Raw genomic sequence first — 144179 nt, 5'->3', positions numbered from 1 at the left:
GAGCTCTCTTGCCCTATTCTGTTGAACAGTAAATTAACTTTGTTGTGATTTTCTAACCTGTGGCCATTTATTGCAGCCAGCGGTGTTCCCGTTGTGTCCTTCCTTCTTTCCATTAATAGACTGCTCTACTGTGCATATTTGACCAGCACAGTGGTACATTATTAGGAAAAACCCATCATCTACATGACCTGTTCAAGTTGTCAAGACCAAGTAAACACCCTTAGGTCGTTTAAAGGCAGTTCTTACAGGAAGGTCCAGTAGGCATGTTCTTCTCTCATAGTAGGAGGGAGATTGTTCCAGAGTTTCGTGGCCACAACCGGGAAGCTCTTAACTCCCACCGATAGGCGATTGAAGTTGGGGATCTTCAAGATGTGTGAGTTCGAGGATCTGAGAGGTTGGGCCGGTAAGTAATTCTCCACGCAGTGTGAGAGGTAGGATGGGGCAATATTGGAGAGACACCGATGGACCAGGGAAAGTGTTTTGAACTTAATCCTTTCCTGGATTGGCAGCCAGTGTGCCTCTCCCCTGGCTTTCGATATGTGATCGGATTTGGAGAGACCAGTGGCTGCTCGGAGAGCATTTTTCTGAATCGTCTTGAGTTTTTAAGGTTGTGTTCAGATGTGCCATTAAAGGGGCGTTGCAGCAGTCAAGCTTTACTCCTATAATAGCTCTTGCAATAAAAAGGCAGTTGGGAGTGGAGAGGAATGGCTTGCTGGCATGAAGTAGTTTGGCAGTGTCAGCTGCAGACAAGGTGATTCAGTTAACATGGTGTGAGAGGTCAAGGTTGGTGTTAGGTAAACACCAAGGGTTTTGGCAGTGGCAGAGGTGGTGATTCGGTTACTGTCGATGATACATTCTTTGTAGGCTGGGCCGATGTTCTGCAGTGTGCAGTGGGAGCCAACAATGAGGATTTCTGTTTTATCGTCATTGAGGCAGAGTAGGTGGGAAGCCATCACATTTTGTATGACTTATACAGAGTTTATGGTGGCTGAGTTTTGGGGTTAAGAGCCGGTAAGGGGGACAAGGAGCTGAGTGTCATCAGCGTAGTAGGACTGTTTCTGTTCCGTGTTTGGGACGGAAGCCTGATTGGTGAATGTCCAGGATATTGTTCTCCTCGCGATATTGTTGAACTTTGATGTACGCAACAGGATCCAGTATCTTCAGGAGGTAGGGTACTGTAGTAATGGGGCGATAGTTTGTGGGTATGGAAGGGTCGAGGGAGGGATTTCTGAGCAGCGGTAGGACCCATGCTTCCTTCAGGGATGTTGGCACCAAATTGGTGGAGAAGGAGGCATTGATGATGGCTGTGAAAAACGGAGTAAGTGATTTGGCACACCCTTTGATGACTGGAGCTGGGCAAGTGTCACCTTTGCAGGGCGATGGTTTGAGATCTTTGATGATCTTGAAAACGTCCATGGCTGAGACTGGGTGGTAAGGGGAAGGTTGTTTGGTTAGACTGGCAAGTTGTTTGGCGCAGGTTTTTTCTTTGAGAGAGTTGACATTTCCAAGGAGGGCGTTTGGGATTTTGTCGCACCAAGCGCTGTCCACTGTCAGATCTGGCTGGGGAGGGGAGAGGGCCTCTAACTCCTGGTGTGTTGTAAAAAGTTCCCAGGAGTTGGATGTGGCATTGAAGATTCTGGAGTTGTAACTGTTCGCTAAGGCAGCGTGGATTTCCCTTTTATAGTCTTTGACAAGGGAGGAGAAGAGGGCTTTGGATGCCGGGATGTTTTTTCCTCCATTGTAGCTCAGAAGCACACATTTTGGCACAAGCTTCAAGGAGTTCAGGAGTAAACCAGGTATTTTTTTTGTGAGAATTTGTCTTTCCTGAGTTTGAAGGGGCAAGTGTGTCTACTGTATGGGCAATGGTTTGTTTGTAGAGGTTAACTAGTGTTGCTGGGTCTGTCACTGAGGATGGAGGGTGCGCAAGAGTAGCAAGTAATGGGGCGAGGTTGGTGGGGTTAAGGATTTTTTATGCAGTGGGCTATACCTTCAGATCTGGCCAGGTGAACTGGTCTTGGTCGATCTGTGGGATTTTGAAGGCAATAGTATGGTGTTCGGACCATGGCCAATTGGAGTTGACGGGGTGGAGATGTTGCAGTTGAGGTTGCTGATCCAGTCTAGGGTACGACCTTGGTCGTGGGCAGGTTGAGGGAGCACTGCCAGTAATAAATGCATTGTTGTAAGGACTGCTCCACACTGTAACCATCTAACCTATGCCTGCAACCCCAACCAATGTACAACAATATGTTGGGTCCCGAAGCTATAGTAGAGTCATGTTTGGGGTATACCTAGTTAGGCAGCACAAGGAGCATACAGAGTCCAATGGTGACCACCGCTTGGGGGGTGTAAAAAGACTGGCCCAGAGTCTGTTGCTAAGTGTATAAAGATTTGTAGTGCACCTTACACTATGTGCAGGTCTATGCTGTGTTCAATGTGCATCCATACATTTGTAGTCGCTAATATAACTAAATAATCGTGGCAGCAGATCAAAGTAGTACACTTATTTAAGTGCATTTTTATTCCAAGTGTTATTTCTTTGTTTGTTTGTTTGTTTCCTCACAAGAGTTATATATTGTTATACAGCATTCTTGATACATAAGTGTAAACACAGAACATGTATTGTTCACTAATTGCCCAAAAAATTATTCAATAAGCGAAAATTCTTTTTACGTGAAATCTCGAAAAGATCAACTTAGTTTGAACTCTTAAAAAGGTTGTTTATGTAGAGCTCAACTTCCTGTAAACATACCCTATTATCCATCATTGTGACTTAACAATTAAGAAGGTTAATGGTCAGAGCTGTGTATACCCAGAACAAAAGCCTCGATTTAAATGACACAAATAATGTATAACCCTTTGTCTGATTTGAAAGCCAAAAATAGATCTAAATTCAGAGTGATTAGGGAAACAACATACATATAAACAGGATATGTTAACATGTATGGATTATTAATAAATGTGCATATTTTAATGAGTCTCTTAGGCACTTACAAACACATGAATGATCACTCTGAATTCATAATTTTCTTGCGATTCTGAATATGTAATTCCTACTAATGGCACAAGCCCATGCTGGGAATTATAAAGAAATTGCATATTTCAGTTAAATTTTGTTCATAATTCCTGAAGGGGGGTTAACTTACAGTTAAAATATCCCCTTATGACATGTTAAAATACATTGGGGCAATCAAAGCAAAGAGGACGTTGCTTGTGTGTGTGAGTAAGTGAAGGTAACTGATCACAGGCTTTATCCAATCCAAAATTGCAGCATCAAATGATGCTGCATGGGTGGAGTTTGCCGGGTATTTAAACACAAACACATAGGAAGAGAAGAGAGATTTTGGGAAAGCAGCAAAGGGAAAGAGTCTGTCTGACAGGAGAAAAGCAGGTGCAGTACTTATTTATATAAAGGAGGAACAATGCTCTCTTGATCATAAAAGAACATACAATAGATAAGAAATTAAATTTGACAGGAAGCAGTGAGCTTCTTAGAATGGGTGAGTTTGAGGGACACTCTGACCAGGTTTAGGAGGGGAATTAATGGAACAGTCACCGGAGATAATACATAAGCGGACATACATAGATTAAGGACAACCGACATCAGCCATTTTTAAGTTGTGAGGAAGGCATGGCATCAAGAAATAGACACCTCCACGATGGATACAAGTTTTCAAAAACCTTTATTTACACTTTTGATTGGAATGCCAGAATTCCTAACTGGCACTAACTCGAAAATGGGAGTAATGTTGACCATTAAACAATAAGCAATACACACAAGTCAGTCTGGTCAAAATAAAAATGCCTATACTAAGAAAACCTAACTTTGCCCTCCTTTATAGAATAACAAATGTGTTAAGGGAATACAACATGAAAATAGTGTCAAAAGGAAATGTCAGAATGGCTTCAGCACCAACTCCCTTGCCCAGTTTCAACCCCACGTGGTCTAGATAGTCCCTCAAAAAGCAAAGGATGGGTGGATGGAACAGTACTGTTAGTCTTGCACACTTTGGCTTACTTGTACAATTCAACATTTCAATCTTAGGCTTTCAACTTCTGGTAGTTCAATCACTTCCTTAGGCTTTGCCCGCCTTGCCATCAATACTCAGTTCATATATTCTCAATGTCAATGTCTCAGTTCTACACAGGCTTCCCTCTGATGGCCTCGAGCTTGTCTTGTTTCATTTTATCACACAATTTCTTACACTTCTGCACAGGCTTCCCTCTGCCGGGCTTGAGCCTGTCCCTCCTTCGTGGGGGTTGACTTCCCTGCGGTTTATCGCATATATCTTTTCGCTGTTGAAGACTTTAGAGACTGCAAGGAATTTACATAGACCTCTGCATGACCACTTCGGCCTCCCTTTCAACAATCCTTCAATTCAAAATCTTCTCTTGCAGCACCAATGCCTTTTGGTATTTGTAGTTCTTATTTTCATACACTTGCCTTCTTGGCCCTTTTTCAAAGTTCTTATATTTTATTTTGCCCTCTTATCATATTTCACAGTTCACAAATGTCACTTCCTTCTTACTCAACTTTCTTTCCTTATCGTGGTTTCCATTGATCTCCGCTTGAAATATCTTTCAAAATTCATAACATTTCAAAGAGACTTTCAAATGTGCAATTTTATCTCGCAGGACCACTCTGCTACTTGTCTTTCAATAATTGTTCTCTTCATTCGCATTTTATCGCCATACGTGCAACTTTCAACTTTCATAGGTTAAACTGTAACGCAGGTCTTTCTAACATTTGTTCTCTAACTTTTTATAGCTTGAAATCTTAACTATTTTCTAAAGACAAATGTTCTCACTAATGTCTTAGTTTTTATAAAGGGTGTATTTGTAAGTTATTTTGATTGATTTGGAGTGGCAAAGTTTTAAGTATGTGCCCATTTTTGGGGGAATACTTTTCTGCATGCTATTTTGTTGGTGCATGCAGGCTATTTCGTGAATAATATGCATGTATGAGTTCTGTAGAGTTGAAAGGGCATTTGGGTATGTGCTGTGTTGTGTTTATTCGGGGTCAGCAGTCTATCTTGTGTGATCTGGTATGGGTGTGTGTGTACGTATGTTGAGGACCACAGATGAGTAGACCTTTTCCCACAGTATACCTTTCTTTTTTTGTCCCTTTCGCTCTACTGTGCAATAATGAATAGATTTGTGTCTGTGTGTGTATGTTAAATGCTACAGATGTTTTTGTGCATTGCATGCTATATTTTTCATTTTGCTGGATTTTGTTTTTCTCTGACCCTACTGCGCCTCTTTAGTGGCTCCACAACAGGTTGGGTGATGTTGATCATTTGGTGTCTTTCAGAGAATATTTTTAATTTTAAGGCAATTTCTTTTTTCATTTTATTTTGGCCCTTCAGTGCTACTGATCGTGCATGGTGGGCCTAATGCTTGTTTGGTTTAGAGGATTATATTGTGCTTTTCACAGAATTGTTTTCATCTTGTTCTATATGTTAAATTTCCTTTTGTCTCATCGATCCTACCCTACTTCTCATGTAAGGTGGCTATATTGCAAGCTTGGTGCCTTGGATCGATCATGGTGTATTTCTCATTTTGCATGTATTTTTCCATTTCATTCACTACAGTGCGTAGGGGGGACCACTTGTGGTCCATAGTTCCTTGTGAAGGAACCATAATGCAGGATTACAGACACAAACAGATCAGGAATTCTAGAGGTGAATGCTGGGGCGTTGCTAGGGAGGCCTGGGGGTGCTATTGCCCTAGGTCTTTTGTTTGTAGCCTACAGCCAAAAGGCTAGCTAGCGCCGAGTCCCAACATTCCCGACATTAGCATAGCCCGGATCTTTTCCAGACCTAGCAACACCCCTGGGTGAATGCTTAAGAGGTGCAGCTTTTACAAGCGCTAAATTCTTTCTTTGAAGCTTGCAAATATATGACTTAGTTAACCTAGCTAAGGTATGTCATGTTGTATTTTTTGGATCAACGTTTTTGTATTATGCTTGGCACAGTACAAGGAAACTATAAGTTTATAATATATAGAGTTCACTTTGCTTGTACGGTTTGCAGGAGACTTCTGGACCATTCCATATTATTATTATTGTATTGATTGAGCGCGGACCTAGCTTAGAGAAGCAATGCAGCGCTTTACAGAGGTATACAACAGTACAGATACATAACAGAGCACTTTTCAGAGGTAATAGCAGAACAGATATAAAGCGGGGTAGGATATCGAGGGTGCACAGAAGAGGGGTACAGCAATACAGGGTGGCGAGGCTGATGGCTTCAGTGAGTCAGGTGGCGTGGGGAGTGACGTGATGATGGCCTAGGTGTTGAGGAGGAGAGACTCCTTGAAGAGGTGGGTCTTGAGTTATTTTCTGAATTGTAGTGCTGTGGGGGCGAGTCTGATGCTGACGGGCAGGAGGTTCCATAGTCTTGGGGTGTAGGCAGAGAAGGCTTGTTTTCTGGTACTTTACTTTTTGCAATGGCAGATTTCAAGTCTGCACGCATTCTTGCATCTGGTGGTGTGCTATCCGCCGAAGATTCTGAGTTTCTACGTGAGGTAGCTAGGTGATTTGAGAGCGACTGCCTTATACATGATGCAGCAAGACGTGAAGGTGATTTGTGCGTGCAGTGGGGAATCAGTGAAGGTCGATGAGGGCCGGGATGATGTGGTCTTATCTGTGTAGACCCTTGATGAGGCATATGGCCGCATGTAGGACACTTCTCAGGGGCACAAGAGAGGACGACACGAGGCCTTCGAGGAGGGCATTGCCGCCATCCAGGTGGGATAGGATTAGTGCTTGAACAGTGGATCTAAAGCTGTCCAGAGGGAGGAAGGGCTTGACTTTCCACAGGAGGGAGAGTTGATACCAAGCTGTCTGAGTTTTCCTAGCTGTGTTTGTCAGGTTTTGTAAGGTGAGCTCAGGCGTGACGCCCTCAGGGTTCATGGTTGATAGTAAGGTCTGTATGTCTAGGCGTTGGGTGTTGTTGGTGAGGAGTAGGAATTCAGTCATGGAGGGGTTGAGCTTCAAGTATGCACTGGACATCCAAGACTGGGTCAGCGAGAGGCAGGTTTTGAGCCTGTGGATGCCTGTGGATGTCTCGCGCTCTGAAACACGTGTGTATGAGCACTATAGAAATAAAATATCAATCAATCAATCAATCTTCATGGAGTCAATCTTGAGGTATAGCTGCTTGTCATCGGCAGTGTATACATACATACAGTTTAGATTTTGGTCTCTCAACTCACTGCAGCCTCACATTGAGGTAAGACTTTTTATGCAAACAGTCCTCCATGAACCCCTCCCCCCACATCTCTTTTAAAGGGCGTGCATGTAGGGAGTGAACATATGTGAATGGCTGGACTTTGGAAATGTGGCAGAGCCTCTTTGTTGGGCCACCGAGAATTTCATGCAGATGAAGTACCAATTCTGCTCTAGACTTTCATATGCATGTGCAGTATATATACATATATCGATCAAGGCATCTTTTACATGTACACAAGCATAAAAATAGACTAAGGACCGTATATATATTCCTCAGGTAAGAAGTGTCACTTTTAAGTGTACCAATGGTCAACCAATAGAAAAAGAAAGCATCTTTACTTACATGTTCAACTCATGTGTTCCTCCCATGTTGGCCTGCTCTCTCTGATAAGTTGTAAGTATATGATTCATTTTTTTCACAATTCATTTCTAAATGTGATGTAAAATTTGTATTTTGTTAAACACATTTCTCATGAAAACCATGTACTCACATTCACAATCAATTATAGTGCGCTGCTTATCAGCCTATATTGCCTGCTAAAATAGGGTGGCATGGTAGAAGAGATCTCCTGACATTTGAAAGAAGTGTAGAGAAAAGATCATTTATTTTACTAGTCTCTTATAAAAAAAAAATACTGTGAAAGGTGTATGGTTTCAGCTAAGCTCGCCCGGGGTCTCTCATCCATGTTACGGTCTATACTGCCATCTAGTGGCTATGAATCTCATTTTTTAAATTGTGTATACTTTCACATGAGAGTCATCCATTATGAATATGCACAGTGAGATTATTAGTGTCATGAATGTCGGATGCCTTGTAGGACCATTACGATGTGTGTGTACTTTAGGCAAGGCATGTATGCACTCAATGACAATGGTGTGAACAGGAAAGGAAATCCAGTTCCTCCCCTTTAGCCAATGCGTCATCATATAACCCGATGTCTGAGATATGGTTTTTGGGCAGGGTCATTTAATTTCCCATAGGCCTCTCACAGATAGGGGTGAGGAAAAGCACTTCTCTTGCTGTTTTGGATCTCCTTGACGTCTTTTTATGGCACCATGAGTCTTGCTGTTCTGCGAACAAATGGGGGATTACTGGGGTGTTTGTGCATTTTGTTTCATATTTTTCATTCGGTTTTGTCTCTTCGACCATCTTGCTCTTGTGTAGCTTCTTGGCATGCACAAATTCGAGATAAGGGCTGCGAGTGTGCCAGAAATCGTAAAAATCGAAATGTGGGCAATTTCGAGATGTGTGGACCAAAAACTTAACTTTAGAAGCACAAGGCAAAAAGCAGTGACAACGATTTGGGGAATGGAAAAGGTGATGACACTTCGACAAATTTTGTATGAGTGTTCGGGTCTTGCCACATCAGTTGCCCACCAAAGTTGGTGAACGGACACAGATGAAAAGTACAGGGATGTCATTTCACCAAAATGCCAGGGGTAGCAGAAGTGACATCACACGGCCCCACCCCCTGAGTGGCATCGCAGGAAGTGATGCTGTTTGACCTTGCCCCCGAGTGACATCACAGGAAGTGATGTAATTTGGCCCCACCGCGAGTGATATCACAGGAAGTGATGCCATTTCGCCCTACCCTGAGTGACATCACAGGAAGTGGCATAAAGCATTACTGTGCACTAATAAAAATATGGTTATGATATCACTGTAATGTAACATACATTTCATACAAGAATGGATCATCATATGTTGCAGTGTATGAACACAAATCCCCTCTTTATGTGGATCCGCCCTGTTATTTCAACATGACTACAGAGCGAAATCACATGCTGAGGGGGGCAGGGGCAGATAGGCGGGTATTGGGATAGGAGAAAGCCAGGATAGAAGGGGAGAGGGAGAATATTTCACCAGACAACATGTGTTCTTATAGTCAATGGCATCCACAGTCTTCAATGATTTTGGAACTTATTCCATTTTCTTCTGATTTGACAAGTTGCCTTCAGTGTTGCCTCTCAGTAGGATGCATTGTGTTGTACTGTTTGCAGTTGTTTCATGGACTTTCATGGACTTCATTATTCCTGCACAAAACAGTCAGACTTCTCTGATATTCACCTCCTTCAGAACCTACAGGTAAGTTTAGTTTAGTTTATTACTTGTATTGCGCGCCAGACCCGGAGGTATCAGGGCGCATTGCATAAGACAGCTTGCTTGGTTACAGAAGGTACATTTGCATACATAGGTACATTAGCATATTACAAGGCATACAATCCAGGAAAAGATGGAGTTACATAGTCAGGATAAAAATAAAATACTATAAACAATTAAGTTTAAAATTAAAATGGATTTCATTAGTGCATTGGCAATTACTGCTACCTGATCAACTTCTTGTATCTCTTCAAAGTGCTTGCATAACTCAAGAGGAACAAAACATTTCATATTTTAAAATAGTATATTTTAAAGCGCAATATGAAGGGAGGCGATGGAAGTCTTCCCTGAAAGTAGCAGCTTTAACGTTTTACTGCATTTGTTCAAGTATATTTTTCTGAACAAACACAGTAAAACTTTAACACTGTCAGTTTTGGGTAAAGGCTTCCCTCACCTCTCTGTCTAACAAAATTCAAGTGGGCGCATCCAGGGGTGCACCTAGGCTAAAATGTAGGCGGGGGGTCTAACCCTTCAAATGTTGGGAGAGGCGCTATCTTCAGAGTGGCAAACTTGTGCAGGGGCATCTTACTTCATTACTCATTGTCATGACACTAGTCCAGTGCAGCTTCAATGTTACAATCAGTTAACTCTCTCCTTTAAGTCTGAAAACACCTACTTCTTGCAGATCCTGATGGTCCTAGAAAGTGTGAAAATGGCAGATGGTGTGATTGGAAACCTGAAGAAAAGAGACCATGTGTCATCAATGCGGAGATCACTCCACTGGTTTATGGTGGAAGATAGGATTGAATTTAGGGTGGCATGCCTAGTGTTCAAATGCATTAAAGGGCTTGCCCCCGCATATTTAGTGGATAAAATCGTATTATATCAGCCGAAAAGGAGTTTACGTTCAGAGGATAATCTCTTACTCTGCATTCCACAAACAAAATGTATTTCAAGAGGAGATAGAAGCTTTGGTGCCTATGGTCCTAAAGTTTGGAATTAACTTCCACTTGAAATCAGAAAGTGTGAAAGCCTGGATCTTTTTAGAAAGAGACTGAAAACATTTTTATTTAAATAAATGTAAACAGTTAACCAAGTCAGAATGCCAGCTATCCCCTGTTCTTTTCTTATGAAATCCTCTATTCTTTAGTTACCATCTGCGCCCGAATATGGTTTATTGTGTCTGGTGCGCGTAATAAATTATTCAAAATAAAAAAAAATCAAAATCAAATGAAAGACTCAATATCCTAGGACAACAGGACATTGCAGCGTGTGGGGCAGGTCTCTGGATGGCCTTGGCAACTTCAGTGGCTGGGAGCAACAGGGGAGGAAATGTAATGTTGGTTCTACCACAGTTAGGCCGCTATACTAGAATCTCTAGTGCACTGACTCAGAGTTGGTTTGTTGACTCAATATCCTAGAACAACAGGACATTGCAGCGTGTGGGGCAGGTCTCTGGATGGCCTTAGCAACTTCAGTGGCTGGGAGCAACAGGGGAGGAAATGTAATGTTGGTTCTACCACAGTTAGGCCGCTATACTAGAATCTCTAGTGCACTGACTCAGAGTTGGTTTGTTGACTCAATATCCTAGAACAACAGGACATTGCAGCGTGTGGGGCAGGTCTCTGGATGGCCTTGGCAACTTCAGTGGCTGGGAGCAACAGGGGAGGAAATGTAATGTTGGTTCTACCACAGTTAGGCCGCTATACTAGAATCTCTAGTGCACTGACTCAGAGTTGGTTTGTTGACTCAATATCCTAGAACAACAGGACATTGCAGCGTGTGGGGCAGGTCTCTGGATGGCCTTAGCAACTTCAGTGGCTGGGAGCAACAGGGGAGAAAATGTAATGTTGGTTCTACCACAGTTAGGCCGCTATACTAGAATCTCTAGTGCACTGACTCAGAGTTGGTTTGTTGACTCAATATCCTAGAACAACAGGACATTGCAGCGTGTGGGGCAGGTCTCTGGATGGCCTTGGCAACTTCAGTGGCTGGGAGCAACAGGGGAGGAAATGTAATGTTGGTTCTACCACAGTTAGGCCGCTATACTAGAATCTCTAGTGCACTGACTCAGAGTTGGTTTGTTGACTCAATATCCTAGAACAACAGGACATTGCAGCGTGTGGGGCAGGTCTCTGGATGGCCTTAGCAACTTCAGTGGCTGGGAGCAACAGGGGAGGAAATGTAATGTTGGTTCTACCACAGTTAGGCCGCTATACTAGAATCTCTAGTGCACTGACTCAGAGTTGGTTTGTTGACTCAATATCCTAGAACAACAGGACATTGCAGCGTGTGGGGCAGGTCTCTGGATGGCCTTGGCAACTTCAGTGGCTGGGAGCAACAGGGGAGGAAATGTAATGTTGGTTCTACCACAGTTAGGCCGCTATACTAGAATCTCTAGTGCACTGACTCAGAGTTGGTTTGTTGACTCAATATCCTAGAACAACAGGACATTGCAGCGTGTGGGGCAGGTCTCTGGATGGCCTTAGCAACTTCAGTGGCTGGGAGCAACAGGGGAGGAAATGTAATGTTGGTTCTACCACAGTTAGGCCGCTATACTAGAATCTCTAGTGCACTGACTCAGAGTTGGTTTGTTGACTCAATATCCTAGAACAACAGGACATTGCAGCGTGTGGGGCAGGTCTCTGGATGGCCTTGGCAACTTCAGTGGCTGGGAGCAACAGGGGAGGAAATGTAATGTTGGTTCTACCACAGTTAGGCCGCTATACTAGAATCTCTAGTGCACTGACTCAGAGTTGGTTTGTTGACTCAATATCCTAGAACAACAGGACATTGCAGCGTGTGGGGCAGGTCTCTGGATGGCCTTAGCAACTTCAGTGGCTGGGAGCAACAGGGGAGAAAATGTAATGTTGGTTCTACCACAGTTAGGCCGCTATACTAGAATCTCTAGTGCACTGACTCAGAGTTGGTTTGTTGACTCAATATCCTAGAACAACAGGACATTGCAGCGTGTGGGGCAGGTCTCTGGATGGCCTTGGCAACTTCAGTGGCTGGGAGCAACAGGGGAGGAAATGTAATGTTGGTTCTACCACAGTTAGGCCGCTATACTAGAATCTCTAGTGCACTAACTGTTAAGATGGATTTCTGAACTCTGTCCTGGTGGCGCAGAAGTTCAGAAGGCCAACCTAATTACTTGGAACAGGGTAACCTCTGGACAAGCCAGACCAATCAAGGTAGCGATCGCGGCGGTCAAGACTAGGTCTCAAGAGGGGTGAGGGTGACTGAAAGCCCGCAATGAGCACACAAAGCAAGAGCGTTTACAAACTACTCCAAACAGGTGTTATATCAAAAATATAAACACATTTATTTTAAGGCCTTTAAAACAACGACCGTAGCGAGAAAATCACAATATCACAATATTAAACCAACACATACCATATCAACACAATATATATACAAATACACAGTCGCAAGCGTTTAAAGCACGAAATATGTAGTCCACCTGAAAGGAAAGGAAAACAGGCAGTGCGATAACGCTTTAGACTCAGTTCGCCTTCAGAGGCACCTAACTAGATGGAAGTCCGAGCCCTGCGAAGAGTGGAGCCTTGTGCTCAAAGTACCTGCCACGCCGGTGCCAACGGACAAAAGGGGAAGCTCTTCGGAGGAAGTCAGGCAGTTTGGGTTAGTGCACAGCAGAAGGAGAACAGGTTCCGCAACTCAAGCGCAGCCTCCACAGCGGGCAGAAGCAGAGCGCGAGTACGGCCAAAAGGGTGCTGTTTTTACACAGCAGGGAAAAGCAATGGGATACTGCAGGAGGGCGACCAGATCCTAGCTAAACTACTCACCGGTCCCCGAAGCAAGCAGACCCAGGCTTCTCCACGTTAGTTTCAGCAGCTGGCAGGTTCAGAAGAGCAGGGAACGCCTCGTAGTCGTGTAGAGCAAAAAGACGTCCCAATCGACGAAACCAGCACAGTTTGTTGCCGCAGCAGGACAACAGAGCGGCCGTGTGTATTCAAGCCAAATGTACACTCCTCCCTTCAGACTTGGGAACGCCAAGTGTACGAAGCGTGGGAGAGTGACAAGGACTCGAAATACAACACAACCTGGCGGCAGTTACAGAGCAGGACTCCCAGGTAAGCGGGTCAGTCAACTGGATGGCCCAGAGACACTTCCGAAGGCTTACTTGGCAGGAGATGATGAAGTCGCCGGGAATAGCTGTTCCTGCTATTCCAAAGGTCGAAGCACCAGTACAGGCCTTCTGGTTCGATCCAAGGAGGAAAGGGCTTCACATGACGACAGCAGTGCAAAGGAGGATTCCTTCAGCGGGTCCCCAGCGATTCCTCGGTCCAGCCTCTTGGTTGCAGGATACTTGGCTCCTGTATTCCTTCGTTCGTGAGAACTCAGGAGATCGACATCGTTGTGGTGTTTCCAGCTCCCTCTTATCCACGGTTCCCTTCGCGCCAAAACAGAGGGGAGCCAATGGGAGGTCCGCACATCAACACACATACCATACGTGGACCAATCACGGACCACTGTGGTCCCAGGCATTCACACCACCCCAGACTCTCTGGCACCCAGGATGTGTATTGGGACCAGACATCCCAGCCCACACCCTGGAGGCACACAAACGACATGTAGAAGCCCGCGAAAGCAACCACGTTTCGCGGGAAAGTACATGCCCAAATAAGGAAGGCCCCGGGTCGCCCGACCTGGGGAAGGTGAAAGGAGCAAGACGGTCAGTGGACAGGACAAAGGAGCCTCGTGGACTGGCCATTTTGGGAGCCAGGCCACCATTTTGGGTTCAGTGCGAAAAACGTGCTCAGAACGCCAAAAGGAGCTCAAAATAAACAAAACGATCGCTGCCACCATTCCAGTCCCTGAATGACTTGCACCGATCAAAATACCATCCTAAAAGAGTATCTAGGGCCTGTAGAAGGCTAGAGACCCAAGAGAGCTGTAACTTAGCTTACAGTGCCCTCTTGTGTCATGTTGCACGAAAGCCGCAACACGATAAAAGAAACTACGGGAAACAGCGTTCCCCGGTACTGACTGTCTTAAGGGCATGTCAGTTTCCCCGTAAGAAAGGAGCGAAAGCCCAGAGAAGTGCGGCAGAAGGCTGTACTTCTCTGGCAAAGTCAAGAACAAGGTGTAAAACAACAGCAAAAAGTTTAGGGGTTGCCACATGGAAGGAAAATTACCTACAATTACAAAATCTTTCCTAACACTCGCCCCTCCCAGACTATGGACAGGGGGAACTAATCCACCCCTGGATGAGTCTCTTGTTCAGGTCGGTAAAACATTCTGGACAACCCATCAGCATTGCTATGTTGGACACCTGGCCTATGCTCAATGGTGAAGTCGAAGCCTTGTAGACTTATGGACCACCTAAGCAACTTTGGATTCTCCCCCTTCATGTTCATTAGCCACTTTAACGGCTTATGGTCAGTCTGCACAGTGAAGTGGGTCCCATAGAGGTAGGGCCTCAGCTTCCTTAGGGCCCACACAACAGAGAAACATTCTTTCTCTACCGTGGACCATCTGAGCTCTCTGTCCTTAAGCTGGCGACTAATAAAACCGATAGGGTGTTCCTTACCCTTCTCATCTACTTGTGATAGTACAGCTCCTATCCCAGTGTCAGAGGCATCCGTCTGCACGATAAAAGGTCTTTGATAATCAGGGGCCCTGAGCACAGGGGCCTGGCACAAGGAGTCTTTTAAGCCATTGAAGGCCTTCTCACACTCGTCGGTCCAAGTTACCTTCTTGGGTTTCTTCGGAGTTGTGAGGGCAGTCAGAGGGGCAGCTATGGTGCCATAGTCTGCCACAAAATTGCGGTAATACCCCGTGAGTCCTAAGAAGGCTCTCACTTGGGTTTGCGTAGTGGGGGTAGGCCAGTCTTGTACTGCTTGTACCTTACTGGATAGAGGCTGTCTCCTCCCTCCACCTACTTCATGTCCAAGGTAAACCACTGAGCCTTGTCCATTTTGGTGAGGGGCCACTCGGACACCCTCAAAAGAGCTAACTGAAGGACTGCTTGGGAACAGGTCGGGGAGAGGTTCAGACTCCTCTTCCTCAACATCTGAAGCCAGTAGCAGTGCTGCGATTTCGACGCTTGGGCCGAAAGCCTTCAGCCTATTCACGGGAAGCACTTTTGGAGCCTGTCCAGGCCTTCCAAGGTCCACTGAATAGTTAACCTCACCCAGGGGCTCTACCACTGGGTAAGGGCCTGACCATTTGTCCTGTAAAGCTCGAGGCCTTATGGGATTCATGATCAGGACTTGCTGACCAAGTGTAAAGTTGATGAGGGAAGCTTTCTGGTCGTACCAATGTTTCACCAGCGCTTGTCCTGCCTTCAATTTATCACTAGCCAAGCCCATCAGAAGTACCATCCGTTTTCTGAGCCCCAGCACATAATCAACTACGTTGGTAGTAACAGGGGGAGTGGGCATCTCCCATCCCTCTTTGATGATGGCTAAGGGTCCCCGTACGGGATGACCGAACAGAAGTTCGAAGGGGCTGAAGCCAACACCCTCCTGTGGTACCTCTCGGTAGGCAATCAGTAAGCATGAGACAAGAAGACCCCATTTTCTTCTCTGAGGCTCCTCCAGAGCCCCAATCATGCTCTTTAACGTCCTGTTAAAACGCCCCCCCAGACCATTGGTCTGGGGGTGGTATGCAGAAGAGAACCTGTAGGTGACCCTACATTCTATCCACATAGCCTGCCTATACTTCGACATAAAGTTGCTGCCATCACCCGGCACAACTTCTTTAGGGAAGCCAACCCTAGTAAATCTGCCGAGTAAAGCTTCTGCAACTGACTTGGCAGTTACAGTTTTCAATGGGATGGCCTCAGGATACCTGGTTGCATGGTCGACCAGCACCAGGATATACCTATTGCCTGAGGATGTTTGCGGGTCAAGGGGACCAACCATGTCGATCCCTACCCTTTCAAATGGTACCCCCACAACTGGGAGCGGTACCAACGGAGCTTGGATTGTCGCGCCAACCTTACCAGACAACTGGCAGGAGGCACAATTCCTGCAGTGACTTTCTACTTGCACCCCCATCTTGGGCCAGTAGAAGTGCATGGATAACCTTTGCTTGGTCCTCTTCATACCAAGGTGACCAGCAAGGGGAACTTCATGCGCCAACTGCAGGAGGAAGGGCCTAACAGCAAGGGGAACCACCAACCTCCTATGGTCTCCTTCTGTAGACTCTGTGGGCTCACTATACAGGAGTCCACCTTCCCAATAAATCCTATGCTTCCCAGGAGGTTCACCCTCAAGCTGGGAGCAGGCCTGTCTCCTTAGGCCTTCCAGAGAATGGCACTCACGTTGGCCTTTACTGAATTCGTCCCTATCAGGACCTCCTTCAACTAACAAGTCTTTTAGTTCAGGATGATCGTTGGGGTCGAATACTTCAGGCATCGCCACCTACTCGTCAGGCCCGGGCGATTGACCAACTTCCTCCACCGCAGTGGTAGGCGAGCTCGGGGGAATATTCTCTTTCCCTCGTCTTGACTTGTAGACTCCTTTCGCCTTGGGTTTCCCCTTTGGCTGGGGCGGCGTATTGGACTTGGCCAATGCTGCCCGTGCTTGAGACCATGTGTAGGGTCTTTCGGCAGTGTCTCCTACGAGCCCTAAAGCTCTGAGATCATTACCCAACAAGACCTTTCCCGGGACGTTTCTCTGAATGCTCACTGGAATCCTGACTGCTGTACCATTTAAAGTAAGATTTACAGGGATCACGGGAAACATACAGAGGGGGCCGTCAGCCAACTTAGTGGGCATCAGAGTAGCTCTGGCAACTTCCTCTGAGTCTACCAAGGTAGAATCCACTACAGTTCGACTGCACCCACTATCCCTAAGAGCTGGAGTATCCACTCCATTGATCAGCACACTGTCTTTAAAATAGTGCTTTGTATTTTCCGGAATCCTAGCATAAGCCTCTGCGACTTTAGGCTCCCAGGAACCCAGGGACACTAAAACTACCTCAGCCTCTATTCCGCTGGGAAATGAGTCTGAGGAGAAGGATGCTCCTGTAATCTCTTCTTCCTCGTAGGAGGAGAAGGCCAGATTAGCGGAGTGGACCCCCAAAGGTCTAACCTTACAACGGGGATCCCCCTTCACATGGTCAGTTGCTCCACAAGAAAAACAAGCCCCAGTGGGTCTGTTTACGTAGGGAGGCTTATTGTAACCAGAGTTCTGTTTCGGAGGCGAACCTCCACTACCCTGTGAGTTCTCTTGTGTCTTACCCTTGTTTTTCTTTTTGTGGCCCTTATGGGAAGAAGATTTAGCAGATTCCCCACCCTCCATATCTTTGGACTTTTTCCCTTCCTCCTGCTTACCAGGATGAGTTTTGTCCTTATGGGACACTCAATGTGACACCCATAAGTCTGCTGCAATGGCCAGCTTCTTAGGATCTATCTCCTTCGAATCGGCCAAATGCTGCTTAAGCTCCGGGGAAGAAGAAGCAAAAATGTGTTCTAGCATGACAAGATTTATCATGCCTTCGAAGGTAGAAACCTTATAACCTTCGACCCAGCCAGTTAAGTTTTTCAAAGATTCAGCGACATAAGATACCCAAGTACCACCTTCCTTTTTCTTATACTCTCGAATACGCTTTAAATATTGGGCCGGAGTCTTCCCAAACTTTAAAATGAGAGTTTGCTTTAACATTGCGAAATCAGCCCGCTCAGCCTTCGACATTTCCATAATGGCACTGCAGCCAGAATGGGGCAGTCTACTGAGCAACCACGCAATCTTATCAGCATTGTCAACTTCTTGAACCTCGCATGCATACTCAAACGCATTCAGCCAGTCCATAATGTCATTCCTTTCTTCATACACACTGAGCAGATCTTTCGGAAACCGTGGATGAGAGGAAGCCCCAGACCCATGTCTAGGACCCTTGGATCCATTTGCAACCTGAAGCTTGGCCAGTTCCAACTGGTGATCCCTGTCTTTCTGTTTTTCTGCCTGTTCGATTTTTAGTTTGGCTATGCTGAATTCAAGCTCCTGCTGCCTAAACCGCAGCTCTTGCTTCTTGAATTCAAGCATAGCCTCCCCATCAACACTGGCAGAGGAAACATTAGACATCACATCCTCCCTGTCCTCGTGGTCGCGATGGATCAGTGCAGCGGCAGAACCGTCGGTTCTACCAGTGAGAGCAGCCCCACCACCTTCTGCACTGTCCTCGGAAGTTATAGCGTCAAGCTGCGCTTCTTGCCACGCCACGATTCTCTGGATCATTTCCAATTTTGTGCCTTGAGAGGAAACACCTCTCTCCGCACACATCTTTTTCAGTGTTTCTGATTTGGAAGCATTTAAAGTTAACAAGGTATTTGCTTCCATACTGTTTGATAGGACTATGGCCTTTTTAAAGTTATATTACAACAATTCACTACGTGTACTGGTTGGAATAACCTGAAATGCCCTAGTTCGAGCGCAACACTGGATACCTTCAGTCGTATCCCACCGCTGTACACCAATTTGTTAAGACGGATTTCTGAACTCTGTCCTGGTGGCGCAGAAGTTCAGAAGGCCAACCTAATTACTTGGAACAGGGTAACCTCTGGACAAGCCAGACCAATCAAGGTAGCGATCGCGGCGGTCAAGACTAGGTCTCAAGAGGGGTGAGGGTGACTGAAAGCCCTCAATGAGCACACAAAGCAAGAGCGTTTACAAACTACTCCAAACAGGTGTTATATCAAAAATATAAACACATTTATTTTAAGGCCTTTAAAACAACGACCGTAGCGAGAAAATCACACTATCACAATATTAAACCAACACATACCATATCAACACAATATATATACAAATGCACAGTCGCAAGCGTTTAAAGCACGAAATATGTAGTCCACCTGAAAGGAAAGGAAAACAGGCAGTGCGATAACGCTTTAGACTCAGTTCGCCTTCAGAGGCACCTAACTAGATGGAAGTCCGAGCCCTGCGAAGAGTGGAGCCTTGTGCTCAAAGTACCTGCCATGCCGGTGCCAACGGGTAAAAGGGGGAGCTCTTCGTAGGAAGTCAGGCAGTTTGGGTTAGTGCACAGCAGAAGGAGAACAGGTTCCGCAACTCAAGCGCAGCCTCCACAGCGGGCAGAAGCAGAGCGCGAGTACGGCCAAAAGGGTGCTGTTTTTACACAGCAGGGAAAAGCAATGGGATACTGCAGGAGGGCGACCAGATCCTAGCTAAACTACTCACCGGTCCCCGAAGCAAGCAGACCCAGGCTTCTCCACGTTAGTTTCAGCAGCTGGCAGGTTCAGAAGAGCAGGGAACGCCTCGTAGTCGTGTAGAGCAAAAAGACGTCCCAATCGACGAAACCAGCACAGTTTGTTGCCGCAGCAGGACAACGGAGCGGCCGTGTGTATTCAAGCCAAATGTACACTCCTCCCTTCAGACTTGGGAACGCCAAGTGTACGAAGTGTGGGAGAGTGACAAGGACTCGAAATACAACACAACCTGGCGGCAGTTACAGAGCAGGACTCCCTGGTAAGCTGGTCAGTCAACTGGATGGCCCAGAGACACTTCCGAAGGCTTACTTGGCAGGAGATGATGAAGTCGCCGGGAATAGCTGTTCCTGCTATTCCAAAGGTCGAAGCACCAGTACAGGCCTTCTGGTTCGATCCAAGGAGGAAAGGGCTTCACAGGACGACAGCAGTGCAAAGGAGGATTCCTTCAGCGGGTCACCAGCGATTCCTCGGTCCAGCCTCTTGGTTGCAGGATACTTGGCTCCTGTATTCCTTCGTACGTGAGAACTCAGGAGATCGACATCGTTGTGGTGTTTCCAGCTCCCTCTTATCCACGGTTCCCTTCGCGCCAAAACGGAGGGGAGCCAATGGGAGGTCCGCACATCAACACACATACCATACGTGGACCAATCACGGACCACGGTGGTCCCAGGCATTCACACCACCCCAGACTCTCTGGCACCCAGGATGTGTATTGGGACCAGACATCCCAGCCCACACCCTGGAGGCACACAAACGACATGTAGAAGCCCGCGAAAGCAACCACGTTTCGCGGGAAAGTACATGCCCAAATAAGGAAGGCCCCGGGTCGCCCGACCTGGGGAAGGTGAAAGGAGCAAGACGGTCAGTGGACAGGACAAAGGATCCTCGTGGACTGGCCATTTTGGGAGCCAGGCCACCATTTTGGGTTCAGTGCGAAAAACGTGCTCAGAACGCCAAAAGGAGCTCAAAATAAACCAAACGATCGCTGCCACCATTCCAGTCCCTGAATGACTTGCACCGATCAAAAAACCATCCTAAAAGAGTATCTAGGGCCTGTAGAAGGCTAGAGACCCAAGAGAGCTGTAACTTAGCTTACAGTGCCCTCTTGTGTCATGTTGCACGAAAGCCGCAACACGATAAAAGAAACTACGGGAAACAGCGTTCCCCGGTACTGACTGTCTTAAGGGCATGTCAGTTTCCCCGTAAGAAAGGAGCGAAAGCCCAGAGAAGTGCGGCAGAAGGCTGTACTTCTCTGGCAAAGTCAAGAACAAGGTGTAAAACAACAGCAAAAAGTTTAGGGGTTGCCACATGGAAGGAAAATTACCTACAATTACGAAATCTTTCCTAACACTGACTCAGAGTTGGTTTGTTTTTTTCTGAGATTCCTTTGTCATCGTCACAGTTGGTACTCCTCCCCCTTTGCCGGGATAAGTGGGTTCAGGTGCCACCACACTGTGGTAGACCAGTTCCTGAACAATGGAGACAGCACCAGTGTCGGACTGGGCCATACAATTGTCTCGGGCACCAAAGAAAAAGTGGCCCACAGCTGCAAATTGCTATTCATTCCTTTTGTGACACTATTTGAATAGTAACCAAAGGTGGAGGTTTTTCTGATGAAATGAGATGCAAACTGTGCATTTTCAAGAATATTTATTCAGCAACTCTGGTCAAAATGACTAGCCGCAGAGTGAATTAACTCAGCAAACTGACCCAAACTGGCCACAAAACTGGCCCACACCAGCATTTTGTGTTTTTGGTTCGTGGGCCTATTGCCCTATAGCCCAGTCCGAGCCTGGACAACACCCCCAACTGTGTTTACAAGGTTCATTCTAGTTTGGCTATATGGTGGCATGTATGCGCCAACTGTGTGCCGAAACTATTGAAATGGAATGCAGAGAAGAGGGAGAGGAGATGTGTGGTGGGACAAACACAGCTTGCAGGTGTATGGATATTTACCCAACCATTTAATCACTATGCCCATTCCCACCCGCTACCTGGCCATCTCCACCCAAAACACATCCTCCCGTGATCTCTTTGAGCTAGCTTTCTTAAGCACCAACAAACCTTGTACCATAGAAAGCCTGCCAGTGCTATTTCTAAGCAGTATTTGGAGAATTAATGTCTTTATTGCAGCTGTAAATGCTCTACTGGTGTAATAAAAATGTCTTAATCAAGTGTGCTTTCCGCCACTTAATTATAAGGAGTATGTGTGTCGTCAAATCTTTTCCAAGCACTTAAGTCCTGGAAAACACAAACATTGGAAAATACAACTCTTTTTTCTTGTGTAAAGGTATTAGATAGGCTTTTGCAAGGCATTTCTATCATAGGCACAGGTTTACAGCTGTCTAATGACCGGGCAGTACAATTATGGTAGTGCCTGGCAAATTCCTATAAAATGCCTGCATAACATCCAAAATGGTTGACTTTGCCAATGCTTGTTTTCTGTGGGTCTGAGAGCATGCCAGGAAGGCATTTAAACTTGTCCGTCCATAATTTAAGGGTTATCTCGTGGAACACTGCTTGCATGTTTCATGTGGCGACCCTTGAATGAACACCCTTCTTAGAGGACACCTCAGTAACTCTGGCACCACGTAATATATATTTGACTAATATATATGAGGGCTTGCTCCACATCTGTTGCCCACTGATCAGCACAATCTGACACAGTCAAGTAGATGTCGATGCTGCCCTTCCAGATTACAAATTCAGACTAGGAGGATGCTGTACAATTTCATAGGTTTTCATTTTAGTCCTATTACAACATCTGAAAATTAACCAAGTCTTGGAAGATTCTTACTGCGACTGGTCCCTATTAAATTCAGCTGCCCACACACTGCTCAGAAGGCATTACTCAGAAGGCAGTTTGCCAAAACCCCTTCATAGTGCAGTTATCGACCAGCTAAGACATTTCTGTACTTTATGGCTAGGAAATGTGCTCAGTACTCTTTGTTTTTGCTGGTAGTTGGTGCTCTTCCCTGGCACCTGCCAACACGTGCAAGCCAGTGGCGTAACACAAGATCTGGGGGGCCCCCTGCAAGCCATGCTGAGGGCCCCCCACCAACTCGGCAACAAATCACTGGTTGCGCCACACTCTGGGCCGGCCTAGATTACCACGCTTGTGCAATACACACAAACGTGCTGCTGAAGAGGTATGCCGGACACTGAACTAGGAGAAAGATATAAATATGTGTTTTATACGGCACACTTTCTGACAAAAATTGGCCAAAAACCCACAGTGTTTGCTATTGTTTAGTAGGTTAACACCAATCCAAAACATGCAAGTCACCAACAGTGCACATGAATATTAATGCTTTGCTATTAAAAATGCCATGCCACAATGAAAACATGTCCAACTGGCTGCACAATGTAGACCAGTGTAGACACGTAATAACATTACAGTAAAGCATGACAGGCCTCATTTAGACATACCTAGACTGGTTGCACCAAAATGACAGTTAAAGAAATATGACTCATCAAGAAGAGAGCACACATTCAAGCCTGCATCTCTGCAGCCTCTAACAACACGGCCAAACTTTCAAATCTGCAAGGAACTGGACAATCCTGTTGCAGTCTCTACCTCTCCTATTCCTTCAACAGGCCCTCTGTATGGCTTTGGCCTCTTGCTTCTCTGCTAAAACTTAGGAAATCCTGTCCACTATCTCCTCTTCCTCTCTTGGCTCCCCTTTGGCCATCTTTCCCTCTCCTCCTCCGTTCTCCTCTTTCTCTCTAACACCTAATGTGGTTTATAGACAGTCCCATCTATGGAAGTGTCGTCGGAACAGGTGCTCGCCCGCTCCTCCAGAACCATCAAGGACCATATTGACACACTTGCTCCAGCCTTGGCCGATTTCTGTAATCATTCTTTTTCCACTGGAACTTTCCCATCTCCCAAACTCTTGGAAAAGCTGGCCATCTCCCAGCTTAAACTCTCCACACTGAATCTGTTGGTTGTCTCCATGACCATCAATCTGGCTTAAGAGCTGCCAGAGGCATGGAAACTGCTCTCCTGAAGACCTGTGAAGATCTGATCTCTAACCTTGATTCCAGTGTGTCTTCTGTCCTCATCCTCCTTGAACTTTCCTCTGCTTTCGACATGGTCAACTACGCCATCCTGATCAGTCAACTCCGTGAGAACCTAGGCATCATGGATCAGGCCCTGGAGTGGCTGAATTCCGTCCTCTTGGACCACCCCTCCCAGGTCCAACTTGGTCCCTTTCAATCCACCACCTCTCTCTATCTGTGGCTCTATCCTCTCACCCTGGTTTTTCAACCTCTACTTGGCCCCTTTGACCCACCTGATCTCTACCTTCTCCTCTAACTTTCAGTGTTATGCAGATGACACTCAGCTTTCCTTCAGGCTTCCCTCCGCCTACTCTCCTCTCTTGCTCATTCCTGGTGTCATCTTCAACTCAAATCTCGCTTTCTCTCCTCACATCTCGGACATAGCAAAGAAGTCCCACAACCAGCTGCACCTCCTCAAAGGGACTCTTCCCTTTTCTCACTTTCCCCCAGAAGCTCACTGTCTCCAGAGCCCTGGTTCTCTCTAGGCTGGACTACTGCACCAGCCATTTTCTCCATCTGCCTTCCTCTACTCTCCTCCCTCTGCAACTAATGCAGAACAGAACTGTAAGACTTATCCTTGGCCTCAAGCCCAGGGACCAACCATGCTCTCCAGCCATGAAATCTCTCCACTGGCTCCCGGTGGCTGCAAGGATCAAGTTCAAGACCCTTTACATTGTCCACAAGGCTTTCTGGGGCTGGGATCTGCACTACATCCAATGCTCTCTTCCAAATACCTTTCTTCTCAAGCCTTAAGGGTTAGATGCTTCTCCAGGCAGAGATTGGGCGGAGGAGTAGATCCCTCCCCCCTGCAAGTGCCTCCCCCTGGAATGGCCTCCCTGCCCCTCCCAAACTTGAGCCGGACCACCTGAAGTTCCGGAAGCAGCTAAAAACGTTCATCTTCTCCTCTGCTTTCGCTCTCTCCCTCCCCTGCTGACCTACATGACCTACCTGTCTGCTGTACCAACTGGTTGCTTGGCTAATCTCAGTCTCACTGAGTCCAGGCTCTTTCTTGATCAGTCACCCTTGCACTGCCTCCGGGCCTACCACACAGTTGGGGGCTGTAACTGTAACCATACAGTCCCTTGTTCTCCTTGCACTACCCAGAGCCACGCTGCCCTGCCTGCACTTACTCGGAGCATTGCTGCCCTGTTTTCCCCTCCCCTTTCCCCTTCCACTTCTCGTTCTCGCACTTGCACTATCTGAATGACACAAGGCTTAGTAAGATAATTTGTCCTGTCCACCCTCTGTTTTCCTTCCCTTGTCTTGTCGTGCCTAAAAACACTTGTATATATGACTTAACATATCATATAATTATATCACAGATGCTCAGAAAAATATACAGTGCGGCAGTAAGAAACAGCTAGACTGGCAGAACCCAAATGCCAGGCTAGACAGGTAATTACACTTAGAAGTACTGCTTTATCAGAAATGCTCAGTTAAAAAAAGTTATGCCAAACTCTCTAGCTACTAATATCACATATCATGTCTGCTTAGCATGGACATGGACGACTGTTCTGATTTATTGCACAATCCCACACCCTCCATACATCCCCTCTCCCTCCCATCCCCTACCCCAACCTCCAAAATCAGCTCATTGGCCCAGAATTACCGCCACGTCCCTCTTCCTTGTCCTAGTGCTTATGTATGAGGCTCCTTGCCTCATAGGTAAGTACTGGGATGAGGGAGAGTGGGACTGGGAGTAATGAAGATTACAGGTAGCTAAGTCAGGCATTACCTTGATGTACCTCTACCTCATCCCAGTACTTGTGTATGAGGCATGCTACCTCATACACAAGTACTGGGATGAGGAAGAATAGGGCTAGGAGTAATGAAGATTACCAATAAGTAATCAAGGCATTAAACACAAGTAGTGGTGCAACACCATTGAGCTGACTGGGCTGGAGCACTCCACCCCCCCTGAAATTGTGGGCTATGTTGACTTGACCTGTCTGACCTGTAGAGCTGTGGCCGGACAGAAAAGGACACAGATCTTAAACAGCACCTGGGTTTCACTGTTAACAAGGGCATTTACTACTGCACATCATTTCTCTGTTATTACCTGCATTCAAATGTCAATTTTTTTAAGCAATTGAAATTGTGATGTGGGTTTAGTACTTGCGTGCCAGGGGAGTGATTGGAAGGGTAGAGCGGGAACAGGAGACCAGTTATTCTCACAGCAGCCATAAATGGGTGCTTTCAGACTTAAAGGAGAGAGTTAACTGCTTGTAACATTGAAGCTGCACTAGAATAGTCTCATTAAAATGCGTAAAGAAGTTAGATGCCCCCACACAAATAAGTGTGTTCCTCTCCACCACACGTGAAGTTAGCGCCTCTCCCAACATTTGATGGGTTAGCCCCCCTGAAATGTAGGATTTGCTGCACCCCTGAACACAAGCACACACACCATTCACCATATATACACACGCACACCCAGCCATCCATACATTTAAATGTGCACTCTTTCACCATACAGGCACGCCCAGGGAGCCACCCATACATTTCAGTGTGCACCGGTACATTTAAGTGTGCATCCTTTCCCCGTACACGCACACCCAGCCACCCATACATTTGTGTGCCCCCTTTCACCATACACTCACACAGGCAGCCACCTATACATTTAAGTGTGCACCCTTTCACCATACAGGCACACCCAGGCAGCCACCCATACATTTAAGTGTGCATCCTTTCACCGTACACGCAGACATGCATACCCAGCCACCCATATATTTGTGTCCACTCTTTCACCATACACTCACACACGCACACGTCATGGGGTTGTGGGGAGCCATAATACTTCAGAAATACATTGGGCCTCATTACAGTTTTGCCGGTCAGGTTTTCAAACACAACCGTGTTGTGTTTCTGCCTAAATCTGCTTTCCCATTTGGGGCTCTAGGGCTCCCCAAATGGGAAAGCTGATTTAGGCAGAAACACTGCAGCATTTAGCATTCCCCCCGTGGGCAGCCCTAGAGCCCCAAATGGGAAAGCAGATTTAGGCAGAAACACTGCAGCATTTAGCATTTCCCATTTGGGGCTCTCGGGCTCCCTATGGGGAGCCCGAGAGCCCCAATTGGGAAATCAGCTGTAGGCAGAAACACCGCGGCATGTAAACACAACCGTGTTGTGTTTCTGCCTGCCTTGGCTTTCACTTTCGGTCTCCGGTGCTCTCCTGGGGGAGCACCGGAGACCCAAAGTGATAGCCACGGCAGGCAGAAACACAACGCGGTTATGTTTGAAAATGCTGCGGTTTTTCTTTCTGAGTTTCTCAGGCTCCTCCGAGGCAGAGGAGCCTGAGAAAATTAGAAAGAAAAACCGCAGCGTTTTCATAAACAATAACGTTGTATTTATGTTTGCGGACGCTTCAAAAGCTACCGCAAACATAAATACAATCTTTTTAAAGCTGCGGTTTTATTTCTAAGTTTTCCGGGCTCCTCCAGCCCGGGAAAACTTAGAAAACAAAACACAGCTAGTGTTTATTTTTATTAAAAAAATAGCACTTACCGAGATGCAGCTGCAGCTTTTCTGCCTATAGTCTCCGGTCCCCGTCCTCCGCGTACAGCACCAATGAAGGAAAAGCAACCCAGTGGTAGCTTGTGTTTACTACAGCTGGCTGGCTTTTCCTTCATTAGTGCCGCAAAAGCCAAAGCGAGCACAGCGGCGGGCATCCATTTCACAAAATGGATGCTCCCATGTGCTTTCTTTGGCTTGATTTGCTCAAAATGTTACACAGGGACTTGGAAAAAAAAATTGGCAATCGATTTTTTTTAATATTGCCTATCTATTTTTGAAATAAAAAATGTTGGCCGAACCATTCCTTTAAATATAGCAGCCGAGGCCCGAGGGACCGGCACGGAGGCACACGCACACAAACCACTGTTCCTACAGGCCTCGACAACTCTCCTCTGAGCCTCGAGGCCCAAAGGATCCCGGTTCCTGGTGCTCAGGGGCAAAGTCGGCACGTCCCTGCTCCGAGGCCTCACTCCCTCCTCCCCGTCTGTAACGGTGAAATGTTAAACATTTGAAACAAGCATTTCTGTGTCTGTTCGACATAGAGAGGCCCAGTGCTGTGTTCATACGTTAGGCATATCATAGCTGCATAAACACTCAATTGTCTCTAAAACCAGGAGAAAGCACTTTTTAGCATTGGAAAGAGCTCTAAATCCTCTGCTGCACAGTTGCAATTCTGAGAAAGGGAAGAATATATTGTGCCTGAGAGACTCCGCAATAATTGGGGAGGATTCTTGCTTTGCTCGTGCGGCGTGCATCATCTCCCGCAGCCGGCGCGCAAATGCTGGAAGCCCAGCTTAAGAACTGGAAACGTAATGCCACTTTGCAATGGTAAAAACGTGATTCCATGTGTGCCAACGGCTCAACGCATGCCTGCCAGTACCAACTTCGAAATGCCACAGGTCGCTTATTCATTTTCATGACGACGCAGTGTTATTTGAAAAAGCCATGGTAAATAAACAACATACACAAAGGTAAACTTTCAGGGGCGGAATCCTGGCTATAAATAGGCAGCCATCGCAGCAACAGAAGACCTAGCGCCTAGCCTGTAACTACTCTAGACCGGTTTCCATAAAGCTTCCTAGATTACCTACCAACAGTAAAATAGTACAGCCATAAGCGGGAAACCGGCCCTGTGACTGTCCTCACCTTAACTGACTCTCTCTAAAGGAGTAAGGTTGTCCACGTCTGACTGGGGCCAAACGTTTAGTTGCAGCAGGACTGGAGTCGATCAGCGGCGTGTGGGCACAGGGCTGGCTGAGTGTGAGACACACGCGTGAAAACAAAATGGAGCTGTGCCGCTGCTGTGTTCCCACTCTCGGCGCGTATTCACATTAGCCACGCCCCCGGCCCATTTGCTGGCTTATTATCTGTGGATTAGCCCTGGGGTTGCAGGGATTGGCCAGGGGTCGCAAACCAACAAAACAGAGGTTGTTCTTGCGACCTCTGGCACCTCTTAAATGACATCCCTGCAGAGATGAGAGAAGGAGAAGGGGTGGCTGGAGGGAGCCTGAAAACGAGCAGAGTGTCATCTGCATAGCACTCCAAGTTGGGCCAGGGAGTGGCAATGCAGTGGACAAGAAGTGCCAGGTATTGGTTTAAAAGACAGGGAGAGAGGTTAGACCCCTGGGGAACACCACAGGTTGAGATGGAGATAGAAGAGAGGAAGGACCAAGTTGCACCTGGAAGGGTCGATCAGAGAGGAAAGAAGTCAGTCAAGTCAGGGCCTGATCAGTGATACCTAGATTATCATTGTAATGCTATTGTAACTCTACTAGACAACATTGGTTCCACTAAAAACTTGTATAACCCTACCTAACAATATTAGGGTGGGGGATGTTTCAAACAATCTTGTTTTTACTACAAAATAATTGTGTGTATGCAGATTCATGACATTTTCTGAAACTGGCATTAATATCATGATGAGGCTTTAAATATTATTTGCTTGCAAAGTAGTGTGTGTGTGTGCAAATATCCTAGCTTTTTGTGATACTATCCTTCCCTTTTTACAGAACCCTGTCAACTAATATTGGAGGCTAGTACAGGGAGGAGGATAGGGGGAAGGGCACATGAGAACACTCCATGGAATGAAGAGCAACTCAGCAAATTAAAAAAAACAAGTCAGATGTTTTGGGCAGTACAGTATAATGAAGGCAAGGTGCTGTTTGTTTGCATTAAAGGATAGCAAACTCTAGTAAGAATCTAGGAAACTGCACATTCTGTTTCTATGCTCAGCTGTTGAGGGATTTCCAATATAATCATGTGTCCTGTGTTTAGAGCCTCTAGCATACCCAAGCACCTTATTCAACTGATAACAGTAAATTGCAGAAGAGGGGCCCCTAGTTACAGAAGAAGGCACTCCAACTTCTCTTCCAAGCTCTCTTCAGAGATGACAGCTCACTAAATTCCATGCTCACAAAGTGGCTAACTTCGTTAGTTAGTGGCGCACACAGAAAATTGCGCCGCAGGAAAGCTAACCATTTCAGCACTTAGAGAAAAATAATTAGATGGAGTATGCATTGGGATTCCGCCCACTCTGCCAGTGCGCACACGGGGAAAAACACAGAAGCTGATAGAGCCCAGATGCCAGGCCACCAACCACATCTTATCTGTACCTGGGCGTGGGGCGCATCTCTGTACTGAGCCAGACGTCCGCTCATGTCCAAACAGCACCACTCGCCAGACGGCGGCACAGTGATGAAAGCAAATCCGGACCAAGATGGACTCCAACCCTGCCGAGACCACAACCTGCACACAGCTGGAAGACACAGAAACTGGGTCAGCCAAGCCCCCAGCCTGGCAACCACACATTTCCTTTGCCAGGCATGGAGTGGTTCCACTTACCGAGCCCTATGCCCCTCACCCGCTGTGCAGTGATTGCACCAAAAAGGGCTGCACTGCCATCAAGTTTCTTAATCAGGATCCATTGCCGGCAGTGGTGTTGCTGCGTCTGAAAAACATCCAGGGCTACACTAATGTTGGGACTCTTGGGACCCAGGGATAGCAGGCCTTTTGGTTGTATCCCCTGAGCTTTTATCTGGGGCTACAACCAAGAGACCCAGGGCTATGGCCCCCTTAGCAACGCCTCTGATTGCCGGGCAGGGAGCTCAGGCAAAGGAGGATACTGACAGGGCCGCCAACTTTGCTACCGAAACCCTAGCAGCGAGAGGATGCCGATCCCGAAGTGAAGGACAGGAACATTTTAACCGGGGATGATTGGTGAAGGGAGGTGCTGGCGAATATGGAGAGATGAATCAGTGGTCGAAGTGAGCGGGAGCGGTCGGGAGCGGTGCTCCTCTACTTTTTAAAATTACCTTTTACAGCTCCTATACTTTTATTTTAAAAAGAAACCGTTCCGGAATGGTTTCGTTTTAAAATAAAAGTGTAGGAACAAGTTGAAACCTTGACTTTCAGCACAGTGCACTAAACGTTCCCTTAAACAGCAGATGCAAGTGTTTGGGGGTGGGTGGGGTGTACTGTGTGTGGGAGGGGTCGTGGCAATGGGGTTTGTGGGGAGTGGGTGCAGGCCACCAGGGAAAATAGTTCCACTACTACTTTTCGTACACTTCGACCACTGGAGATGATTGACGAATAGATGTGGCTCCCTCCTGGAGGGAGGGGCGCAAGATTTAATTCGATAAGGTATCTGTCGATGGGGGCTGGGTCTCAAAAGTACGTATTGGGCAGATGCAGAGGGACGCGGAGGTAATACAGTTCAATAATGTATGTGCATTTCTTCATCACCCGGGATTCTAAAAAGCAAAAGCTAAACGTGTATATTTTCTTAAATACTCAAACAGAGCAGCATCGCCATCCAACGGACATTACTATAAACATATTCAAACAAAACCGACTTTCAAATCAAACATTCTTAAAACGTCTTCGAGGTGTTTCTTTTCTCAGAAAATGAACTCTGGTTGTACATCGTTCATCCCTTTGATTAACTGCTCTTATACGTTGCATGATTTTAAGTGTCATATATTATGTACTTGCTGCATACAGTTTTGAGCGCATGCAAATAACCGCATACATTATTCAAAGCCCATTAGCAATTCAAAAACAATGTTCTGTTTCTTCAAAGTACTATCATCATGAAATTGTTGAATTGCACTCATCACAATAGGGCAACCGTTAGACCGGCCAAAGCTTAAACGAAGGGAAAACCTTCGTAGGTGGTAAGCCAAGAACGTTTTTTTTCCCCATCAACCTTAATGGCGCCAAACAGCTGCGAGTGCGACACGAGAGGTTTTTCAGATTTGGTGGTTTTGTGCATGGCAGTTTAGGTTGTGTCTTGCGTGTATACAATGTGTCGGCGTCGCGAAATGCACGTTGTACGGCGCGGCATCCATCCACACTCGAGATATATTCCTGGGTGTGCAGGAGGCGGAGGGAAGGGGTGTGCCTAAGCGATCGTTGAACGGGGCATGTCAGGGCTTGTAGGTAGGCACAAGCAACGCCGGTCTTCTCTGACTGGGACCTCTGACTCGGAGCCCCACGAGTTGCGCAAGGGACCAGCAATGTTGCCAGACTTGCAACTGTGATCTAACGGTGAGGACCCGAGGTTGTTGCGTAACATATATGGTTCTAACCCTTCCTCCCACCGCCTGTTGTGTTCTGGTCCTGAGAGAGAGCTCCTGCCCTGTGTAGTGTGCCCTGTGAACCACCGAATATCATGGTTTTGAGGCAGGACTACAGTTCTGTAACTTGAATATTCTGGGTCGGAGAGAAGGACCCCAATACTGGACTAGGAGTATTTTCGCACGGATACAATTTCGTGAACTTTGAGTGTATTTTCGGCTTGGCAGCAGGCTGATAAGGAAAGTCTCTCCATTATGGCGCACTTTGCAGAACGGCAAGTGGGCGTTAAATCTGTGATCCGCGTACCTGTGTTTAGAGGACCCCCAATACACTTGCGTTTTCTGGTTTTCAGGGTACCCCACTAACCTGTGTATTCTTTGAACGCGGGGCAACATTGTAGCTGCATGTTCTGGGTTTGAGAGGAGAGCGGAGCACGAACCTTTGTTTTCTGGGTGTGAGGGATACCAAACAAGATATTGGACCCTCAGGAACACAAACCTGCATAACCTGGATTAGAAAATCGTTGGGTGGAGCGATTTTGTAACATTTGCTTTCTGGATAAGATGGCACCCCAATACTATAACGTGAGTAAATTTTGAGGGAGACCCCAGCACTGTGACTCCGCACTCTGGGTTTGAGGGAATACCAGTACTCTTACCCGTTCATGCTGGCTCTGGCAGGATGGGGCAGGTGAGTGGTGTTATGTTCTGTTTTGTTATGCCATGTTATGCTAAAAAAAACTATGAATTTTGGGTAGTGCATTGAAATTCAGTTTCAGTCTTTGCATTCTGGGACTTGTAGTCTTTTATCATGAGAACAGAACAACATCACACGTTTCAGGGTGCAAACAATAACACCAGAACTGGGTGGGCTCCTCACCTGAAATGGGACACCTTCAGAGCTCTGAGACCCCAAAACTTTTGTGATGTCCTCATTGTTGGACTGTGGTGGGCCCCTTTATAATGGGTGCTGCATTTTGGGTCTGAGGGAGATTCTCCAAAGTTGTTACTGGGATATGCTGGAAAGCCCTGGAACCTAGCTTGCCCCGTAGTAGGGTCTTTTATCTTTGTCAATTGAATAGGGCCCCCATATCACCACAGAGCATGGGCCGTGACTCAGAGAAGAAACCCAAATCCTCCTTCCTCTTTTGGGCAACTACGCTGACTCCATCACCCTCAACAAGATCTACCTGACAATTCAGGCATGGAAGGCCACGAACCGTCCCATTCTAAACAATGACAAGTCTGTGCTCTTGCTGGTTGGCTCCCCAGCAGTGCTAAATAAACTCAATGAACAATACATTTCCTTTAACATTGACGGCATACAGATCCCTGCCTCCACCTCCGGCGTCCATCTGGAAGCCACCCTCTCATTCACAGGACAAGTGAACTCTATTGCAACCTCAGCCGCATACACGACCAGTTTGATTAATGCTGCCAGACAATCCCTCACAACAGCCAGCTACCTTACCATTGCACAAGCAATCATTGGCACAAGGCTCGACTATTGCAATGCCCTCTTTGCCGGCACATCAACACACAATATCCAAAACATGCAGGTGATCCAAAACAATGCGTTATGCTTAGCCCTCAACACCCTGAAACGAGATCACATTTCAACAGGAAGAAGGGAGGCCGATTGGCTCTCTGTTCGAGAAAGGATAATTTTCAAAACTCTCTCCATTACACACAAATGCCTGTCCCATTCAGCACCCTCGAACTTGTCACAAAAGATTGCGAGAGCTAATTCTTCTAGACCAGCAAGGTCAGCCCACTCTCCACTGGAACACTCTTCCACCTGCCTTATGAGCGGAGGAATCATACTGGGCCTTCCGAAGAGTACTGAAAACATGGCTGTTTGCTTAAACATTGTTGCTTTGTCACTATAAATGTATGGACTCCGTATCTCCTCACAGCGTGTAACTGGTTTTACAAAGGCGCCTTAATGCCCTCAGGCTTAGGCGCTTTATAATTAAATAAATAAATTAAGCTTAAAAGCTTTTCTTCAGTGGTCATTTAGGGTCACGCCCTACCTGACCTCCCACCTCTCGTGCTGCATTTCTTTGTCCTGTGCAGAGGCCAATAACCCTGTCATGTGATCATCTGCAGCTATTAACTACCCCTCCATTGTTTTGCCTTAGAATAATGTCACAAAATGGGGCTGCTGGTATGCACATGTGCCCTAAGGAAGCATCAATCTTCGCAAATAATTTTTTTGAAATCATTTTTTTTATTAGCATATTTATAGTTTACATTTAAACTTTTTTTAATGCAATTTACTAAGAGAAAACAAACGTTCATTGAATTACTAGCAAGATGAGGTATATCAAATCTGATAAAAAAAAAATATAGGTTCGGGGAGAGGAAAAAAAAAGAAAAAAAATATATAAATAAAAAAGAATGGAAAGAGAATAAAAAAAAGAAATAAATAAGACCCCTTCCCAAAAGTCAGATGAAAGCTCCAGTCTTCATCAGTTTTTTACTCTCATCTCAATAAAGCTCTTCCTTTCGTCTTCTGCCACTGTCGGTCTCTCAAAGATTTTTTTGACGAAGGCCAACAAGGCTAGAATCTCTGTGTTTCTCCTCTCTTGACCTAAGCTAACCCAAAGTGAGTTGGGAGATGTTATTGTTGAATTCTGAAACAAATGTCCCAAGTTTGTTGTTCTTAAGTCCTTCAGTGACTCACATTCCGTTGTTAAGTGTTCTAGGGTTTCAAGCGTGCCCTTACAGAGCCGACGCGTGCAATTTCTCATTGATGCTACTTTGCGTCTCTCGAGAACTTCTTTTGTTGGAAACAGGTTAAAGCGGAACCTCATGAAGTCTTGTCTCAAAGTGGGAGAGGGGAACTTTGTCAAGTATCTTGGAACTTGGCCTTGTTTCCTAGTATCTTTTGTTATCGCTCTACCACTTTTCATGCTCCGAATCCGTTCACCTGTGTCTATCCAGTCCTGGTGGTAAAGTGTCTTCTTGACATGGTCAGGATTTTTCAGTAGAAGCTCTTCACTCAATGCTAGACTTTTTAGTATTTCCACACATGTAGATCTCCATTCAGTTAGAGACTTCTCACTGTTTAAGGAAATAGCTTTATGTAGGACTTTGTAAATTAAAGGTTGAGGCATTTGCTGACAGACCTATCCACAAAGTGCGCAGTTATTGAAAACATGTTTTGCTCTGCCTCGAGCTGCTTGCTGTGGGGCTGTGCATGGGAGTGCAGATTCGCGAAATTCATGGTCTGGCTCATGTTCTGCAACCTCATTGATAAAACCGAGCAAATCACCCATTGACATGTGCATCAGGAAACATTATCTCTATTACACGCCTGTGCACTGCAGCTGACTCGTCATTGGAAGTCTAACCCATGTTACCCTGAATTCATTGTTTCTATTCCTTCATACATATTGATTTTGTGTGCATGTTCATGTATATGCTCCAGTGATACAAAACTGCACCAACTGAAACTGTTTATGTCCCAAACAGGCATTTTACATTTTTTCTACTGCCCTTTTGCATTTGAAAACCTTAAATGACCCCAGATCAATGCATCTTTGTTGTTAACATATGCTGGCACGTTTGCCAGCTTTAGGTAAAGCGCCCCCCAAACATCATTTTGAAATAGGTTTTTGCACATCATCTGCCGGCTTTGTATGGAACATCCCGATCTCTCGGCACAAGCATACAAGCATCTAGAAAGTTCCTTTTTGAAATTGACATTGACTGTTTTAGAAGGTTCTGCTTTCACCCTTACAGTGTATATACTTGGATAGACATTTGATGTGGCGTGTAATAGGTGGTATTTTAATGTGTCCTTTTCACACTTTAGGACTGCAATTGACTACCATTGGCAAGCGAGCACCTACTGGGCCAGAAGATAAGGGTAGCATGGTGGTCACTGGCACAGTACCTGGCTCCCAAGCGGGATGGAGTCGGCTTAGAATGCCCTCTGAAGGAACTCTCTGAGCACATCAGCGTGTCATCTTGGTTTAGTGATGTCCTCCTCTGAGCAAGATCTGGCAGGTAAGAGACTCGCACAGATGCATGGCACCTTGGAACCATTCCACCAAGAACAGAACAGGGTTTTCTTCTTCTCCCACGTGGCAGTTAGAGGCCATTGTCTGGGCGCATCTTTTTTAGGTCACGTATTTAATTAGCGCACATCTTCTATTGATGGAGCCTTCTAGAGCCGTTGTTTGCCCGAAAGATGCTTTTTGGCACAGCTCTTGGTTTTCGTGCACACCAGAATCTAGAGGGGTGAGAGTTGCAGCACAATATGTGTGGTGAGATTCTTGAGTTTGTGTTAGGCATTGGTTTCCGGGAGTGAGTCTAAGTGTACATTTCTTTCCCGGTGGCACTCTTTTTGGCAGTGCTGGTCATCCACCCGGTGTGTTAGTTGATGACACGTGGCACGGTCTTGTGTAGATTGCCCAATGTGTGTCAGGGGCATTGCAAACAAAGTGGATTGAGGCTGGAGGGAATATCCTCATGGCTTCAGAAGGTAGCACTTGGCCATTCTATGTGTTAGCGTGTTGCTAATGGTTTTGCTGACTTTGGTTAGTCTTATCAGTGAGCATCATGTTGTCATCTCTGTGGCCTTTGTTGCTATATTGGTTGCATCTGAGGGTAGTGTTAGGGAATGTGGTATGCGCTGTTGTGCTGGTGGTATTGGGTTAGAGTATGTTTGTTTTTTTCTCTTGAGTTTGCTTCTGTTGAATAGGCAATGCCCATTTTGGTTTAAGCTTTTTCGAGTCATTGGCATATGGAGCTGTGTTGGATGCACAAGACTTTGATGAAGGAACATGTAATTTGTATTTTATTTAATTGAGCATTTGTTAGGCGCTTATAAAACTGAATAGTGTTTCAAAGCGCCCCAAGGATAAATGGGAAGGGAACAGGGGAAACATTACAATGGCAAAAGTAAAGTACAGTCATCGTCATACAAGGCCTTGTGGCATTCCGTTGTGCAAGTGCAGTGATGAGAAGTGCAGGAGACAGGGAGGGTGGGTGGGGGAGTAGAGGAGTGGGCAAGTGCTGGTGGGAGGATGCTGATATCGACTTGGAAGGAGGACCTGGAATCATGTACGATTCATGAGGATCAGGCCGCCACTCACAGCGGCAGTGGGGTGATTAGCAGGGAAGGGAAGGAGGGACAGGGACAGAGGTAGAGAACAGTAGAGTTCTGAGCAGTTTCTGGAATTCAAAGGTCTGTCTCATGTCTGAGAGGGGCAGGGAGGCTGTTCCAAAGGGAGGCGCCAGCCGAGGAGAGGGACTTGCCCCCACTCTCTGATAGAAGTGTTTGACAGCCAAAGAGCTGGAGTTAGAGGAGCGTAGGGCTCTAACAGGGGAGTATGTAGGGAGGGAAAGTTGGAGATAGCGTGGTCCCAGGCCGCAGAAGGCCTTATGGATGATGCAGAGGGTCTTGAAATTGATCCTTGCAGCCACCGGGAGCCAGTGAAGAGATTTTAGGGCCGAAGAGATACGGTCCCTGGGCTTGAGGTCAAGGATAAGTCTTGCAGCCCTATTCTGGATTAGCTTGAGGGAGCATAGGCAGGAAAGCAGGACATTGAGTAAGAGGCTGTTGCAGTAGTCCAGCCTGCAGACGATGAGAGCTCTGGAGACATTGAGCTTCTGGGGAAAGGTGAAGAAAGGAAGAAGGCCTCTGAGGAGGTGGCGCTGGAAGTGGGACTTCATAGTAAGGTCCATCAAGTGAGGGATGAAGGAGAGGGCGGAATCGAAGATGACCCTGAGGTTTTTGGCATCACAGGATGGTGGGGGTAGAGGGCTCAAAGAGGGTGGTCAGAGAGTAGGAGGAAAGAAGGCGCAGGTGTCCCAATTAGAAGGCTCTCTGTCTTACTGGCATTAAGGTAGAGATAGTTAGCTCCACACCATGCATGAATGGTGTACAGACAGACAGGGATCAGAGAGGAGAACGATGAGGTAGTAGAGGGATAACACTGTAAATGAGGAGAGAAGGAGGAAATCAGGTGGGCAAGAGGGGCAAGATAGATATTGAAGAGCCAAGGTGATAGAATAGAGTCCTGGGGGATGTCACAGGTAGAGAATGAAGTGGTGGAGGAGAAAGGGCCCAGTTGCAACTGGGAAGGGCGTTTAGTGAAAAAAGAAGTCAACCAATCCAGTGCCCGGTCAGTGATGCCGAGGGTGTCAGAGTTGTTTTATGTGGATGGAATGGTTGACCGTGTCAAAGGCAGAGGGGAGATCAAGAAGAATTAAAACAGCAGGAGAGTTGGAGTCGAGATTTTCAAGCATGGCTTCACGGGTGTTCAGGAGAGTAGTTTCCGTGCCTCTGGATACCCAGAATCCAGATTGATGGTCATGAAGGCAACCAACAAGATCAGTGTGGAGGGTCAGTTGGGGGAGGGCCAGCATCTCCAAAAGTTTACCCAGGAAAGGGGTAGTGGAAATGGGGCAATAGTTATCCAGGCAGGAGGGGTCAGCCGACATCTTTTTAAAGAGAGGGTGCACAAGGGAGTGCTTGAGGGATGGGGGAAAGAGCCAGTGACGAAGGAGTGGGTCCAGCTGTTGGCAAGAGATGGGGTGGGAGAGGAGATGCTGTCCTTAATGGTGCTGGCAGAGCAGTGGAGCACCTGTTTGGAGGAGACCTTTGTAGAGCGGACCACTTAAGAGACCTCATCCAGTGCTATGTGAAGGGGGTGGAAGGAGAGGAGCCAAGGGAGGCAGGGGGAAGGTGCAGGTGGAGATGGGAGTGGAGGATACTGAAGACAAGATGTCCTGAGTTTTTGAAGTGAAATGGGAGGCCAAAGCGGTGCCGAGAGCTTGGGAAGGGAGGAGAGAGTTGGAGACTGCAGCTGGATTGGCGAGATCCTTGCAGATTTTGAGATGTTCATCCGTGTTGTTAGTGGCTCCAGAGATGCAGGCTTGGATGTGAGCCCACTTCTTGGAACAGCTAGAGAAACGATATTTCCTTTGGAGCAGGCTGCAGGTCAGTTTGTCAGAGGGTAAGCCCAAGGTCTGCCACTTTCGTTCCACATCTCTACATTTGCGTTTCAGAGATGCTAGATTGGAGTCGTACTAGCTGCTGTTCTTGGAGGCAGGTTTTAGGCACATTCTCATGACAGGGGAAAGAGTGTCAAGAGTGTTAGAGATGGAGAAGTGCAGGTTAGCAAGGACTGAGGGAGGGTCAGAGGTGGGAGCGGAGGGGGATGAAGGTGCCGGCGAAAGCAGCGACTGGCACTCTCTTCACGGTGAAGGAGGCTGGCAGTGCTGGGGATGGCTCGGATGGATGGCCAAGGTGTGCCAAGTGGGAGGAGAGGAGAGAGAGGTCAGGCCATGAGAGAGCGGTGCTGACCTGATTAGAGATGGGGATGTTGCCAGAAATGGGGGCATCCAGAGTGGGTTTGGCCGGAGGGGAGAATAGAGAGAGAAAGGGGGAGTCACAGATGACACAGAACTGAGATGTGGATGATTCAAGGGAGTCAAGGTGGAGGTTGAAGTCACCAAGGAGGAGGAGGTTGGAGGAAGAGGTTGAGAGACAGGAGGCGAGGTCGGCCCATTGAGAGAGATAGGGCCAGGGGGCCTGTAGATGTTGGCAATGGTGAAAGAGAGAGCAGGTGAGACCCCAAGTTTGAAGATGAGGCATTCAAAAGAGGAGTAGGATAGAGTAGGTATGATGGAAGCAGGGACCCACTCAGGGAAGATCAGGGCCACTCCACCTCCAGGCCCGTTGGATCTGGGTTTTGAGAGGATTTTCTAGCCCTCAGGAAAGAGAATGTCAAGAGCAGTGACAGAGCTGCCATTGAACTACGTCTTGGTAAAACCGAGGACGGCTAGTTGAAAGTCTTCGAGAAGGAGACAGACGTCAGAGTGTTTGACACATAGCTCTCAACACACCCGCTTTTGGCGGGTGTCACCCGCCTTGCAAAGGCTGACTCACCCGCCAAGCCTCCTGCACGCCCATTCATTCCAATGGGCGTCTCACCCGCCAGAAACAAAATCGGGTGATTTCACCCGCCTTTGCGAGACAAATGGTTGAGAGCTATGTTTGACAGCAGAGCGAGCATTCAGAGTAGCTAAGTGAAGCTGGTTACCACCTTTTGAAGGTTTTCTGAGGGGACTACAAGGGCGTGATACTCCTGTTTGTGGTGGAGTACAGGTGAGAGGGGAGGAAGAAGGATTGGCAGGAGAAGGGAGGAAGTTTAAGAGAGAGTCCAGGCACGGTCAAAAAGGAGAAGAGTAGGTTGAGAACCATGGGCTGCGATAGTGCCATTGTGATAGACATTAAGATGAAATAGAAGTTAGAAAAGATAGGAGAGATAGAGAGTGCCATGGCAATAGTGAAGGAAGGAGGGATAAACAGGGGAGCTGCACAGTGTGCCGGAACTCACAAGTGGCCTAGAAGCTAGGCAGGTACAGCAGAGGAGGTGTGCAATGGAAGACAATCGGTGCACTGATTTAAAATTCGAATTTACCGAAAAGCACTAAGTACAGCACACAATGGAGGATGTACAGATTTAAAAGCACACCTAGGTTCAAAGGTTGGGCAAGACACTGAGAAGCAGGAGGGAGCGATCAATGTGCGGTTTTGAAGCACCGCAGCTACATGTATCTAGTGGTGCAGACATTAAAGATTGCAATGCCTAGATTTGATTCTTAAACAGAGCACCAGAATGCACCATAAAACATGGTGTGCAAGTTCAAGGCAGATGATGTTTAGATTCAAGGTAGGTTTGGGGACATCAGCATTGAAGAGAATAACAGAAAAATTGTGCCAGAAAGGCTGGGTGAAATGTAACAAATTGAGAGTAAAACATTCTCTAGCCAGTTAAAGCGGCAGACCATTGAATACAACAACATACTGCAGGTAGAGTCAGTGGTCCATCAGGATAAGAGGCTACCATTTGAAGGTTACACATTCTGAGGACCAGGACTGAGGGATGCGGTTGATGCAGATGGGTAGACAAAAGTTCAGGATCATGGTAGCTTAGAAGAGGAATAACCGTGCAGGAGCAGTACAGTCAGGAGATGCGCCAAGGCACAGGGTCAGCACTGAGCATATACGTTTGCAGGTTGAATGGAGGAGCACTAGACAAGATACACAGTGCGAGGTCGGAGAGAGTGGTTCATGTTGAATCGTGATACCAGTGGGCATGGAAAGGCTTATCCGGTATGGGGTGGACAGCGTGAGGAGCACCAGACCCATGTAGAGATGCAGATGGGATGGGCCCACTCCGTCCCAGACAGGGGGAGATCCTGGCCCTTAAAAGATGCCCCTTAAGGGGGCCAGCGATCGCCTGCCGGCTCCGGGGGCTCGTTGAGAATAAAGGCTGAAGCAGCCAATCAGGCGGGCAGGCAGCAGAGGCCCAGATCAGATGATGAAGCCGCCTCGCCTGGTAGCCATGATTTAAGGCCCTCGCAGCCCACTGCGGTAAAGCGTGCTGGCCCCTGCTCAGCAGTTGGGCATAAGGAGAACAAGAAAATGGGTAAAAGAGGACCCACAGTAGAGCGCAGGCCTACTTATAGCATGACCCTTGAGGGTGCTGGCAATCGCCTGCCGGTTCCGGGGGCTTGTTGAGAATAATGTGTTCCTTTGTGAGTCATCTTGGATTGACCCGTATGTTGCACAGAGAGAACAACTTACCTGTAGACTGATGTCTAAGCAGTCCTCTCCATGCAATGATGATTTGTTTTCTGAAATATTATAAAAATAACTTAGAAATCCGGACAGACCCTGGTTTCCATAATATAATTTCACTGATTCAGAAAAACTATTGTAAATGCCACATGCTATGCCCATGCATGGCAGGTGGCATTTATGATTGCCTATGGAATCTGCCAGGGTTTTAAAGGTGCAACAAATCTGGCAATATTCCATGGGGAATTTGGGGAATTTATTTTATTTTTGCATTTATAGCAGCACACTGAACCCTCAAGTATCTAGGCGCTAGTTACAATAGGGAAAAGGGGGAAGGGGTGTAAAGGTAAACAGGAAAGGCAGGAGGCGTAGGTTCATGAAGTTCAGCAGTGATACAGTGTCTTGGCTCTGAGGAGCTTAGGCGAAAGCCACGTTTTCAAGTTTCTCCTTAAGTTCCAATAGGAGAGTTCCATTCTCAAGAACATGGGGCGATTGTTCCAAAGCTTGGCGGCGATGACGGGGAAGCTTGAGCCTCCTGCAGTTTAACAATTGAAGTTGGGCACTTTGAGCAAGTGGTCATGTGAGGATCTTAGTGGGCAAGAGGGGGTGTATTTTTCCACCCGCTGATAAAGGTAGACTGGTACAGTTTCAGAGAGGCACTTGTGAACGATGGAGAGGATCTTGAAGTTGACTCGCTTTCGGATTGGTAGCCAGTGGGCGACTTTTCTGTCTTCTGAAATGTGGATGTGGTTGGTAAGGCCGAGGGTAGCTCGGAGGGCATTGGTTTGGATGGTTTGTAGCTTTTTTGCGTTCCGAGGTACCAGCAAAGAGGGCATTACAGTAGTACAATTTGGCTCTGGCAATTGGGAGGCAATTGGGTACGGAGAGAAAAGGCTTACTGGCATTGAGTAGTTTGGCTGTGTGGGTGGCAGCAGAGGAGAAGGCATCGATGCAGGAGGTCCAGTGAAGTGTCCAGATAGACACCTTGAGTTTTGGCAGCAGGTGAGATGGGGATCAGGTTGCTGTTGATGGTGAAGGATTTTAGGGCCGGATCCAAGCTGCTTGAGCAGTCGTGGCGTTGTAGAGATCGACTAGGGCCACAGGGTCAGTTGTTCTGTTGGTTGGCTCCTTGAGGTCTGGGAAGAGTAGTGGGAGGTAGTCCTTGGTGCAGAGGGCTAGGCCTTTAGGTTTCATTGGGTGGCAGGAAGAGGGCCTTTTGCTGATCGGTATGTCAAAGGTGATGGTGTGGTGATCTGACCATGGGCAGGTTGAGATGGTTGGGCAGGAGATGTTGCAGTTGAGATCAGCAATCCAATCAAGGGTGTGGCCACAGATGTGGGTAGGGTTAGTGATTCGATGAAGGCCAGCGCGAACGAGAGTTATGGCTACACTTTTGCTGTGTGTCAGAGGGGTCATTGAGGCCCAGGTTGAGGTCACCTAAGATGAGTTTGGAACTTGGCTTTAAGGAGAGACTGTTGACTTGTAAGAGATCTTCCTCGAACGATGCGATGGGGTGAGCGGGTCGGAAGATGAGGTGGAGATTGATGGTGAATGTAGGTGAGATGGAGTGCTTGGTGTGATTTGGAGTGATTTGCTGTTAGGGATAGGGCTCGAGTTGATGGTTCTTATGGCATGGGTGTTTTTGAAGATGAGTGTGACTCCGCCACCTCTGAGGATTCTGTCGTTCTATAGGATAGTGTAACCGGGCGGGGTGGCAATGGATAATGCAAGGCCAGCGACGGGATGGAGCCATGCCTCGGATATGGCAAGCAAGTCAAGGTTTTTGGAGGTCAGGAGGTCATAGATTGGGGCATGAGCTGGGACTGACCTAGCGTTGATTAGGGCACATTTGAGAGGAGTGGTATCGATAGGTGCGGTAGGGATGCAAGGCTTTTTATTTTGGGCTGGGCGATGTGGGTGGTAGGTTGGCCATGTGCGCATTCAGAGGAGCTTGTTTCTGGTATGGAAGGGGGTGGGGTTGTGGATGGGGGAGTGGGTAGGAGTGTAGAGGGTCTCTGGTGTAGGTTTGGAGACAATGGTTCCTGGTGGTGAGTGATGGGGAAGGCTGGAGAGGGCAGAAGATCTTCTGGTGCAGGTTTGGAGACAATGGTCCCTGGTGGTGAGGGATGGAGGAAGGCTGGAGAGGACATGGGTGATTGCCATGGTGTGTACGAGCATGGGTGATCTTGGTGGGTGAGCAGGATTAGCGTAGCATATGACTTACACTTGATGAGGGCATTCCTGAAGCCTGAGTCCTCTGGTCTTTGTATTGGGCCACCCCCACCTCAGGGGCCGATGGGCATCTTTGCCCGCATTAAATCAATGAGAGCAGAGAAGCATGTGCATTTTATGCATAGAATGGATCAGGGAGGAGGATGTGGTCCTTACGCTCTGCCACCCTGCCTGATGCAGAAAATGCACAGCAATGGCATGGTTTGTCATTTACTGGTGGGGAATTACAAATTGTGAAGCCTCCCACACACATCAAAACGACCCCCTTTTTGCTCAAAATTGTGCGGGAGATGTAAAACCTGCTCTTTTATTTGAAGCATTAACTAAACAAGACTTCTATGAGCTCTTTGGAGTATTTGAGTATGTGGCTGTCCGAGGAAACTCGGCCCCTTCCGAGTTTTGAAGTCAAGTAAGTCATTAACTTTAAATGGGAGTTGTCCTTGAGAACTCAGCCACCAGAATCATTAATGGTTAACAAAGGAAGCACCTTAGCTGCTACTAAAATGTCTTTGTTTGAATCCCAGGAATCATACAGTTGCCATACATTGCCTGAATTTAGTTATTTCTGTTCTTGTATTGAATTCAATACAGCCAGTGCTCCAGATGAGATTTTGAAGTGGGTGTATTTTACTCCCTATTTTTTAAGTTTGGAGTAAAAAGGTTTTTTTGGGTGTAAAAAAGTAATGGGAGTTTTTTATGAGCAAGTCACACTTTGTGTAGTACTGGTCCAAACATTTCCATAGAGCTCTGTGGGTAAAGCTTGAGCACAGGCACCTTTATGTATCTGTTTTCTATTTTTTGTTGAGAGGATGTGTACTCAATATTTTTCTTTTTTGGGAGTATTAGCCAATTTTTAGGAGGTAAAAGAGGTTGATACACCCAAGCACACTACCATCAGTATGTCCTCCTGCTCTTTTTTTGGCTGCATGAAAGAGTAGTGTTGGTGAGCATAGTGTGGTCTGTTATATCGTCTGTTTTTGGTACAGGTGCATAGATTAGTGTGTGTATCTTGTGTAAGTGTGCTTTGTGGTCAATTTCATATGTGTTTGTTACCATTAGGCAGGGGCATTTTGCCTCCTGAAGGTGATTGGGTCTTTGTTGGTTGTGTGGGAGGGGGAATGTGTGCTTTTAATGTGTTCAGTTGTTCTCTATTGTTGATTTGAGTGGTGTGTCCAGTGCTGTATCTCTTCAGACTTAGTATTTTCGTAGGATAGGCATTATGTGAAATGTGATATTTGATGAAGCTGTGTTGTCAAAGAAGTGCTTTTGAGTGTTAAGTGGAATTGAGAGGTAACTGTAGGGCTCTTTTTTTAACTATGTTTGCCCCTACAGTTTGGTCTCTAGTTAGACTCCCCATGGCATGTTTGACGATAGCAGTAAAAAATGGCAGTATCAGAATTACTGCAATTTTTACCACTCTAACAAATTCCTAGGTTGGAGGAAAATAGGAGGACATGCCTCCAGCACATTGGTGGAGGCATTTCCCCCAGTAAAATGGAGGAATTATTAGCAACGTAATTGCAGCCAGAGCTAATTCCTCCAAACCCCTTTAGAGTTCCATTGATCTCCACAATTGAGCATAAGAACTAAGAATCTGGAGGATTCTTCTCTAGTTCAGAGGCGGTAAATCTGTTATTTTTATATTTTTTATTTTATTAGCACTTTGGTTTATACAAAAAAGGAAAACCTTTGGCTATTTCGACACAATAAAAGTTTTTTTAAATAAATATAAAGACTGTGTAAATAGGAGAAAAGAACAAAAATATAAATGTTAAAAAAGAAAAAAGATAAAAGAATCTCCATTAAAAGTCTCATAGAAAAAGCAGAGTGCTAAGTCACTTCAAAGTCTCTTTGCAATTTCTTTCTCTCTAACCAGAGCGTCCCATAAGAACAAAATGTGTCTATACCATTCATTCATCATGACCGTGTTATAAACCTATACTTGGGTGTTTCAACTCAATTTTTCCAAAGATAACCATAATGAATTTTGCTACCGCCAAGTTATTTGAAATCTTTACTCCTTCCAACAAATATCTCCACCAGAGGTCAATTTCTTTGGACCTATAGTGCTGCCAAATATGGCCAAGGTAAGTCTGTCTTTCCTCTCTAAGGATTGGACATTCCAAAAACAGATGTTTCAAGCATTCAACCAACTTTGCGTTTTGACATAATCTGCAGTCCTTGGGTTCATCTTTTATTCTCTTTCTGTAGTTGTTTGCTCTATTTGGCCATAGGTTGAGACAGAGTTTTAGGAAGCCAGTTCTCAGAAACCAATTGGGGAAAATAACAAGTATTTTGGTAATCTGTTCAATTTTCGAGGAACTGCCCTAAATTCTTCATATCCGTGATATTTATAGAGTTCTTCTGTAGTTTCAATCCAATCTCTGGTATACATTTTTTTTTTTTTTTACCTGATCTGGATTGGCTAGTAATGATTCTTCCGATTCGTAGAATTGCCAGACTTGTTTTAGTCCATTGAGATAGTATCGGCTCAGAACAGTTGTCCATTGCTTTTTTTAGGACAGAGAAACCACCAGTTAGTGGCGCTTCCATGCATTTCCGGAAGAAAGACATTATCTTCCACTCAGAGATGACTTTCAATGAAGACAATGCTAATTCTCTTCGAATTATTTGGATAGGGAAGGATTTTGGCAGTCCCAAGGGTTGTTCGCCAGAATGTTCCTTCTAGGAGCGACCATATGTTGGTGTCCAAAAGAAGAAAGGTTTATTCTCCGTACGCGATTTCTTACTTTGTTTCTCAGATCCTCACGTCTAGGAGCTTTGTTTTTGTCGTTGTTGACACAAACCTCTAAGTATGTAAAGGCGGAAACTTCTGTCATTTTTTTGTTGTTTAGAAACCATTTTTCTCTTTTTAGTTTTATGTCTCTCTTTGTGTTGGCAAATCTGAGAATCCTGGATTTTTCAGGGTTGATGATCATTTTATTTGTGGCCACAAATAAATCTCCAGAGCTCTTAGTTGGTGTTGGAGGCCTATTGGGGTTTGATCAATTAGGACTCTGTCGTCCGCGTAGATTAATCTGCCAATTTGTACATTTGCAATTTGTGCTGAGAAAATTCTTGAATCAAGGAAGGCGTCCTCCATCTCTGAGGAGTAGAGATTGTATAGTTCAGGTGCCAATGGGCAAACTTGCTTTAGCCCGATGGTCGTAGGGATAATATCAGATAATAGGCCAGCTTGATTTAGCCTCACTCTAACTGAAGTATTTGAGTGTAGATCTTTTATGTTCTGGAGAAGGACTTCCGGACAGTTCAATTTTTAATTTTTTTCTTTCCACAACTGCGCTCTGTCCACCATATCAAAGGCCTTTGATAGGTCTATAAAGGCCACAAAAAATTTCGCCTCCTTATTTCTTAAAGTTCTTGCTTTTAGAAGGTTTAGGACAAATATATTCAACAGAGTGCCATGTCCCTTTACAAATCCTGATTGCCACTAATCTTTGTGGCCAGATCGTTCCACCCATTTAGTCAGGGCTTTAACAGGATAGTAGCAAAGACATTTCCTGCCACGTTCAGTAAGGCAATTCGCCTATAATTTTCTGGATTAGTTCTTAGGCCCTTTTTGAGTATGGGGTACTCCTACACTCATCTTCCATGAAGTTGGTACTCTTCCTGATTTAAGGACATATTTGTAGAGCTGATGTAAGATTTTTGCCCACTCTACTGGGTCCTTTTTCAATCCCTTGTTGGTCAGGCCGTCAGGTCCCGGTGCTCTTGAATTCTTCAGGTTTCTGATGAGCTCTTCCAGTGTTGATGTGTCGATATCAAGCAGGCCTTCGTCCGTTCTGTCTGGTACTCCTCTACTTATCGGCAGCTCTAACGGAAGTTGCCTTTGTTTGTAATACAATTGCCATTGGCTTCCTGGGATTGGATTGGCTGTTAAGGCATCTTGCGGTGTATCCTTCCTGTTTATCAGGGCCCACGTCGCTGCGGTGTTTCTCTTGCAGCTCGTAGATATCATTTCCTGAGAATCGTGATTTAACATTGATTTCTTGTGCATTGATATCCAGTGATAAGTTTGTTTTACTTTCTGTGTTTTTGTAATGTTGTTCATCTCATTAGATTGCTTTAGTTGTTTCCTTAAAATTCTTTTCTTCATAACCACTACTCTGTCAAAGACGTGGTGCTTTGTCATAGTTGGTTTAGAGCTGCCCTGTTTGCTTGTGGTGTAAAAGATTTTTAATAGCGGGACGTAGTCAATTGTCTGCAGAGTGGCCTGTGACTGAAGCTCGGTTATCATCGTTGACAAATTACCGTTCAACGTCGGTAGTTTTGCTGGCTGCATTCTTAATCTATTTCTGCCAGAGTTAATTTCCAAGTTAAATGGATAGATTTCCATTTCACTTTTGACAGAAAGGTTAAGGCATGTCAATTTGACCGGGTTATGACACTCGCCTGCGTGGTTCCTACCTCTAGTTTTTGGATGAATGTTGAGAGGTTGGACGAGACTGTAACGTAGTCGAGGGTCGCTTCAGATTTCGGACCCCACCATGTTGGTTTCCCTGGGATGTCTCCTGGCGTTACCCCATTTAGGATTGTGCAATCCCGGGATTGTATCGCTGACCTCCAAGTTATTCCTCTTTTTTTTGTTTCATCGTGGCCATTATTGGTTCATCTTTAATTGCATTGTTGCTTTCATCTAAGCATGTACAATTGAGGTCGCCTACCATTATTATCCAGGCGTCTTGCCATTTCCCTCTCAGGTCATCAATTATGGTTACAACTTCCTTTGCGGGTGATTTGTTTGCCTTTGCTCCCGGCGTCCAATATATGTTGATAAGAATTACACACTGTACGTGTTGGTCTCTTGGGTCTTTACGTACTTCCGCCACTAAAAGTTGAATGTATGGTGACGGGTTCACAGAATGGATCACATTCCAGCTTAATTCATCTTTTATTGCTATAAGGAGACCAGCCATTGGTCTTCCTTTTTGCCCCTTCATGGCTGGATTTATGTGTACAGAGTAGCCTTCAATCAGGGGAGTTTCTCTCAGCCATGTTTCTTGTAGGCATAGGACATCAGGCAAGTTTTTGTGAATTCGTTTTTTGATAGTAAATGATTGAATCCCCTTGTGTTCCATGTTGTGAGGACCCATGTTTCCTTCTGGCGATCCTTTAGACATTATTGGGGTTTTATTTTTTCCGCTGCTAGCCTGGCCAGCCATTCCCATCTTGCCTGTTCGCCATCCATGGGCTGAGTCCCTTGGGATTGTTTCATGGCTTTTTTGTGCATGTCATAAGCCTCTTGTAATTGAGCTTTCTTTGGTAGGATTCCTTGCTCTGTTACGTCAGGTTTCACTTGTTTGTTGTTTTTTTCCGTTAACTTGAATCCCATAGTCCATAGGGCCCTCTCTTCTGTTAACAGTAATTGGTGGATAACTTGTGAATGTGTTGATACCCGTACTCTGTCCATATAGGTTTTATCTGGAAAATCAATTAGGTATAGATTACTAGAGCTTATTAGTCTCAATGCTGGGACATGGTGCAACAGTTTTAGCACATTGGCCCGGTTTAGAATTAGACCATCATTTGTGTGTGCTAGTCTTTCTAAGAGTAAACCCCTACCTTTCTTTTCAGGGTTTGATCTTGGTTTCGGTAACCTCAATGGGCTTATCAGAAATGTTCCATCTCCGATGTTTTGGTTACCATCCTCTTTGGTGTACTCGTTGACCTTAGGTATGTCCGGGGTACACTTTTGGTTTGGAACTCCCAGCTCCAGCACTGGAGTTACCACTGGGGTTCCTAATCCACCCTCCACATTTGAAATTGTTTTTTTTCTTAATCTACCTTCTGGGTTTTTAAACTCTATTTTTTTGTCAGTTCCTGTGTCTTCTGTGTGAGATTTCCTATTGGCCGTTTTTTGTTGGTGGGTCTTTTCTTTGTTTGTCACGTTTCCTTCCTGATTAGTTTTTTGTACCGGTTTGTCAATTTCTTCGACCTCTGACTGGTCGTCGTTTTCTTGTTCGGTTGCGTCTTCTTCCGAGTCACTAGAGGACCCGTCCTCTCCGTCCGAAATTGAGTACGTGGACAGGTCCATCAGGTCCAATTCCGATTTTTCCTTTGTTGTTTCCTACTCATCATCATGAGTTGTTTCCGCCGGCGTGTTAGCCTTTTTTTTGGGTGCTAACACTTTGGTCTGTGTTGGTTGTCATAGTATCTTTTGGCATTGTCAGGCATTTAAAGAATATTTTACTTTTATTTGATTTCCGTGGCCTCTGATATAATTGGTTTTTTGATGATTTTTTTTTTTTTCCACCGGCTGTAGTGTGCGAGATGTTCTTATTTTCTGTTCGGCAGTAGTGGTTTTATCTTTTGCACGTGAGGAAGCGTTCACCGGCAATGAATGACCTTTATTTTTAAAGATTTGACACATTTACGGTTTGGATTTATCATACTTAGGTGGAACAATTTCCGTTACTGGTCGTTGGGTTGCCGAAATTTCTGGTTTTGAGAATTGCCCATTTCTACTGCTTTGATTTACTTCTACTTGGGGGATGTTATCTGGCCGAGTTCTTGGGCATATTTCCTGAGTGTTATTTTAAGTCTCCAGTTCCTGTTGTTCTTGGGACGGATGATCCATGGGGGGTTGTTGCGCGCGGTCGTTGTCCTCGTACTTTTCTTCACTGTGATTCCCCATTGACACAGCAACTTCGATGTTAGGACTGTCCACTGGAGATAATTTAGGCTCCTTGTTCAAATCTCCTTGCCCCACTAAGTTCTTTCTTTGTGTGGTTTTTTGAAGGGGTCCTTCCAGTTGCTCGTCGTGAGATGTTTTCTCTTTGTGTGGTTGGTCTTTCATTATTTCCGTAGTTTGTAACACTGAATTATCAAGGCCCCCTTGTGACTCTCTACGAGGATTCTTCCATCGGACTCCCTTCTCTTTCATAATAGGTTCCAGTATTGTGTGCAACATGTCTGAGATTCTTTGTTCGACGTTATGCATGTTCTTTTGTAGAGCCGTTATAAATCCTTCGATGAAGATTGTCCTTGAGTGTACCATAGCAAGAAGTGTGGTATGGTCTTTTAAGGTATCCGTGGCGTCTTCATGTAGTTTCATGTAAGGGGTCAGGATTGCTGCCTTTGTTGTGATCATCAAGAAGTTATCTCTTTCTAGTCTTCTTCTATTAAACCATCCTTGAAATGTGCCTCCTTACCTGTGTGAGGGGGATCTGTTGTTGGTGGTGGCTCTGTCAATTTTAGCACTTCCAAGTTGTTTGTTTGTGTTAACTGATTTCTATTTCCCCAGTTAGTTGTTTGTGTCACTATCCCTGTAGTCAGAATATCTGTTTCCATAAGCGAAGATTTCTCTAACATTATAGAATCAGGAATTTAGCTTGTTACAGAACTTTTCAGAGACTTTTTTTTGAGGGATCAATTGCCATCTCCCAAGCCCCAATTTATTAGAGATTGTTTCCCAAAAAAGTAGTTGTTTCTTTCTTGGCCTTCATCTGAAGATAATGTTCAGGGTTTCCATGTTTTCTTTCTAGATCTGTGTATCTTATAAAGTCTATTCAAATTGATTTGGGTGGTGTTCTTCTTTCATTGGTTATAGGAGAGTTCCCATGTAGTACTTCATCAGCTTGTGTACAATGGGCATTTGATTGTGCCCCTGACTTTTCCACGAGTATTTGTTTTGATTCTTTTGCGTTGGTCGGTCTTTCTTTCGCCAGGCTTGCCATTGTTTTCCTTGCAGTTTGTGGTCTGGCAAGATCGCTGTATTGCTCGCCCAGAGTGCACGGACAGTCATTAATCACCAATGCAATTGCAGAGCCAATACTTTAAACGCAGGTAGACAACGCAATGACTTACAACCACATGCACGCTTAGAAAATAATGAGCACTTATACGGCTATTTATTCAAAGCTTGGAAGCAACAAGTGATAACACAGAAATAAATTACAGAAAAGACAGAGAATTCAAAAGAAAATACATCACCGTGGGCATAACTGAATCCCTCAACTCGCCAGAAGCGGCTGGAAGACCCTGAAAACAGCCAGGCCGAGAGCACAACAGCCCACAGGTATGCCGGACGTAAGCGTCCCCCCTCCGACTGAGGTCTTTGTACTTGTCCCCTCTGACCGTTGAGGGGTTCTGCATATATGCACTCCTCAAAAAGGGGTGGTAATTTCTCGAACCTTCTGGCAAATGCACTTGCGCATTGATGGGCAACCGTTGGTTGCCAGCTGGGTCAACCGACAGTAACCTCAAGGAGCAAAGCGCTTCCCTCCTCTAAGAACAAGCGCCACGGGAAACAGTCCCATAACTCATAACAAGACACAACAAAGCCAGCTTTCCCATCAGAATGTCCTTGACTGCATACCAGGTTTGGAAAGCATGTTTTCGTCAGCAAAGTAAATTCAGCTCTCAGCGAAATAAGTACAGCTTTTCACTGCCGCATGAAGTAAATATCCATTATGGCTCTGAGTGCTCCCAGAATACACTGCGCACCAGCGCCATGTTTTAGCTCAAGCATAACAATTGCCTTCTTTCATGTTTTCAGCACCTTTTGATGAGTCTGACACGTGTTTGTTGGTGGGCGTGTGTACCTCATCCTTTGCTTTGGGCTCATCATTTAATTGGTTGTTTGGTTGTTGATTAGTCGTGGCTTGGCGAGTTGGCTCTTTTAAAGTGCATCCTTTGTTTTCCTTCGGGTCCGCTTTATCAACTTGACTTTGTAATAGTTGCTCATTCACGATTATCTTACATATGGGGTTTGTTGTGTTATCAGCCCTACCAGACTTCATCCCTTCCCCTATGGCTATGTGCTGTATTTCAGCGGGTTCCATGTTCAGCTCCGTTCGCTTCCCTATCTTCACTTCTATCATGAATTTGATCTTTATTCGCTGAGCTGGGAGGTGTAGGTTGAACGACTTCATCATTGTGAGGTATTTTAACTGCCTCATTAGGCTCACTTGTTTGTAATAGGTCCACTGGCTTTGGAACTCCCGTTGAGTGCTGCGGGCCTGTGTGTTCGTCCCCCCCAACATCATTATGGGCCATATCACTAAAGTTGTCGTTAGTGGCCCTTCGTGTTTTATTTTAGCTTTCCACTTTCCGATTTCCACTTGAGGCTCGCAAAAGTGACTTATAATTACGCCCCGAGTGGTTCACTGGTGTTAGATGTGCCCTCTTTGGGTTACCTCGGCACCAAGGCTAAAGCTGAAGACCCTTCTGTGTAGTATGCTGCCTTTGGTAGTAGCGATGGCTGGGATCAAAGGGGACAAGCCCCAACAGTCTCCCAATTTCCGGTTTAATGTAAACAATCGGGTGGGTGCGTTTAGCCGCCTATGTGGGTGCTTACATTCGCGCTGCTTTTTGCTTTCAATAAATCCAGTTTAAAAATAGGTGTCTCTCAGGGTGTCAGGCTAACAGGCTCAGCCATACAAAGGGGCGTTTTATGTGTACTCACGTTGGTCGGTGTTTATCCACTGCGTCCCAGATGATTTATATCCACTGCACGGCCAGTGGCCAGCCAGACAGCCCAAACAGCAGTCACCCGCCCTTTACTCCAACCGGGCTTAACGCCACAAGGGCCACTGTGCAATAGTTTTAAAGTCCCACTTCCGGGGTGGGCGTGGCCAGCTTCCCTCGAGCGTCGGCTCGTTCCTAAATGTAGATTTGAAGTAGTAAAACGCTCAGCCCACAGAGTGTTAGCAGCAGCCTTCCATTTTCGCCAAGAAATCTGTTATCACCAGCTGCAACAATTTCCTTTCCTTCTTAGCTCAATAGAACGTTTTGGTTTTTAAAAGCACAATCCATCTATGATCCTCAGGTTGATTTTGCTGTTGCTCTTCAAATGTGGCTCAAGTGGTGCTGTTTCCAGCTGATTGCTAGTCCAACTTTTGTGCTCCCTCACACTGATCTTTTTCTGGTTATCTTTCTCATATAGTCCTAACCAATGTTGACACCGAGCACACCTTGTTAAATGAATTTTGCAATTAGTTAAACTGTTTTTGATTAATTAGAGTATAAAGTATGGGTAATTCAAGGTGTAGGGGAGGAAACAACAACCTTGGCATCTAGGTTGTGACGCAATGAATAAAGAATAAAAGTTCCCTGTTGGGGAACTCGCGTCCCCTGTATACTGTCTATGGCCTTAGTGTGAGAGCCAAATTCTTTGTTAGCAATGGGCTAGCTAGCTATCCTGATTCAGGGCAGCCTTTTAGCTCATTGGACTTGACATGAGAAATGTCTTCCTAAATTGTAAATGTATCTATAATGCATTTGACTAGGAGTTACACTCGAAACGCGTTGGGCTATTTGCACAATAATATTTGTATCATGTGAACCATTGAATGGTCGTCTGAATTAATATTCGTGAAATTACTGTTTGTTTAAATATACAAAAGTGTTTGGGATTTGCATTTTAAAGTTCAATGAGCTAAATGGTTGCCCTGATTCAGGATATCTAGCTAGCCCATTGCTAACATAAAGAATTTGGTCTCATACTAAGGTGATAGACAGTGTGCAGGGGACGTGAGTTCCCTAACCGGGAACCTTTGTTCTTTATCTTTCTCATATAACAAAGTTTGCCCGGAGAGGTGATCAGCTAAATCATCATCATTGATATTGCAGTAGAAGTATTTTGTTTGTCCCCATTGTCTTGAGTGACCTAAATAATCTTCAGTATTGCAGTGTACGAGCCACATAGGAAAGGACCTGTGGTGAGAACAGACACGGGCATGTTTCTATAGTCTGCTATATTTGGCTTGGCCTTGCTCTGATGTCTGTTTTTGTCATTACCTCTTCCTTTAAATCCATGTTTCTCATGAATGCAAAAATAGACAAAAGAACCGGATGGCAACCACTATTTCATTTTTTAATGATATTTATGATTTGTTCGATCTTTTCAGATCATATGGAGGGTACAACGTCCTTTCATCAACAGTCTTTTTTTCGTTAGTTTTTTAATGAAAAGCTTTCAACAACAAAAACTCACCGAAAAATATAAGGAATAGTGGGAAAGTGCATTTAAGGTGTGGGTGTGGGAATAGAGAAAAAACAATAGCGGTTGGGGGGACATCCCAAAATAAAAAATAAATCAATTTTGATGATTTTTTTCGTAGAAACATATTTGTAAAAAAACTCATCGAAAAAAAACTGTTGATGAAATGAAATAGAACCCATGTGGAAAACGTTGTGACACACAACAAGATTTGTAGTTCTTAGGTGTGTATGGTTGCTATTGTGTCAATTCTTGGCACTTTTCTTGGTCTTTGTGTATTATTTTCATTGTGAGCTTCTTGACATGCATAATCAAAACGCGATTGATCTGAGACCTTCTGATGTAATCTAGGGTACTGCTTGCATGGCGAATTATTCTTTAGAGATTTGGAAAATCTTGTAGTTGAGTAAAGAATTCTTCTCATCTATTTTTTTTTTTTTAATTTTTTTTTTAACAGTAGGGCGTCTTTATTTTAAGCATGCACTCGTCACTCGGAATCTTCACATCTAAACGCGGTTTTCCTTAGATTTCCTTTGACGTGCAAACTTCAAGCGTTGATTTATTGCACTAAGCCATGTGTGGTATGGTGCTTCCTCTATACGTCTACTGTTCCATGTTATCATCAATATAGTGCTTCCATTCCACTACATTGTGAGGATGGTAGCTGGTAGTTGAATATACATAGGTCTCTTCAAACTATTCCAAATAGTGTTTTGCTCTATTGGTAGCAGTTGCAGCCCCCATGGCAGTGCCTGCCATCTGCTGGGAGATGGTACAGTTACATTTTAACACATTTTTATTAATGCAAATTATGTGCACCACATCTGTTTGGAAGATGCAAATTAGTGTTACATGTGCGCATTGATTATTGTTTGGGGATGCAGGTGTAGAATGCCTCCACGTTCTTCTGGTGCTAAACTGATTGATAGGTCGTTGTATTGAGGTGGCGGTACACCCATTTTTCATTGCTTTCTTTCTTGGTTGGAAGTACGTTGTAATGAATGCCATGTGATTTAGAGCACTGGTAGTCCATTCTGAAAGTATAGCAATTCATGGTGCGAGGGAAAATGGGTTGTTTGCAACGTTGCGTCTACTCTAGCTTGTAGTTGGGGTGTATTTATGGGTCTCCCGTGACAGCCTTGTGTGTTTGAGATAGTCTTTCATTTTGGACATGAGGGAAATGAGATTAGAATGTTCGAATGGATGGCAATGTGGTCAGGCAGGCATACCAGGATGCTACAAGGCAGGGTGCTTTGGAGACGACCACGACAGCTAATGAGTTCAATACACCAGTTGCTCAGCCATTTTTATGGTTCTGTCACATCTAGGAAAAGCAGGGAGCGGCCCCGAAGACACTGGGGGCCCGTCATAGTCAGCCTTTGTGTGATGTGACCCCCAGAGGTGGCATGGGGGGGGGGTAGTAACCCAGAGCCCATCCTGTTGGCCTTTTCAGTACCTGCTGCGAACCCCACAGCTAATTCAGCAGGGAAGCTTGCCCTTTTTTACTCCCCATAAAATGCATCATGTCGAAGGTGGCGAAGGGGCATTGGGCATGGCACGCTAACTGGGTAAGATGATCCATGGTGTCCCAGTGCAAGGGAAGGTTTGTGGGGCATACCGTGTATGCTGCAAGCTTGCCACTGTCTTTGGATTTGATATGTGAGCCTGCTCGTTGAGCTGGCTAATTCCACTCCGAGCATCATAAACCCATAAAGACTGCAGAAAGAAATGTGGACGGGAGTACATCAGAGAAGGGTACTTGTGGGCACGCAGAAGCAAACCCACTGCACGCGCACATCGAGCCCAAGATCATCATGAGAGATTAAATCACAGGTGGTGCAGGGATCCTGTTACTTCTTCCAGACCAAGGGTAGCAGCTGGTAGTTGAAGCACTCGGCCCTAAGAGGCCGAATTGCCTAGAGTACTACAGAATGTGCAGCATTAGAAAACTTGCAACACATGATTCTGATAAAAGTGAGAGGGAAGCTTGTATGTAGGCTTTGGAAGTAGAACCACAAAGCCTACATAATTTCAAAGACACTGGGCTAATGTGGAAATGGACCCACACGTCAGATGGCTTATCAGGGCAATTAGAGCCCTGTACACAGTAAAGATGAATCGCAATCAACCATGGCCTGCCAAAGTTAGGACAGCGCTCCAGAGAGTTAGTGTTCTCAACTAGTTTTCCGGGAATTATTTCTATGTTGAAACAAATGTTTTTTTTCCCCAGGCGGGTGATCTACAATAATGTGGCGATATCATTGCAGAAGTCATTACACATAAACTTGGACATTGATATTGAATCTCACTACAGCAGGCCAACATGGTCTACAGCCGGTGGACCCACATAGAAGAAAGTGGGGCGGAGGGGGGCGTTATGCTTTTGCTCACCTGCAACACCTCCCATAGGGGAAGGAAAGCCCGGGTAATCGGGTGAGGGAGAGAGCCAATAGAGCAGACAGGGGGAGAACAAAAGGGGGGCAGGAAACATGAAGGTGTGGGCAATGCAGGTGAGGCAGGAGAAGGAGGACCACCAGAACAAGCGGAGGAGGGACGATGTAGAAGAGCATGAAGGATTGCTGAGGAGTGTGCAAAGTGAGGGATTGTTGGTGGGAGAAAGTGGCACTTTGGGTTTGAGTGGGCATGCAAGTTATGTTAGTAGAATTAATGGAGCGAGAGTAGGGAGTGAATGATAAGGAGACTGGTGAAGTGAAAGGTGAGTGAATGTGATAGAAGGTGAGGGTGGAGTGTAGCAGTGTGGAGGAGGAGAGCAGTATTATGGAGAGGGGAGAGTAGTGGAGAAGAAAGGGATAGTGGAGTGGGGAAGGGCGAGTAGTATTTGTGTGGAGAGTAGCAGTGGTGTAGAGAAAGGAGGGAGAGATTAGTAGAGAGTAAATTCAGAGGGTGGAGGCAGATAGTAGAGAGAATCATCAAAGGGATAGAAGTAGAAACACGGTGGGTGGAGTAATAGGAGGATAGTAGGAGGAGGAAAAGGAGATAGAGAGACAGAGGGCGAGGAATGCAGGGTCATGGAAGGAAAGGACCACATGGGGCCTGCATACTTGGAAGGCACCAATCCTTATGTTATACTGCTTCAGGGAACTTATGTCATGGATCTCCTAGATTGTCCCCAGAGGAAGTTAGATAGAGAAGGTGTTTTCCTTTAGTCCATCACAACCAGACAGGCAGCTTCTTAGATACTAGGGGCGTTGCTTATGTCTGGATGCAATCATGGGGTGGAGGGACACCTGGAATAAGGAGGGAACAGCCTGCACAAGATGAGAGAGAGAGTGGGCTACGGCCCTTAGTAAGCCCCTTTTCTATTCTGGAAATAAAAACCTTTGAACTGAGAGTTGGTGTTTTCTAGAGGCTACCTGACACACTGCCTAATGGTCTGGAGCCGGGTGCAATGCATGGGTCAGTGCAGTTTATACTGGCCTACACTGGTGCCGCCAATCTGAAGATGATTTGTTACTGTGGCATGACAGTTTTTTACTGGTCTCAAGGGTACAGCCAGCATGATGAGTGTTCTTACGTGGCCTAACTCTAAATGGCCTACATTGATGTAGTCAGTCGTGGCATGTTTTCTTACCATGGTATGGCATTTATTTTACTGGGCATCAAGGATAAAGTCACCATGATGAGTATTCCTGCATTGTCGTACTGACCTACATTGGCGAATCTAGTTTGGACATGATTTGTTAGTGTGGCATGGCATTGTTTTTACTGGCTTCAAGATTAAAGTAAACATGATGTATGTTCTTACATGGCGTATTGGGGTACAATGGTTCAATCAGTCTGGACATATTTTCTTACTCTGGTATGGCATTTTTTTACTTGGCATCAAGGGTAAAGTCAACACAGTGATTATTGTTATGTTGTTATACTAGCCTAAATTGGTGCAGCTAGTCTTCACAGGATTTCATACTGTGGCATGACATCTTTTTTTTACAAGTTTCCAGGGTAAAACTAGCATGATGCGTATTCATACGTGGCTGTCCTGCCTACATTGGTGCAGCCAGACTGGACATATTTTCTTACTGCTGCATGCCATTTTACTGGGCATCAAGGGTAAAATGATGAGTGTTCTTCCATGGCCGTACTGGTCTACATTAGTGCAGCCAGTCTTTTTCTTACTGTGGCATGTCATTTTCTACTGGCAAAACCAACAGCAGTATGATCATATGTGGGGATACTGGGATACATTGCAGAGCCAGAATACGCATGTTTTCTTATAGTATAATTACTGTGATGAAGGGCAAAGCAAACTTGAGTATGTCCTGCTCTGGGGATACTGGCATATATTGGTGTAGCCAGCATGAGCATGTTTTTATATTGGCACATATTGTGGGCAAAGGCATCATAAAAATGTGCTGGAAAATGCTGCGAGGCACTGTTGTTGGCTTGCATCTATTGAATTCTTCATGTGTTTACCTTTTTAAAATCATTTGCAAACTGCGGAGCGTTTAACCCAATTTTCCACAGAAAGTGTGCTCTCATGCACCATTTGGACACATTTGTTTTGTATGTTGTCGGGAGGAGGGTGGAGGGGTACGATAACTGCCCACAAACCTCTGTTAGTTGGTTCAGGCTCCCCCAAATATGCTCTGTCACTTGCGCATATTTCTGTGAAACATTTACTCCACCGCAATTTAAAAAATTCCCCAGAGAGGCCACCAGGGGGCGCAGGCAAGATGGCTGCCTGAACCTGAAGCTCCCCGTATAGCCCCGTGAAATGAACTAAGATTCATGCCTTGAATCTCCGGAAGCCCTATTTGCCAGCAATAATCATCGAGGGGAACCGTCAAGGACCATCCTGCAGTTTCTCCGACCACTGAAGGTGCCTCCGTTCTCCCGCCAGCGGCTCGTGATCTGTGGCCCTCCCCCAGGCATCCGCGTGCAAGCTCCGAGCCAGGGGCAGCGTACTTTCTGGCCGCGAGGCGGAGGGAGGAGCCGGCACAACAGCGCCTGCCACAACATCGCGGATCCGGGCAGGCCCCGCGAAGACCCCCATCTGCTGCCGGCGACACGCTCCCCTGCCATAGGAGGAGGACGGCGCACGGCCGCCAACGTGAGAAGCGCCGCGAGGGGCTCGCCGCGGCGTGCTTGGCGTCCCCCGCTCTCTCTCCACCGGAGTGGGGTCTGCGGCCTTCCACCTCCCTCGGGTCCTGCTGAGGGCAGAGCGTCGCCCGTCCCCGCTGAGGAGGGAGGAGCCGGGCCCAGGGAACACTTGCCAGCTACCGGCAAGGCACCCCACTGCTACACGGGAGAGGAGGTGCACGGCCTCCACGACAAGAGACACGGTGCGCCCATCATCACGCGGGAACCAACTGCTCTCCCCTCTGGTTCCACCGCCACTGCCAAGACCCAGCCCGGGCCGACACGGGAGCGCGCCTGGGCATAACCTCAGTGTCCTGTACACTTACTTTTGATCACCACTGCGACGACCCCCCTGGGGGGCCAACAAGCAACAGAGGAGCCCACGAGATCACAGGGGCAGGCTCGGGCCGTCGTGGGAGCGCGCCTGGGGCCCCCCCATCCCCCAGCCCCCTGCCTGCCGCTGTGGGTCCCTTGGGGAAGTACTTCCCTGCTGAACTTTCCGAACTCAATTTCATACAGCACGGAGAGGGCACATTGGGACTCCCACCCGCCAACTGCACCCTGCCCCACGCTGGGGGCGCACCCCCAACCCACCGATACGCAGCAGCCACCGCAGGTGCAAAACAGGTGAGAAACAGTGCCACCCCCTCGGGGGGCTCCCTTGAGGCTCGCAATACCTCCCCGCAACCAATACATCGACACTGGGGGCTCGCCACATCGAGGGGAAGTGGGGCACCACATCAGGCCATACTCTCCCCAGGAGGTGAGGCCACCGACGGAAGGAGGGCCACCAGTGGGGACCAGGGAACCCCCATCGACCCGGGACCACGCGAAAGGGGACTGCACTCCTGGCTAATCTAATAGGGGTGCTCCGCACGCCGGAGCCCTGGCGCCGTCACTCAGCCCCGCCACCTGAAAACACCCCCAGGGACTCGGTACACGCAGTGGGGCCAGCGACCTAGGCACTTGGGACTCCCCTGGGCGACACCCTGGGGGACCCCCTGTGGCCTGGGGTGATCGATACCCCATGAACTGGAGAGAAACTCTCGCGAAATACCAGTTTACCCCAGGACACCGCAAAATGGAGACAGCCCCAACACATCACAGCCCCCTGATATGAACGCCATGCAGTGCAATATCCAGACGATCCTTGAGGAGATCAGGGGCATGAGGACAGACATGGGTGCTAGATTAGCTGACCTCACTGCCAAGGTTTCCACACTAGAGGACCGTGTGGAAGGGGTTGAGTGTAATCAGGTGTCAACGGACCTCCTTGAGGCACAGATGGAAACTAGATTCCAGGAACTTCAGCGCCACGAAGACGATCTCCGGCTCAAGGTCGATGACTTGGAAAATCGGGAAAGGAGGAACAACTTGAGGATTTTCGGCCTTGAGGAGACGGAAGGAGAGACCCCGGTGGGACTGGAAAGCAAAATCCAAGACATCATTAGAATAGTCCTGGGGTCAGACTCCGGCGAAACCATCCTGCTTGACAGGGTCCATCAGGCTGGCGGGGGGGGGGGGCAGGGGCCCACGTTCAGGCCTAGCGAGGTTTCATTATTACAGGGACAAAGCTAGGGTGTTGGAGAGGGCAAGAACCTTACGTGATATCCAACACGGCAACTCCAGGGTGACTATCTACCAAGATCTCTCGGCCCTCACACTCCAGATGAGAAAGAAATGTGGTCCCATCACCAGGTGGCTGCAAGAGAAGGGGACACGATATCGCTGGGGTCATCCGTTCCACCTGGCATTCGAATGGCAGGGCCAGAGGTACCAGTTAGTAACGGAAGCGGACATTCGACGGGCCACAGAGGATCTTATAGGTGACATCGTGGGACCACCGGAGAACCAGAACGAGACTGACGGGGATCGTGACCGTGCCCCGCGGGGCCCAGAACTCTCCCAGGGGAAGCTAAAGGTCAAAGGTTCACGCAAATTTCGGAAAACCAGACACCCCCCCCCCCCCCCCCCCCACAGATCGGGGGAATCCCACGTGATCATACAAACTGTAATCAAGGTTTAATCTCTATGCTAGAGGCTCAATTCACATCCCCCTGAAGCCTGCATCGACCTGTGGATCCGGCTGGACACAGTGTGTTTTTCCCACAACCAGTGGGGAGTTCTTAGTTCGGATGACTTTGGTTGTAAGTCGATATGTTGCCCATTTAGAGGCTTTTATTGGTTTCATAGAGTGTCACTTGGCGACTCTCCACTGGGATAGGTGGGAGGTCCCTCTGGCCTCGTGATGAGGCACGCCTTGGGAGAGTTTGGGGGGACTGATGGGGGGGGGGGTTACAGTTCGGGGGCATAGTTGTCAAGAACCGAGGCTTCCTCCCCCAACTCCTCACCTGATTCTTCAGGGAAGGATTCTTTAGGATTGGCCTCCGTCTTCTTCTGATCCCTTCTCCTTGAGGGAGTTCTGTCCTTTGGAGTTCGGACCTTCTTATCGTGTAGGTAGGGTCTGGCCCCTCCGGAGGCCACCTTGCCAGAGATGTAACCCTGACCTCGGGGATTCCCAGGGGGCCAGTCCTAATTCCAGGGAAAAAGCACGAATGCAGAAAAAAACCCTCATTCCGAATGGGTTCAGAAGGGGGACAGTCGGTTCCTCTCAATAGTCAATGAAGGCGATGTTTGCTCCACAAAAAGGAAAGTCTGTTGTATAGATGTCTGATTCCACAACTGTCCAGTACAGCTCAGTGGATCTATGAGCTGTCCAGACTTTATGGAGTATAAAATAGGAGAGAATACTAGAAGTTCTCCAAATAGAATGCTGGAAAAGAGCAAAAGATAATATGAAGAAAATGCACCACCACGTGAGAAAAAAAACAGAAGAAGGAAAAGAAATGGGTTAGGATGAAAAGAATAATCCTGAGCTGACCGTGAAAGGCAGACTGAAAGGGAATGGAAAGGAATACAGATATAGTCCAATAATGCAAGAGAAAAAGGCTCCAAGGGTGTAGTCAGAGCAACAGGTACTCTGCAAGCGAAAGGCAAAGCAGCGCCGGTTGAAGTAATGGAATACCGGCGCAAACAAATAAAACGAAATACGAAAGGAAAGGCTGCGCAGAGAAAGATGCTACACCAGAGAGACACAAGTGCAAAAATGGAAGGGCTCAAGTTAACGAGAGGAACGGAAGCTAGGAAAGCCTAACCAGAGGCTATGGCACAGACCCAGGCGGCGCCGAGCACCGTGAGTAGAGGGAAAAGAATAGATCAGGCAGAGAGTAAGACGGAAAAAACAGACAAGCGAGGCAACGGGCGGGAAGGAGGGAGAGATCAAAGGTAGGATACAAGGCGGTTAGCAAGTTCACAGTAGGCACGGAGGGCTCCACGGAAGAAACTCCACCACACGAACCGAGCGTTGACTAACAGATACAACGCATCGGTTTGTGGGAGGAGCCAGCCTCTTAAAGGTACGGCGGCCATCTTGGGTGAGGACTGGAGCGCGCTGATCATAGCCTCCAGCGCTTCCACAATCTCCAGTTCCTGACAATAGTGGCTCGGCGGCACTGCAGCCAGTTCCCCGTTGCTGACTAGATAGGGCTGAGGTTCCATAGAAGAAGGCATAACGAAAAGCATCACACAAAGGAAATCTTTTTCCCGGGGCCGGGGTAGCGACCCTGGCTGTTCGTTGCCAGTTACATCCTCATCTGGGGACCCACCGGCGAACGCCCCACAGAATGGGTAAGGGAGCGGAAGGGGCGAAAGGGGGAGGGGGAGGGGGGGTCTTTATGGGGTTCAGGTGGAGGGGGATAACCAGTTCATATTGCAGACACTAGTTTTACAGCGGGCTCCGAGTACCAGATACTCAGAGGTGTTTAAAGTGCACAAACTGAAAGACGACAATGATTGAAGGGAGGATAGGCATGCTGAATGTCAAAGGCCTTAACTCCCAGAATAAGAGGTCTCTAACGAGCAACATGTTCCGCAAGCAACACTTAACGGTCCTCTTCCTACAGGAAACACACTACAGACAGGGGAGGGAGTCCAAAATTAAGGGGAAGGAGATCGGGTGTAACTACTGGGCCTCGCATAGGAGCTCCAAAAAGGAAGGGGTGGGTATTCTTCTGGGCAGAGCATTCCATCTCACGGGAGTAGAAACCAAAAGGGGCTTTGGGGGCCGATTCCTGGGCATCAAGGGAACCTGTGAGGGAGAGCGCATCACCCTGGCCACTTTATATGCGCCCAACTCAGGACAAATACATTTCCTTACCCAGATCTTCAACGTCATGGACGAATGGGCAGAGGGCGCCATGATACTGGGAGGGGACTTCAACCTAATAATGGACCCTCGGCTAGACTGGTGGTCCGCGAAGGGAGCTGCACCCAAGGGTACTTCCAAGGACAACCTGGCCCTGCAGACCCTCCTGAAAGAGCATTACTGGGAAGACATCTGGCGCAAAGCACATCCAGGCCAGGGCGGATACACCTTCTTCCCGCCCCCGCACTGCACCTATACTAGAATCGACCTCTTGCTAATTTCAAAAGAGGGGAATGGGGTGGTTCAACAACCAAAGGTGGAGGCCATAACATGGTCAGACCACAAACTACTCATAGCTAACTGGTCTCTGCCCATCTCCCCGAGATCTTCCCGTGGCGGTGTAATGATAAGCTACTCAGGGATCCGGTCTTTCGAGATTTCATGAAGCAGGAAATGTTGGCCTATTTTGAGACAAACGATAATGGTGAGACCGACATGTCTACAGTATGGGAGGCCGCAAAAGCCACCTTCAGGGGCCTCCTTATAGCGGAAGGCTCGAGACGTAAACGAGAAAGAGGCCTAATTGAGGGTAAACTCCATACAGAGCTAGGCAATCTGCGAGCCAGACTGGGCCTCCCAGGGACGGATCGGGGGGCTTTCCTAGAGGAGATGCAGGGCAAAAGACAAGAACTCCACACGGTCCTCATAGGGGAAGTTATCAAGAAAATGCGATATACTAAGGAGAGGTATTATGAGCGAGGGGATAGGGTGGGGACCCTCCTGGCGCAGAGGGCTCGGGGCTGCAGGGTTGAGAGGGGAGTTTCTCATCTTAAGGATGGGGAGGGCGAGATCCACGGGGGTCGGGATGAAATAGCGGAGTGCTTTGCCGACTACTACAGCAAAAAATTACTCCAGACAGGCAGGCGAATTATTGGAGGATATCCGTGCCTACCTGGCGGAGCACCCTCTCCCCAAGCTGTCTGACACGGAACTAGGGGCCCTGGAAGGAGAGATATCTGAGGAGGACGTGGAGGGCGCCATCAAGAGACTGAAGGCGGGAAAGGCACCAGGAGGCAACGGTTACATGGCAGACTTTTACAAGCAGACCCAATCTGTCCTGCTGAAGCCTCTGGCCAAACTATTTAACCAAATTAGGAACCGTGATTCCATCCCACCGACGTTCCTGCAGGCCATCATTACTGTCATACCCAAACCCGGCAAAGACCAGACAGAGTGTGGGTCTTATAGACCCATCTCACTCTTAAACCTAGATGCTAAGATTTTTGCTAGAATTCTGGCTTCCAGATTGGAGGGCTGCCTTCCTCGCCTGATACACCCTGACCAGGCAGGATTTGTCTTAAACAGGCAGGGCTCTGACAACATGCGAAAAACACTTCATGTACTTACCTCGTGGGGGGTCCGAGATGAGGGCGCACTCCTATTGGCCCTTGACGCGGAGAAGGCTTTCGATAGGGTCAGTTGGGCCTTAATGGGGGAGGTCTTCACGACTCTGGGGATGGGCCCGAGATGGCTTGGTTGGATGTCCGTGCTGTATTCTTCTCCCTCCGCCAGAGTGGTGGCCAATGGGACAGAGTCGAGGGTGTTTCCCCTTGAACGTGGCACGCGGCAGGGATGCCCATTGTCCCCGCTAATTTATGCACTTCTAATGGAACCATGGGCAATCTCCATCCGCAACGATGGGGACATCAAGGGAGTGCAGGTGGGTGACAAACAATGCAAAATCTGCCTCTTTGCAGATGATGCGCTACTCTACATCACAAGACCGTCCCAAACAGTCCCCCAAATGTTGCAGGGTCTCTCGCGTTATGAGGAACTATCCGGGTACAAAGTTAATCTTGAGAAATTGGTGGCGTTTATAGGGGGAAGCTTGTCGGACCCAGAAACAGCCTTTGTGAATGGGCTCCCCTTTCAGCTGGGGGAGGAGGGGTTCCGGTATTTGGGGGTCCAGGTCACCCATGATCCCGAGGACCTATACTCGGCCAACTCCCCCTCCCCTTTGGTCTGCAATTAGAAGAGACATAGAGAGATGGGCGAGGTCGGGTCTCTCCTGGATGGCTCGCCTTAACCTCATAAAAATGGTCATCCTCCCCAAATTTTTATTCCTCTTTCAAATGCTTCCGGTGCTGATCCCCAAAACATTTTTCACGGAAACGAAGCGAGTCCTTCTCAACTTCCTTTGGTCGGGTAAAAAACATAGAATCTCTTATGAGGTGCTAACCAGGCTTAAAGATGACGGCGGGGTGGGATACCCCGATTTGGAAACATACTACAGGGCTTCCCAACTGAGGGTTTTGATCGATCACTTTACCCCGGGCACAAAAAAGCAATGGGTAGCCATGGACAACGGGCCCCTTGCGCCTGTCACAGTAGAGGAATGGCTCTGGGTCCCAAGGAAGAAGATCACTAGAAGTGTCCTGAATCACCCAATCCTAAAAGTGTTGTGGTCTCTATGGAAGGAGGGAGGGGGTTATTATCGCTGGCTCACAACCTGGCCCCCTCCGCTAAGCTGTATATGGGCTCCCCCTTTCCTGGCCAAGATAGCAGAACCAGCGGCATACCAGAAATGGTTCGAAGCGGGCCTCAGCAGGACTGGCCACCTCTGGGTGGGAGGTTCGTTCTTACCCTTGAAGGATTTGGAGGAAGCCGTGGGAATAGGCACTCGGTCCCCCTTCCGCTATCTCCAGCTTAAGGGAGTCCTCACTGGACCATCCTGGGGGGACACCCTCAGTAGAGACCTCACAGATTTCGAAAAACTCCTCCTCTCCGCGAGGGGCTCCAAGGGGATAATATCTCGTCTTTATAGGCTTTTTCTATTCTCTGTCCCGAGGGACCCTCCGCCTGCACGTACACAGTGGGGAAGGGACCTGGGAGAGGAAATTGACGACGAATGGTGGGCTGAAATGTGCAGGCGGGCCAATCGCTCCACGGCCTCACTCCAGTATCGCCACCAAGCCCTCAAAGTACTACATCGATGGCACTACCCCCCACAGAGGATTGCTAGAATGAGGCCAGGTTACGACCCACATTGATGGAAGTGCAAGACTGAGAGGGGGGATTACATCCACATGTGGTGGTGGTGCCCGGTGGTTCAAAAATACTGGGAAAGCGTATTAGCCTGGATCAAGGGGGTGGACGGGGTGGAGCGGTCTTCCTGCCCCTGGCTTCTCCTTTTTGGAATCGTTACGGGAGATGACCAGGAAAACATCCAGGACCACATGCTACAGGTTATGTTGGTGGCGGCCAGGTGCTGTCTAGCGCAAAAATGGAAAAACCCCGGAATGCCGGGGGAAAAAGCATGGGTCACCAAAGTGCGGGCCATTTACGATATGGAATTTCTCACACATCTACTTGATGAATCTAAATCCAATATCGAAGAAATATGGCTCCCCTTTTTCGATAAATATGGCCGTCCAGCATGAAGCTATACACCAGAGCCGGGGCATTCCCCCCCTCGGAGCGCTAGGCCGGTGCACACTTACCTGACTACGAACTTCCCGAAGCTCGGCTTTTGACTCCGGCGTGCCACGTGCACATTGCGAAGACATTGCTCCGCTTCCTCGGAGCCCGCCAAAACTGCAACTAATAAGAACCTGAACTGGAGGGGGGTCGGGGGAGGGACGGAGTGGGGGGGCATGTTCTATTTGGTTTCTTGTTTAAATAAGCACTGTTTTGTTGTAACACATATATGAAACCTAATAAAATATGATTTTCAAAAACAAAAAAAAATCCCCAGCTGGCACTGGTAGCCGGAGACTAAGGACAGTTTCAGAGTAGGCTATGGGACTTTAAGTTGGCCATTCTTTTCAAAGACATTTCCGTTTTAGAATAGGGAAGAAAAAGAGACAACAAAATAGGATACACTTCATAACTTCTGAGAAGAAGAGCTTCTTGGGTGCCAGACATTTTCAGGAAATCTACTTTGTGCTGACACAACCTATCCACTGTTTACTATAAAATAATCCTTATTACTTATCGTTTTTCCTCTGGGATCTGTAGGTGTTACTCAACCTGTACCTGAAAAACAGCCGTAACGTAGATTATTCGGGTTTGAACCACTATTGCTGTTTTGTGTGCCACCTGCCGGCCTACCAAGTTCCCTCACCTACGGCGAACCGTTGGGCCCAGCAAAGAATGGCCTCAGAGCAGGGTTCTCTTTTGACAGAAGTAAGTATGGTGCGAACTCCACCAGGTGGCGGTTTGATTAACATGAACAATCCCATTTGGAGTTTAGGAAGTTTAATAGGCAGCAAGCGTCCTTACGTAGTGGATTCCCAAATTCATACATTAATATTTTGAATCTTTCACACGGGTGCTCTAGGAGTCTATGTGAATTAATAGGTGAATATGCATTGGAAATATGCCCCCACTGTTGGTGATTTGTGCAATGTCATTTAATCAGATCTAATATTCTGCTACCACAAAACCACTGAAGGGAAATAAAAAAATGGCAGAGCTACCTGACAGCTTGTTGTTTTGTTATAACATTTATGAATTAACTCACTATGGAATTAATTTGAAGCTCGGGAAACCAGGCCTTGTCTCGGTTATCCACTTTATTGAAATTTGTTTTCATAATTTTCAATGAATGTCTAAAACTTGATTTCAAATTTCAGTGGAATTTTATCAGTAAAACATCACTGTTCTCCAAAGGTCAATTAAGTGTATATCCAAAGCTAAAATTGCTCTTTCATCATGTCATAAATAGTATAAACGTCCTATCTATATGCATAATCAAAATGTCCTTGAATTTAATAATGGGAAGTTATTTTTCAAATCCAGTGGTTACATAAATGCGATCTCTGGTTGTTTTTCAAATAGAAAATAATACAAAACAAATGACATTGAAGCACACTTGTAAATAAAATGTGGCATTAACTGAATAAGACAATTCATTTAAAAGCTTAATTTTTCCAGTCATAATTAGAATAATGTTTTCTTCAAAAATACCTCAAAAATAAAGAATCTCGGTCATTAATATCTGACTCAAGGAAAATAGTTACTTTCATCATTGCTAAGATGCAACAAAAACAAAGGTATGGCTCTTCTAAAGTAGCTGCACGTAGGGTTCATTTAATTGACAAAATAATCCAGTTCAAGGTCTCTTACTTTATGGGGTGAATTCAAAGTCCTTACCAAGGTGCATGGAAAGCGAGTCCACCGACTTTATCTGATTGAGAGGTGCACCTAGAGACTTTTCAATAGGTAGAGAAATCCTACAGTCGGATCTAGGGTTGCAGGACCAGTTTGCGCAGAAAGACTTGCTTAGTTTAATGACAGCAGATGATGACTTTGCGACCTTGATCCCCTTTCCTGTACACGGTGTGAGTGTGGCCTACCTTACGACATCTCCTTTCTTACAGAGGGCCCTTTGACACAGCTTATCAACCTCCTGACTTCACAAGACGACCAGCCTCGGGAACAGGAATACCAGCTTCCTAAGAAGGAATTCCGACATCCAGGGAAGGAAGATCAGCGTCTGAGGCAAGGCGACCAGTGTCCAGAGGGGGAATACAGGCATTTGGGTCTGGAATGTCAGCACTTAAGTCTGGGAAAACAGACTCTTGGGCAGGAAAACCTGCACATGTGGCAGGAAACCTGCCAAAGACAACAGGTTGGCTTGCATTTGGGACAGAGTGAAGGACCTCTGTGGCAGGAAGACCGGGCCATAGGGCAAGAGAACCAGCAACCAGTGATTGGACAGGTAAGACCCATTTCCAGCTTCTCCAGTAATTGAGTATGTTGGGAGCACGTTCCAATGCTTGAAAATACAGGTCTAGTTTTGGGCCTGGGCTTCATGGGTGAGTCAAGTTTTGGGGCTTTGCACGGGCCTGGCGTGGGGTCGGTGTGGGACAAAGTTCAGATTCTATTGTGGGGCCTGGTGCTGGGGTCCATTTCAGCGTTGAGCGCATAGCATGGGGAGACCTTTTGGGAGGGATTGGGCATGCATGAAAGTGTTTGCCGCAGTAGTACATGGAGTGAAGAGGATCTATATTCCCCATTGAGTCAACCTACAGTCATTAGATCTTCTCTCCTTTCACCATCTATTTTTCATTTCAAAGAAACCCTTAATCCAATTGTTGTAGCCAGGAATGAATGCCATCCCTGTGTGCGGCATGTTGTCAGTAGGCCCCTCCTTTTCTTTCTACACTTTGCTCCCTTCAGTCAAGGGCTGAACCTTTGACTGGATAAAGCTCTCTTCTGTGATAATCCTCTGTTCGGGAAAGATTGCTGCTTTTGAAATATTTCCATGACTGCAAGTTTGACCACAATCCTGCGGTTGGTACCTGGTCCCTTTTTGTTATGTATGGCCCTTTTTTTTTTTTTTTTTTACCAATTTTATTTATTTTGGTTTTTCAAAATGAATACAAAAATTCATAATTTACATAACATTTCCTCCCCCCACCCCCTAACAAAGGATACTGTGTAGCATATTTCAACAGTTGAGATTCCTGGGTCACCCATTCTTCCGGTTCATAGTGTGTATTTTAAATAACAGAAATGCTGCGCAATAGTCTCGGCTTAAAATACATTTGTTCTCTATCGTTTGTGAGTTTGTGTAGTGGCATCCAAGTGTTCAAATATTTCGAGTAGGAGCTGTGGGATAAAGCCGTAGTCTTTTCCATGGCCATTATTCCCCATAGTCTCACCCACCACATGGCCACTATCGGTCCTTGTTTATTCTTCCAGGTATGCGCTAGAGTTATTCGAGCAGCACTTAGCATGTGGCTAATAAGTTGGGCGTTTGTTCCAGATTTAGCATAGCACCCCTCCACCACCCTCCCCCAGTAGGGCCACCATTGGGTCAAATGGTAATTGTGTCCCTGTTATCTCCTTGATGTGACTCAGGATCTCTTTCCAGTACTTTTCAGAAAGCAGGCAAGACCACCACATGTGCATTAAGTCACCTGGTTGTCCACAACCTCTCCAGCAGGGCATGGGGTAGTCTGGGTTGAAGGAATGCATGCGTGCGGGTGTCATGTACCATCTTAAGCACATTTTGTATGCTGCCTCTTTAATGGAGGTACATTTGGAACTTTTAGCAGCTCTCTGCCAGATTTGGCTCCAGGTTTCGCTAGAGATTGGTTTCCCCATATCCGCCTCCCACCGCTTCATATAGAGGATTGATTCTTCAGGGTCTACTGCTCCCATTAAGCTATATAGTCTTGAGACCACCTTCTCGGCTGGCCTTCTTTTATCGTGAGTTCTAATCCCACCGGTTCTCGGGTTGCCTCTTCTCGGACCTTCCTGTTAGTGATCCAATGGCTTAACTGAACGTAATGGAACCTCTCAGTTTCAGGTATATTAAGCTTGGCCTTGCATCTCTCGAAGGTTAGAGGTGTGTCTTCTTCGTAAAGGTCTCCAAATGTCAATGCTTTCTCATTCCCACCCCACTGTGCCCAGAACGCAGACCGCATTCCAGGGGAGAAGTCTGGGTTATGGGTTACCGGAGTCAAAGGTCCCTCTCCAATCTTCACCCCTCTATTTCGTAAATGTCTTATCCCAATACCATACGGTGGCTTTGGTGGATTCAAGAAGCGCACCCTCTTTGTTTCTGTGTCATTTAGGAAGGAAGGGGAGGCTATCCAAGGGGGCTCTAGTTGCTTCCTTTCCCCAACTCGTTTGGTTATTGCTGGATGACCACTGTAGCATTGGGGCTACCTGTGCCGTCCATAAATATCTACGGATTTCGGGAACTCCCAACCATCCCAACAATTGGGGTCTGAACAGGACCTTTTTGGGGACTCTTGGTTTTTTCTTTTTCAAAATGCCATTATCTCCCTCTGTAGTTTTTGGACTGCTGTGGCTGGGATGCATACTGGTAGGGCTCTTGGTACATAGAGGAACTTGGGGAGCAAGGTCATCTTTACAACTATTATTCTTGGCAGCCATGACATTTCCTGTACCTCCCAACGCTTTAGATCACCTGTTAGTTCTTTCAGCAGTTCTGGGATATTAGCCCCGTATATTTTCTCGTATTTGGGGGTCAGTTGTATTCCTAAGTATTTCACTGCTTTTTGTTCCCACTTCAGCGGGTGCCTGTCTGCCCATTCTGTCACCTGCTCTGCTCTCTCAGTAACATTGAGTGCGCAGGATTTGCTATAATTAATGTGGAATCCGGAAACTGTGGCAAACTCCGTTAATAAGTCTAATGTTTTTGGTAGGGTGTGTCTTGTGTCTTTGAGAAACATGAGGATGTCGTCCGTGTAAATAGCTATTTTTTAGGGTCTCTAATGCCCACCTCTACTCCCTGGATCTCTGGGTCGTCCCGGGTCTTTTGTGCTAGTGACTCCATGGCCATGGCGAATATTAAAGGTGACAACGGGCACCCTTGTCTCATGCCCTTCTTAATAGGGATTTTGTTTGTAAGCCTTCCGTTAACCATTAGTTGTGTAGATGGCTGTGTAAAATTGGCCATTACCATGCGTGTGAAAATCGGGCTACACCCAAACTTTTCCAGAGTCATCTGTAAATACCCCCAATGTAGGCTGTCAAATGCTCAGGAAGCGTCTAACGCCAACACCGAGAATCGCTGTCCTGTTCTACGACCCCATTCGATTGTATTTATGGCTCTGCGGATATTATCATGTGTATTTCGCCCCTGAATGAAGCCCGCTTGGTCGAGGTGGATTATCCCAGGCAGTACCTCCGCTAGTCTATGGGCCAGGATCTTCGAGTACATTTTTGCGTCTCCATTTAATAGCGAGATGGGGCGGTAATTCGCACACTCGTTGCGGTCCCTCTCTGGTTTTAATAGTAGTACTGTGGTTGCCTGGCTCATATCTTCAGAGATCTTACCAGTATCGCGGATGAAGTTAAACAATTTCGTTAGGGGGCCTATCAGGGTGGTTCTGAATGTTTTGTAGTAGGTGTTACTGAGCCCATCTGGGCCAGGGGTCTTATTTGGTTTTAGTATTTTAATTACTTCTGCCACCTCTTCTGTCTGGATCACTAATTTGTGGAAGGGTCATTTGGTTGAGGAATGCTCCCCGGGTCCTCCCTTTTTAAGTTTTTGGTGTACTATGAGTGGATCACTTCTTCTACTGTTTTTTCTCCCCATATTAGATCCCCCTCTGCATTTCGGAGTTGGATTATTCGGTTCCGATTTCTTCGCTGCTTCAGTTTAGCTGCAAGAAATCGATTAGCTTTATCCCCTTTAGTGTAGTAGAATTGTTTGGTACGGAGTAGGAGAAGCGCAGCTTCGTCCGCCAGATGGGTCTCTAAGGCTGCTCTAGCTTTTTTCAATGCCCTCCATGCTCACTGTGAGCCCTTCTTTTGGTACTCTGCCTCGGCCTCTGCCACTTGGGTCTCCATATCTCGCCTTACCCTTTCTTTTCTTTTAATGTAGTTTGTTGTGTGCGCTATAAATTCTCCATCTCACTACGGCTTTACTTGTATCCCAATGAACCTCAGGGGTGACATTTTCTTTGAAATAGTTCTGCAGGGTACGTTCTATGTCCGCTCGGTGGGCTAAGTCTTTCAGGATTAATTTGTTTAGGCGCCATGGTTTGCGGGGCCGATCTTGAGGGCTTAAAGGTTCCAGCTTTAAGAGGACCGGGGCATGATCGGACAGGCACCTCACTCCAATCTCTAATCCCATAACCTGTGGGATCAGTGAGTCCGAGATCAGCACCATGTCAAACCGGGAGTGACCTCTATGTACCGCAGAGTAATGGGTGGAAGCCTTTCCTTGTGGATTAAAGAAGCGCCATGTTTCAATCAGGTGTAATTCTCTGAGGAATCTAGCTAGGCCTTGTCTGAACGCCTGATCGTTGTAGGAGGCTGGGAATGTTTTGTCCATCTCGGCGTCCATCACCCTGTTAAAATCTCCCCCCATTAGTATCTGTCCCCTCCCCCATTGCGCAGTGATCGGGAGCGTCTCCGTCAGGAAACGATCTTGTCCCTCATTAGGGGCATATATGGACACCAACGTTACTTGTTGCCTCATCAGTTCCCCCCCCCCCCAACAACAGGTAGCGGCCCTTAGGATGCCTCTTCACAAATTGCTTTTCAAATATGATCCCTTTGGCTATCAGAATGCCCACCCCTCGTTTTTTCGTTCAGCTGGTGGCAAAGAACTGCGTGGGGGAACACTCTATGCCTCAGCCTGTGTTCGTCTTCCTTAAGTAGGTGTGTCTCCTGCATCCAAATCACTGAGGCTTGCATATCTCCCAGTCTAGATAGCATAGACTTGCGTTTGATGGGGGAATTGAACCCTTCGACATTTAGCGTGACAAATGTTAATTCAGCCATGTTCTTGTCATGAACTCCTGTTTCACTGAAGATCCAGGGATCTCTCCATTTTTCCGATTGTTCTTATCTGATGCATCACCGTCATCCTTAAACCTAAACTTTTCCCTTAAACCCCTTAACCCCCAAACTCCAACTTCTTTTACAAACATCTTTGGATTTACCACAATAAGTCACCAGGTATAACTTCTTGGGAAACTGGGGTCTGGTCCCCCCCACCTTCCCCCACTTTTATTTCAGTTCCTATATGTTTTCCGTCTTTGACCTCTCTTTCTCGGTTTCTTTCACTTCCGTGTTATGTTATTCCCATTTTGTCGGTGCCTATCGTGGGTCAGGGCACCACTTCTGGTGTTGTAGGTGCGACCGTTGGGGCTTGAGTTCGGGCACTCGCGTAGGATCTGTGGCGTTGATATCTTTATTGCGGCCCATTGGGCGGGGTCGTGCTGGTTTCCATTGCTCCTTTTCAGGTGAGTTTATTCTTTTTTTTATCTCTGGGTGAAGAGCCATTCGCACCGGCCTGTCGGCTGTCTTCTTTGTCTCCCAAAAGGCTTTCCATTTCTTCCTCTTTAGTGATTGTGTTGCGCTGGCCCTCCCATTCAAAACGTGGTCCGGCGAGATATGCCCATCGATATCGGACTCCCTTGGCCGGCAGCCAGTTTGTCATAACCCTCAGCCGTTTTCTCTTAAGAAGCGTTGCTTGTGCTAGGTCCTGGTAAAGTTGAATAGTTGCAGATCTGAAGTGGATGGGTTCTTTCTTCCTTGCGGCGCGCATGATGTCTTCTTTTAACTGAAATAGGTGTACCCTTGTAAGGACATCTGGAGTTAGGTTTTTGTTAAGTTGGTACGTCGAGTAGACCCTGTGTGGACGGTCAAGAACAATGTCCTTATCATTCGCAGCATTTAGGATGTGTTGGAGTAAGTCTGTTAGATACTGCTGTAGTTCCGGGTCCGTCACGGATTTGGGGACCCCTCAAATCCGAAAGTTATTTCTTCTAGACCTGTTTTCGGCGTCCTCCTGTCTGTTTTGAACTCGCGCCATCTGCTGTTCCAGCTCTTGTACTCTTTTGGATAATTCTGCTTGTTCCTGCCCCTGCTCGGCCATCGTGGTTTCCACCTCGTCTATTCTCCGTTCGGATCGGCGGGTCCGTCGTGTCCGTCTGGTCTTCCGTTGGAGAGAGGTGTACCTGGGCGGTGCCTTGTATCTGGCCCCGCTTCTGAGCCTCCGCCGCTTGCATCATTGCTTTAATGTCTCCCGAGGTTCCTCCTTTTGTTTTAGTGGCTTGTTTGGACATATTTGAGTGGGAGGAGGGAGGACAGAAGCTAGTTGGACTGGGTTTGCTGAGATATGCTGTATTGCCCAGGTAGTTCTTTGCACCTCTTGACTATGGGGCTTTATGTGGGTTGCAGTTCCTGCTCACAGCTTTGGGGCCTCCTTGAGTATATGTCCCTCTAGATCTGTCCTTCTCACTTCCTTCCAGACGTTTCAATTTGCTCTATTGGTAGCTCGTTGAGAGCGGTTCGCCAGTGTTGTATTCACCTCTCCTGCTGAGTTGCTAGGTCATCACTTCCCCAGCTACAGGGTACCTCGTGGAAGGGCCACCTACAGTTGTTTGAACAGGAAATGGTGCCACGCAATGGAGCCATGGTGTCTTCAATAAGTGCCAGATACTGTTATACAGCATGTAAATTCTCCCTGTAATACGTTCTAGCAGCGTGCAGTGTCGGGTAGATTACCTTCTATTGTTTGCCTCTCCCTCCAGCCACCCTGCATCCTCCCAACATTGCTTGGTATCGAGGGAGGTCTTTCTGCCCCTCCCACGGCTGGCAAGGCTTCTGTCCGTTTAGGGTGTAATGGAGACTCGGCTCCCGCTCCGGTGGCTTAGTGAGGCTCAATGAGGCGAGGGGGGAGAGTTAGTCCGCGTCTGCCTGAAGCGCGTAGTTCCGTGGCGGGCCCTCCGCTCCGCTGCTTCCCCGACTGCTGTCCATCAGAGCCTCCGGCTCCCTTCCCACCTCACACGCAGCCAATGAATCCGCTGCCAATGGCTCAGTGAGGCGAAGGGGGAGAGTTAGTGTGCGCTCGCCTGAAGCGTGTAGTTTCGTGGCAGCACCTTCGCTGCACCGTTTTCCCCGCTGCTACCCGCAAGAGCCTCCGACTCCCCTCTCACCTCATCCGCATCTAGTGCGGGGCACAGGGCGGGTCCGGCTGCAGTTCGGTTGAGTCCGACCGTCACCCTGGGTTCCCGCTACCTCTGCTTCTCGCTCCCGCTGCACTACGGATGTCGCTGTTCCCCCATATGGAGCTTGATGGCTCAGTTTGGGTGTACTCCGGTCCGTGTGCACCGCGGGGGGGAATTCTGAGGAGCCGCACCAGATCTCTTGTGGGCAGGCATACATTGTGCGGCTTGCCGCCTTCGAGTTCCAAAGTGATTCACTGCGGCGCCTCTTTGAGCATGTTGCCGGCTGCACCTTCACGATCAGCTCTCAATGCTGGGGCACGGAATCTTCGATCTCATATTAAGATAGAGGCACAATGGTTTCCTCCCGCAAGGTTGAATGAGGCCAACCTCCATCCGCCATCTAGCGCCCGTCAATTTCAGCGGCGGGCTGCCATCTTGGTGGGAGGATCGGGACTCCCAGCTCCAGCGTTCCAAGCTCGCTCCCGGTGGTTTCCCGTCGCTTTTCCGCTTTCCTGGGAGTGCCTCATATGTTCCGCTATGTCAGCCTCTTTTCCCGGTCAAAAACGGTTATATTTGCAGGGGGATTAGGGCCGTGTCGGGAAAGGGGATACAGAGCCTACCTCAGAGCCATTTTCACGGGTCCTCGGCTGGCCACACCCCCTGTATTGCCCTTTTTTAAATAAAATGTGGTCTTTCCAGCCCCGGTTGCAAATGTAGAGTTCTTTACTACCAAAAACAATATAATTTAAGCTATGTAAATTCTCCATGCGAGATTATAGTACTTTATCTCAAAGAATGCCTGTATTAGGAGTAAGTACATACTTGCTTTGTAGAACCATACTATTATCATGATATCTATGCCGTACTCTCAGGGGCCTGAAAGGCTATCATTGAGGCATTTAAAACGACAAACATACACACCACTTGGGAATCAGTTCCCCCCATGTGTGGGGGGGTGACAGTAGAAGGTTTGCCAGGGCCGTTTCTGACCTAAGATCAGTGATCCTTTCACCTCCTGCCCCAGTTTCCTAAGTGCAGGTATGCTGGCATCTCTTGAGGTTAGAGGCAAGGAAGGAGGAGGGGATGGAGTAGTGACCCTTACATTCAGTATGAGAAGAATTCCTCAGAACTGGTTGCACACATAAGCAACAAAAGGCTAGAAATGTATCAACTTCAAATATAAAGTATTCTCTTGGGACAACTCTAATAGTTTCGACACTTATTCATCTTTACTTCATAAGGTCCGCCATTCAAATTACATAGAGACAAAGTAACACTTGGCCAATGAATATCAAACCTCATAGTCCTTCGTAAGGGCGGGCTCTAGAGAACATGGGTAAGTCATGTGTTACCATGAGAAGGAAGTGGCATAAATTGAGCATCTGGAGAACTGGAACATAAGGACAGGCATACCCGTGTGAATGGTATGTGATGCATCTACTACCCATCCTTCAGGTACCATCCTTACACTTTTCAAGTTTCTTGCTGGAGTGGGCGGGAATCCAATATTTCCGTCCCTTCTCCCCATTCCCAGTAACACAGAAGAGGATCGATCAAAGAGGGGTTGAAGGCAACATGCTAGGAGCTGTCATCACTGACTCTGATATGACAGATGGACACCTCAGGGACACAGAGCTTAGATTGATGAGAGCCCTGGAGCAGTAGCTACTGACAAAGGTGAGGCTAGAAGCAGGGATCGCCTCAAAGGCACAGCAGCAAGATGAAGAGAGATAAACCTTGGGGCAGATGAGAAGGAGAGAAGGAGAAATAAAGAAAGAGCCCAGAGCATAAAGGTGGGAAAGAACACATGCACAGAGGTGAAAGACGGAAACGCCTCAAAAGTACAAATGTGAAAGAGAAATCTAAAGCATAGGGATGAGGGATTGTGTCATAGAGCAGGCCAGACAATGAGAAATATCAAATGCAAAATGGTATGGCGGAGAGAGTTCCTGAAGATGCATATGTATGTGTGAAAGAGGGATCATAGAGACACATCAGACACCTAGGGTAGTGGGACCGCCGGAAGGATATGGAAAATCAAGGGACAGATTGCAGTAAGAGTAGGTGCACAGGACATGTAAACGAAGCACAGACAAACATACACACTTGAAAGTACTCTAAAAGTCTGTCCCAAACACACAGATCATTCACCCTATAGGCACACACCCTCGTAAAGAGTCCAGCCTATAACCATTGTGTCTGTGTGCAGACTTTCTGTATGTGGCGAGGAATGCTCGGTGTACTGACATATTATCATGGGCATGGACCAACAGACCAGACCAAGTTGAGTGCATGGTTTTAAGGAGCTTTGCTTCTTATTTCAGTGCTTGTTCAGAATATATTGCATCAATACATTTTGGACAAACTGCCAACATAATCTGCTTGCCCTGTGGTTGTTTTAGGTCGGACAGTATGCTTTGTGCTACAAATAATGTCTTATAAAATGTTTTTCATTTTCACAAGAAAGTTAAAAATGTCCTTCTTGAAACCGGCAGAATGGCTTTACGCTTCCTACTGTTGGAATCTGAACAAATATCAGAGTCCCTCTTTTCCTTCAGAGTACGTGTTTGGAACCACAATGTTCAAGCCAAAAAAAGAAACGGTTCATACAAAGAAGACCTGCCCTTAAAGTTGAGAAGGGCTTGTGGTGCGTGCGGAAGACCATCCCCCAGAGTCTGCTTGTGTCTCTCTTCTCTTTTTCCCCCACCCCATTAGGGATGCTTCTGGTCACTGTGGGTTACGAGCACCTCCTATTCCCCTCAGGAACTGCAGATGTCACTCTGTTTCTGCTACCTGTTGCAGACATGACTGATGTTTCTCTTCTGCTTTATGAGTGATCCAGCTGGGATTGCTTCTGCAACTTTCCATAGATGGGCTTACGTGGGTCTTATCACCTCCTAGTCCTTCCTAGAGTCCTGATTTCTCACTTTTTACTGCCTCTATTCCGCCTCTGATCCTGCTCGATGCCACTGTGCCAACATGCCTGTTCCTCCTCTGCCCTTGAGCTTAACCTCAACTGATCAGTCTCACTCTTCACTTCCTTCTTTAGTTGAAGCATGCACTCTCATTACTTCCTGATTTACTGGTTACCACTTCCTGATGCCCAGCTCTCACAATCTTTAGCTGTCTTCCTTCTATCGCCCCCTGATAGCTCTCTTCCCGCATTATGATGTCTTTTTCCAGCCAACCCTTTTGTCCTCCTCCTGACGCCTCCCTCATATCACCAACTGATGTCTCCCGCAACCACCTCTTGGTGTTTTACTCCTGCCACCTGCTGATGTCTCCCTCCCTTCACTCTGTGATCTATTCCTCCTATCACCTTCTGATGTCTCTCTCCTACCACCTCTGAATTTCTCCCTCCTGCATGGTGTCTGCCTCCAACTACCTTTCAATGTTCTCCTTTTGTCACCTCCTGAGGTCTACATCCTGCCACCTCCTGATGTTTTCCTACAACCACCTCTTGATATCTTCATCCTTCCACCTTCTGCCACCTCCTGGGGTCTTCCTCCTACACCTTCCTGCTGCCTCTTCTCTCCTACATCTCTAGCCACCTCTTCTCCTTCCCCAGGCTCTTGCCTGAACTGCCAACCCTCACCAACTCCTGTTGCAACCTCCTTCTAACGCCCATACCTTCCCTTCCTGTGGTGTCCCTTTAATACTTTGTTGACTTCTCCTCTGGGGTGAGTCTGGATAGAAAGGTCTGTATCTGTGAATCATTATGGTTGATGCTGGCTGATTAGTTGCTGTTTAAATGTGTTTTCCCCTTCAGGTGAAACATATGTCCACGCACAAGATGTGTGTGGGGCTGGACCATGGCTTTAAAAGTCCTTTCCACCATTTTGAGTCCGGGTTTGTGAGTTTGTGCATCTGCGCTGGCATCAACAAGCCTTTCTTGGAACCTTGTCTGTGGACCTCTGCAGAGCCACGTCAGCAGTGGGACCAATAGTGAGCAGCTTCAGTACCTCAGTATTCTTAACTTTGGGGAGGGCCGGCCTTTGTATCACGCGGAGCCTGCCTTCAGTAGGGTTGAGCACTGCCCTACTTGAGGTTACTTGAGGTTGCAGTGTTTTTGGCAAGTCCCTAACCGGGTCAGTAGCATTTTGATCTGACATGTCACTACCACATACCCAGTGACGTGGATAAGTGAGGGTCACCAAAGTATACTCCCTATGCCACCCCGGAGCCATCATATATGCACTAGATGTTCCTTGAATAGTTCGGGGGACTTCATCACAGTGCACATTTGTCTGTGTTTGTGGGGTCGGGGGACATCTGTCTCTCTCTCTCTCTCTCTCTCTCTCTCTCTCTCTCTCTCTCTCTCTCCCCCCCCGTACCCCTCCCCCTTATGTTAGTGAACAGGGTTAGATCTAGCCAATCTCTATCAAGGTAATGTAGTGGATAAGGCAGACATCAGGTGATAAAAGGCTGGTGTAGAAATACAGCAAATGTATTTGGAGGATAGCTCAGGGGCAACGTGCTTGCCTTGGAAGCAAGACAACACGGACCAACACAGATTCGATCTGCGCTTAGAAACCTCTGGGTATTAACCGCGTTATAAATAACCAATTATAATTATAACCACGCACAGATTAAGCAAATAAAACAATTCACAAAGTAGTTCACACATATTACAATGTATTATGTCTTAAACACTAAGGGCCTCATCACAAGTTGGTCGCTAAGCCCTAAAGGTGGATGTAACGGAATTAGCACCGCCAATACCGGTCCGCCGGATCACAAGCCAGCCCAAATTCCGCCGACCGTAAAAAACAGCCAGCGCTATTACATCTGGCACTATTGTAGCTGGTGGAATCTGCGCTGATAACATGAAAAGAAAACACTGCCGCGTCACAAGGCCATGTATGGCAGTATTGGCGCCGAAAACTGGCGCTAATACCCCTGAAAATACTGCACAATTAGCACCAGCCTCCAGGTGGAGGTAATTAAACACAAATGGCAGAAATGAAACCACAGGTCATCCCAATCCACTCAAGAGGGCTACATAAGGCACACTCCTTCCCCAAACATTGTTTCCAACACCATGCTGCCACTAGCCATTACGAGCTGGGACATGCAGCTGCTCATGTTGCGCTTGGAAGTAGAGATGCAGGAAAACCAGCCCAGGGCACAGCGAGTACAGGGGAGGAGTGGGAGGAGGAGAGCCTAAGCAAGGCGTGCACTGATCCCCAGTTGGTGACCCTGTACCGCCTCAACAGGGAAACCATAACTGATCTGCCCACTACATTACAGGACGACATAGGGAGCAGGATTACAGGTGCTGGATGCTCTCTTGAGGCATGTGCAGCACCACATCTCACTTCCCACCGCCCCAACCCAGGTAAACCCCATGAAGGTACAGTTATATGCCGCTCCCCAAATGCCAAATGTGATCGCAGCCTTGATGCCTTGGTGGCTCCCCAGGCCCATGAAGTAGTGTAGAGTAACCGGAAGCATTACCACTCCTTGAATGTGCAGGTAACCTGTGACCCCCCCCTCTCCCCTGCCCCCAACCTGTACATCCACTGCTGTGGATGTACAGGTTCCATCCATGATTCCATGGTCCTACGAAACACAATGCCAGGATACATGGAGATGTACAGAGGACAATGGACATGGATAGTGGGTGAGTAAAACGGTCTGCATGCATGCCCTGCAAAGCATCTGACCAAAAGGGGGGAGGGGATGTGAATAACCACACATAGCATGGCATGACAAGCGAATGCGAAAGTCGTTCCTGCCCACCTCCCGTACCAACGTCGCAGTACAGCCCAGGGAGCAGGCACATGTCAGACATACCTGGACAGAGATGCTGATGAACAAATACAGTAGCAACTCCAAACACACACATGACTACAGGTAACACAATGCAACATGCATAATCCAAAGAAATGCAAACAAATTGCCACATCGCATCACACATCAATCCTGCCATTACCACAACCATGTACCCATGTACAACCAGCCCACAATGTCGACCCGCTGGCCCCAGAAGCCTAGGGAGGGGCGATAGGAAACCCAGCATTCCACATGCACGAGAGCAATACACTTGCACGAGACAGCCACCATGTCAGCTTCACATTTAACCGACATACAAATTCCGGAAACATTCTGCTGCCAGGGAACAGGACACATGTAAAGTAAAAACAATGCATGATACGAGTGACACAGCATGCACAGACATTATACAGACACATGCCACAGAATGAAGCTCCATATGTATGCACATAATCTCCATTACCCTGATTCTGTGTTAGGCCACCTCAATTACACTGTGACTAGTGGCTGTGCCTCCTGCCCATGTAGGTGACTCCGGACACCCGCAGTTGCCCTGGCTAATGACCCCTATGCGTGATCTTCAAACACAGCAGGATATTGCCTAAAACCACGCTCACAGCAGGACCCATGTGTGCATCGAGTGTACTTTTGGTCTCCTGAAGGCATGTTTCCGCTTCCTCAACCGTACTGGTGTAGCCTCGATGTACGCTCCTGAGAAGGTGGGTACAATTGTGCTTGTGTGTGTCATGCTGTACAAAGTCTACCTACAGAGAAATGTTATGCTACCCCCTGACGTGGACATGCCACCCCCAGAGGATGAGGATGCAGTGCCTGTGGCAGCAGAAACTACACGCATTGCCAGAGATGACGTGAGGGATGGGAGACTGGTTCTCCAGGGACTAAGAGATGATTTATTTTGACACATTCACATGGCACAAGCCATGCACCACTGTGAGACACTCACTTCTATTGATAAAACATGACAATGACACAATCAGGAATGTGCTCGCATTGATGAAGTTCAACAGTTTTAATGAAATAATGTGCACTAACTATCCCCTTGACCCCCCTCCCGCCACCTCAGCACACTATCCCCCCTCCCACCACCAACACCCCAGCACACAATTTTCCCTCTCCCTCCCCCTCCCACCACCAACACCTCAGCACACTATTTCCCCTCCCCCTCCCACCACCAACTCTCAAGCACGGCCATTCAGGACAACATGTGTCTCAATGTAATGTCACTTCCGTGGCCTCTCACCCCTCCTACGCTAGACTATAGTGATCTAGGTCCGATTTGGCGCTCAGATCGGCACCTGGGTGTGCTTGGCAGCGACCCCTCATTGTGTTTTGTGGAACTTGAGGGTATTGACCCTGGCCCCCGGATGTGCTGCAGTGTGACTTTGGTGCTCTGACGGATGGCCTCTGCAAGGGCCGAGACACCTTCTGTCATCTCCCTGACTCGTTGCCCATACACAGTCAGGGTGGCAGTATTGGCAGCTGCCTCGGCCTGGTTCCGGCCCATTGCCTGCACGTTCCTGCGGGTGGCCCCTTGCAGATATGCCTGGAGGTGCTCTGACTGAGTGCAGCCATTGGCTCCATCTCCCTTTGCCGCCTCTCCATTTCATCGAACCTCTGTAGGATGGCTTGGCTTGGTGGTGTGTGGTGGATGGGAGGGGACTGTGCAATGGCTCAGGGCTGTAGGCTGGTGAGCCATTGGTAGGCATGTCCACATCTGGCTCAGGTGTTTGGGCACATTGGCAACTGTGACGGCTCTCTGGGGTTTGTGGCCCTTCATCAGACTGTCACTGGGCTTATGCCCCCCTGTGTCTCGACAGTGGCCCTGCCAGGTGGTTTGGCCTCTGTGTCTGACACTACAGCTGCGGGAGTGGGTGCAGTGGGCTTGGAGGTGCTCCTAGCGGATTGTGGTGTTGGCGGAGGGCCTGAAGTGCCACCTGCAGGCTTGGCATTGATGGGGCCTGGTGTTTCAAGGCGGTCCAAGTGCCTTCACATGTCTTGTGTGCGCCTTTGTGGGGTGGTGGTGGTGGCTGACCTTTAGGGCCTGGAGGTGCCACTTTCTGCTGGGCCTGCACCCTTGTCTTCCTCCAATGCTTCTGGTGATGCATGAGTGCCTGTAGGAAATGTTGTCAGGCATGTTTCTTTCATGAGTGTTGGCATGCAACACACATTTGCTATGGTACAGAGTGGCACCCCACACATTTTGGCAGATGGGCATGGTTGGTCAGGGGACATTGCATGTGGGCACATCATTGTGGGGATGGTTGCAGCTGTTACGCTCACCTGGCTCCCACAGAGGCGTCGATCTGAACTGGACAGCTGCGGTCTCCACCAATGTGACACGTAGGGCCGAGATGACGGACTAGACTGGCCTACCTAGCTTCGTTTGCTTGGCCTGTAGGAATATTCTTCTGCAAATGGAGAAAGGGAATTAAGCACCCGTGGAGTGGAGTGTAAATCCCCCCACACCCCCGCTGTTCTACCCACGGATCACCTTTGATGTCCCCTCTTATAGTCTCACCTGATGGTTTGAAAACATGAGCTCTCCATCCTGCATTGAGCGCAGGGGCGCGTTGATAACCAGTTGCTTCACTGGCTCGATGGAATTGGTGAGTTCCAGAACAATATTGACTCCGAAAAGTATGTAGTTCGTAAGAGTTCAAATGCCTGACTTTCACTCTTGTCCGATTCCTTGCAGATTGCAGCTTGACCCTAGTGAAGAGTTCCTCGTGGCAACCGGTAATATTCTGGTAATGATTTGTATTTCCAACACAGTTCGATAAATAATGTCAATATGTAACCTGTTGCTTTCTCCCTTATTCAGGCACTGAGAGAAAGTATGAAGTTTTGGGGAATAATACCTCCGGCGGTAAAGTCAGGTAAGTCTAATGTTGTGAGGAGGGTTCCCCTTGATAGTCCCTTTGTTTCACCTTGCTGTCCTTTTGTTTCCCCTTAGGGGCCGGGGTTCGGCAAAGATGCAGTGGAAGCTGCGCTGACCCGTGAAGAGGCATAGTAGCCCCGGTGGTAAAATCAGGTAAGTCTATGGGGGCGTTACTAATATTCCTCTGTGTATTCCCTTGGCTCACCTTGCTGTTCTTGTCTACTCCTTAGGTGCCGGAATGCGGCGGGAACATGCAGGAGGATGCAGTGGAATGTGAAGATGCTGCGAAGGCCAGTGAGTTCAGCGCGGCACTGCAGCAGGCGAGGCGACGCGCATAAAATAACTTCTTTCTTCCAGCTCGAAGGTGCGATGGATCGGGAATTCAGGTAAGGATCAAAGGTATTGCTCTTGTTCTAACCTTTTCTCCTTCTTTCTCCCTTTTTCTAGGAGCTCCAAACTCGAGGCGGGCGTGGCAGAAGGCTGGATGCAGACTTGCAGGCACGATGAGGGTACGTTGCTGGATGCAGAATAACACGAAGCATGTGCTGCTCTTTGGGCATGGTTTAAATAGCGTCCCAAAGTAGTCCCAGGTAAGTATTCCTCCCCAGCCCCGCCAGAGTAAAAAATAGTCCCTAGGTAAAATAGTCCCTTCCATGCCTCATTTGGCTTGGAGCTCTTGCAGCATGGTCTGCATCAGGTAAGCTTACAGCATGGTCTGCATCCGGTAAGTTCTACTCTATGAGCCTGGCGCCTATGGTGCCAGGACTGACTCCATATGAGCCTGGCGCCTTAGGCGCCAGGACCGCACCCAAACAGCCCCTAGCAGGGGTTTTTGGGCTTGCCCAAAATAACTTGATGCCTGCTTATGGGGTTGCTGGACCTGGTCTGGATCCCCGGGGGTAGGCATCATGACAGCACTCCCCCCCCCCCCTCCCCCAAGGCCCCTCCTAAAGTCGTTCTTCCCCGTGGTTTTGGTTTGTCTGGGAAATTTCGGTGGAATCTTTTCACCAATCGAGGTGCATGCACGTGGTCACTAGGTTCCCAAGACCTTTCCTGTGGTCCGTAACCTTTCCAGTCGATTAAATAAAGTTTTCACTTCACCATCTTGGAGTCCAGGGTGTCTTTAACCTCAAATTCGGGTTCCCCGTCTATAAGGATGGGGTCTGGTGGCTTGGTTAGTCTTGTCCCTGGTTGCACTGGCTTCAAAAGTGACACATGAAAGACGGGGTGAATTTGCATATTAGCAGGTAAGTCCAACTTGACGGCCACCGGGTTGATAATGGCCTTAATAGAGTAAGGTCCCAAATATCTAGGGTTAAAGGTCTGCGTTCCCTTGAGAGGTATGTGTTTTGTGGCCAACCATACTTGATCCCCTATCTGGTACTGTGGAGTATCACTTCTATGCCGATCAGCATCTTTCTTATATTTCTCCTTTGCTTGTTTAAATGTGCAGTTGCCTCCTTAAAGGCTTGTATAATCGTAGCGTGTAGATGGTCCACTGCGGGCATTTCTAAGTGTTGGGGTGAGTCAAGGTCTGAGGTTTGAGGATGGTGCCCATATAGGGTATAAAAGGGGCTTCGTCCAGTTCCAGAATGTACTGAATTAGTGTATGCATATTCTGCGATCCAAAGAATGTCCTTCCAATTACTCTGTTTGATGTAACATACAACGCAGGTATTGTTCAAGAGTCTGGTTGGTCCTCTCCTTTTGACCATCAGTCTGGAGGTGGTGACTGGTCGATAATCTCACGTCGATTTGCGCCAATTGACAACATTTCTTCCAAAAATGTGAAATGAATTGACTACCCCGGTCAGAGACCAACACGGACGGAAATCCATGTATGCGAACAATGTTTTCGAGGAATTCTTTGGCCCGGATTGAGGCTGAAGGTAATCCTTTAACTGAACTTGGTGATGGCCACTTAAGGATTGCGTCCACCTTTCGTGAGTCCATTCGGACTCCCTTTGGGGCCAGGATAAACCCAAGGAATTCAACTTCTGTGGGCTGAAAAACGCATTTTTCTAGTTTTGCATATAGTTTGTTCTGGCGCAATTTCTCAAGGACTGCTCGGACGTGCTTCACATGTTCAGATTCTGAAGAGGAGTATACTAGAATATCATCGATATATACGACAACACAAACGTCAATGAGTTCACGAAGGACATCGTTCATGAAGTATTGGAAGGCTGCTGGTGCATTGCACAACCCGAAAGGCATCACCTGGTATTCTAATAACTCATACTTAGTGCGAAAAGCAGTCTTCCATTCGTCGACCTCACTGGCACGAAGGAATTGGTGAGTTACAGAATAATATTGACTCCGAAAAGTATGTAGTTCGTAAGAGTTCAAATGCCTGACTTTCACTCTTGTCCGATTCCTTGCAGATTGCAGCTTGACCCTAGTGAAGAGTTCCTCGTGGCAACCGGTAATATTCTGGTAAGGATTTGTATTTCCAACACAGTTCGATAAATAATGTCAATATGTGACCTGTTGCTTTCTCCCTTATTCAGGCACTGAGAGAAAGTATGAAGTCTCGGGGAATAATACCTCCGGCGGTAAAATCAGGTAAGTCTAATGTGGTGAGGAGGGTTCCCCTTGATAGTCCCTTTTTTTCACCTTGCTGTCCTTTTGTTTCCCCTTAGGGGCCGGGGTTCGGCGAAGATGCAGTGGAAGCTGCGCCGACCCGTGAAGAGGAATAGTACCCCATGTGGTAAAATTGGGTAAGTCTATGGGGGGGTTACTAATATTCCTCTGTGTATTCCCTTGGCTCACCTTGCTGTTCTTGTCTACTCCTTAAGTGCCGGAATGCAGCGGGAACATGCAGGACGATGCGGTGGAATGTCAAGATGCTGCGAAGGCCAGTGAGTTCAGCGCGGCGCTACAGCAGGCGAGGCGACGCGCATAAAATAACTTCTTTCTTCCAGCTCGAAGGCGCGATGGATCGGGAATTCAGGTAATAGTCGTACATAGTCGAGAATCCTACATGACTCAGGTAAGACATGCAGGTTGATATGGTACTTTTGGATAGAGTAACTTACACTGTCAGCTAACTTATTGGTGTATTTGTTATATATCTTTTTCATCTATGTGCACGGACGCTATCGACATTTGATATGGTATGTGATTTGAAGTTATTTTAAAAAAAATCTGAATTAATGGGGACAACATGTAATGTTGCTTGATCATTGATAAGATATGAATGCAATATTGGTTATGTAACAGCTTTTTGCCTTTACACCGCCCTGAAGAAGGTTTAATCCGAAATGCATTGGCACTTGTGTATTATGGGCAATTCAAGATGTAAACCCTTTGACTAATTTTGGATTTGCAAGATTAAGTTTTTGTTAAAGAGAAGGACAGGAATGTGAATTAAACATTTCCTGCTACAAACAAATACGTTTGAATTTTTTTACTAGTACATTTTTGACGCAGAAATGTATATATTTTACAAACTGGTAGCAACCGAATGGGGCAAACTGTGAAGCGCCATTCCTAACAAAGTAGAGCTACTTTGTTTTGGAGATTTCAATTTTTGACTGGTTCTGGTGCAGTGGGAACATTGTGTACTGGCAGCTCCAGGCTAAAACATTTTGAACTTTGATTTTGATGCATACAAATAATCTTATTACACGAAGATTGAATTAAAGTAGTGCTTTCCTCTCCATCCACACGTTTATGACCGGAAAGGCGGCCATATGCGCTGGGACATGCAGCCTGTTGTTTGCAAAGAGATCCAGTGCTCTTCTGTGTCTGATGCCCAAGTGACATCCCGGAGCCATTTTTCCATGGTAGGGGCAACAGGTCTAAGCCATAACAGTAATATACATTGTACTGCGAGAAGCATACAGAGACTAGCAAGTTTTTGGGCACCACCTTGTAGTGAGGGGAATAGTTCATAGGGTTTGGGTCAATAGTTCGCTCAAGCATTGTGGATACAGCTATACAGACATTTACCCAATACACAGAGACCTTGGGGCAGGCCCAGAGCACATCATGGTGTAGCTGACTGCAAGGTCCCTTAGTCTACTCTTGGCTGCAAGGAAAGATTTACGTTTCTGTTGCACTGTGACAGAGAAGTCAGGATATAGATGAATTCTGTTAGACCTGAGCAGAAGTTCCCCTTTGGCTCTTGCGGCACGAAGAAGCGCATCCCTATCGTGGTAATTTAAAATCCTGGCAAAGATTGGGCGGGGAGCGGCCCCAGGTTTGGGCTTGGTCATCGACGAGTGGTGAGCATGCTCTATAGCAAAGTGGGGAGACAGCTTGGGACTATCTAGCAGGTAGAGAAGGGTACTCTTCACAAAGTCCTCCATTGAGCCAGGAATGTTGTCCTCAGGGACGACAATGATTCATATGTTGTTGCGGCTAGACCTAGACTTGAGGTCCTCGTTCTTCTTGCTGACCGCCTTCACCTGTCTGGTGAGCGCGGTCAAGTCGGCTTGAAGCATTGTTATATCATCCTCCGGTGTGCCAACTCTGGTCTCGACCTCAGCGACACGAGTATCAGTTTTCTCAATATGGGCCTTTATGGCGCTTATCGTGCCACTCATGTCGTCCAACTATTTATTGAGGGTTGTGAACCCCTCTCTCATGTAGTACATCATTTTCTGCAGCTCTGTGGGTTTGCTGCTGCCTGGGGGGAAAAGGATCAAGAGTGGCATTGCCATCATGGGCGTAGTTTGGGAGAACATATTCATAGAGCTCTGCCTCTTGCTCCCACCCTTGGTCAGCAGAGGTAACAGAGATGATGAGACAGGGCGCTGCAGGTACAGGGAGGAAGATTACAACCAAGAAGTGTCAGCCCTGTCGGCTCTCCTCCGACAACACAGTCTGGGGGCAGAACCAAGGAGTAGCATCAGAGATGCTGGGGATAATACTTCAGCCACTCAAAGCAACAGGAGCCTGGTAGAGAGGGGGGGCGAAAGCAGATCAAGAGTGCCCTGGGCAGAGGCAGAGATAGAATCCCTCCTGTCAGGTATGTTCTCCCCCTCAGGGACTGTGTGACCCCAATGTATGGATCAAGTGATGTGGGCTGAGGAGGTGGGACAACCCACGTGGGGGGGGGGGAAGGGAGAGAGCGGGAGGTCCCAGGTGGCTAGGCGCAAGTTAGACCAAGGGGCTGGGCCTCAGAAGCACTGACCTGGCATCCGCTGAGTGAGGAAGAAGGTGCCCTTCAGCTCAGGGCCACCGATGTTCCGGCAGCAGACAGGCACTCGCAGCACTGGCACTGATCAGCGGAGGGGAGAGCAGCAGATAGACAAGGTTGATCCGGGTCTGTAGTAGCTTGCTGGGGAAGATACTCTGACCCCCAGTGTAGGGATGCCAAGCAATGTATGGGCCCGCAACAGGGCCTCAGTTGGGCAAGGATCAGAGAATAAGTGCTGTCTGTAGCTGCTCCTCCTCGCGCCCATGCAGTGAGAACCAGGATGCCCGTGTATGGGTTGAGTGATTAGACAGCTGTTATGTGCAGCGGGCATTCCCAGTTCCAGAAATCCACAGCGCGGTCAGAGCAGCGGCACACCAACGGCAGGCCGGCTAATGTAGTGCCCCAGAGCAGAAGTGTCAGGTGGAGAGAGCAGCCAGTAGCTTGTGCGTAGTTGATTGAAATCCAAGAGATGCGCCCCACATATTAGGCAGGCTAAAGGTGGGCTGGGCCATTTATTCAGTCCATGTGCAGAGAAGGGTAAAGATCTGGAGCCGCTCCTCACTCGCTGGCAACGATCAATCCACGTCGGTGCACTGTGCACGTCGGAAAGAGGAGATTCACCAAAGCCACCTCTCTTGAAGGTCTTGGTCCCGCACATCAATAGAAGGGACCGGTGTCACAAGTATGCAGGTCCGGTGAGAGGAGCAACAGGGATTTGTTTGTTTGCAGCCAGTGAAAAGGAGCAGGCTGTGCATCCTGCTGCAGGCCGGCAAGTCCCGGCGGGGCAGTGTCGGAGAGCGTCTCCTCGTCGTCGCCAGTTGAGGGTGAAGAGACATCACCACCGGTGGGCATCCCCCAGAATAGGCAGCACCCCACGGTGTCAAGGGGCTCCAACAGGCGGCCCCAACCACCAGGGTGCCGCTGCCAGCCCGCGACCAGGAAACGTGTCGCAGGCAGAGAGCAGCTCAGGGTCGGTGCTTCGGGGGCCGCGCAGACGGCAGTCCGGATTACTCGATCCTGTCCAGAGTCGGCCAGCAGAGGCCGTGGCAATCAGGGGGCAGATGTGGCCATTTCAATGCTGTTGTGTGCCAGGAAAGGGCTTGTAGAGTCCCGCAGTGGAATAGCGGGCTGGAAAGCCGCAGGATCAAGCAGCCATCCTTTAGCGCACGACAGCGCCCCCCAGAATTATTTTTTGCTCATGTCTACAGCTCAAACCGCTGGACGGGTTTTCACGAAATTTGCGGCAGGAGTGGCAGCTTTGTGCCAAAAGCGTGCTTTTGTATATTTCGGTGTAAATCCGTCCAGTAGTTTTGTTTTAGAATGGCCGAAAAGTAGGTAAAATAAATATCTGGGTCTGGGTCACAGACTCGCTTCCCTATTTGATCCGCAGACACCCCCCTGGGCCAACCAGAGAGTGGCGTGATGTCCACGTACATCGTACATGCCCGCTGATTGGTAAATTAAAAACATGAGGTGCGTCATATTTTTTTTAATGGTCACCATGCTGGATCTGTGGACAGCCGCCGGTGTCCGCGGATTGCGTGGTAAAAACGTATTAAAAAACACAACATTGCACTTGTCAAACTAATGAAACAATCTCTGGGGAGATAAGGGGTGGGCTAAAAAACGGGTGTTATTTCATCTCCGAAGTACGGATGTTCGGGGACTGCTCTGTGATGTTCGGGAACATCATACACATTTCTGCATTACAGGGTTGATGAAAAGCAGTTTTTGGATGGCTTATAACTTTGGTGCCACTCAATGACACTGCATGGAATTCTGCAATATCGTGTTGGACCCGACTCTGAATGGTTCTGCACAGTTTGGTGCTGTTTCTTCAAGAGCGAGCAAAATTGGAGGGCAGTCCCAAAATATTTGAAGGGCTTATAAATTTAGTGCCGTTGGACGAATCTGCACAAAAGTTTGCAAAACGATTTTAGACCCAGATTTGGATATCATGGCAAAGTTAGGTGGGATTTTGTCAAGAGGGGCAAAATTAGAGGGGGGCTCTCAACATTTTTAGATGGCTTATAACTTTGTTGCTGTTTGACGAATGTGCACAAAAGATTTCAGAAAAATTATAGTCTGAATCTATTTTGTCAAGTGAAGGCTAAGTTCTATGATTATTTGATGGATGTACATTTTGACAATTTAAAAGAAATAAAACATGACCAAATTGTAGCAAACTCGTGCAAAGAGCATTGGCAAGGACCTGAAAGCATAGTTTTGCAAATGTATCCGTGTGTGATTTTTGGAAAAGTGTCATAAAGTAGGTACAATAAATAGTGATTTACCTTTGGTGACTGAGGATTAGCCTGTGGCCATGGGCAGTGGTCAGATTGTTCGAGTCGGACAATCTGGCTACTGGCCATAGCCACAAGGGACCGGCAATGGGGTCAAAGTGGGCATGGCTACAAGGGACCGGCTGGCTATGTGGTAAAGTTTTTCGAAATCTGGATAGGTTTGAATGGGAACAAAAATCCTGCCGTGGCTTCATCACGAAGTGCTGGACAGGATTGCATCAACAGATCACTGTGACTACCGCTGCATACACTGCAAGCCCCAACAGGCTTCAAGACAAATGCTAATCAGCAGATAATTACCGAGCACGCCGAACCAGGTGCCCACCGGGCCACCCCTCCAAATCATCAACCATCCTTATTTGTGACCATACCGTGACAGGATATTGGGATTGCGCCCCGGACTCATTTCCACAACCTTGCAGCAACGACTGGCCCACAATCCACACGCCTTGAGAAAAACCCTAGAGGGTCTAAACACGTGTCGGCTGACTTCTAACAATAAATATAGCACCAACAATAGTTTTCACGACTGCTTTATTACGACAAATGTTACTTATTGAATAACCCAGCGCTCAGGTGAACAGGGCTCACTCTCCTATTCAAAACCTAACCCTTTAAGAAAGAAGGGCACCTTCACAGAAGAAGCCCATCACCAACAGCAGGGTAATCCGATTAAAGTACTAGATCAAGTGCAGTGATCTACCCATTCTACCAGCATGCAATTACTTCATAATCGTGTACTCTGATTTGTTAATTGGGGCATGCGGCATGGGCAAAGCTCCAGGTTTAAATGGGGGAAAAATAAATCTACTTGAGGCTGCAGCCTGAAGTGCTGGACGGATTTGCTGCAAACTCGTGCAAGGAGCGTTGGCAAGGACCTGAAAGCATAGTTTTGAAAATGTGTCTGTTTTTATTGTTTTTAAACTTTATTTTAAAGAGAGTCACACCAGGCAAGGGCCAGTACAAGTTCAGCACGGTATCACATCAAATATTACATTGAAACATCAACACTATGTCACATGTTATTAGATAAAATTAGGAAGTAGACAAGGGTGAAGGTCATTGTCCGGTAACAAATTACATTGGTAACCTCTGTACGGAGTCCAGATATCTTTAGGGCGACAAGTAGAGGCACCGTTAACACATACTGTTCTTCACACTCATTTACCATCGTAAGGTCTTTCAGAAAGTCTTGGAGGCGGGTGCATAGGCAGATTTCCAGCTCTTAAGTATACAACGTTTAGCAATTAGACAACCAATGTTATATAGACGCCTGATGGCTTCAGATGTTTTCCCAATATCTCCAAATAGGTATTTCGAAGTGGACAGGGAAGATGGAATCATCGTGATCTCTTAGAGGATGTCTGCAACCTCACCCCAGAATGCTGCCACAGGGGGCATGACCAATACATATGATATGCATCTGCATTTGAGGCATGACATTTCACGCATTTGCCTGTGCATCCCCCCCCCACAAACTTGGCCAATCTAGCAGGGGTGTAATGCAGTTGGTTGAGCATTTTGAATTGTATCAGCCGCAGTCCTGAGTTGAGGGATACAGATTTAGTAAGTTGGCAGTTAGCAACTTAAGTTGGCAGGGTACCTGTAGTCTTACATTCATTGTCGGGAAAATAAAGCTGCAATCCTTCCCTTTTTTTAACGTATTTCTATAAGGATTTAGATATTTGTCATGGTATTTTAGTATGAATTTGTGTATTTTTAAATCTTGTGTATAATGCAGGGTTTTCTTAAAGATAAACATTAACACATATTTCTACCAACTAGGGCTGAAAAAATATCTGGTCAAATGCCTTGTAGACCAGTCTTAAATTCCAGGCTCGACACTTAACTAAAGTGTGTGACGCTGGGAGCTATTGCCTCACTAGGTGCTTTATTTGCAAAAATAAGGGCAGGCATCTTACCTTGCTGTTCATACCAGCCTCCTGTGGTTGAAACTGTTTGAGCTACAAGCCCATTGGACTACCTGCCCCCTTTCAGTACCAAATTCCACACCGCTCCTCCCGGCGACACCAATCCATCCACTAATCTTTTTTTAAACCAAGTTTATTTTTGGAACAAAGGCATACAGGTAAATACAACATGGCATTTGCCATCAATTATTATTTGGGTTCTGTGTTTTAGTTGTGTTCACACCCTACATTTCGTAGAAGTTCGCTTTGCCTTCAAAGATTTTCAGTTTTTGATCCCCCTCCGCTCTCCCATTCCCTCCATTCCACCCCCACTAACAGCTCCGCCCCATAATTTTAACCACTATTTCACACTGTAGAGTTCAGTAGATTTAGGATCTTATCCTGACGTTTGAGTCCCAGCGTCTGTACGTCTGGTAGGTCTCAGATGACATGGGTGTTCCGGAGTAGGCGGGTTTGAAGAAATTAGCTTTTCTGTCCCGCACCTGTTCATGGAATGGGTTACAGATAGTTAAGAATTTTAGATATTTTCCAGTACTGAGAGCACATATCTTCTCCATTGCCATTACTCCCCAGACCTTGATCCACCACCATGCTGAGGTCGGGCCCTCTTTGTTTTTCCAGTTTTGTGCAAGGGTCATTCTTGCTGCTGATAACAGGTGAGTAATGAGCCTGGCTGTCGTTCCTGACATTGCATATTTACCTTCTATGGGGACTCCTAAGAGAATTGTTTTCGCAGATCTCGGCAGTTCAACCCAGAAATGTCCTTTGTGGCTTAGCATTTCCTTTGAATAGGCAACGGCTTTGGGGCATGTTCACCAAATATGGAATAGGTCTCCCTTCTCACCACAATTCCTCCAGCAGTTTGGTGAGTATGACTTTGTGATTTTATGAATGCGGTTCGGGGACATATACCATCTGAGGCATAGTTTGTAAGCAGATTCCTTTATCGTGGTGCATCTGGAGGTGCAGTGTGCACGTGCCCATATTTGGTTCCATTCCTCCTCTGTTAGTGGCTCTTGCATATCTCTTTCCCAGTTGATTTTTTATGTGAGATTGTCGGTCGGTTGATCGTTGGAGAGCAGTCTGTAGACTCTGGTGACCCCCTTCGCCATGTTGCCTTCCTGCAGAGACAGTTCTAGGCCTGATGGCATTCTCGTGCCCACTCTCTTCACCGTTGGGTGGGTTATCCAGTGGCTTATTTGTGCATATCGATAGTGCTCATTTTCCCCAATATTGAATTTCTGCTGACAGTCTGTGAAGAGTACTGGAGAGCCGTCTTTGTACATGTCTTTCAGGTATATAGTCTCGGCCCTTGACCATCCCGCCCAATACATTCGTTGAAGACCCGGTGTGAAATCTGGGTTGTGCATCAGCAGCGTATATGGGCCCATTCCGCTCGGGATGCGTTTCTTTTTTCGGGCTTTGTCCCAGCTTTGCAGTGACCATTTCGTCATTTCTAATAGCGCACCCCTGCTCTCTCGATTTTCTTTTCTCAGGCTCAACGGAGTTATTAGGGGAGCTAATGAGGCTGATTGTTTGATTCTACACCATCCCTTATGGTTCTCTGGTTTTGCGCACCTCAGCATTGGTGCTAGTTGTGCTTCCAAGATGTATCTGTCCATTTCTGGAACTCTGAGGCCGCCGAGGAGCGGCGAGCGCATTAGCATTCGTTTCTGGATCCTGGGTTTCTTACCGTGCCATATAAATTTAAATATTCCGTTTTGCAGCTCTCAGATCTTGGCTGGCGATATGGGCATCGGTAATGAACTTATTACGTAAAGGAGACGAGGGAGGATAGTCATTTTGACTACTGTGATGCGGGCAAACCATGACAGCTCCTGAGCTTCGCATCTGAGCATGTCTTCCTGTAGCTGTTTCCACAGCGCAACTATGTTTGCCTGATATAGTTTGTGTGGTTCTCTAATAAGGTGGATCCCTAAGTATTCCAGTTTTTCCTCCCACCCAGCCCATGGGGAATGTCTTCTCCAATGTCTCAGTCACTTCTCTCCTTGCTGTTATGTTCATGGCTTTTGATTTGGAGAAGTTTATGGAGAATCCCGAGACCTGTCTGAATTCCTCCAGTTGGGCCATCGCTCTGGGAATCGTATTTTCTGGGACTCCCATGAAGAGCATAATGTCGTCCGCGTACAGCGCTATTTTGTGGGTTTCCTGACCAATCGTCACTTCTCTGATGCTATCATCTTGTCGGAACTGCATTGCGCATGGCGCCATTGCGAAAATCAGAGGGGAGAGCGAACAGCCCTGTCGCGTGCCCCTTCCGATCTTCATGAACTCCGTGCTCTGTCCGTTGATACTGAAACTTGTCGATGGGTGTTGGTAATTGGCGAGCACCATCTTGGTAATTTCTGGGCCACAGCCGAAACGCTCCAAGATCAGTTTCAGATAGCACCAGCCCGGGTAGCATCCAGAGCTGCCACTGCAAACGTCTGTCGTGTTCATCGCCCCGCATCTATGACGTCTGCTGCCCTTCTGACGTTATCTTGTGTGTGCCGGTCAGTGAGGAACTATGCTTGGTCGTCGTGTATTATGTTCGGCAGGATTTTCATTCGGCGGGTTGCTAGGATTTTCGTATAGATTTTTGCGTCTGTGTTCAGCAACGCTATGGGACGATAGCTCGCACAGTTGTGGGGATCTTTACCCGGCTTCAGGGGCAGTATAGTTATAGGCCTCCCCATATCAAGCGTTACCTTCCTCTCTTCTCTGATTGTTTTATATAGTTTTGTCAACGGGCCGAGCCATTGGGTGCGTAACGTCTTGTAATAGCCGTTGCTAAGGCCGTCTGGACCTGGAGTCTTATTCGCTGGTAGTGCTGAAATGGCATCAATGATCTCTTGTGCCGTAATTGGGTTCCCAAGATTAGTTATGTCTTGTTCAGCAATTTGGGGCAGCGGGAGAGTGTTGATGTAGGTGAGTTGGCGTTCTGGGTCAAGATTCTCGCTACTTAAGAGTTCCTCATGAAATCACTTAATTATTTCTTTTTTGTCGAGCTCTGCTGTGTGGGGTTTTCCATGGACGTCGTTTAGTTGCGCTATATAGTTCTGGGTTTTTTGCTCTCTCAATTTCGCCGCCAGGAAACGATTCGCCTTGCCCCCATGGATATAATAGAATTGTTTTGTTTGTAGCAGTGATTGGGCGATCCGGTCGCCGTATGATTCTCCAGTTCAGCTCTGATTTTCTGAAGCACTCTTAAGGATTTTCTCAAACAGTGGGCTTTGTGTTGGGCTTTGGCAGCTTTCACCTCTTTTTCTAGTTGGTTTGTCACCAATGCTCTTTCTCTGTAGTATGCCGCTGCCTGTGACATGAATTCTCCCCTGATCACTGCCTTTCCAGCATCCCATATTACCCCCCAGTCTGTTTCCCCGTTGTCGTTTTCCTTGAAGTAGTTGTTGATGGTGATCTCCATATGGGCCCTTAGCACTATGTCCTTCAAGAGGATTTCGTTTAACCTCCAGGGTGGTTTTGCCCTGCTACCTTCCACCCCCCAATCTATACCCACCAACACTGACGTGTGACCTGAGTGATATTCCACTCCTATTTCTACTTCCGTTATTTGCGGGACTAATGTTGTGGATACTAAGATCATGTCTATCCTGGAGTATCCAAGGTGGACGGCTGAGTAGTGGGTGTACTCTCTCCTGTCTCCTTGGAAGAATCGCCAAGTTTCAATTACCCCTAATCCTCTGAAGAAGCGACCCAGGGCTTGTCTGTTTTTCTGATCAGTTGTTGTAGGAGGGAGTGTTTTATCCAGCATTGGGTCCATGACACAATTGAAATCCCGACCTACTATCAGTTGGCCCTCACACCAGCTGCCCAGTTTGGCCAGCAAATGCGTTATGAACACATCTTGGCGACTATTTGGAGCGTAAATAGATATGATTGTGTACAGTTTCCCCTTTATCACCTCTTTGAGCCCCAAGTACCTGCCCTCTTTGTCTTTACAGATTTGTAGTTTTTTTTTAAGTCTAGCGCCCTCCCAATTAGTATAGCTACTCCCCTTTTTTTGTCCTCCCCACTTGAGGCAAAACATTGTTGTGGGAAGGCACGATTGGCCTCTCTCTTCTCGTCTTTAGGGAGGAGGTGTGTCTCCTGTAGGAGCCCAATCGCCGTCTGCAATGTTTTCAGCGTGTCTAGTATCACCCATCATTTTATTGGCGAGTTCAGGCCCTGTACATTCAGAGACATTTCCTTTTTGTGTAGAAAAAGTTGCGCAGTTTCGGGCTGGGAGTGAGGCGCTTCAGTGACTCTTCACAGTTACCCTTTCCGTTCCCTGGGTCTCTAGCTTGTTCTGTCAATGTGCCTCTTGGTTCCTTTGCTCTTCCATCAAACCTCCAACTCTCCCTCGTCTTCTCCACTTCTCAGATGTGTTGTTCTTTTCCTGCCATGTGGGTTTTGTATGTTTCAGTGTGTTGTAGTCCTCCACCGTTGTTCTAAGATTGTAGATTCTCTGTTGCGGAACCTTGGATTTCCCGAATTTCTTTGACTTTTACTTTTTCTCGATTGACCATTGCCACGGTTTACCCGCAGTGTCTGGTGGATTGGGACATGGTCGGTCATTCGGGCGATCCTGGTCTTCCTCTAGCTGAAGGATTGAACAGCCCTCCTCGCAGGTAGTGATTTTTCTGCTGCTTGCCCTCCCATGTAAAGGAGAGGCCGAATGGATGCGTCCACCTGTATTGTATATGCTTTGCTTGGAATACTTTTGTAATTGGCTGCATGATTCTTCTCTTGCAGAGAGTGATCAACGCTAGGCCTTGGTATAGTTGAATGTGAGAGCCGTTGATTGTGAGATCATTGTGGGATCTTGCTGCTCTTAGGATGTCTTCTTTCTGGCAGTAGGACATTACTGCTATTAGGACGTCTCTAGGTCTTGCTCCAGGGTCGTTCTGTTTTGGGCAACTCTGTGTATCCGATCAAACCCAATTTGGTCTGACTGCATGTCCGGGAGCATGCTACTGAAACATTGTTGCATAGTGTTTTTGAGGTCACGATCCTGGATCGTTTCAGTGAGGCCTTTGACCCTGATGTTAGATCTTCTTGAACGGTTTTCAAGGTCCTCTGCCTGTAATTCCAAGTTGCTTTTTGCGTTAGTCAGCTGGTCTAGAAGGACGCTGTTCTGGTTAGATTCTTCTGCTACATTTGATAAGCCATTTTCGACTATATCTATTCTGCCTCCCAGGTCCGCCATTTCTCTGCTTACCTCCTGGAGGGAAGATTTCAGTTCCTCCTTCATCTGTTCCAGCTTGTTGTGCAACGTATTCGTGAGTCTAGCTTCCATCCCCTTCAGACAATTTAGGCGTTCCTCCTTGTCTGACGCCATAGTGTTTGGTGTTGAAGCCACTGCGTGGTTGGGTCGTTCCAGGGGGGGGGGAGGTGATTTGCTCTCCGTTCGTCGTCTCTGACCCCAGCACTTTTCAAGTTGGACCACCTGGGTTTTAGCCTGTGTTCTCGACTTTCTGTCCGGGCCTTCCCCTAGCCCCTGGCACCTGTACTGGTCCTTTGGGAGCAGTCAGTGCCACTCGGAAACAGCGGAGCTATTTTCTTGACCAATGTGTATGCCTCCTTCGCCTCTTGGAGCTCCTAGGCCGGTTGATGCACTTCTTTACAGTTCTTGTTGTCCGTTGTCGTGCTCTCTGGACCCCAGGGGCAGCTTGAGGCAGCACTTGTTTACGTTCTTGGTGGTAGCTCCAGATAATGCTGCAGCTGACACTGTTTATTACTTGGGGGTTTATGCAAAGGAGCATGCTGCTGCGCTGTTAACAGGTGTGCAGAGTGATGTCGCTGTGGACTCTGCACCTTGCTTGGTTACACTTTGGCTGGTTCCCCTTTCACTCTGAACAGTGACAGGAGTAGCGTGGTCGGGAGATGTTCTGTTTGTGGTGATGAGGTGCGGTATGAGGTGGTCTCAGGTCAAGCTGATTATTGTCAGTTGACTGTGCTGCCGGGCGGTGGGGGCTGCTCTGTCCATGGTTGTGGGCTGCCCAGGGTGCTGTTATGTCTCGGCAGGGGGGTGGGTCGGAGGTGTCCGTACCTCGGGCGGGTCTCCTCAATGCCCGAGTGCGGTAGGGGGACTTATTTGTGGGCCGTTGTGGCTGCTTTATCTTCAGTCATCAACGCTCTGCTGCGTTGTGGATTGCAAACGGTGAGTCGGGACCGCTCCAATCATCCGCATTGGGTGGTGTGTACTTCTTCTGTTCTCCTTGCCTGCTGCTTGGTGCGAGCGGATTCCACAAGTCTTCCGCGGCAGGGCGAGTTGCGGGCGGTGGGTCGTCGCTGTTGGGCCAACGGGTTGTAAGCGGCCAGCTCCGAGAGGTGATCCGCTCAACTGTGGCTTCCACCTGGGTCTCCGGAGGTAGCTCTGGAATGAGTTGTGGGCGTGTGATGGCGTCCCAGTGTGCGCCTTCCTCTCCGCTCACCTCTTGTTGATGGGGGTCTCCCATGCACTAATCTTAAACCTCACTTCCGCACCCCCACACTCCCAAACTAGGGAAGACCATCTACATGCATCCAGAAAGAAACGACACTGGAGTTATTTTTCTAGAACGCTGGGGAGGAGTGGGCATGAGGGTTGACAGGCAGATATGTCCTGCAAGAAACAGGTATGAGAAATTATGTGCGGTTTTACCTTTATTTTCTCAGCATAAAATGTGATCTTTTGAATTATTGTGATGGCACTCAATTGTGGTATCAAAAGCACATTTTGACAAGTTTATCCAGGACTGGCTGCAGATGGGCAAGGGCCCATTCCATAATTATGTTTCAGGGTAGTGGGAGGGGGACTTTGCTTAAGCTGGGAAAACCTACCTGCACATGTCGGAAACCAAAATGTTTTGATGTGGTGAGGTTTAAGGTTTTCAGAATCAAAGGGAAGGGGAATTTAAAACTTTTGGGCAACAAGCCGTTTCAGTTGGTGCAACTTTCTGTCCCTTGAGCACCTATCTGATGACACAATGTATTATAAAGAAATGTGCCGAATTCTTTGAAAAATATCTTTTACTTGGATAATGAGACTACGTACCACATGGATTTCATATTTATTGTAATAATTGTTCAGGTGCAAATGGGTTGAAATGGACCGTACACTGTTCTAATCATCGAATTCTAGACATGTTGTTAGTTCATTAAACTGACAGAACCCTGTATATTGTATTTAAAATGAATTTCTATTATTTTTCTTCAAATTATGTTCCAAAAGTGTGCCATTCTTAAGTGTTATAAATTGCAACTTCAATTTACATATATCAACATCTTCTCAATAAAATTGCCGACCTGAACGTGTTTTGGTCCCAAAAAGGCCCATCCTTGGGAGGAAATCATGCTACAAAGTAAACAAATATAAACAGAATTCTGAAAACTGTTTGACACTACCCCCCGCCCTCCATAGCTCACAATAGTAATTTTCTAACTCCTCAAAAAATTATTTCTGATGTCGGCATACTCGGCTTACATTCTATTATCAAATTATCTTCCTCTCTATCTCTAAATATAGTAACTTTCCGGTTCTACGATGCCTACTAGAATGTGCTAACAATGTCTGTCCAATGTAATATCCATGACCATTTTTTTTAACCGACACATTGTAACTCATCATAGTCCTTCTTCTCTGTTTCTAAAGCTAAAAGAAACTGTAATGGACTGTGTATTACTTTGGTACTTTCACCACCAGAAAATCATTACTTGTGACCATTCTAATGCTATTTGTACCTAATATCTAACAACATTTATCATATTTCACATATTATTGGCATACTCGGTTGTAGTGCTATCATCAGATCAACTTCCTATCAATCTCTAAAATATAACAATTTTACAGCCCATCTTCTCTACCTGTTAGAACATACGAACAACAAACTCTATCTAAAAGTATCTTTGTAGTACATTTGGTCTCATCCATACATTGGGCCTCATTACGAGGTAACCCGCCGGTGCTGTTGGCGGGTTGCTGACATCCCTGTAACACCAATTCCTGATAATCCGATGCCACTGGGATATCGCAAGTGGCGGCGGAACAGTAAATTCCGATTCCCATGGAGTCCCATAGGCCATACTTGGTATGAGGCTCATTGTGTCATCATAGTGCTCCTCTTTTGAAACTGAAAAAACGGTAGCATACCATGTAGGTCAAAGTTTAATCATTCATACGAAACATGAGAAGCTATCCATTTTCATTCGTTCCATCAGGTACAACTGATTGTAAAAGATCCATCCAGAATGATTTTTTGGGTAATACCAAAACAAAAGAGGTGATGGCTGGAAGGTTTAGAATGAATCTTAACCTCTGGCATTGCTCGGGGCACCTTCCAGACGATTGTTCTTCGCCTGCCAAGCCGTTACAAAAGGGGAAAGACCATATGCAAATCAGGCTTGGTGCCACTCCCAAAGGGTTCAGTCCAGCCTGAACTGCTTGTTCTCATCCCTTCTGCATGAGACCACAAGCATCCCCAGACATGTTTTGCATTCTTCTTTAAGTAATACTTCATTGTGTACATCTCCACCTTCATCTGATTAACCTTATGTGCTGCATCCTTAAAATGTCTTGGCCCAGTGAATTTTTGATTGTTGGGCCTGATATTTGAGTTGTGCTCCTTCCGCTGTACTTTTGCATCACGCTTTGTAATTTACTTCTTTTGCCTGATCTGGGAAGTAATGCATTAGATCCCTGTGTAATGTTAGTAAGGCTATCGGGTAAGTAGCCTTTCTTCTTGGGCTCAAAATGTGTTGAGAATCAATTGAGTGCCTACTTGTGGATGACAACATTCTTCTCATGTTTCATTATATGAAAATGTAGGTGGATATTTCCGTAAGGAATACAGTTTGTGGCCGGATTCAAAAATCTTCAATGTTTTAGTATGATTTGTTTATTCCTCTTTGCAGAATTTTCTCATCATTTCTTCAAGTTGTGTAAGATCCCTTACTATTAACTTTCTTTCCCATAGTCATTTTTGAATATATACATTCACTGTCACTCTTCTTGTGCTACTGAGCACTTTCTTTTCCCTGGAAGCTGATATAATGTAATTTCTCGTTTAATGTTGAGCCTTGTGGTTAGAAAATGTAGTTGACATTCTTTGTAGGGGTCACCAGAGAATATTTTCTATGTAATTGAGCATGGGAGGATGAGGGCTGGATTTGTTCCCCTTTCTTGATTATAAACTAGAAGTCCCCCCATTGCACAGGAGGAGCTCCCAGATCTCTCTGGTCGTTCCATCAATGACAAGGAGACTCTGCACGTTTGCTCCAAGCCCCCTTACACTGGAAGAGCATGTCAAATGTATCACTTCCCTTTCTCCCTCTCTCTCTGCAGGTTTGCAGGGCTCTCTTCAGTACACCCAAAGGTGTCTCATCGCACACATATAGACCATCACCTTCAGAATACTTCATGGGTGAGTATAACCTCACTCCCAACTGTAGGTTAACCGTATATAGCTCACATCCCTACATAGGCTATTCCCACACCATGTCTAAATCCTACCTTCCCCGTCTGCTGTGATCCCTGTGAGCCTGTTCTGCGTGCTGGCCCACACTAATACCCCTTCTTCATGTTGTTAACCAACCTTCCCCTACCTGCCAGGAGCTCTCTACGTCATTGTCAATCCTCAATCGCCGATTAGCTTCTTTTTTGAAAATGTATGGCTGTGTAATCTCAACTGCATTTTACGACTCTTATGGCTTCATAACTTCACCCACATTTTGTTTGGCTTATGGACCTGTATTCCCAACTGCATATTGGTCCCTTAGGGGCCAATAATCTTAACTGCATTTTGGTCACTTGTGGCTTTGTAATCTCAACTGCATGTTGCTCGCTTATGGCCCTTTACTCTCTACTGCATAAGTCACTTAGGGCCTGGTAATGTCAACTGCATTTTGGTTGTTTATGGCCCTGTTCACACATGGCCTAATCTAAACTGTATTTTAGTCCTTTATGGCTCTGTAACCTTAAAAATCCTTCTGGTCTCCTATGCATACATGCCAACATTCTCAAGCACCTGGGAGGGAGATTTTGCGACAGAAAGCGGGAGACAAGAATTTCCCCATAAGATTGCATTGCATTCATTATTTTAGGCAGGAGTAGGTAAAAACATAGCAATATTTGTAATAAAATTATTGGGAGCCTCCCTCCTAAATCGGGAGGGTTGGCATGTATGCTTATGGCCCTGTAATCTCAACTGTATTTTGGTTGCTTATTGCACTGCGATTGAAATGCATATTGATAACAGATGTCCCTGTACTTTATTTTTCAGTCTCTTTTTCACCTCAGTATATCTGTGCTCTTATAAATCTCCTCCTCTACAATCACCAACACTCTGATCCTTGCTTCTTATGCATATACAATTCCTATTCCTCCTCCCTAGTGATCGCCCCCACCCCACTGGTTTACTGTGCTTGTTGAACTCTGTGTCGGATTGCTGCTGCTCCCTGCGGCTTCGCTGCCAGGTGCTCCACTTGGCAGCGTCTGCAAAGCATATCATATCTAATTTCCAAGATGGCAGCTAAGCCTACAATTGGCTCAGTACATGTTGCCATGAACCATGGCAGACAACCGCTGCTCCAATTCATCACAGTTAAAATGAAAACAAACAGGTGCCCTAACGCATGAAAGAGATGGCCCAAGAGGAGGGGCTAGACATTTATTAGGGAGCAGGAAGCTAGACAGGGATGTGGGAGAAAGGACTTGGAGATCGAGTAGCAGAGGTGATTGGATGAAAAGAGAGGTGGAGGCACACAGGAGGAATCAAGGGGAGACTGATGTGGAGGCAAAGGGTAGGAGTAAAGAGGAAGCTGGAGTGAAGTAGAAGGAAAGGGTTGGAGGGATAAGGAAAGAGGAGGAAGCAGAACACAGTATTACAGAGGCAGGGGGAGATACTGAGAGACAGGGTTTTGGGGTAGAGCGCAACAACCCTGAGGGAGGTGCCAAGGAAGCAAGAAAAAAGCCTCTAGACTCCTTTAGGCGGGAGCTAAGACTAGGTAATAGAAACGGGACAACCATCATAAAATCTATTATTGTAGTTTCACCAAATAACACCAACATGGTTAAACAAAACAAAAACAAGACAACAATGAGACTGGTGTTTGTGAGAATAGGGATGAGTCCCTGAAATCATTAGGGGAAATAGACTGATTCCCTTTAGCGCGCACTGTGAATACCAGCAAAAAGAAACAGACTGATATGCAAGTAATTCCCAAAGGGATGAACTAGTCCCAGACCAAATCACTTCTTTCAAAATTGTTTCCTGGAATATTGCTGTATATACTGGTAAATTGGGTAATGCTGAGTTGGTTGCCTTGATAGTAACTTATGATATGCTAATGCTCCAAGAGACATGCATATGATCTGAAATCCTTCTAGATTTAACCAATAAATCTTGGTTTTGGCTTGAACAAGTTAGATTCTAAAATCTCAACAGACTCTTCCCCAGAAGACATAGCCAACACTTACTTCAAGGATCTCTCTTGCCTCACGAACCAAGTAGCCCCACCTTGGACCAAGAAAGTAAAACTCAAGAACATACATAAGAAGTGGTATAAGACTGACCTGCGAATACTTTAAAAGAAAGTGCATACATTAGAACATCTATAGTGTAGACACCCTCGTACATTCAATAGCCACTAGTTTAAAACTCAGAGGCAAAATTATAAATTCTCTATCATAGAAGCAAAAAAATATTTGTTCGCACAACAAATTGCTACAGCAGCAAACTAGCACAAATTTCACAACACCTTCAATTTGCTCAGTGGAACATGTTTCAATCCTACTTCTCAGATAAAATCATAAACACCAGAAGGGATATTACCAAGAAACAGGCAAGATCACCTCCGTACCCACGCCCACAAGGCGTCATTCAACCCCTCTCCCAGTCTTTGCACACTATGGACCCGCTGCTGGTATTTAATTTCATTCCAGTTTGCCCAGATGACATTGAATCTGTAATTCTTTACCTCATTCCCACCACATGCCCTGGAGACCCATGCCCTTCCATGGCCAGAAAAAAAGTGTGCAGACCTAATCTCTCTGCCAATTACCACATTTGTTAACGCACCCTTCTGCAATGTTAAGTCCAAGAAAATCTCAAAGCAACCTGGATCCCTCCACTCTAGAAGAAAGCAAACTTGAATCCAGAAATCTATTCCAACTACCACCCCATCTCCAATGCCCCATTTCTTCTGAAAATCCTTGATAAGGTAGCCACCACCCAGCTACAAGCACTCTAGAGTTCAATTCTCTATTGGGAGAGTGCCAATCCGTCTGTCTCCCCTCAATGGGTACTGAACAAGATTTGTTCGACATCAAAGACCCACTACTCTGCTTTGTTATTCAAGGCTCTTCTGGCCTGCTCAAGCTCCCAGATCTCTTGGCGGCCTTCGATACTGTAGACCACGCTATCCTTCTACAACAGTTTAGAGACCTAGTTCAAGCATCAGACAAAACCACAGGATGGGTAGACCCCTTCCTTTAAAAAGAGAACCTCTCGGGTGAAATTGGGATCTGCAGTAACCAATCCAGTCAGTCGAGTTCAGTGTAGCCCAGGGTGCCTGCATATCTCCATTTCTATTCATCCTTTATCTTAAACCACTACATGATCTCTTAATGGACCGCAGGGTGGAATTCCAAAACTTTGCAGACTACACACAGATTGCCTTCAAACTTGAAGGTGATCCCCTTACTTCCCAAAAAATAAAATTCAAACAATATATAAAAAAATGAGCTATTGATATTTAACAACTCGCTGGGTCTGAACAAAGAGAAAACATAAAAACAGAATACTATGCAGTATTTGTGGACATACGAACTGCATTTGACACTGCCCCAAGAACTCTCCTTTGGGAGATGTTAGTGGAGCTCTGCATTCCAGGTGCGCTGCTTTCAGCTATCCAGAGCTTATATACAGGGAACACAGTGGTGGTCCATTGGGGGTTGACGGAAGCGTTACAAACAATATTGACGTTAGGAAGGGGGTTTGCCAGGGATGCCTACTGGTGCTCAAATTGTTTTGTATCTTTATTAATGAAGTTTTGTAGAGGCTCTTGAGGGCGCAGACCAGAGCCCCTTCTCTGGCGGGTGATAAGTTCCCAGCCTTGTTGTTTGCGGACAACTCAGTACTCCTGTCCCTTACTCCGGTGGGTGTCTGCAAGCAGTTGGAGATTTTTGTTGATTTTAGAAAAAGGAATGGGCTCTCCTTGAACATCCGCAAAACTAAGTCTATGATTTTTAATGCTAATGTGAGGAAGAAACAGAAGGCCCTTAGACTTTCACTGCAGGGCGGAGCAATTGAGCAGGTCATCTCATACGATTATTTGGAGGTGAGTGTTATGGCGTCTTGCAGCTGGACAATGCAGATCCAGAAGGCTAAAACTACATTGGCCAAGTATTGTTGGGCCCTTGCTAGGTTCACAAACAAGCATGGAAATGGGGTGGTGCGCATCTCACTGGAGGCGTACAAAGCACATGCACCAGGCAGCTCTGTATGGGGCTGAACTCTGGGGGCACATGGCCATTGAGCCCCTTGCAGTGGTGGAGAGTAACATTTTGAAAAAAATCCTTGGGTTGCCCCTTAGTGCACCGAATACCCCAGTACTGCTGGAGATTGGCCTGCAAGGGTTCGATTCAATCTGTAAACTGTGACCAGTGCTTTACTGGGCCCGCCTACGGTCTAGTGAAAATCTCTGTAAATATAAAGAAGCAGTTTTGGACATTATCTCACAGGAAGGGAGTACTTCTTTAAAATGGGTTTCCTATGTAAAAAACACCTTGGGACAGCTGAGGCTTGGGGAGTACTGGTCTAACCCTACGATTTTGACATCTGCATCAAAGAAAAAATGCTGCAGGGGAAAGGGTGCAGAGTGACACCCTGTCGAAATCGACGGTCTCGGAGTCCGTGGCCCGGTATCTTGTGTACAAGAAACTGGTCGGCTGCGAAGAGTACCTGGACTACTTCACCCCTAGGAGGGATAAGGTGGCATACTTAAAGTTTCGTCTTGGGATTTTGCCCACAACTGCTCTCCTCCATAAATGGAATTCCCATTCCCCAATATGTATTTTATGTGAAAACGCTGTTGAAGATCTCTGTCATTATTTATTACTTTGCCCTGGGATTTAGCTTTTGAGGGAATGCTTCCTGAAGCTAATATTTTTAAACCGTGGCTGCAGGTCTGCTGGCAGAGTTATGGCTAAATACCTGGACTTGTTTTGGCCGTCTTTGCCACCACTTGATTGCGGCATGGAGAGTCCATATGAAGTAGCTAAAGGAGCCATTTTAGCTACTTTTTAGTAACCATTTTCTTATTCAACGATATGATGCCAGGTAACATTTTTACGTATTTTATTACTTTTTATTGTCTTACTGTTTTAATATGATGGATCTTTGTTGATTGCAATTTATTGGTGTGCCAAATGTCTATGATGTACTTATGTTGCGCTGATTTTAAAGACTTTTATTGTCGAAATAAAGCATATGTATGTATGAAAACAGAAATCTTACTTGTCTGTACCCCTCCCCTCAGCATCGGACCAAAATCGGAAGGTATATCCTGAATTCTCCTAATCAGGGCACTCTATTACCAGTGCAGTAAAAACGCTTGACTTCTGGTTCGACTCTATAATCTCCATGTCTCCCCAACAAAATAACACGCTGCGTGCCATGAATTTCCAGTTGATGTTACTTAGACAAATCTGACCCCTACTATCAGAGTCACGCTCCGCCACTATAGCTAGGGCACTCATTGGAGCCAGGCTTGACTACTGCAATTTGGTCTATGCAGGTCCACTGGACTCAATTCTCACTCCCTTCAACTATTACAAAACAGTGCTGCCCGCATTATCAAGAACCTCCTCAAACATGCCCACATATCCCCAGTTTTAAAGCTACTCTGCTGGCTGCCCATCAAATCGAGAATCTCTTTTAAACTCCTCACCATGGCACAGAAAGCTTTGTATGGACGTGCTCCCTTATACTTGAAACATCACTTCTCTCATCACCCACAGAGAACACCATATAAACACACCATGTCTTCCAAAGATCCAGACGCTATGGTAGATCCGGAGCTTCATCACGGCCAAACTCTGGAACAACCTCCTCCTCGATCTACGTAAAACCGAAGACCTCCTCTTTTGTAAACACCTTGAAATGTATCTATTGTAGATCCAATCTCTCCGGCTTATGGCAATTCTAGCGGTGTGCAAAGATACCCTTGGGTTGTTGCGCCCACCCTCCCCCAAGGTGACCACTGATATGATTTGATGGTTCTGGTACTGTTCAGGTTATGGCTACAAAGGAGGACTGTGTGCCATATTGGTGGCCTTGCTATATTGATAACATCTGCAGTAGCTTCCTGTGTTAAAATCCTCCATGTTGCGTCGACCATGTATAGTTTTTATGTTTTACTAACAACAAGGATGTTCCATATATATATTTGGGCAACTTTTACAATAGTCCATCACAAAATAACCACAATTCAGCCTTTATGGAATTAAAAGGTATGATGGAGGGGGCGTGGCCAAGCAGCGATAAGAAGGTAGCATAATCCTTCAACTCTCTCTGACAGAGAGATATTATTTCAAATATGGACTGAACAATATGCTTAAAATTGCTTCAAAAGCATACACATCTGACTTTTGAAACGTAACTTACAATTTTACCCTACTTCATGATATGTTCCGCTCGCCTGATTATGCCAGCGGCTCCTTGTCATCTGTTGCAGACTCTGGAAGTCCCGCTCCCTCACAATGCATCTTCGGCCTCGTAGTTGCAGTGCCTGGGGATTTCCAACTCAAAGGTTTTGGCGACTGCTTATGGTTTTTTAAATCGACGGTGAAGTGTCTTTGTGTACCGGTGAGGACTTTGCTTCAGTACCCCAGTGACGGAATGTGACGTACCCAGTTTTTCTCCTCACATCGGACTCCCTGGGAAGTGTCGGTTGACTTGAAGGGACCGGAGAGAGTTGATCATCTCTTCCGTGGTGCTTATGGCTGTATTGTGCAGATCCTGGAGTAATGTTTGCTAAAATATAAGATGTGAGACTGATTAATTTTGGGGCATTTTGTTTCTGAACGCAGTCTTATCTGCTCCTCTCTGGTACTGCGATTGTCACTAAGGACGGCGTGATGGAATACATTACATCGTGGTTTCACTTTTCTCAAGCTCGGCATACTCACTGCTGACATCGGTTGCTCGTATGTGATGTGCCATCATATTTCTTGCTCATTTTTCCCCTCAGCCTTTCATTATTACACTTGGTTCAGCTTTTATTACAATGGCGAATACTACCAAAAATAAATCTTCAACCGAGGACACCTCATTTAACTCGCGTATGGAAAAAAAGTCTTGATGAGTTTACCAATATTTGCTCTTCAGTTTCTATGCTTGGCACACGTTCATTAAGTATTCAAGAAGATTTAAAATATTTCAGAATTGAAATAAAAATGTTGACTGGGAGATCAAATAAATGAGGCTGAGGAATGAATATCTTTTTGTGGAGGACTGAGTTGAAGGATTAGCAAATATGCAACAGAGGATAATCCAATTAGAATCAGCTGTTACTGAATTAGAAAACAGAAATTGGAGAGATTGCATGCGCTTCTATAGAATTACAGAAAAGTCTGAATCCGATGATCCAATAAAATTCCTCATTAATTTGATTCTCAAAGCACTAAATATTACTTTTTACCCTCTTCTTGAACTGCAACGAGCACACTGAATTAAACCTCAGTTCTCCTCCACAATTCTTCTCCCAAACCTCTTATTGCATGTTTTCTGAGTCATCAGCAAGCTCGTCAAGTACTCATTGCGGCTAAAAAGAACTCTCCTATTTTATTACAAGGTCAAAAAGTCTTTAATTTTCCTGACATTTCCAAACCCACTCAATCTAAAAGGAAGCAATTTCTTGACATGAGACCTTCTCTAAAAAAAAATGGGGATCAGATATGGACCACTAGAACCTGCTAAAATGATCATAACTATTCCAGATGGTCCTACTAAGGAATTTACTGATCCCAATGATCTCTTCAAACAACACTGATACAGACCACTTCTTCGCTGGATTCTCCTTCACCTTCTTTCCAAGTAGAAACACCTTCACAACATCCCACCTTCAAATGAACTAAAAATAAACAAGAAAAATTGAACTCTTCTCTCAGTAGACCTGAATCGCCAGACCCTTCTAATCCTCTGGGCAGTCCCAATAGATCCAGTGACAAATCAAGAACTCCTATTAAAATAGCAGAGCCCTTCCTTAGTTCTCTGCAAGGTTAATTTGGCTTATTGCGAGGCATCAACACTTTTAATCTTTAGTCAATATATTATAACATGTATTGCTTTCTCATTCTAATATTGACTTCCTTTTTTTTAAATCTTTTTTTATGTTACATAATTGTTTACTTTCTTTATCTCCTGTAGAACTTCTGTTGGACTTTATGCTCAACTCATCTTGTGCTTCTGATACTACCATGATACAACTATACTTTTGTTCTGTATTATTTTTCTTTTCTTTTTTCTTCCTCCTTGTCTGTCCTTGTTGCTAGAACATTTATGAAATTACTATACTTCTTTCATCCACTTTCATTTTCATTTCATTAGCCCTTCCTTATGTGTTTTTCCCTTTGTTTTTATGTAATGCTTATCTGAAACAATATTATGGTTGTATTGCTTACTTTTTCTACTTTGTTGTAGTATGTTGGTTAAGTGATGTTCTTTTTCGCGCTTTATTTACAGAGATTATCCTTTACCATTTTATTCACAAATGAGTTTTACTCCTTCCTTTCCGACCGCCCATCCCGGGTGGAACTTGGGTCCTTTCTCTCTACTATTACTTTTTCAACCTGTGGCGTTCCTCAGGGTTCTAACCTATCCCCCTGATTCTACAATGTCTACATGGCAGCCCTGGCACATGTGATTGCCACCTTCATCTCTAACTTCCAGTGTTATGCGGATGACGCGCAACTCTCCTTCAGGCTACCCTCAGCCACCTCCTCTTCCTCGCTCATATCTGACTGACTGTCCGCAAACCAGTCATGGTGTGCTGCAAACGACCTTTGCCTCAACGCCAGTAAGACCGAGATTGTTTGCATTGGGACTCCTGCTCCCACTTTCCCACTCTCACTCTGGTTGACCTCCCTTGGCTCATCTTCGACTCCACTCTCTCCTTCTCCACTCACATTTTGAACATTTCTAAATGGTCCCAACTACCAGCTGCACCTCCTCAGAGGTACACTTCCTTTTCTCACCTTCCCCCAGTGGCTCACTGTCTCCAGAGCCCTGGTTCTCTCAAGGCTGGACTACTGCAGCAGCCTCTTTCTCAACCTCCCTGCTTTTGCTCTGCGCCCTTGCAACTCATCCAGAACAGAACTGCAAGTCTTATCCTTGGCCTCAAGCCCAGGGACTGCATCTCTCCGCTGCTGAAATCCCTCCACTGGCTCCCTGTGACTGCAAGGATCAAGTTCAAGACCCCTTCATTGTCTACAAGGCTTTCTGGGGCCAGGGACCTACCTATCTGCAACAATGCCTACCTAAATAATGTCCTTCCCGAGCCCTCCGCTCATCTACCACCCTTCTGAGAGTGAGCCAGTTCTCCAAGCAGAGATTAGTAGGCAGATCTTTATCCTCTCCAGGGGCCTCCATCTGGAATAACCTCCCTGCCGCCCTCCGTCTTGAGACGGATCTCCTTAGGTTCCGGAAACATCTTAAGACATTCCTCTTCTCCTCTCCCCTCTCTCTCCCTCTACCCTGCTAACCTCTCTCTCCGCTCTATCCCTCCTTTTCCGCACAGCCCGCTGACTGGCCGCCAGGTGTACCTCAAAGTTTCACAGGTCCCTAGCACCCTTGCCAGTCCTCTCGCACTTGCCTCCGGCCCTTGCACTTCCCTCATCGTTACTGTACTTGGTCAATGACCCATGAGAGTGGCACCTCTCAGCGCTTACCCCAGCTTCTGGCTGACTGGGCGCACTTGGTCCCCCCGATCTCCCTCCACCCCTGTACTTGTCCCTCCCCCTCTCCCACACCTGTCTGCGCACTTGCACGATCTGAATGTACCATGCCTTGAAAACCGTCTATCTGTTTTTCCCTTTCCACCCCCCCCCCCTTTCATGGTTACGTCTTGAAACGCTTGTGTATAGGCGCATTACAAATGAACAATACATAAATAAATGACAATCAGATGTATTACCTGGAATGTTAAAGGAATAACATCCAATCAAGCGTCAAAAAATAATTTCCCAATTTGCTAAATTTAAAGTAGACATTGTTTGCCTTTAAGAAACCCATTTAGATTCTGATTGTGAAAATTAGAAGATTAAAGGCTCCTGGATTGGTGCACCTTATATTCAAATGCGCATGGAAACAAAGGAGGCTTTTCTATTTTAGTTAACAAACGGGTTTCTTTTTCTCTGACTAAAGAAGAAAAAGATCTAGAAGGTCGCTGGATCATTATTTATGCTCTTGTAAATAATTTGCCGCCCACCATTGTAAATGTTTATGGTCCTACAGCTCCTAACCCTTTATTCTGGTCTGTTTTAAAGCTAAAACTATTGCAAGAAGATTCTAATTGGCTGATTAATTGTGGAGACTTTAATCAGATATGTGATTTTTCTTTAGATCGAAAATCAACTGCTAACTTTATTCATTCCAAGTCAGGCAAAAACTTCTTAAATTTATTAGATAACCTAAATGTATTAGATTCCTGGCAATTTTGTCAACCCAGTACTAAAGATTACAACTTTTACTCGCCCCTCATCAATCCTTATCCAGGATAGATTATGTATTTGTTAACTATTCATTAGCCTCAGTTTTAATTAACTCAGAAACAGGTTCCATAATGCCCCTGCCATTATTGCGTTAGAATGGGAACATTCCCCCAAATTATCATCCAGGTGGAGATTTCTTTTCTTTTGAAGTATCCCGCTTTTTTCAGAAAACTAATGTCATTATAAAAGAATGTTTTCACATTAATTGTACTGAGCATACCTCTGTTCATAATAATTGGCATGCCTTTAAAGTGGCTGTACAAGGTTTTATTATTCAGTTTGGCGGGGCAAGGGCACGTTGTTTGGCTCCGCTCTGAGCAGCCCCTCTCTCTGATTCCCGTTTATTGCCCATGCCCCCTGGACATATTGCAGAGGACAAGCCCCCACAGCTGTGAAGCCTGTGGCGGGGCAAGGGCGCAGTGTTTGGTGCCGCTCTGGGAAGCCCCTCTCTCTGGTTCCCATTTCTTGGACACGCCCCCTGTACATATTGCAGAGGACAAGCCCGCGCAGCTGTGAAGCCTGCGGCAGGGCAATGGTGTGGTGTTCCTGGCTGCTCTGGTGTTCAGCACTGCGAGGGAGCAAGGCTCTACTGGGTGGACGCACAATGGATCACCAGACTAAGGTGGCTCTGCATTGGACCGTGGAAGGCTCAGGCAATGTGAGAGTAAACCGGAACTGGATTCGAGCATTGAACTGATTGACTAACTGACCACCTGGAAGTCTGGCCCACTAGATTACTCCCAACGGAGGTGCATGCGCCTTCACCCACCTCGCCCCCTCTTCTTTTTTGCATGCAGCTTGACTCCCAGTCTGCCACACAAATCCACCCTGAACCCAAAGCCCAGCGCAAGGCATTAACAGTGCGGAGAAGACTGGGGGCGCACTTAGTGACACAGGGCCGGGCCTGTGTGACTGGTACTGACCTTGTCCCAGGGGGTAAATATGGGGGAAAACCAGTAACCCCAGTGACCCCTGCAATCCTAACAACTTTACAGGGGAGGCCTTCTCTTTGATCCAATAGATTCTCCAGTTCTTGGGGTATGGACAAGAGTCTCATGGAGGGGATAGAACTGCATCAGATGAGTGCTATGTGGAAGGGCCCTTAGAGCTCTCCAAGTAAGGTTTGACAATCATAAATTGAGAAGACCCTGCTAGCAATAACTGTATTAGGGGAAATCCCCCTGCATGACCAGTGATCATTTTAAAGCCAAGGTCCTGGCTAGAGGGGAAGATTGCTTGGTCCCAACTCTGCTTTCAACTGCAACAGAAACTGCCTAACACTGTGACCACCATGCCATATCCCCGGACCCGATGGTTCCCTAGTGCCCACCCAGTACCCACCAGCTGATCCAGTAAGTTCTGGATGGAGGGTTCTCCAATACCAATGGAGATCGTTACCCTAGCCTCTCTTGTCAGTGGCTCTCTCAATGGCACCCGGGGTGGGGGGTATGTCATCTAAGCCCATTCCTGTGAACACGCATCTGGCCCACGATCCCACGTCTGGTCCTGGCTCTATACCAGTCCACATCTTGCCCACTCCTGGACTAGGCGCTATGGACCTAATGGATTTAATGGACGCAGTGACTCATGAAGCAACTGAAGATAAACCCTCTCCCAGTACCCCCTGCAGCGCTTGGAGTGTGGCTTTGTTGGCCATGGGTTCAGGGAATAGCTCTTTCCTTCGCCCAACTCCCCTAGGTCAACAAAGCAACTAAGGAATTCAACCCACCCCTGAATTATCTGATAAGGATTCCCACAAGGTTCAGGGATGTAATTGCGACCAGGTGCTCGCTGAGTTGGTAGCTATCAAAAAAACTGCTGTTGGTCCTGATAGTCACACAGGAGTGTAGGTGAGGATCTCAAGGGGATGCTTCCCACCATTCCACCTGCTGCTGCAAGGCCCTACAATCCATACCTGAAATGCCCCCCCCTAAACTGGCTTCCTCCACCCCAGTGCCTCTAGACCAAAACAGTCTGCTACATCCAGGAAATTCTGGATGGGAGACATTACTGGAAGGATGCTACTAACCATGCTCTCGCTGTCCCTATAACCTGCTACCTTGAAACTAAATAAAGTTAATCTACTTTCGTACGTCCAAGCTCCTTTGTGGTTCTTGCATCCTGTCTGCCATTCTTGAGATTGCACACTACAGTTTTGTACACTTTTGTATGGTTATTATGATGCTTGTATAAGGTGCATTTTGAACCATATGCACAATTAAAAAAAAGAATGAGTCCAGCATATCATTGCTCGTCCTACTACTGTGCCAACAGGCTTTTCCTATACTGTGAATCACATTCCTGACACCCTTCTTAAACACTTATGTTCTCTGAACTTAATCCTGTATCAGTGCTCCTGTAACCTCTCGAAATTATTTTTCTGGCAGGCAGGAGTAGCTCTTCTCAGTGTGCATGTTCCTTCCAGATGCCTCTTGGTAATGACATTGCACCCCCAAAGATCTTCAATGTGATGGAAGAAGAAGAAGAAGACTTTGATGGGGTCCTGGAATCGCTACCTGCATGTGAGACCCTCCTACTGCATATCAGCAGCTCCTTTAGCTGTAAGTTTTGCCCTATCATACTCACCATATGCCATACATGGTGACCAGAATTTTCATTACATCCTTATTTGTTTTTATATCCCTCCCCACATTTACCGCTTTCTAGCTACAGAGAGCTTCGATTGTCAGCCGCTGGATGAGCTGTGGACATGCGATGTAGAACCAACTGAAAATCCTGGCTCCGTGCCCCCAAACTGGCAGTCCTCACACTTCACAGCTTCCTGTCAGAAAGATGGCATTCACCAACTCCCTATGCCAGAGGATTGTCTTTACCAGTCCTCTAGTCTTTTCTCAGATAAAGAAAGCAGTGAGATGTTTGACCAAAGTACAGATCCCCAAATCGAAAGCCAGGATGAGAAAGATCAGGGGAACAGGCAAGCACAAATTACCAGCATTGGAGATAAAAACAGTATCCTGGAGATTCTACGCTCTGCTGGGGTTCCTCATATGGATGAGGATAGAGCCCAACTACATTGTCAGGAGAAGGCTTGCATAACAGGGATGCAAAAGTGGGCCTTTTCCAGCCAGCCCAAGGAAGACCTGAATCATGACCCAGCTGAAATCACTGTTGATACCCTGAATGCTCATGTCTTTATTTGGGCCCAAGATTTGGAAAAGGGGACCTTTGTGCCACAAGATAAAGGCAAGAAGTTGATCAGAGAAATGCAGAAGAGGATCTTCAACAACGAAGATACAGAAGGCCATGAAGCCACCACAAGTAAAACCTTTGTTGCCAGCAACTACACTCCACAGGTTCTTAGCTCTACTGGAGATTATTGCATAGGTATAAAGGGCACACTACCACCTGGTCCAGGTAAGAAGTGGGCAGGAGCAATCCAAAAGGAGCGAAGTGTAAGTAGCAACGATATGTCTGGTGTTACTTTGGGAGGATTATGTCTTCATTTCAGTAGTACTGATGAACCCAACTCCCTACCACTCTGTCAATTCAATCAATTTAAGAAAGAGTATGCTAGTGCAACAGAAGTCAGTGCCATTCAGCATCCACTGTTTGTTCCTCATTCTGCAGTTCAGTTTGGTTTGAAAGACTGCATGTTCCAACCCATGCACCAAGCTATGGAACTGATGATGGAGACTAGCAGATGTAGCAAGGTTCCAACAAGTAAGAACCCTCTGGAAATCCCTGTAACGCATTGTGTGTCCCAACTGCCGGAACGGAAAAAACAGGTCACTGTGACTGCATGTGAACCAAATTCCAGGCAAGACAAACAGAGAGAATCAACAGGAAATATGGGAAGACAAGTCCTGGACAGAAAGGCCCCTCTGGAGGCTATATGCTCCACTGTGCCTACTTGTCTTGGGCTTGATCTTGAGCTTGTCGCTCCTGGTCAAGGCACAATAAGTAGGAAATCCGCATAGAGCAAGGGTTTGAACACTGAAACTTCTTTAGCAGCTGTTGGATCCCCTGGGGCTTCTAGTGTAGGGGATAGGACGATATGTAGCTCTGACACACGATTCATGCCTCTTGGTCAAAGGGAAGTGTGGACATCAGAGATGAGACGAGTGATGGAGGTGCTGCCAAAGAGGACCACCATAGAGGCCATTTGTTCTGCAGAGGCATCTGCGGCTAGCAGCTCTCAAGACTTGGAGTCCTTAACTCTAGAAATATGTAGAGTTAACATGATAGAAGAGAGAGAGGCTTTGAAGAGCAGGAAAATCTTGAATGCTGTCTGCTCTCTTAGGGATAACAGCTCCCAAGTCTTTGCATCTAATCTATCTGTTCAAAGCAAGGAAAGTAGGAAGGATATTGTTAAAGTTACTATGTCTAGAACATCTGTGGAGACCATGAACACTCCAGATGCTTTAACCACTAGCAGCTCCAATGACACTGTATCCCTACTGTTTGGTCATACTAATCCCATTGACGTTTCAGAAAAGCCCAGAATGATCTGCTTGGAGGACCTTTGTGTTACTGGGGCTTCTTCTGTTGATTCAGCCATTTTCAACTCCTTTGACAGGAATTCTCTGACACCCGGCCAACAGGAAGTGGGTATGGCTGAGATGAGTAGTGGGAGAGAGGCCTCAAGCAGGTGGACCTCCCTGGATATCACAGGGTTGACTGAAGGTTCCTGTATTGTTAAAGGCCCTAGCATTGTAAAGAGCTTGACCCCTGGCCAATGTGAAGAATGGAGGGTGGAGATGCATGATTGGGGAGATGATTTAAGCAGTAAGCCCACCCTGGAAACCCTTGGCTTGTTGGGAGCTTCCTTGGTAAACACAGCCCCTACCGGCTTCCATGTATCAAAGTCCTTAAGACCTAGACAACCTGAGACATCTAGATTTCAGATAAGTGATGGGAGAGAAAGATTGACCAGGAAGAGCTTCCTGGAAGTCCTTGACTCTACAGAAGCTTCCTATGTTTATGCAACCATGTGCAGCTATTCTCTGACACCCAGCCAGCATGAGTTTAGGAGAGCTGTCATAAGTGGTGGTAGAGCGCCTTTGATCAGGAAGATATCCCTGGAAGTTATTGGCTCTACTGGGTCTTCCTCTGTAGACAAGGGCCAATGTAACTTCAATGACTCCAGTACCCTGAATCCTGGCCAACGTGAAGTATGGAGGTCTGAGATAAGGGAAAAGAGACTTGATTTGACAAGCACAACCTTCCTCGAGACCATGCCTTTTACCTGCACTTGCAGTGTTGAAAAAGGCCCTACTATTACATTTAACTTGAAGTCCCCAACCCTCAGTCAACGTGAGGCATGGATGTCTGAGATGAGCGGTATGAGAGGGGCTTTGACCAGGAGGACCTCCCTAGATGTCATTGGCTCTACTGGTGATTTGTGTGTTAGCAAAGACCCTAGTATCCCAAGTGACTTGAACTCCTTAGTACTCGGTTGGTTGGAAGTATGGAAGACTGAATTGATGAGTGATGATACAGAGTCATCGACAAGAAGGCCCTACCTGGAGGTCATCAGCTCCACTGGGAGTCCCTGTGTTGGTAAAGGCCCTTGCATCCTCCGTGATTTGGAGTCTGTGACCCCTCGACAATGTGAGTTATGGAATGATGAGATTAATGATGGGAGGCAGGCTTTGACCAGGAGGACCTCCTTAGCATCCATGGGCACTGCTGGGGTTTCCATTATTGACATCTTTAGCAACTTCCATAATTTGAATTCCCTGACGCCAGGCCACGACGAGGTGTGTAGGCCTGAGATGAGTGAAAGAAGATGGCCTCTGACCAGCAGGACTTTCCCAGAGACCATAATCACCACTGAAGCTCCTTGTTTTGATAAAGGTCCTAAACTCCCACATGAGTTAAAATCCCTAACACCCTGCCAATGTCAGGTACTGAGGAAAGAGATTAGTGATGCGAAAGAAACCTTTATAAGCGGGGCCTCAATGGAGAATAATGGGCTGTGCTGCAGTGGGAGTGCCTTTACAGGTGTTCATTTAGACTTCAAGTCCTCCTCCCATCCTGCCAAAAAGCCAGAAAAGCGCTATGCTGAGCCAAGTGGCCAAATAAAAGCCCACAGAGAGGTTCATGAATCCCAACCTCCCAAGAGGACCAGAAGCGATTTACCTTCATACCAGCGGGAGGAGGTGCAGGAAAAGGGACACCTCACAGTTACGCACAGAACAGGACAAGGCAGTATTTTGCAACCAAGTGGGCACCAGTCGTGGATGGAAGCGCAGGTACAACCTTTTGATTCAGGTCACCAGATGCCAAGGCTAAGCAAACCTCTAAGGATAGCAGCACAAAACCTGGAACTCCTGCTACTGAAACGCCACAAAGGCAATGCTCAGGTAAAAAAGTGGGTTGTGGATGATGAGGCTATATCTAAGAAACTGGGGGTACATAGTCTCTTCACTTTTATAGAACACAGGGGAGGGATAGCCAGATCTTTAAAACACCACATTTTAATTTATCAGGAGTGCAGTAATATGGGGATAAAGGCAGGAGGTGGGGCTTTAACTGCGCAACGACTGTCAACTCTGAGTACCTGCACTTGTGATTTTCGATTTCAAACTCCTTTGAGGGAGAAAAGGGTAGACATCATGCTTCCGCAAGCAGCTCTTTTAAAGAACGGAATTAAGCTTTAATTTGACAAACCTATACCCTGCTGCCTGTCCCACATAGGAGTGGGCATAATGTTCAGCATTAAGTGCAAGGGGAGTGGGTTGGGCAGCCATCCCATATGCCACATTGAATATGATGGCCCAATGTTTTGGTGAGGGTAAGGTTCTCGCATGACGCCTGTTAAGATGGATTTTCAGAACCAGCCTGGTGGGAGGGTTCTTTAGAGGCCGCCTTAGTTAGTGGATAGGATTGTTGACACTTGGGTCTAACCAAACTGAGTCAAGGGAAGGTAGCAGAGCAGTAGGGCAATACTCCGGGAGATATGGGGCTGGTGTAATGGTATAGTGGGACACACACAGAGCACTGAAACAAATCAAATTAGACAGTACAAAAATATTCTTTTAGGCCTTAAAACTTTTTAGAAATGTAAAATCACAGCGAAGTATATACTCCTAAAGAAAATCTAAACATACATTTTTATATATACACACAGTTGGTGATCTCGCTAGATATCACCTACACTTTACTGTTAAGAGCAGTAAAAGCAGTTTAAGATGAAACAGGAGACCGTAGGCAGTGAAGTAAATGGAACACTGTGGTAAAGCAAAGGAAACGATACCCTGTCATCTGAACTAATGCCTCAAACATGTCAGAAGCCTTTCCCTGGTAAGGAAATGCAACCTAGATCCCCAAAGAGCCGAATGTTCCAGGGAAGTACCTGTGGCAGGAGCCCAATGGTCTTTAAAAGTGAAGAACAAGTATTGGTAAAGCCAACAGGTAGGTAAATATTCAAGTGAAGAAGACAATTAAGGCACACCAATTAGATTAAGGCTTCTCTCCCAGTCCCACCATTCCAGGTAAAGCCCACAAGGGTATCCTTGGCCAAAACTCCACCGATCATGACCAGGGAAGGGAGAGTTGGGGAGAGGGCTTTGCACCTGTACATCCTCTATGGTCAAATGGGATGTAAACAGGAAACCAAGCTTCCCCCCTTACTTTGATTCTCTGAGAAACGCCCTCTAATGTTCTCAGATTGACTAGGCTCACTTACCTCAGGTGAACATCTGGTTTCAGGTGGTCCAGGGACCACGGGTGCAGTTGTAGTTTTCAGGTTTGGGATTGCGTCTGGTTATACAACGGGTCCTTGCTGTGATGAGACTGTTCCTGATGCCTTGAAGTGAGACAACCCAGGCACCTCAGGATAACCACCATCACAAGTTGCATGATGATAGGAGACCCCAGGACATGACGAAAATGGGCCGCAGTGAAGAACACCCCGATTAGTGGGTGGCAGACAACACTTGTGGCAATGATGAAGACTCTGCCCTAGGAAAGCTGCTCTTTGTGTTGGAGAGCAGAACCTGCAGGAGGACGGGTTTCGGGCTGCATGTAAACCTACAGAGTTCCAAGTTGAAACTCAAAATGTGGAGCGATGCACCGAAGATTCTCTGAATGAAGCTAGTCAGTCCAGAGGATGGTTCCAGGATGGTTCTGAAGGCTTCTGAGGGCAGGATCCTAGTCCAAGCATCTGGACTACTTGGCTCCACCAGCCCAAGGGTGCAAGTACTGTTGATGGTCATCTTGAGATTGTTGCAGTGAGACTGAGCTTCACTGGGACTTGGCAATGCTAGATGCCTTCAGTGGTTGTCCCCTCCGTTCTTAAGTGGGCTGCACCTCTTCATTGGGGTCTTGACTTTAAATAAGGATCTCCAAAACGTCTGCAGGATTCCTTTTTATCCCGCATTCATGGTGGGGTTGTACCCAACCCACCAATGACTGGGATCATTTAAACTGGCAAGGACTGACCACTCATGGACAGCCTCTTGCCCCACATCTTCCCAGCAGAAGACATACACCTGGCTGGAGTGTGGATTGGGACTAGACAATCTCAGCCCCCATATCCAGCCAGATTCTTACACTGGCGCTTTGCCCACAAAAAACTAGGGGTTGCCTGGAAAAGGGCTTACCGCATATGGCATTTCCTGACCTGTGAAGAAAGGAAGGAGACCAAAGAACAAGATGACCAAAGCCATGGCCGAAAAACGTGTGGCATGGGCATTTTGAGGATATGGTACTAAAAATGGCATATTGTGGCAAAATGCAGAAGCACAAGCTGCAAAAACAAAAAGCTCAGTAGAAAAATATCTGCTGCCACCAACCCATCTTGGACACATTGCAAAAGAAACAGAAATGCTCACAAAGAAAAATGACAAATTGATATAAAGTAACCCTGCAGCACTTCGCTGTAAGGTGAGGTGTGCTAGAGTAAAACAAAAAAGGAGTCGCGTAAAGGGTGCCGAGTCTCCCTGCATTGGTAATCGTAAAGACTAAGCCCTCCCTCCCCAAAAGAGATGAGTTGACCAAGGAAAGGAAAGTAAAAAGGCTTATATTGGCTCCAAAAGTCAGGGCGGGGTACAAGACATAGCATAAAATTGGGGTGCTCCATTGCTGTCAATGGATGGAAAGCTGCAAAATGAAAATCTTTCCTAACACCATTGTCCTCGTTGCGAGGTTGGCAGTAACCCAGTGGTGCTACTGGTGGGTTGCTGCCAACCCCTTATTACCAATACCATCGACTGACATACCTTGCTACCGGGATATCACAAGCGGCGGCGGTATGGTAAATTCCCATGAATGGGAACCCTGAAGCACTGCCACCGTTAGTAACGGTGCCGGTGCTTCAGTGAAAAACATGCCAGTAGGGGCCTGAACTCCCCACAGGTCAGACCTGCCAGTAGTTTAGAGGCCTACCTGCAAACACAGAGTGAGCCGGCTCACTCATAATGAGGCCCTATGTCACCGGGGACACTATTCTCATACTTGGCTTTGAATTTAGTTTTGCTTTATTCAATTATACTCAATTGAAGTGACCCAAGATCACAAGTTCCAGAATTAAATTGGTGGAGAAGTGAAAGACTGAGACTCGGTTCATAATATCCTTGATGAAATGGAGTAATCTGGAAAACGTATGACAAAGTAATTCCTATAGAGCACTGCAAAAGTCATTTACTCACAGTAACCAGTTCTGCTACCAAAACCTTTTGGGGTAAAAGGAGAATGCACAGAGGAGGCCCATGATGTTTTGTTGTCAACAACACCTCTTCAAAAGAACCCCCGCCCCCACCAATAATTGGCATTTAGTGCTGTAAAATGGTTGCTGTACCATGGTTCTATTTGGAGTGCACACGTGGGAGCTGGAGATGACAATACGATTGAAGGAAGCTTTAGTAAATATGTCCAACTACCCTCTTAGAGGGGCAGGGGCAGGACCCAGGACGTCCTAGAACTGGGTTTAAAAGGCAATAGCACTGAGGGACATGAGCAGGGTCCACTGGATGTCAGTTTATGAACTAACTCTGAAGATCATTGAAACAAGAACATGAGAAGGTCCCAGAGGAGGGAAGATGAGCTCTGCGCACTGCCAAGTTTACAACTCCTGAGTGAGAGGAGAAGAACCCACGAAAGAGCAGGGTCATTATTAGGTTTGGAGACCAGCTTTGGAGGGGGCAAAAACAGCATTAGGACTAGGGACCCATTCAGAGGGACCAGAAGAGATTCCAGAAAGGGCAAGCTTTGCTGTAGGTCTCAAGACATCTTTTAGAGGGATGGAATGGCTCTGGGGAGGTTAAGATCAGCACTATACCTGGAAAGCACAGCCCAGCAGTGTCCAGACTCGGGAATCACGCAAGGATTTATTTCTCCTAATAAAAGGTGGGTGGTGATTGAACGAGCCCCCAGAAGAGAGAGAGGGGACATCAGAGCATCAGGGCTAGAGTTATTCTTAGTGCTGTGGGAAGACTGACGATTCATGTGGGAGCTACGCTACAGATGTTTCCACTGGCCGATGGACTCTGGGGACTGCTGGCCAGTACAGTGAAATGCCCCTTTGGTTACATTTTTCAAAGTAGTAAATTCTGTGAGTAGCCTTCATAAAAGTTGTACAAGGCTCTTTATTTGGGCACAGGACACAGTCTACCACATGTTCATTGTCCCTTCAATCTTTTTTTTCACCCGTTCAGGTACACTCCGACATGACCCCCTTCAGATACACATACCCAGAACCCAGCAAGACCCAGCAGAACACAGCTCAAGGAATCAGGTAATTTATATAGCTAGCTTAATCTTTTCTCATCTTGGCTACTTCTCCTTTGCCTTTTCTGCCTCTGGCCTTTGCTCTTTGTCCTTCCAATTCTATCTTCAATTCTGCTGTTTGTCTCCTTTTTTAAAAATGTTTTATCTCCCTCCCTGTTCCCCTATTATCCTTCCATGGCCTGTCTTGTTTGGCTTCCTTTTATTGCTATCTTCCATTTTGCTACCACCTCTGTCTTGTATTGAACTGTTTTATGGCTTAGCCCCCCCTGTTATATTTCTTCTCTTATCTTGGTTTTATCTCCCCCGTTCTTCACTCATCTTCTCTGCTCAGATTAGCCATTCCTTGTCCCACTATGCCAGTCCCAATAAACCTGGGGACTGTTTTTTTCTCTGATTCCACACAGAGAGGAAGTTCACTCAGAGATATACATTTAATATTGCCCATGATAATCCCATTTTTCTTCTTTATATATTTATCAGGTGTCCACCCACCCTGACGCAGTGGGCCATCCAATACATCAAATATCTCAACACCTCAGAAAAAGAAACCAGGGACAGCCATGGGAAGTCAAAAGAAGAACCCGGACTGTCAACTGGAGTTTGCTTGATGTGAAAACAAAGCCACGTGGGGCACGGGAAGGACAGAAGGCCTTGTCGAGAGGCTGGGCTAAACCACACACCATTATTGCAGGCCTTCAGGGACATCAACAACCAATTAAGACTGACTCACCACCCAGCGACCTATGCCTTGCACAGAGCATTCAAGGTTGTGCATGCTCATAAATCCGCTCAAGCACACAGTTTGAAGATGTCTGGAACCCAGATCTCAAGTTGCTGCCACATTGCCCAATGCTCCCATTGCAGTTCCCTACAATTTCTTTTACACAGCCTATCGTTGGCTCTGTCCCTTCTGACTGCTGGCCTGGCATTCCCTGATTATTAGCTGGGATTTTCAGCAGCTGCCTAAAAAACACTTCATCACAAATGTGGCTTCCACAAGGGCTTCCCATGCACTTTTGCATGTGTGAGCAGTCAGACATGGGAGACGGACACAGAGGTGCGGTATTATCACAAGTCGCAATTTATTAAATAATAAAAGTGGTGATAAACACCTGTCTTTCCCTAACCTAACAAGAAATGAATTGCCTACCAACCAATACTAAAAGGAAAGTGACCTAGTATCAGAAATGTCTGTTCCTCAAACTCATACATACAACAAAATCATACATGAATAATTTGGCAACTTCAGCATACAGGAAAAGGAAAGCAAGAACTCTTGTGATCAGGGTTGGATCCCCTTCCCATGGATCAATTCAGAAGGTGTTAACTCAAGATCAATTTCAAGTAGAATATACAGTTCCTTGTATCCAATGTGTCCTTCACTTGGCAAAGGGAACTTCCTTATATCCCCAAGGTTTCTCATGCTTATAACAGTTGTTACAGTTTACACTTGGTAAATCAAAGTCTCTTTCTTCATATATCTTTTTTTTTTAATTATGGTTTGTTTATTTGAAACATTTCATAAAAACAATCTCTTACTTCCATTTCACAGAGCCATATTAAAAGCATTAGTTATGTTTTCCCCCAGTCTCCCGCCCAATTAAAAACATGCACTTCAAGAAATATCATTTTACATTTCGAAGTTCCAACAAGTCCTCCATAAGCCTCATTGTTGATAGTATCATCGAGTTGTTTTCTCCTAGTATAAACATATCCCACCATTCTTGACACAATAAAGTTTTTATAGCGCTTTCCTATCTCACTCATATTTCCTTTTCATTAGATCCACAGCATTGCACTATGTCAACAAATGTTGGGAAGTTTCGATCTTATATTTATTCCTGCAGAATCTGCAAGAGCAGTCATTACCAGGAACCTGCCTTCTCATACCTAGAACGTCCCTAGTTGGGAAAATGTTAAGTATAAATCACATAAAGAGGTCCTTATATCTATAACTGGGAATTTTTAATAGATACTTGGGGAGTTGGTTTAATGATCTCCTCTCATGCTCCAAATTCAATGGTAATCTGTATGAGCTTCTTTGCGCTAGGGTGTCTATCCAATCCATCCGCTTAATCTGGAGCTTGATTTTGCCAGGATTTGTTTTAAGGACATCCACCGTTAAATCCAGCTTCATAAGCCACTCTATACAGGTTGATTTCCAGGTATCCAAAATCCAATCACTCCAATTTTCTTCCTTATTTCCTAGAATTTCAAAGAGGGGGGGGCTATTCTCCTATATGCATTTCAGAAAAAAAGGCTCAAGGACCTCCACCTGATCATAGAGAGACGGGATTGAAGGCCCAATTCACATCTAATCAAGGCGATAGGAAGGGACTTCAAGAGAACCAACACTCTCCTCCAAAAAAGGCCCTCCAACCTATCCCAGAATCCTATGGGAAGGTTGGGAACAGATTCTGCTCCATATATAAGAATTGGAGTTACTTTAAGTCTATAAAAAGAGATTATCGGCTCTATGGTGAACTTTCCAAATTTCTTATGGATTCTTCTGGTCTGGGTGACCAATCTAGCACATTTCAACTTAAGGCCATCCATCCAGGGCTTTTCAATAATACTACAGTTAATCGGAACCCCCAAGTACACCATGGATTTTACGCTTTCAATGTCAACCAAATTCACAACCCGGGTGGACATGGACTTGTTTTTCCTACCGAGATTTGGGAGCACCATTATTTTAGTTTTCTTCGTGTTCACTCTGTTTGTTCACCTTTAGATAGAGTTCTAGTTTGTTCACCTTTAGATAGAGTTCTAGTTTGTTCAATCTTCTTTGAAGACCAATCAGCACCAAATCATCCGCGTAGAGGACCCTCAGAATTGGCTGATGCTATATCTTTGGGGCAAAGGCCTTAGTTCCCTTCTCACTAGACTCCAAATAGGATAAGTAAAGATTGAATAATTCTGGGGTGAGGAGGCAGCTCTGGTTCAGGCCTCTGAATGTTCGAATGTCCTTCGTTAAGCTTCCATTGACCGACATCCTAATTCGGACAGTAGTTGACGAGTATAGATCTTTAATAGCCTCTAGCAGATCTTGCGGGCAATTCCACGTCGATAATTTCTCCCACAGCCTTTCTATACTAATGCAGTCAAAGGCTTGCTCCAAGTATATGAACACTAGGTAGACCTGCTTGGACCTGCTCGGCCTCAACTTCAAGGTGTTTAACAAAAATAAGTTGAGGCTTGTCCCGACCCCAGCGACAAATCCATCTTGTCAGTTATCAAAATGCCGAGAATCTCTCGTCCAGTTTTTTAAATGCCTTAACAAAATAGACGCAAACATCTTCCCAAGAGTATCTAACAGAGCAATGGGCCTATAGTTTTTGGGGTTGTCTCTGTCACCCTTTTAAAAAAATGGGCACAATCAACTTGGAAAGTCGATGACAAAAAGATTCCTTTCTCAGGAGACCAATCAGTTTTCACTACATTACACCTCTTCAAAAACAACTCCTTAATAAGGATAGACCATTCAACAGTTTTACTTTAGTCTGGATGGTTAAGCAACAGTTCATCAAAACACAGTGGTGGTATTGCAATTCTTTTCCACCTTTTACTTCAACCACAACCTTCTACCACAGTTACAGTACTTCTGCTTCTCTTCTTCCTGGCCCACTTTCCTCCCAGGACTAACCACTAATTGTCCCTTTCCTGATGTACTCGTCTGCCAGGATAAAGCTCCTACTACTACTCGTACTATGTAGTAACTCTTGTTCACAACTTTCCACATTTAACTGGTTAATGGGGAAAGTTAAACCAACAACACCTTCTGGAGTAAGTCTTTTGACTTGAAACACAATTGGCTTACAACTTCTTTCTTTCATACACAAGAGGACGTTAATTCTCACATTGATTTGTTTGCCCTTAGCAAAGCAGGTTACAAATCGCCTTGATCCCTTCTACAATGAGGGCTCTTCAACTGCTGTCTCTGACTTCTTTCCACACAACCCACTGGCTGTTGACAATTTGCAACCTTTAAATTTTCCACATTCAAATTGCCCTGTTATCTCTTGGCTTTGGCAATGCAGGGAAGAAGGCCCATTATTTGAGTATTCCACTTTGGTAGAATTGTATCCCTTTTGTTTTGTATCTGCCCTCTGGCATAGGCAATGCAAGTTACAATCTGCCCTTCTTCGGCTTGGGCAATGCATGTTACAATAGTTTCTTATTGGGTCTCTTCTCACCTACAAGTCATATTCACTTTGTGTTCCTTTTGGTCTTGGACAATGCCAGTAAAAATCTGCTTCTGTTGTCCCTCTGTTTTGCATCATTACATTCAGTTTGCTTGAATTCAATTCTTCGGTATTCAGCATTTTTTTGTGTCTAGCGGTCGGTCTTGGAGCGCCCCGCTGTTACCTTTCTTAGACCAACTCACCGGCTGCTGCTGGCATCTCCTTGCTAGGCCCCGAAGACCCTATGCATATGGAAACTAAGGCACAATCACCATATACTAGTGATACGACAGACACAAGGTTCGATTTTCCAAGTACCATGGTTTATTGCAAAATATGCTCAATCGGCCGACTGGGTCTAACGTCTCGCAACGTGTGTCACCAAGACCTCGTGAGACGCAAGAGAGCGAACATCATTTCAACAGTTACATATATACAAAAAACAAGCCTTCAAGGCACATCAGAACCGCCCATAATGTATCTTCTTCAGCTAGGGTTCGGTGATTGACAATTATGACAAATATGACACATTATGACAAGTTTCTCACTCAATCTGTTATACTTAGCAACAGTTGCAGACATAGTTCTTTGTTATACAGAACATAAAGCACTTGTAAAGCAAGGATATTGTGTTCGTGAGAGAGAGACACATTCCAAAGCACGTTATCTACTAGTTTCTATTTGTGAACTAGGGGTCAGCTTGTTCTAAGGAATATCCACGAAGGAGGACCGCTAGAAGAGTATAATTCATGCTTTAACTGCCTGTTTCTACAACTTTGGTAAAACAAGCCGGCACCTGGGCCGCTGATTAAATGGTGTTTCTGCTTGCTTTCAAGGACTCAGTGAGGGAGAAAAACAATGTATTTCTGTACTGTTTGGCATTCCTGTCTGGGCTGATCTTTCAACATGCAAGCTGTGGCCTCGTACCATGTATGAGCTTTCAGAATATAATATGTTTTGGAAAGCATCTTTACAGAAAGAAAAAAGCAAATGGTGGATGTTACACAAGATGGACGCCCTGTGGTTTTACTGACGATTCTATGTTCGCGGTGTTGGTCATGTGATGTGATTGGTTTTCGGCCAACATAATGTACATTCTATACTTGGTTAGGGTCGTTTCTAGACTTACAAAGCCTCCTTTTGGCCGTAAGCCAAGAGAATCATCCATACATCTCGTCTTCATCTGACCATGTATCTAATTCTGAACTAGGCATGCCTCTGTAATCGTCAACTTCAATATTAATTGACATGAATTCCTTCATTGTTTCCATTTCGTGATTTACACACTTATTTAACATGGGTGTTCGTTTTTCCGTCATCGCATGTACACATTCATTTGTCATTTCAGAGCAAAAGATTGGCAGGTAGTGTATGCAACAACAGCAGAACATGAGGATTCCAAGTAATGTTACTAAGATTGCAATTAGTTTCCATCCCCATGAACGCAGCAGTTCCCAAAACCATGAACTTATATGCAGATCCCAACCACCTGTCGGGTATGAATGTCAGAACTCAGGATGTGCAATTTCTTGATTGCTTCAAAAATCGTAGGGGAGGAGTCACTTACAAATACAGCACACTGACCCTACGATTTTGCACACACCTCCACGATCAGCCAAAATTATATCTAGAGCCATTCTATTCTGAAGTGTCATTAATCTAACTGCCTTCTCTTCTAATGTCATGTTATGTAATATATTGGTTGTTCCATTTATCATTTTTTCTAACACCCTGGACAGTTTTCTTATATTCCATGAATTTGTTTGCCCCCAGAATGGTATAAATGATTTTGCTATGTCCTCTGCAATTAGTCCTGTATCATCCCGCCGTGGCCTGGATCTGGATAGTTTGGATATGTCTGAAGTTTTGGAAGGGAATACACCAGGGAAAAGGATTCCCAAGTAACAGGTCCCTCCCCAATTCCTAGGTCACCAGGGATAAGCCTGTTCCCCACATATAAAATAAACAGGATCACCTACATATATTGGTTCTTCTTCTTTCGCAAGCACTGCAATATTCATACATCTAGTAAATGTTCCTAACGCATAGGAACCCCTTTTCTGTAGGCTAAATGGGACAGTACGTAGACTGTAATTGATAGTATAGGAGGGAGGCACTACATCCTTACTCCCTACTGGATTCATGTGAAAAGTGATTACAGATGATTTGTAAGGCACAAAGAGTTTATCCACTGGTTTTACCATCGGTCTTATTATTCTCGCCCTGTTAAATATGGAACAACCCACTGGTTCCATTACCACTCTTTCGAACTCATCTATGTTTGTTCCATCCAATTGACCAGTATCACTCTTATTCCATTTCCCATAAAATAGTGCACTCAAGGATGCATAACATGCCGTATTAAGCGGTAATGGCTGCATGTACCAACCCATTTCTTTTTCTGCCATGCTAAGGTAAATTCGAGCAGACCCAACAATTCGTCCTATTCAGGATAGTGTGAGTCATAATCATAATCAAAAGCAATGTGTTATTATCATACCCACTTCTGTGTCTCACCTCTAATGGAGGGAGAGTATAAGAGAGCACATGTACCGGACTGTTTGTGGCAGGAGCGTTGGTAGCAGGCGAGCACAAGCTTAAAGGATGCACAGTTTCCAAATACCAAAATATTGGGGCCAGTGTAATCAAGATGCAAAGTAGTGTCATAATTATTAACATATGTTTCCTACAGCAAATTCTTCTAGATATTCTTTTAGTCTCTATCTCTGTAATATCATCAGCGTTGGTGCAGGAGGGAGCAGGAGTAAGTATAGGCATTGTCTGCAATGTTTATCTCGGCAATGTTTGTCACAAAGGATTTCTTCACAGCAGCACACGTTAAACAGCAAAGCGTTCAAATAGCAGCAAAGCGTTCAGGCCAGTTCTGGTTAGCCTACTTGATAAATAAGTAGAAAGCTTATGTGATTGTGTACAGTGCTCCAAAAACGTCAGAGCAAGCATCAGTTGTGTTGGTACCATATGCCTCCCCGCTTGTCCACACAGGCTCGCATTGGCCATTCACTTTCCAAAGGTAGCACCAGGAAGCCGTGTTTCAGAGCTCTCAATTTGATGCAGATTCATACTGGCTCATAAGTTCCACTTCCCTAGGCCTCCGATTCCCAATTCATCCGTGTTGGGAACAGAGGCAAAAAAAACACGCAGGCCAGATCACTTCCGGTTTTGAGAACGCAGGTTGTACCTTATCGCTCCAGGTACTGTGTGATCAATGAATAATGCATTTTCATTTCCAGAGGCAGGCTCAGCGTCAGCCTGTGATGCAATGAGTGATGATGCGGCAGCAGTCGGGCAAGGCTGAGGCACCTTTGGCCCTTTGATCTTTGTTGCAATCTCCCGAGGCCCTTTCTCGGGCTTAGGAAGCACTTCTGGCAGAGAACTGGCGATGCTGTCTTTGTGATAGAGTGCAGCTGTTTCTCTTTCGGCATTCGGATCAGCCAGCTCTTTCAAAGGGAATAGAATTATTTTCGTATGCGTAGCTTGGATCCATACCTTTCGACCATCCACTCGGACTGCAGTCTGTGTTGCCAGGAGGACGTGGTAAGGGCCCTTCCAACTCGGTGCAAGTGAAGATTTTCGCCAGCACCCAATCTCCTGGCTGCAGACAAAGCCCTGGGCTGGTATATCTGACAGGAAGAGCCTCCTGCACCTGCTGATGAATCAAATGCAAGTTCTGAGTTAACAGTTTACAATAAGTGCTTAGCAAAGGGTATTTGATCTCACTTAGACGCTTAGGCTGCGGGGTGCTCCAAACATTTGCGGGTCTCCCCATCACGATCTCGTATGGGGAGAGTCCAGTCCTTGCCTGCAGAGACGTTCTCATACACAATAAAGCTAATGGCAATGCATCAGGCCACTTCAACTGACTCCCTGAGCATATTTTGCTAAATGTATTCTTCAAAATACCGTTCTGGCGTTCCACAAGACCCGCACTCATCGGGTGTCTGGCTGAGTGGAATCTTTTATCAATCTGGAGGCCTGCACAAATTTGTAGTATCACGGCTGCAATAAAATGCGGTCCGCTATCTGACCATATGACACGTGGCAGGCCAAAACGGGAAAAGTACTCCTTTAGCATCACTTTCGCTGTGCTCATTGCTGTGCAATCTTTAAGCGGATAGGCCTCCACCCATTTGCTAAATGCACAGACCACTACAAGGACGTACTTGAAATTCTGACACTTCCATTTCTATGAAATCAAAATGGATCACTTCAAATGGCATAGAGGGGGGGGGGGGAAACTACCTACGGAAGTCGTGGCTCCTTTTCCAATGTTATGTTGCAAACAGGTCATGCAGTTTTGGAATAGTCTGTCGGCAGTTTTTCTAATGTGCAGATTCTGCCACACTGTGTCTAGATGCTGAATCATTTTCTTAGCACATATGTGTGTGGGGCTATGGGCCATAGTGACCTTCGCTGTTACATAGGCATTGGGCAACATCCATTTTTTACTAGTTTTGTCCACCCAGCAACCCTCTGTCTAATTCTGCTGTACCCTCAGACCATGGTTTTATTTCGTCTGCAGTTGCTTCTGTTTGCATCTCTTTAACTGTGGTAATTCCATTTTCTACCATGCAGTGTACCTCTTTTGACCTCTCAATACACATTTTCGTATGTAAATCAGTGGCAGTTTGTTTCGCAATTTTGCCTGCAAATGCATTTCCTTTTCCAACGTTACATGTTACTTTTTTATGCGCTTCACATTTCGTTATTGCTTATCGTTTAGGAGGTGCAAGAGCATACAACAATCTTACTATCAAAGTGCCATTTTGGATCTTGCTTCCATGTGATGTCAGAAAACCCCTCTCAGCCCATAGTCGACCAAAATTGTGTACCACCCCAAATGCATACTGACTGTCAGTATATATGTTTACATTTAGGTTTTCAGAAATTTCACATGCTCTGGTTAACGCTATTATCTCTGCAGCCTGTGCTGAATTGTATGGGATTCTTTTGCTCTCTACAATACTCTTTAATGTCGTGATGGCATATGCAGCAGTTTATGTACCATCGGGTAATTTGAAACAAGAACTGGCACACAACAGTTCTCCATCTAGCTCTTTCTGTGGGGTATCTGTTAGATCAATTCTTCCTTTCGTTTCTTGCTCAGTAACCATTAACCCTTTAAGTGCCATGGGTATTCCCCCCCCCCAGTGCCAGGGCCTTTTTTGGTGATTTTGGTATGTGACCATTCAATGCCTTGTAACTTTTTTGTTACATGAGATATCTCAGCCAAATCTGGCTCCTTTTTGTCCCACATGTAGGCGGTCGTAACGCCACCCAGGAATCTTAGGTTGCTGTAAGGGGGTGAGAGAAAATAAGCAAAAAGGGTGAAAATGTTGGGGTGTTTCCAAAAATGACAATAAAATGATGTACAAAGAAGCCTGTGGTTTTTTCCTCGTAAGAGCTAGGAACAAATGGTTTGCTATCCTGAATTCCCGAATTTCCTGGCTTTCAAGAACAGGTTGTGTGGAAACAAAAAAAAATATTTTGATGTGGTTATCAACTGTTTTGTGAGAGGTAGGCGATTTTGGCCATTTTTGCCAGTTGGACATGCATGGACGGAATGGAAGAAAAGGGTAGGAAAGCCGAATTGGAGGACAGAAAGGCATATATTTCTGGAAAGTAGACAAAATTCTAAGTTTAGGAAGGGGTGATTTGCGTAGGTCAGGCAACAACTAGGTAGGGGAAAAAGCCATAGATTTGGGGAAAATTGGGAAAATGACAGAAAAAAAGGTATGTGTTGGACATGGTTGGCTTGGTACGGCAATGGCTTTTATGAATTTTGAGAAAAGCAATGCTCCGCTACATTCCCCCAACACTTGCAGTTAGGAAAGCACACATTTTTTGTAGTGTTTTACAAAACAAGCAGTACCACAAGCAAACACTGAGCCATGGTACACAGGTGTTTTATGCTCACGGCCTGAACAGACGCACTTAGCATGTGTAAATGGAGAAAACCAATGTGGTAAGGAATGGCAAACATACATTTTTTGAAATAGCACAGACAGACCTTTTCAAGGGTAGGTGACTTGTGCAGGTTACAAAAGTGTATGGTGCCTAAAGCAGCGACTAAATGTAGGTCACATTTGGGAAATTAAAGGGTTGTGTGACAAAGGGCACCAGCAAATGGGTCAAAACGTTATGAAAACCACACAAACACAACAGATGTTATACCTTCCTGCGTTCCCACAGGTATCCGATGAAAACGGTACCTCACATGTGTGGGTGCACCTACCTGGGCGCCAAGGGGAAAGCCTAAAACACAAGCAACTCCAAGTCTGTTTTGACACCTGAATTTCACACTTTCTCCAGACAAGCACAACATATAGATATGGGCCTCGGGTGTGCAAGCCACCAAGGAAAACAGGGAACCCCATGCATTTCTGAAAAGAGAAAACCTGTGGGAATCTGCAGAGGTATGATTTGCGCAAATCGGCCCAGAATTTATTACCCAGACACCCCCGCAAAGTACGAAATGTGGGAGAAAAAAAACACATTTTCCGCCATTTCACTCGGCTCACCCATCGAAACACGCCGCCAACAACACATGGCCTACCGTCCCGCGTTCCCACAGGTGTCCCGATGAAAACAGTACCTCACATGTGTGGGTGAACCTACCTGGACGCCAAGGGGAAAGCCTAACACACAAGTAACCCTAAGTCTGTTTTCACACCTGAATTTCACACTCTCTGCAGACGGGCACATCATACAGATATGGGCCTCGGGTGTCCAAGCCACCAAGGAAAACAGGGAACCCCATGCATTTCCGAAAAGAGGACACCCGTGGGAATCCAGAGAGGTATGATCTGCGTAAATCGGCCCAGAATGTATTACCCAGACACCCCCGCAAAGTCTGAAATGTGGGGGGAAAAATGCATTTTCTGCACATTTCACTCGGCTCACCCATCGAAACACGCTGCCAACAACACATGGCCTACCATCCCACGTTCCCACAGGTGTCCCGATGAAAACGGTACCTCACATGTGTGGGTGCACGTACCTGGGCGCCAAGGGGAAAGCCTAAAACAAAAGTAACCCCAAGTCTGTGTTCACACCTGAAGTTCACACTCTCTGCAGACGGGCACATCATACAGATATGGGGCTTGCGTGTCCAAGCCACCAAGGAAAACAGGGAACCCCATGCATTTCCGACAAAAGGACACCCGTGGGAATCTGCAGAGGTATGATTTGCGCAAATCGGCCCAGAATTTATTACCCAGAAGCCCCGGCAAAGTCTGAAATCTGCCGCAAAAACTCACATTTTTCACTATGTCGGGGGTTCTGGGTAAAACATTCTGGTCCGCTTCACGCAAGTTGGACCTCTGTGGATTCCTACTGGTGACCTCTTTTCAGAAATGCATGGGGTTCCCAGTTTTCCTTGGTGGCTTGGACACCCTATGCCCAAATCTGTAGGTTATCTCCCCACACCCTTTTGTGGTTATCAGAGGGTTAGCCTTTTCCCTTTGCGGCTAGATTGGTGAACCCACACATGTGAGGTACCGTTTTCGTTGGGACACCTGTGGGAACGCGGGAAGGTATGACATCTGTTGTTGGCAGCGTGTTTTGGTGGTTGAGCAGAGTGAAATGTCTGGAATTTGTGTTTTTTACCCCCAAATTTGGAATTTGCCTGGGGTTCTGGGTAGTAGATTCTGGGAGAATTTGCGCAAGCCAGACCTCTGTGCATTCCCACCGGTGTCCTCTTTTGGGAAATGCATGGGGTTCCCTGTTTTCCTTGCTGGCTTCGACACCCTAGGCCCAAATCTGTGGGTTGCCCACATGAACAAATTGTGCTGTGGCGAAAGGCTTCGGATTAGCAGCCGGTTACCCTTTTCCTTTTGCGACCCCGGTAGGTGCACCCACACATGTGAGGTACCTTTTTCGTCTCAACACCTGTGGGAATGCGAGAAGGTATGACATCTGTTGTTGGCGACGTGTTTCGGTGAGTGGAAACAGGGAAATGTCTCTGAAATTGTCTGGAAATGAAGACAATTCAGGTATTTTGTTCTGGCCACCCACCGAAACACACCGCCAACAACACATGGCCTACCTTCCCGCATCCCCACACGTGTCCCAATGAAAACGGTACCTCACATGTGTGGGTGCACCTACTGGGGGCGCAAAAGGAAAAGGGTAACCCACTGGTAACCCCAAGCCTTTCGCCACTGACCATTTTGTTCATGTGGGCAACCTACAGATTTGGGCCTAGGGTGTCGAAGCCAGCAAGGGAAACGGGGAACCCCATGCATTTCCCTAAAGAGGACACCCGTGGGAATCCACAGAGGTCTGACTTATGCAAATCGGCCCAGAATTTATTACCCAGAACCCCCGGCAAAGACCCACATGGGAGAAGGGTGCCCAAGGCCAGGATATTACCGCCGACTTTGCTGGAGCCCTGGCTGCCCTGCGTTACAGCTTCTCCCCACCAAGGAGTCTCGGCAGTGTGCCAATACCGCCCCGAAGGGAAAAGCTGTAATGCAGCCCAGCCGCAACTCCAGGACAGTTGGAGGTGATCTGCTCAGACGGGCCATTTCCACCCACACCACCAACAATCCAGCCCCAGTCTCACCCACCCCACTGATAGTGGGCCCTAACCATAGAATAATAAAAAACAGTACTCGCATAACATTGCAGCTGCTCGGGTAGAAAAAGCTGTAAACAAAACAAAAAACATGTGTTACCTACGGTCACACCAGCAAAATGTAGCCCTCCCTGGGGGCAGATAAGGGGGGGGCTGTCCTGCATTCCTCCCCGGGCTCAGGCGTCCGTTCCTAGGAGCAGATATCTGGTCCCAGGGAGGCCTGCATGACATTGCACCCACTCCATTGTGGGTGGGGGTGGAGGGGGTCAATGCCCCATCCCATTAGAACATTCCCCGACACTTTGGGGTGCCCCACAGCCCCCCCTAAAAAGCGTTCCACCATTTTCACTTTTTTCCTTTGGTATCCCAACTCCCCTTGGTGCAGAGAGGCACATTGATGTGCAAATCTGGCCTGGGGTGCCCGAACCTTACTGCCTCACCCACTGGGGGGCCTGTTCCACCATCTTTGGGGGCCCTCAACCCACCTCATGCAGGCCTCCCTGGGCCTCCTACAAACGGCTGCGTGAGGTAAACCCCCCTCCATTTGGGGTGGGAGGGGAGAGGGCCCCCAAAAATGGTGGGACAGGCCCCCCAGTGGGTGGGGCAGTAAGGTTTGGGCACCCCGGCGCCAGATTGGCACACCAATGTGCCCCTCTGCGCCAAGGCAGGTATAGTAAACAAAGAAAATAATTCAAAAGGGCAGGCTGCCCTTTAGCGGGGTGGAGGGGCCCCCTACACCGCTGTGTAATTTTCTAATGTGAAAGGGGGTGCACCTCTCCACCCCCACCCCAATTGGAGGGGCGGCCCATCTCATGTAGCCCTCCGCAGGGGCAGATAAGGGGGGGGCTGTCCTGCAATCCTCCCTGGGCTCAGGTGTCCGTTCCTAGGAGCAGATATCTGGTCCCAGGGAGGGCTGCATGACATGGAACCCACTCCATTGCGGGTGGGGATGAGGGGGTCAACTCCAGATTCCTTTAGAAAATTCCCTGACCCTTTGGGGTGCCCCACAGCCCCCCCTAAAAAGCGTTCCACCATTTTTACTTTTTTCCTTTGGTAACCCAACGCCCCTTGGTGCAGAGAGCCACTTTGATATGTCAATCTGGCCCGGTGGTGCCCAAACCTTACTGCCCCACCCACTGGGGGGCCCATCCCAGCATTTTTTGGGGCCACTCCCCCCCCCCCCACACCGCAAATGGGTGGCAGGCGCACCTCATGCAGGCCTCCCTGGGCCTCCTACAAATGGCTGCGTGAGGTACACCCCTCCTCCATTTGGGGTGGGGGGAGAGGGCCCCCAAAAATGGTGGGACAGGCCCCCCAGTGGGTGGGGCAGTAAGGTTTGGGCACCCCGGCGCCAGATTGGCACACCAATGTGCCCCTCTGCGCCAAGGCAGGTATAGTAAACAAAGAAAATAATTCAAAATGGCAGGCTGCCCTTTAGCAGGGACGGAGGGTCCCCTACACCGCTGTGGAATTTTCTAATGTGAAGGGGGGTGCATCTCTCCACCCCCACCCCAATTGGAGGGTCGGCCCATCTCATATAGCCCTCCGCAGGGGCAGATAAGGGGGTGCTGGCCTACACTCCTCCCTGGGCTCAGGTGTCCGTTCCTAGGAGCAGATATCTGGTCCCAGGGAGGGCTGCATGACATGGCACCCACTCCATTGCGGGTGGGGGGGGGGTCAATGCCCCATCCCATTAGAAAATTCCCCTACCCTTTGGGGTGCCCCACAGCCCCCCTAAAAAGCATTCCACCATTTTCACTTTTTTCCTTTGGTAACCCAACTCCCCTTGGTGCAGAGAGGCACATTTATGTGCCAATCTGGCCCCGGGGTGCCCAAACCTTACTGCCCCACCCATTTGCAAATGTCTTCTGTGTCTGCTGCAATCAGTGAGTCATCAATGTACTGTAACAATACGCAACCTGTTGGTAGCTATAGCATGTATAGTTGTTCTTTTAATGCTCTACTGTAAATACTCAGGCTTTCAGTGTAGCCTTGTGGAATTCGTGTGAATGTAAATGAACATCTACAACACTAAAATATGATGCGGATGCTGGAATCATAGTTAAAATGGTGGTCACATCTGGGACTAATGGAAATTGGGGATCAACTACTTTATTCAATCCACGCAGATCAATTATGAAACAATACAGTATATCATTACCTCCTTTCTTATATACTGGAAGAATTGGACTATTGCAAGTGCTCCCTGAAATCTCTTCAATTACGTTTCATTTAATCAAATCAGAAACAATGCATTTCAATGCTTTTTCCACCGAGATCTTATATTGTGGAGTGCGTGGTAATGTAATTCCTTCTTTCAAAACAATTTTTACTGGCTCCATTTTCAAACACCCAAAATCGTTATCATTCACTGCCCATATACAAGTTGGTACTCTACTAAATTCCGTCGGTAATGGTTTAGACAAAAATTGTGAGACTAGAGCTTTTTGTGGTGATATTGTCAAATACACCATCAGGAGGACAATGAATAACTGCATTCAATTTCTTCAACAAATTTAAACCCAATACATTTTTCGCCGCAATTTTGTGTCAAAAGAAATGGCCAAGACTCTGTGAATGGACCTATTGTTATAGGTACTGACTGTGACACTGGACTAATTACTAGTGTACCTGCAAACCCTACAAAGACGTTATTTTGCCCTGACAGTGGTATATCTGGAACCAAGTGATGGTCAATTGAACATTTCTGTGCACCTGTGTCCACTAGAAAAGTGTGCTCCCTATTCCCAACCTTCATTTCTACGTAGGGCCCTTTCTGGTCTACGGGAATAGATACTGGTTCCAACCCCTGTCTTGGGCTGTCCTAGTAAAACAATACATCAGATGTAAAGTCGCCAGAGTAGTATGCAAACAAGTGGTGGTGAACCCAGAGAAAAGCACGATAATGTTCAAGAAGTCCACAGGTCTCTAGAATGTACAGTGTCATAGATTCACATTCATCATTCAAAAGGACTGCCATCCACTCCTGCACAAAAGAAGACATAGTTCCATTAGCTATAGCCGCTATCTTCTCGTAGATAAAGATTGCCTTTAGCTTGTTTAGCCAGTCCGCTTTAGATGGGGTGACTGGACTCTTCCACTTTTGAGCAAGTGCCAACTGCCCTGCTCTCAACATTGCCCCTACGACTTTCGGGAAGCCACACAACTCAGTGTCCGGCATAGGCATGCCCAAGAGGACCACCAGGGGGGTAGGGATGGTGAGACCCCCGCTATATCCTTGATCCAGCTAAGTACTTGTGACCAAAAAACCTGAATCACAGGGCATTCCCACCACATGTGGTACCAAGTGCCTCGCTGAGAACACGCTCTGGGACACAACGGGGACACATCTTTAAACATTTTAGACAAAACCACTGGTGTGCGGTGCCATGAATGGAGAACCTTAAAGCCATGCTCCATCACCGTGATGTTCAGCTCCCCCGAGAAAATGGATTTAAAAATATCCCTCCATGTAGAGTCCTCCACCACCATACCAAATCTCTCCTCCCAAATTCGCTTAAAAGGCTGTCTACCCTCTAGGTGCGCCGTAACCAGCAGTTTGTAAATCTTAGAAAGAGAGCCCTTTCTAGTCGGGGCTTCAGCCAAAAATTGTTCACTGTGAATAAAGGGCGCTTCAAGTCGGAAGCCCACCTTGGGTGCATGAGTATTCCCTTCAGGCAAAGATATTCAAAGACAGAGAGAGACCACTCCCCCAATGCTGCAGATAGCTGATCATATTCATTGAAACCCCTTGACAAAAGAGCTGCGTTGCCCTCTCCAGACCCCCATCAGACCATGCCTGAGTATCCCTAAACCCCCTGGACCCTAAAATGAAGGGGGGCCCCAAAGCGAAGACAAAGGGGAAGGCCAGGAGGAGAGCCATTTATTAAATCTGTCAGGTTTCCAGGAGTCCCACAAAACGGCAAGAGTACGATGACCCCTAAGGCCGGGAGGGAGAGACCTCAGAGGGGCCCACAGCAGATCTCGCACCTTCTTCGGATGGGCATGGCAGTCCTCGATATAGGTGCAGTACGTCCTCATATCCTCCCTCATATGCTCCAGCATCACCCGGAGTTGGGCTGCCTTGTGATACAACCTAAAATCCGGAAGGCCAAAGCCACCATACAACTTAGGAAGGGTTAAGGTTGCATACTTAATTCCAGCTCTTTTGCCCTTCCAAATAAATTGGAGAATGCTAGAATGCAGCACCTCAAAAAAGGCTTCCAGGATCACCACAGGGAGAGCAGAGAAAAGATAGAGAAGACGTGGCAAGATATTCATTTTTATCGAGACCATACGCCCAAACCAAGAGAGGGTAAGAAGGGCCCATCGACTAAGATCACTCCTAATCTTTGCCATTAACAGGGGGAAGTTGGCCTGGAAAAGATGTGTCATCTCTCTAGGGATGGTAACACCCAGATATGGGGTAGCCTCCTGTTCCAATCTTATGCCCAAAATCTCGGTTTCCCCCCGTGTGCCGTCATCTCTATTGCCCATCGGCATTATACAGGATTTGGAAGCGTTCACCTTGAGCCCTGAGAAACAACCGAAAAGCGCTATTAGATCTAATAACCGAGGCAGCGTGGTCTGGAGATTCGTATGGTAGGCTAAGATGTCATCCGCAAACAGCGAAAGTTTGAAGTCATAGTCCCCACACCTAACTCCAGTAATCTCCTGATCAGCTCGAACTGCTATGGCCAGAGGCTCCATTGCCAGGGCTTATAGGAGCGGGGACAACGGACACCCCTGACGAGTACCCCTAGAGAGAGCCAGAGGTGACGAAGCGCAACCATCAACTAAAACCCGCGCCATGGGACTGTTGTACACGGCCGAGACCCAACTACAGAAGTTATCACCCACACCCATTTTCCGAAGCACTTTACCCATATAAGGCCACTCTACACGGTCGAATGCCTTTTCTGAGTCGAGTGAAAAAAGGTAACCCGCCTCATCACGCCTAGACACCTCATACATAAGATCCAGGGTCTTTCGCACGTTGTCGGATCCCTGACAACCAGGTATAAAGCCCACCTTTATCCCATGGACCAACGACGGGAGGAGTTTCGCAAGCCTGTTTGCCAGCAGTTTCGCTAGAATTTTGACATCTGTATTAAGAAGGGAAATGGGGCGGTATGATTGACACAGGGACGAATCTTTCCCTTCTTTGGGGAGAACCACTATGAGGGCAGATATCATGGTGTGTGAAAGCGTACCCAGCTCCAGGGCTGCATTAAACATTTTAGCCATGAAGGGGGCTAGAGTGGAGCGAAACACTTTGAAAAAACGAACTGTAAAACCATCATCACCTGGGGCGGTACCACTTTTCAGTGAAGCAATGGTATCAACTATTTCCTGGGGAGTAATAGGTTGCTCGAGAGGGTCAACTTTTTCAGGAGGTAGACGGGGGATGGGTAAGGACTCCAAGAATCTATCGACATCAGCACCATCCCTGAAGTACTCAGCAGTATATAGACGCTCGTAGTATGACCTAAATTGTTCCGCTATCTCTCCATCGGTTAAAACCCTACCCCCCTCAGGGGTGCGAACATAGTGAACTCTCCTACTGTTTCTAAGCTCCCGGAGCCTCCACGCCACTATCATATCTGCATTTTCCCCCTTCTCCATGTACTTCTGCTTCAAAAAAGACAGCTTTCTTTCTGTCCACCCCACAAGCAAAGCTGCAAGACTCGAGCACAGCTGTTGCAATTCTTCCCCTTTACCAGGAGACATTTGCGTCCTCAATTTCCCCCCAGGCTGGATAGCTGCAATCTTATCCCTCAAAAGCTTCTCCTCCCGGTCCCTCTCCTTCTTTTTTCTCGAGCCCACCTCAATGAGGACACCCCTGATGGTCGCCTTAAATGCATCCCAAACACCCATGACACCCACCTCCCCATTGTCGTTATTAGCGAAATAGTCTGCGATAGCGGCTAAAACCGATTGTCGCACCTCCATATCCTGCAGCAGGAAATCATTGCACCGCCACTGAGGGCCAACCGGGGGAGAGGGAATACCCAGCCCAACCCTAACCAAGTCATGATCGGACCAAGAAATGACCTCTACCCCATGCTCTGTAATCTCCTCCTTCAAGGACTGATCTACCAAGACGTAGTCAATCCACGAAAACGCACCATGTGTCTTGGAGTAGTAGGTAAAGCAAGGGTCCCGACCCCCCTCCGGTGTCCCAGCATCCCGCAGCCCCAACTCCGCGTTAACCTCCCGAAAGATGGATGCCATTTTTTTCTGAACTCGCCAGTCCGGTCAAATTACGGGCGACTTCCTGTCTCTGTCAGGGCAAGAGAGTCATATTAAAGTGCCCTCCCACTAACAGATCACCCTCAGTAAACTCAACAATTCTACCCCTCATCACCCTCCAAAAGTCACCCTGCGCCTCATTTGGAGCATATATACATACCAATGTTAACAACGAACCCCTCACCTCGCCCTTGACCATTATATACCGTCCCTCTGGATCTGTTTTTTGGGCTTTAAGTGCAAAATGCACCTTGGAAGAGACCAATAGGCCAACACTTTGTTTCTTAGCAACATAGGAGGAGGTGCATACATGCTGAATAGCCTTGCCCCGAAGCTTTGGTTCTTTACCCTTGACCCAGTGACTTTCCTGTAAAAACTGAAATGAAGCTGAAGCCTAGTAAACTCTCCCAACATCAATGACCGTTTAGTAGG

At 46.6% G+C, this 144179-nt stretch overlaps 1 protein-coding gene across 6 annotated transcripts; it reads left to right on the top strand.

Annotated features, from left to right (window-relative positions):
- Positions 1 to 31516: 31516 nt before the first annotated feature.
- LOC138521192 (uncharacterized) lies at positions 31517 to 134296 on the top strand. Of its 6 annotated transcripts, none has more exons than XM_069633828.1 (8): positions 31517 to 31641; positions 35491 to 35684; positions 69155 to 69495; positions 103596 to 103674; positions 116411 to 116584; positions 116691 to 117302; positions 124643 to 124722; positions 125196 to 134296. In XM_069633828.1, the coding sequence occupies exons 2-8, from the start codon at positions 35657 to 35659 to the stop codon at positions 125496 to 125498; spliced, it is 1617 nt and encodes a 538-aa protein (XP_069489929.1). In that variant the 5' UTR covers positions 31517 to 31641; positions 35491 to 35656; the 3' UTR covers positions 125499 to 134296. The 6 variants fall into 6 exon arrangements, with proteins under 6 accessions (XP_069489929.1, XP_069489930.1, XP_069489928.1 ...); XM_069633829.1 differs by having other exon boundaries at positions 116691 to 117337; positions 125196 to 125461; XM_069633827.1 differs by lacking the exons at positions 124643 to 124722; positions 125196 to 134296 and having other exon boundaries at positions 116691 to 118206.
- The last annotated feature ends 9883 nt before the right edge of the window (positions 134297 to 144179 follow it).

The sequence above is a fragment of the Ambystoma mexicanum genome, chromosome 13 (assembly GCF_040938575.1).
Source record: "Ambystoma mexicanum isolate Mex_15411 chromosome 13, UKY_AmexF1_1, whole genome shotgun sequence".
Taxonomy (NCBI): Eukaryota; Metazoa; Chordata; class Amphibia; order Caudata; family Ambystomatidae; genus Ambystoma; species Ambystoma mexicanum.
Note: the sequence above shows the minus strand (reverse complement) of the source record. Positions and strands in the feature narration are given on the sequence as shown.

Bases quoted from the DNA above. Each gene is read 5' to 3' on its own strand.
- LOC138521192 (XM_069633826.1), top strand. From the start codon at position 118,061: ATGCCTCTTGGTCAAAGGGAAGTGTGGACATCAGAGATGAGACGAGTG. The intron at 120,350-124,642 runs GTAAAAAAGTGG...TCACCCGTTCAG, and splicing joins GCCACAAAGGCAATGCTCAG to GTACACTCCGACATGACCCC. The intron at 124,723-125,195 runs GTAATTTATATA...TATATTTATCAG, and splicing joins AACACAGCTCAAGGAATCAG to GTGTCCACCCACCCTGACGC.